General features: G+C 36.3%; 3 protein-coding genes and 1 long non-coding RNA gene across 4 annotated transcripts; 3 read left to right on the top strand and 1 right to left on the bottom strand.

Moving 5' to 3' along the window:
- The first annotated feature begins 78,786 nt into the window (after positions 1-78,786).
- Positions 78,787-91,711, top strand: LOC145075773 (uncharacterized). Its single transcript, XR_013692514.1, has 3 exons — positions 78,787-78,897; positions 80,660-80,836; positions 91,089-91,711. It is a non-coding gene; the product is annotated as an uncharacterized LOC145075773 (long non-coding RNA).
- Positions 91,712-92,839: 1,128 nt separating this feature from the next.
- ADR1-L1 (ADR1-like 1) lies at positions 92,840-95,965 on the top strand. Its single transcript, XM_079021856.1, has 5 exons — positions 92,840-93,622; positions 93,723-94,126; positions 94,200-94,555; positions 94,644-94,849; positions 94,925-95,965. The coding sequence occupies exons 1-5, from the start codon at positions 92,938-92,940 to the stop codon at positions 95,752-95,754; spliced, it is 2,481 nt and encodes an 826-aa protein (XP_078877982.1). The 5' UTR covers positions 92,840-92,937; the 3' UTR covers positions 95,755-95,965.
- A 7,612-nt stretch (positions 95,966-103,577) lies between these two features.
- Positions 103,578-108,337, bottom strand: LOC145052571 (uncharacterized). The gene is made up of 8 exons (XM_079000410.1): positions 108,082-108,337; positions 107,545-107,980; positions 107,205-107,449; positions 107,052-107,159; positions 105,949-106,390; positions 105,176-105,831; positions 104,054-105,046; positions 103,578-103,975 (listed from the first exon to the last, which is right to left on the bottom strand). The coding sequence occupies exons 1-8, from the start codon at positions 108,335-108,337 to the stop codon at positions 103,578-103,580; spliced, it is 3,534 nt and encodes a 1,177-aa protein (XP_078856536.1).
- A 6,608-nt stretch (positions 108,338-114,945) lies between these two features.
- On the top strand, positions 114,946-124,857 carry LOC145067782 (large ribosomal subunit protein uL16-like). The gene is made up of 4 exons (XM_079014833.1): positions 114,946-115,218; positions 124,334-124,459; positions 124,562-124,645; positions 124,789-124,857. The coding sequence occupies exons 1-4, from the start codon at positions 114,946-114,948 to the stop codon at positions 124,855-124,857; spliced, it is 552 nt and encodes a 183-aa protein (XP_078870959.1).
- The last annotated feature ends 19,322 nt before the right edge of the window (positions 124,858-144,179 follow it).

The raw sequence follows: 144,179 nt of genomic DNA, 5'->3' as shown, positions 1-144,179 counted from the left end.
GGTTAAAACTTTTTACCCGGGTGAAGTGGTTGAAAAAGTAATGTAACTCTATTAGGTTAAACGGGGTTAATACATACAAGTTATATTTACTTATGATAATATCAAGACATGCATATAACTAGATATTCGGTTATTGACGATTCCAAATATTACAGAAAATAACGTATAGTGACGCATTCCGTTAGTGAAGATGAGATTTGTAACGGGAATAGATTTGGGGTTGTCACACGCTCCATGGTACGTTGGGTGTACATCTGTACGCAAGGCGTATGTGCCAGGCATGCAAACCCTAAATTTTAGGGTTTGGCTCATATTTAAACCTAAGGGTGAGCATAGGTGGGTACCCAACTAAATTTAACGGAACCAGAGTTGGAACCGGCGGTTCCTATGATGTTGGAACCACAATCAGAACCAGTTGTAGCGGTTCTTAATATTTTGGAACCGGAACCAGAACCCATTTTAGACCCTTAAAACCAAAATTTTAACTATAATTTTCAAACTTTAAGTTTTTTAAGTAAAACTAGGATCCGTTTAATAGATATCTGATTAAGCTTATTAGCCTCTATGTTTCAGACTACGAATATTAAGATCATGTTAGTTGGAGTTGGTGAGATCCCTTTATATAGAGAGGACTCACCCTCTCATTTCTTATACATTGTCGATGTGGGATAACTAGCCTCACATTCTACCTTCTATTGTATAATACTTATTTTGTCTTTTTATTTGATTGTAGATGAAATTAAACTTATCATATGTCCTCATTACTTTTAACTGTTTAAGACAAAATAATTATTTTCATACTCACAAAAAGCTAATGTGGTTTTCATTTAAAAAAACATAAAAATCCACCATGTTTTTGTAGTTAGTTGTTTCCCTAAACTCACATACATTGTTAGTTTTTAATATTTTACAAGGAAAATGATGGAATAAAAACAAGAACATGATTATAGAGCATAAGTTCGATTGAATTTACCTGAACAAACATATATAAATCACACAAAATAAAAGAAACGAAAAAACCATCTTAACACCATTAACACTTCGAAGACATGAGCAATAATATTTACATTTTGATAAAGAAAAAATAATTAATTATTTGTTCTTTGCACACTCACATGAACTAGAACTAATTTGTGGGAAGAAATATCTACTAATGCACCGAAAGTTTGTTTATGAATAATTCGAAATTTATTCGTAGTGAATATAAATACTATATATAAGGAGTTGTTTTTCATGGAGAAAGTGTTAGGTAATAATATACAAGAGCCTAAATTCAAAGAAATAAATAACATATATATACACAAACCGGTTCCGGCGGGTACCCAGCGGGTAGCGGTTCCAAAATTTTTAGATCCAGAACTGGAACCGCTTAAGGCGGTTCCAAAACTTTAGGAATCGGAACTGGAACCGCTTAAGTCGGTTCAGGTTCTGGAACCAGCGATTCCAAGGCGGCTCCGAATCTAAAAGCGGGTACCCGGTTCCGATGCGTACCCCTATTTAAACCCCATTATAGCCTCATTTCCCCTCACTTCATCAGCCTCCATCCTCTTAGATCGTTTTTGCAACCGTAGTCCATCTTATGAAGCATTTCTAAGCTTGAGTATGTGTGTGTGTGTGTTTGTGCCTTTGAAGAAGAAGGAAAGAAGTGGAGACCGTCTTCGAGGAGTGAAGCTCTTTACATCTAGAATCACACCACCTTTTGGCATCATTTGGAGGTATAAAATTCTAAACTTGGTGAAGTTTCATTTAGATCTTGTTTTGGGTTTAATTTTTGGTTCTTTTTGTCCAATATGTGGTGATTCATGAACATATCATGTTCTTAACCCATTGAGTTATCCTTTCAGAACTTAGGAAGGGTCTTAAGTCATAAAAATGGGTTCTAAATGGATGGTTTTTCTCCATGCATTAATTAGAAGGTCTTAATGCATTAAGATATTAAGTTTTGGTGTTTTAAGCACTTATTGGACATGCAAGGTCATAAAGTTGGAAACTTTATGACTCTTTATGATATTTTGGCATGGATATGCAATTGGACGCATTAAGTCGAAGTATTAAGCTCTTAATATGAAAAGAGAAATCCATTGAGTACGGCATGCATACCTATGTGTACGCCACGCGTACTGAGTCAGCCACCTCGTTTCCAATCAATGCGAGTACGCCCCGCATACCCCAGAGTACGCCCCGCGTACGCACACGATGTTGACTCAACTGAGTTGACTCGGCTTGGTTGACTCAGTTGATTTTCTGATTTTGACTCAATTGACTTATGGATTTTGATCATTTTGACCTTGAATTTGACCAAGTTTGACCAATGGGTATTTTGGTTGGTGTTTGAGAATTGGTCTTTTGGATGGTGATTGAGAATTAGTCTTTTGGGTGGATAGGTGACGGCTAGAGCTGAGATTCGGAGTCGGGACCTCATCAACTATTGATCAGATTGAGAGGTGAGTTTTCCTCAATGGACTTATGGGTCGAAGGCACCAAGGACAACCCATTGGAATTGATACCCTGGTTTACCATATGTTGCTATGTTGTAGTGATATGTTAGATCGGTATCCTGGTATATAGGATGTTGTTATGCTGTAGTGACCTGTTAGATCGGTATCATGGTATATAGGATGTTCTTATGTTGTAGTGATCTGTTAGATCAGTATCCTGGTATATACGATGTTGTTATGTTGTAGTGATCTGTTAGATCGGTATCCTGGTATATAAGATGTTGCTATGTTGTAGTGGTCTATAAGATCTACTTGTTGTCTACTGACTGGTGATATGTTATGTATATGTCGACATGTTATGTGTGGTTGGGTTGAGGTGGACTAGTGGAGACTGAAGTCCAAAAGACCCAGGGCGACCCAGATAGACTAAAGGCCTGTGAGACGGACCAGTCAAGCCGAAGGCCCGAAGAACGGTCCAGATAGGCTAAAGGCTCGGTGAGGCGGTCCAGTCATGCTGAAGATTCTGTGAGCGTTCCAAGTAGTCTGTAGGCCGGGGCGGCGTTCCATTCAGGCTGAAAGCTCTGTTTGCATGTTGTTGTTTGTTATGTGTATGTGGTGGTACTTTGGGGGAACTCACTAAGCTTCGTGCTTACAATTTTAGTTTATTATTTTAGGTACTTTAGATGATTGTGGCAAGGCAAAGGCGTGACCGTACACATTATTGGTTTTCTGACTAATTGGATCTTGTGAGACTTTGATTTTAAATAATGTTTTGGAAACAACGGTTTTGTAAACACTTCTTTTGATAAATGGGTTGTTTTGAAAAGTTTAAATATTTTGAAATTTTAGGGATGTTGCAAGTGAAAGGTGATTTTGCCATCTTACCCAAAAGACAAGATTCACACTCATCATATGGCCTTAAGTCAAATGATATCAACACTCCATCCTTTTTGAGTTGGATGATGTGTTTCTTGTTAATGTGCCCAAGAAGACAATAACACAATCATGTCTTGTCTAAACCATTAGACGAATCAATGTGAAATACATTATTACCTAAGCTATCAACACAAGTCACTATTTCATACACACCATTAAAAGGTAAAGCTTCAAATATAAAAACACCATTTTTATAAACTAGGGAAAATTTCACATATGTCCTTGTAAACATTAAGAATTACGTCTATATCCTTTCAAAATTCATAATTACGTATATATCCTTCGTAACCTATTAAAATCACATTTGTATCCAATCTTATAATTTAATGAGGTATTAATCAATTTAATACCAAAAAATATATTTAAAAATCAAAATAAAAGGTGATTGTACTAAATTACCCTTTCAAAATTATTAATAAATAGAACTAAATAGACTTCATTAGCATTAAACCTAATTAAATATGTCAAAACCCCAAACACGTCAAAAATAAACCTCAAAACGTGAAATCTTCAAGGCTTAATTAGCATTAAACCTAATTAAATATGTCAAAACCTCAAACACGTCAAAGCTAAACCTCAAAAACGTGAAATCTTCAAGGCTTTCATTATGTTGTTTTCTTCTTCAAGCCGTGCGAACTTTTGCCTTCCTTTATTCGAATATCATTGCTACAAACATAGTAACAAATCACGTTATTTCATCACAACAGGTTAATCTTGTTCTCCAGTCGATTAATATTGGTTTTTGATTAACTTTTTGTATTCGATTAATTTGATTAATTGTTGGCTCTGCATTCAATTATGTTTGGTTTGCAAAACCTTAACAGCACCAAATCACAGGGAGATAACAATCCGAGTTTTGCCTTGAGATTTTATGTTTACTGCAGCAGGGGAAGCCGACGAAATTGGGGTTGAGACACATCTTCGGCTACGGGGTGAGGCTTCAACCGGTAGTAATCAGAGAGTATAGGAGGGGGGAAATCGTGGGTTACAGTGATTTTTTTGTGAATAGAGGATGTTGTACCTAGGTCACAACGATGAAGAGTTTTCGTCGAATTGGATTTTCAAAGTATCTTGGCATGAAGGCAACACTGGTTTATAGGTGATGGTCGTCGATAGAGGGTATATGAGAGAAGAAGGTGAGGTAAACAGTGAAAAGGATGGTGTATGAATCGATTGAGTAAAGAGAAAGAGGCCTTGAATTGAATTATTAGTTACATGTTTAATTGATTAAAATTATTTTGGATTTAATTGTAAAGGGTATTTTGGTAAAGTTATATATATTTTTGAATTTTATATAATTTTTTTAATATTAAAATCCTATAATTCTAATTAAAATATAGGGTTGGATAAATATGTAAATGTTATAGTTTTTAAATGACATATACGTAATATAATATTTTATAAGGACATTGACGTAATTCTTAAAGTTTGGAAGGATATATATGAACAAAAAAGTAAAATTAAACCATTCAAATCATTAAACGAGTATCGAAAACCTTGTCTAAACAATGCATGAAATGAAATAATGTTTCACCTCATTTATGAAGAATAGCAACAACCAATGAAACTAATCCTAATATCACCACTAAGCACAAGCTGATAAATTCCAATATTGGTAACAGGAGAACATCACCTATTTCCCATGACTAGATTCATCCTTCCATGCTCCACCTCTTCACTTTCTTTTAGTCCCTACAAATCTGAACAAATGTGAAAACCACGTCCTATATCAAGGACCCAAGAATGAGTAGATTGAGAGTTATTAGTTTGAATAGTGTATATACCTGCAGACGATGGCTTCACATTGCCATCCATGATGTCTTGCAGGTACTTAGGGCAACTCATCATCCGATGGCCCTTATCATTGCAATAAAAACTAGTGGCCTTTTTGGGGTCACTAGAAAATGGAATGTCTGAACTGAGCCTTGCTTTTGGGTCATTGCTAGATGACCCAACATGGCCTTGCCTTTCCAGTTAGTTTTATGAGCAGCCTTCCTTTTCTTCCATTTGATTTTCCCAATGAAGAGAACGAGAGCACTAGTAGTAGTAAGGAATTAATTCTTTCCCTTCATTCCCGACTCAGCGGTCTGTAGCAAGTTATGGATTTGGGCCAATGTGGTTTCTGTGTTGTTCAAATGATAGGCCAAAATGAAATGATCATAAAAACTTGGCAATGAATTTAAGACAATGTAAATGGACAACTCCTCATCGAAATGCACATTGAGCCTAACAAGGCGTTCCACGTATTGTTAAGATAAAAACCTGAACAAATGTTAGTCACAAGATAATATGATGCGAAATAATAAGTTAATCTCGAAGGATCTTGTTAGCTCAACAATAATAAGTTAGAAGAGTTAGGTTGCGGAAATATAAAGGAAATAAATAACAACAAGTTATATCAAGTAGACACCAAGTTGATTCGTAACAAGGTTTGCATGCAAACACAAGTTAGTAAGTGTGATCAACTAAAGTGAAGAGGGAATCGGTTTATCAGTTAAGATAATAGAGATAGAGATGAACGATCTTGTATTTCAATAAGAGTTCTGGAAGTGGTAAGAGTACATGAAGAGGGATGCTCTATTTATAGAGTCCCAAAGGTTACATTGAAATAGTAAAATAATATTAAAGCTACTGACTATGATGACCTTGAATGGTTCACTAGACATTACAATGTAAACAAGCAATGTCAGTAAAGCAACATAAACTGTCTTCATGTATCGTTCATCTCTGCGGTTGGTCTTCAAGTCCGCGGTTCCTCAACATCCACAAAAAGGTCCCCGGTAGTAGCTTCTCTGCGGTATCACCAAGTGCAAAGGTCTGCGGTTCCTTATAGCTAAAGAGAGTCACTTTTTGTTTCAACAATTTCCTCTAAAGTGACCTCTCAGCTTATTTCCTTCATGTGTTCATTTTTAGGAACCTGATGATGATCCACCAAAATTTCTAACTTCATACAGCCACTGGATTCTTCTTGAAATCTCGAACTTGAATTCATCAGTTGTGTGCTTTGATCTTTGTACTAAAGCTAGAGTGATATCCAGTTGCCTTTTTTTAATCGATGGATTGCGGTTACAAGAATGAAGTACTTGGGACCATCTTAAGCTTTCTTGTACATAACCCCTAGCTCAGGATAGCTTGTTGCTCCAAGGGACATATCTTGGAATCCTTCATTGAAGTTTGGAACATGTTTGAAGGTAGGAAAATCGAACTTGTTGGCAAGGACTAGATGTACTTCAACATCAATCTTTCCAAATTCGCATACCAATGCCTTTAAGAATTCACAAGCCCTTCAAAGGCAACCTTTATCTTGGGATATTTTTTGGCCTTGAGCTGAGACACCCTAGCTATCAAAAATATCTCTTTGGGGTTCATGCACACAAAATCAGCTTGGGTTTTGATATATTCACATCCTCTTCTGGTCAGGGTGTATTGGAAAAATTCAGTTTTTATGAATTTTCTAACTTCGTATTTCTTCACCCCTTCTGGTCTATCATTGGACCAGATATTCTCAAACTTGGAACCATGCTTGGAATGAAAGAGATTTATGCGTTCGAACTCCATGGGGAGACTTCTATCATCAGGAAGGCTAAGATCAAGCGATTCAAAGTCTAGGAAAAATTTAGAGTTAGGAGAAATTGGAATGTCCCAATTATTGGGTTTACCCATGAATTGATCAGGGTTTCGTCGAACATGGTGTCAAACCCTTGTTCCTTCCAGATTTCATCCATAAACTTGGCATCTCTCTAGTCTCATTTTTGTTGGGTTGTGGCAGGAGAGTCATCAGTATGATCAGATGACATTTCTTCTTGTCGAGGAGAACCATGGGAGTTGGAATTTGAGGAGATGACCGTGGAGTTTGTTCTTTGATGAACTCTACATTTGGAGGTTGGTTTTGAGGAAGCGTTTGTTCTCTGCGGTGCACTGGAGAGGGTGGATCCTGAGGAGGAGTGTTATAGTGATTGTCTGATTGATTTTGATTGCCTTGTTAACTTCCCCCTTTTGAGGAACCAGGATTCATCTGCTCCTCAAACCATTGTTTCAATTCATCAATCTTTTGGAAGGTGGCATCAAAATGGTTTTTCATTTGAGCACACACTTGTTGGTTGTTGGAAATCACAGGACTGAAGAGATGTTGATGAATCTCCTTTATGAAGTGGAGAATTTCATCAACAATGTGTTTTGCGGTGAGGGATCTGATGGGTTTTGATCATTATATCAATCCTATGGTGCACATGCAAACCCTAAAGCTTTGTATCTAGGTTTCTCAAATTGTACATGCAAATCATCCAAAGCTTGTAAACCCTAATACTAGCATACAAAAATCGAAACCAATAGTTAAAACAAGTTTAGATGATTACCTTTCAACTGTAGCATGAATCTTCAACCTTTGAGAGCTTTAGTATCACAAGTGTAATACCTCCAATGGACCACAAACACCAAAGGAAGTTGGATGATCTTAGAGAGAGGGGAAGGAGGCTCAAAAATCGGCTCTAGATCTCTAGGGTTCAAGTGGTAGCTGAATTATGAAGCCCTAGGGTCCTTTATATATGTGAGCAGCTAGGGTTTTCAGTCAAAACCCTAATTGGATTGCTTAGGCCTTAAGCAGTCCAAAGGAACCTTCTAGAACAAGGCCTTGGACGAAATCAATCTGGGCTTCCCCCTTAATTTTGTCCACCCCTTCCTAAAGGATCCACAGCCCAAAATTCAATTATCTTATAATCGCAATTCCAATCCCCTAGGTTCAATTAATATGTTTTCACCACAAAATTAATTCTTAATTAACTCTTGACCAATATTAATTAACCAATATGATTTCTCTTTTAATATATTATTCATATAATATATTAATAAACCATAATAACCTCTTTCTACATTAATCATCCAATACAGTTGCTTTGGTGAAAACAACCCAAAAGGACCATGCTACAACCGGGTCAAGTACATACCAAATATAGTTATGGGCTTAGACACCTAATCGAACTGTCTCCCACTTGGATAAGTCTAATAAATATAGATACAAGTACGACTTGAAAATCCGATTAGCAATTGTAGCTCTTAAAAGCCGCTGTCGAACTCTGACACGTCCTTTAGATAAGGGATCGTATAGTCCTCCGCTCTCAAGATATCGTGTGGACAATCACAAGGAACATAGTCATACTTATTGACCAGCAGTTTGTTTCTCGGTCTCTGATTCATCTAACATAGAACTTAATTGAACACATCAATTCAGTCCTGACCGGTCCCGACACATAATTCAAACCAAATCATCGAGGGGCCCAAGATATCGCTTTTACTGTCGTAGGATAAAAGGAACAGAAAAACTTCGACTTATATGCATTTACTATTTACTCATCAAATCATACACAACAATGTGTTTTATAACATCAAGTTACTGATGCCTTTACGCATTATGAGTGCACAACCAACTTGCAAACAGTAAACTATATATATAGGTTTAAAGACTATATGATATTATCATCTCACAATCACTCGTGATTAATTCCATGAAGTGATTCAAGTGAGCGCGGGTTTAATCCAATACTCAAATCGTATTTCAAGAGCACACATGAACGTTGCAGCAAACCTTTGCTATGTCTAAACAATTAGACAATCTACAAGCCAATTCATGACAGTCTTTTTTCATACATACTTCCAAAGTATGATCGACTGTGGATAGTTTAAATAATCTTATTATTTAGAAAGTCAAAACATGCAAAGTGAAATAATAGTAAATAATTAACACAAGATAGTAACTTTACTCATAAATAATACTCCTTTATTTAATCATCAAATGTTAATTACAATTTATCTATTACAAGTCTCTAAAAGCTATCTAATTACTAAAACTAATATTGTCCTTCAGCCTAATGCTCCTAGCGTGCTGCAAGTGCTTAACCCTACTCAGTCCCTTCGTAAGGGGATCTGTTGGGTTATCCTCTGACGATACCCTCTTCACTACGAGAAGTCCCTCTTCTACCCGATATCTAATGAAGTGATATTTCCTATCGATATGTCTGGATCTGCCATGATCCCTCACTTCCTTGGTTAAGGCGACTGCACCTTCGTTATCACAGAAAACCTCCATAGACACCTTTATGGCTGGCACAACTCCAAGGTCTCCAATAAAGTTCTTCAACCATATTGCCTCCTTCGACACTCCGCTTGCTGCTATGTACTCTGATTCGCACGTTGAATCAGATATGGTCTCCTGCTTGGAACTTTTCCAAGTCACTGCTCCTCCATTTAGGGTAAAGACTCAGCTCGACTAAGAGCGGAAGTTGTCTCGGTTGGTCTGAAAACTGGCATCACTATACCCTCGAACCCTTAAGTCATCTCTCCCATAGAGGATAAGAAACCATTCCTTAGTCCTCCGAAGGTACTTAAGAATATTCTTGAATGCGGTCCAATGTGCTCTACCGGGGTTCCCTTGAAATCTGCTGACCATGCTCAAAGTGAAGGCCACATCAGGGCGAGTACAAGTCATATCATACATTATCGAGCCAACTGCGGAAGCGTAAAGTACTCGACTCATTTCTGCTATCTCAGCTTTGGTACTCGGGCTTTGAGTCTTACTCAACTTGGTATTGCTTTGGATTGGTAACTCCCCTTTCTTGGAATTTTCCATACTAAAACACTTTAGTACTTTATCCAAGTAAGTACTTTGACTAAGTCCTATTAGTATTTTACTCTTGTTTCTCACTATCCTTATCCCTAGAATATAAGCCGCTTCTCCTAGGTCCTTCATAGCAAAGCACTTCCCAAGCCAGGACTTAACCTCCTGCAGGGTTGGGATGTCATTTCCTATGAGCAGTATGTCGTCGACAAACAAAACGAGAAAGCTAAATATACTCCCACTGGCTTTAACATATACACAGGACTCATCCTCGCTTCTTGAAAAACCAAATTGTTTGACTTTCTCATCAAAACAAAGATTATATCTGCGAGATGTTTGTTTCAATCTACAAATGTATTTCTCAAGCTTACACACTCTATTAAGGTGTTTTGCATCGACAAAACCTTCTGGCTAACTCATGTAATCATCTTCAGCCAACTTCCCATTAAGGAAAGCAGTTTTAACATCCATCTGTCATATTTCATGATCATGAAACGCAGCTAAGGCTAGCATAACCCTTATAGACTTTATCTTCGCTACTGGTGAGAAGGTCTCGTCATAGTCAACTCCGGGAGTTTGAGTAAAGTGCTTTGCAACCAATCGTGCCTTATAAGTGTGTACTTTCACATCCATGTTGGTCTTCTTCTTGAAGATCCATTTGCACCCGACCGTCTTACGACCTGGTACGTTGTCAACCAAGTTCCAAACTTGATTGTCATACATGGATTAAATTTCACTATCCATAGCCTCTTTCCACTTTGCAGACTCTGGGCCTACCATGGCTTCCTTGTAGCTGTTAGGTTCCTCCAAATTTACTGGTGTACTATCACTAATAAACGTATCACCTTCACTTGTTATATGGAAACCATATAACACAAGCGGAACACTAACTCTACTGGAAAATCTAAGAGGTAAGGACTCGTCAGTCGGTTCAACAGGAGTTTCCTCCTTGGGTTGAATGCCAGCGTTAGAGGTTCCTTCATCGATTGACTCTTGAAGCTCTTCAAGATCAATTTGCCTCCTACTGTCCTCTTGGATTATGAGTTCTCGCTCTCGTAAAACCCCTCTCCTCGGAACGAAGACAACATTGTCACTCAGTCTATAGAAGAGATATCCAAAGGACTTCTATGGGTAGCCGGTGATAATACACCTCTCACTACGAGGTTCGAGCTTGTCGTGAGTCTCTCGTCTTACGAAAGTCTCGCAACCCCAAACCTTGATATGTGCCAACGAGGGAGCTTTCTCTATCCACATCTCGTGAGGTGTTTTGGCAACCTTCTTAGTAGGGACTAGATTAAGGATATGGGCGGCAGTCTCTAAGGCATACCCCCAAAACGAGATAGGTAATGAAGCACGACTCATCATGGAATGAACAATGTCTAGAAAGGTTCGATTGCGCCTCTCAGCCACACCATTCAACTACGGTGTCCTTGGTGGCATCAATTGCGAAACAATTCTACATTCCTTGAGGTAGTCGTGGCATTCAAGACTAAGGTACTCACCACCTCGATCGGATCGGAGCATCTTAATTTTCCTGGCCAGCTGATTCTCCACTTCTTGCTTAAACTCTTTGAACTTTTCAAAGGTTTTTGACTTGTGCTTGATTAAGTAGATATACCCATATCTGCTATAATCATCGGTGAAAGTCACATAAAAGAGACTTGCATCCCTTGTCATGGATCTAAAGGGCCCACATATATCGGTATGTATGAGATCCAATAAACCCTCACCCCTTTCACAACTACCAGTGAAGGGTGACTTTCTCATCTTTCCAAGCAAACAAGACTCGCACACATCATCGTCCCTAAGGTCGAATGACTCCAACACTCCATCCTTTTGGAGTTGGGTTATGCACTTCTTCTTGACATGCCCAAGCTGACAATGCCACAAGCATGATTTGTCCAAACTATTGGAAGAATGGATATGTAACACATCATTTCCTAAGTTATATACAACCATCACAGTTTCATATATACCATTAAAAGGCAATGCTTCAAAATATAAAGACCATTAAAGAAAGCATTAATAGAACCTTTTTCATTATCAAACAAAAATCTAAAACCTTTTTTATACAAACGATGAAAAAAAATAATGTTTCGTGTCATTTCTAACGAATAACAACAATTATTCAAATCTAAACCTAACCTCATTACTAAGCACTAAAGAGTAACTCCAATCTTGGTGACAGGAGACACTTTCCTATTCCCCATGATCAAGTTTATCTTCCCATACTCCATATCCTACTTCTTCTTAGACCCTGCAAATCAGACAAATGTGAAAACTATTGGATTAGGTGTCTAAGCCCATAACTATAATTGGTATGTACTTGACCTAAGAGTAGCATGATCCATTTGGGTTGCATATCACCAGGACAATTTGATAGGATGGACTTTTGAGAAGAGGTAATTTATGATTTGTTAATATATATATATATATATATATATATATATATATATATATATATATATATATTATAAGTCCTAATAGTTTGGAATCAATTTTGTGATCAAAAGAGACTAATTAAATATAAGGGCTTGATTTGGTAAATCATTCATTTTTACGGTGTGGGCCAATGATCCATGATTCCTTAGGTCGGGCTAAACCCATGGATGATCCATGGAGGTTTAAACCCATGGAGCCTAAGGAATATGGAAAGTCATGCCCATTAGGGTTTACATGGTGTAACCCTAATCATGCCACACTATATAAGAAGTCACTTAGTATCCAAAATTACACACTAGTGTTCTTAGAGATCATTGAGCCGATTTTGGTGTTAGGATATTCTCTCAAAAGTCATCCTTTTGTCCAAAGGTGTGTTATGATTCCATTTGAGGTGCAACACTTAATTGCCAAACTCAAGAAGTTCTACAAGCTACAACAAAGAGGTAATTCTATAACTCTCTTTTATGTAGATTATGTCATTTGTATGCTAGTTGTAGGCTTAATGCTTTGGAAACAATATTGCATGTATAATTATAGAAAACATAGATCCAAAGCATTTAGGTTTGTATGTACACAATAGAATGTTGTAGTATACTAAAACTCATCAATGGTATCAGATCCTAGGGTTGGTTTCTATTATACTTGATGCTTATTTTTTTTAAAGCAAGAAAAATCATTTTTTTGGAATCTGCCTGATCACCACGAGGTGGTAAAAATTACCACAAGGTGGTGATTGTGTAGTGGGCAAAATTTTCAGTTTTTTTGGCTTGTTTTGGATTAGGATCATTACCACAAAATGTTTTTGTTCATAAAATTTGATTTTGTTGCTATGGTAATGATTATCGTCATCCAAACAAAAGATAATTGTCAAAGTTTCATTATTTGGATTAGTTTATATGATTAGGCTAATTTCTTGAAATTTTTTTGATATGAATTATCTTAATTTATGAGTTTAGTTAGATCATAGACAAATTGTTTGATTTTGTTATTTACAATTTTTGATCTAAATGTTTTTGATGAAATCCATAACTTGTCCTCAAGTTATGGAAAGTGAAAATTTTCATTTTTAAATGTCATCATAAAATGGTTTTAAGTCTTCCATAACTTGTCCTCAAGTTATGGAACTTGAAGAGTCTTTTACATAAATGTTTTTATGAACTCCATAACTTGTCATCAAGTTATGGAATGTCAAGAGTCTTTTCATAAAACATATATTAAACTCATAAGTTATAGCTATCAAAAGTTTTGACATGTTTCAAAACTTGCCCTCAAGTTTTGGAATTTGTAAAGTTTCTCTTATGAATACTTTAATTCCAAATTAAACCCTAGTATTTTAAAAGTTTAAAGTTTAATATTTATATATATATATATATATATATATATATATATATATATATATATATATTTGTGTGTGTGTGTATAAGAGTAAATTCAGTCTTACTATTAGTAGGACTCATTCACGAATCCGGTCTATAAGGGGGTATAAGGTTACACCCTATAAAATGGTAGTTTAATGGGTGTCCACTCTCACCCACCACTTCCTTGACTGGTGGATGGTTGTTAGCCGAACGGGTTTGACAGGACGTTTAAATTCTCATTAAAAGTTTAATGAAATACTAAGTAACTAAACACTTATAAATTTTCAGTCTTAGTTACTTAGGAAAATGTGAATTTGGTGCTAACCCATGAAATTGCACTTTGCACCTTGTTAAGTCGTTAGTGGAGCATGTGTGGTTAACCGACACACTAATGTGGGACTGACAGTACGTGGCAAAGGGTAGCTTGATGTTAATCATAGTTCAATGGAGCGTGTGTGGTTAACCGGTACATTGATTACGTGGTTGTAACATTGGGTGTACCAAGCTAATTTACATGGCTATTCACACCTTGTTTGTGATCCTCGACATCCCATTCACAAACTTGAAGGGCACAATCGAGATTTAAACATGCCATTGAAAAATCAATGAATCTCAAAGGATCTAGGAGTTTCAATCCATTTAAAACTTAATAATCAATTTTGTTTTTCATGTTGGAAATTGGTAAATCGCCATTTACCTACCTTCAAATATTCGCAATTTGGATTACGGCATCCCTCTTCCGAATTGTAATATATTGTGTTGGGTCATAGCCTTAATATTTCATGTTGGGTGTTATATTAAGGACTTAAATCAACTAACTTAAACTTCTCCCATGCAGATGTCTAGTTCAGACGACTATGGTCTTCCCAAATCTTTTGAAAAAAAAAACTTTCTTTATAAAGATGATTTTCCACAAGGCGATCAAGGTGAAAGATTAATCCCTTCTTCGTGTTGTAGTGGAACTTCACTTCCACTACCTCCTCTGATTATTCTCCCTAACCCACAAGTTCAAGGTCACTTAAAGCCCTATTAACAGGAAGGAAAGTTTGTATGTGCTCACGTCTTGGAGATGAAGTTACATATTGACAAGCTGGGATAGTTGGGTGTCGAAGTCTCAAGGAAGGTGGTTATTGGTCGGGTTCTTCAATCAAATAGTGAGTTCATTAAGGACTACTATGTGACAGACAACGACATGACCCTTATTGATCTTACCTATTTTGCTTGTTGCTGCAAAATCAACAATGATTTGGCACACTAGTAAAAGCAAATTTTATTGGAAGATCTACTTCCCAAACTACCATGGACATTGACAATGGTAACATTGGAAGTCCAGAAAAGCTTTCTCTTCCCAATGGAAAGGGATCGGCCATGGTCAAGTCATTTTACTAAATGGTAAATAGAAAGGCTAAGTATGGGATAGTCCCATGTACCAAAGAGTCCATATCTTTCTATTGCCAAGAGAAGGGGCATTGGTTGCGAAGCTGCCATATTTACCTGAAAGCTCGCAAGGATGGTAAAGTCAAAATTTTGACTCTGCTTCAGGTAAAATCCATTGTCTAACTCTATTAAGTTCCTAACTGGAGATTCTTAATACATGATGTAATGCAATTACATTTTGATATTTTCAAGATTCGAAGAAATGAAAGGAAGCTTAAAGGAAGAGTATGTTGAGTCTGATCGTGAAGAGATGTATTTCGATCGCATGGTTCGATTATCAGATTTGTGAGCTGTTGCTTAAGAGTTATGATAGATTGCTTAGGAATAGATAACAACATATTTTCATTTGTAATTGCATTGTAAGGAAAAGTTTTTCACGTTTTATAAATAAAAAAAAAATTTGATTTTGTTTTTATTTTATATCTCCTTACAATGGCATTTGTGAAAAACTGTTGCTTATATGTTTCCATTGATAGCAATATTGAAATATGAATTTGATTTCTTTGTTTGTGGTAGTGTCAACAATTTTCCAAATAAGGAAAGATTCTCATCACCCAAGTTTAAGTTGGAATCATGCAACTTGTATTATGTGATGAATGAGAACCTTCATATGTAGTAAGTTAAGACTAATTCCTTGTTCACATGTATGTGTGAGTCAAGTGAAGGACTAAGGGATTAGGTACACTAGATGTGCGCTGTTCAATTCCACCACAAAGAACAATAAGACTATTCTTCATGATTTACTAAAGTTTGCTTACAAGTTTAAGTATAATTTTGAACATTGGAAAAGCTTCAATGTATGTTAGGACGAATAAGAAGAATCAAATTAGGCAGAAAGATAGAAGTTTCTCCAATCTAAAAAGATGGGAGAGTACTTGAGTATTGTGTTTTATGATCATCTTAATGATTATGAAAACCATGTCACAATTGATCCGTTAAGGATATCTTAGTGCATTTCTATGGCTAAGAAGAGGAATCGTGAATTGTTGAAATGGTTAAATCAAGAAGATGAGTTATACTTTGTTCCAAAACAAGTCTTAGAGTCATACTCCAAGATTGTGCCTTGAGTGATATAATCTTAAGAAGGTTTATAACACTTATCAAATGTAGAGTAAAATTTTTTCTACTCTTGTACATTTGAAATTGGTAAGTTGTGATGTTTTGGATAAGACAAAGACCAACTAGGACCAATTTTGTGAAGTGTTTGTCTTGATAAGAATCCACACTAACTATTGAATAAATATTTGATGGTCAAGGAATGGTTCTTGATAAGAGAGTCTTATAAGTCAAGAGGTCAGTGGGAGTCTTAGAGATCTTGAAAGTTTCTAGAACTAATCAAGATTAAAACTATTGTTAAACACTAGCACACGACTTGAGGTTTGTAACCTATCGTGTTGACATATTCTTGTTTATGTTCCCTTTCCAGTTAAAGCTGACTATGCATGTGAGTTCTATGAGTTCTCAATCGTTTGCATAACAACTAGGAAGCAATGGTAGGCCCTTGTGCTACCAGGTGGCTAGAATTTAAGTTTGAACAAGTTCAGTCCATATGAGTTTGGATTTGTCATTAACCATATCTTGTGATTATGGTTATGAAAAATTCACATGGATAGGAACACATACACCATAAAAATCGAAGTGTCATAAGGTTTCTCTCCAATTCATGAAAATGATTGTGAGGAAACGATTTCACTAAGTAGATTTTAAGGAGATAGCAATTGTGATATTTGCATTCTCAAATTCGATTATGATTACGACATCCCTCTTCATAATTCGAATTGTGAGAAATGGAAAAGGTCTAAACATTTGAGACTTATTGATATAAGTTCTAAAATCGTTTAGAGACACATGTGAGTTATCTAAGAAAAGGTGTATGATTTTGAGAAGCCTAGATAAAGTTTTATCGAAGCATCTCGTATTAGAAATCTGAACTTTGGTAATGAAAGTCAATAAGTGTTGATTTCTAGAAGTCCAGCTGATTTCGAAGTACATGTCAAAGCTAGTGGGAGCATATGTGTTATTCTAGTAAAATAATAATTATTATGCTAGTGGAGCATAATTGTTATGGTAAGTGTTGCAAGTTAGCCATGTTAATTATAGAAAACAAAAGTTTCAATTCACAAAGTTGTAGATTTGAAAAGTTGTTTTGCTATAATTAAGGGAGAGGAATTTATATTTCATTTCAAAATCTAAAATCTTAGATTGAGTTTTTGATCAAATTTAGTCAGGGACATGTTTGAAAGATTCGACATAAGGAAATTCTATATGAAAATGTTAATTGCGTTCTAAAAATTCAATTGTGATTATGGCATCCCTCTTCATAATTCGAATTGTGAGAACATGGCAAATAGAAATATTGTAGCAAAAGACTGGTCAAGTATCATGTCTTTATGTTAGACATTATGAAGCGCATCCCATATGCTTCGGGTATAGGATCGATTACATATGCTATAATATTCTCACGTTCTAAATTTTCCAAATGCCTAGGGCATTAAGAGGGAAAAAGGACTAGAACTGGATATGACTAAAGTGGTTAACAACTATTAAGGAAAATCTAAGGTTCACCAAGGATTGGTCGCTTGTAGTTGGAAGTATAAAATGGATGGACTATATTAACATATTCTGAAAAGAGGCAACTCTTGTTCAAAAGTGATAGTCAAAATGCGAATATGGAAATGTTTCCATAAATGGAAGTTATTCTTTAAATCTGTGTAAGATTAGGAAACTTAATGCAAAAAGGATGTTCAAAGGAATGTACATTGAATTTGAGACTTCTCATCCTTGGAATTGATTTATTATCAATCTCCAGTGAAAAGTTTTGTAATATCATTGGTCAAGTCTCTATGACTTTTGGTACCATGACATTACAAAGGTTGCATTGCATGAAAGTTTAGCAATGACAAGAATTTGGAATTCTTACACTTGCAATAAATATTTGGAATTGTGAAATAAGCATCATTGAAATGTTTTCAAATGATCTATTTCACAAAGTCAGGACCACAGACAACCATAGTGTGCATGCTTGGAGCATGGCATAACTATTGTTTTAATTCAAGTATTAAGTTGATAAATCGAAACATTATACAATGAATAATGAGTAATCAATATGGCACCCAAAAGTTTTGGGGCCATATAGGATTAGTATTATTCTTGTGTTTCACTTTGCATGTTTTGACTTCCCAAATAACTAGGTTATTCAAACCATCCACATTCGATCATACTTTGGAAGTAGGTATTGAGGCAAGACTGTCATGAATGGGTCTGTAGAGGTGTTTTAGTTATAGCACAAGTTTGCTACAGTGTTCATGAGTACTCCTGGAATAAGATTCGAGTATTGGATTGAACCTACTCTCATCTGAATCACTTCATGGATTTTATCACGAGTGATTGTGAGATGATAATATCTTATATTATTGAAACCTAGACATGTGAATTGTAGTTACAAGTCGGTTGCACATTGACATATGTAAACACATCAGTAACTTGGTGTTATAAAACATATCGTTGTGAGTAATTTGATGAGTTAGTACAAGAAAGCATTTGGGTTGTAGTTTATCCGTTTCTTTTACCCCATGTAGATAAAAGCGATATCTGTGAGCCCCTCGATAATTTAGTGATGACACCCCTAAGTGCTTGGCCAAGCCTGGACTGATTTGATTTGTTCAAATAGTCAGTCGTCATAAATCGGAAATTAGGAAACAATAGATGGTTAGAGAAAATCATTATAATCCATGTCTCGGTCCATATGATATCTAGAATGGAGGAATATATGATCCCTTATCTAATGGATGCGTCATTGACTAGGTCAGAGTTCAACAACGGCTTTTAAGAGCTACAATTGCTAGTCGGGTTGTGGAGTCGTACTTGCAATAATAGTTATTATACTTATCCAAGTGGGAGACTATTGGATTAGGTGTCTAATCCCATAACTATAATTGATATGTAATTGACCCGAGAGTAGAATGGTCCATTTGGGTTGCATATCACCATTACAATTTGATAGGATAAACTTTTGAGAAGAGGTGATTTATGATTTGTTAATATATTATAAGTTCTAATATATTAATATGAAATCATATTATTTAATTAGTATTGATCAAGAATTAGTTTGGAATTAATTTTGTGATCAAAAGAGACTAATTAAATATAAGGGGTTGATTTGGTAAATCATTCATTCTTATGGTGTGGGCCAATGATCCATGATTCCTTAGGTTGGGATAAACCCATGTGACAACCCATGGATGATCCAGGGAGGTTTAAATCCATGGATCCTAAGGAATATGGAAAGTCATGTCCATTAGGGTTTACATGGTGTAACCCTAATCATGCCACACCATATAAGAAGTCCCTTAGTATCCAAAATTGCACACTAGTGTTCTTGGAGATCATTGAGCCGATTTTGGTGTTAGGATATTCTCTCAAAAGTCATCCTTTTATCCAAAGGTGTGTTGTGATTCCATTTGAGGTGCAACACTTGGGGCACTAAGTTCTTAAAGGCCAAAACACAAGAAGTTCTACAAGCTACAACAAAGAGGTAATTCTATAACTCTCTTTTATGTTGATTATGTCATTTGTATGCTAGTTTTAGGCTTAATGCTTTGGAAACAATATTGCATGTATAATTAGAGAAAACATATATCCAAAGCATTTAGGGTTGTATGTGCATCATAGGATGTTGTAGTATACTAAAACCCATCAACAACCACATCCTGTATCGAGGACCCAAGACATAGCATGTGATGAGTTGTTAGAAGGAATAGTATAAATACTAGTGAAGGATGGATTTTTCTTCCCATCCTTGATATCTTGCAAGTACTTTGGGCAGCTTTGTTTCCAACGCCCTTTCCCGTGGTAGTAGTAGCACTCTGCATCCTTTGGGTTGGAGGAGGGTGTAGCGGGACCAACCTTGGTTCCACTAGAAGAGGTACCATCATGGGACTTTCCCGTGTGACTCTTAAAAGGAGCCTTTCTCTTCTTACCCTTCCCTTGACCAATGGCCAAGGCGGGGGCGGTAGTAAGAGTTGATGCAACGTATTTTTCTTTCAAACTACTCTCAGCAGTTCTTAGCAGGCCTTGAAGCTTGCTTAGAGTGACCTCCTCCTTGTGCATGTGGTAGGTCATATGAAATTGGTTGTAACAAGGAGGTAAGGAGTGTAGAATGATATCTATGGCCAACTCCTCATCGAGGTTAACATTTAACTTTAGCAAGCGGTCCACATACCTCTATATTTGTAACGCCCGTAGATCAGGGCTAGTCAATTTAGGGACGATAGGCGTCAAAAATGAATCTTTTATTAAAGATTATTTAGAATGAATAACCTTAACTAAGTTATAGTATATGTTACAAGGTTTCCGTACATATATAGAACGCCAAAGTCTGACTTCGTATGAGGAAGTTATGATTTTCTGAAGTTTCGACTTAGCGGTATGCAGCCTGAAATACTCGATTTGAGATCGAGTGGTTTTTAGCTGAATCAATCTAAACGAGAATTGAAGACCTCGTTGTTGGTATCGAAGCGATGAAAAGTTAGGCGAGAACGGACGTCAAACGAAGAAGTTATGAATTTATAACGAAGTTTTTCTGTCCCGGCTTACTAAAAATAATTAATAAAAATAAAGTCAAAATTAGCCGACGGAGTCTAAACAAAAGTTGTAGAGCGTAGTCTCACCTAAGCGTGGATATAAAGAACGTCGAAAACGGAGTTCGTATGAAGAAGATATGAATTTACGAAGTTTATTAAATAATTTGTATTTAAATTAAATCTTTAATTCGGATGTATATCCGAAGGAGTCACCAATCTGATCCGAAGTACGCCCAGCGTACCGCGAAGCATGACGCACCTCGCACTCGAGTTATTCGGATACGTAAGCAATGACGATTTCGGACCAGTACGCCCCGCGTAACGCCGTACGCCCCGCGTACTCCGAGGTTACAGCCTCTACAAATAGGATCCGAAGGCAGCCGACTCCTTTGCTATCTTTCTCTCTTCTCTCTCCCGTTTTACCTCGATTTGCTTGCTAGAAGTACCCCGAAGCCCCGGTAATATTCTCGAGCCCCGAAGCAATTCCCGAGATCCCGAAGATCCCGAGAAGTGCGATTCCCGAGTCGAAGCTCTGCCCGAGAGAAGTTCGATTTTTGTGAAGATCTTCCAGATATGCTGAGGATTACTACTTCTGCAAGTCGTAGTGTTGTCCGATCATCTTCTGATCAAGTGAGTGTATACTACCTTTCACAAACACGATAATAATACAAGTATGATTTGAGTGTATTAAGTATATTGTTGTGTATACGTGTGAGTGTGTAGTTACTTTCTTCTAACGCATAAATATTTAGTATTTGCTATGAAATACGTGTTATGTGTATAATATAAAGTTGTTTATATGTGTGAGTGTGTGGTAACTTTCTTCTACCACATAGATATGAAGTATTTGCTATGAAATACGTACTATGTGTTTATATGTTGTTGGTTTACTCGAGATGGTTGTTGAATGATTGTTTTATACAGGTTTTTAAATGATCTAAACTGTATATGTATGTTATATCTACAAATACGTTGGGTAGAACATGGGTAGACGGATTAGTTGGTGTGTGATGACGGATGAGCTTGAGGATGAGACGTATAGACAAATCTTGGTAGCTATGGATTTAGTACCGTAGAGACGAACGCTGGTAGCTATGGATTTAGTACCGTATAGACAAACCTTGGTAGCTATGGATTTAGTACCGTATAGACAAATCTTGGTAGCTATGGATTACCGTAGAGACGAACGCTGGTAGCTATAGATATAGTACTGTTAGATAAACGTTGGTAGCTATGGACTTAGTACCTACACTAGTAGCTATGGATTTAGTACCCGATGAATGAACCATAGTAGCTATGAAATTAGTGCTTTACGAAGGAACCTTGGCAGCTATTGTCTTAGTGCCTAATACAGAGTAAATGAATAGATAACTCTTAGGGTAAACCCTTAAGAGTAAGGAAGATAATGGGGATGGGAAATTGAGTTGAGTGTTTGATAATTAACTATAATAATTATATTATTGTGGGTTGAAAACCCTATATGCTCACCAGGCTCCCAAGCCTAACCCACTCAGTTTTCTTTGCATTACAGGTAATGGCAGAAGAGTATAAGTTGGTGGACTTGACGAGAGATTTTGGATTATAGGCCAGTAGTTATGAATAACTGTTGTAAGGTTTATTTTGTTCTGTTTATGCTTTTGGTCTGTATTGAACATGACATCCCAAGATTTTGTTATAAAATTAAAATATATTTCTTTAAAGAAATGCTTTGATAATTTTTATCATATTCTGTTTTGGGAACAAATTCCGCAACTGTTCTCTTTAAAAGATTACTCTGATTTTAAAAACAAAGCATAAACAAATTGGTCTTTTCTGGCCGTGAAATTGGAGATGTCACAATATTTTTTGCAGGTGGGTCGTGATGGACTCTCCATCCTTTATCTTGGTAGTGATCATCGCAACGATGATCTCGTACCTTTCTTGCCTCGTGATTTGATGTTACCTATCCATCAAATCTTGATGCATCTTGTAGGGTTAGTAGTCCTCGTAGGACTTTTGGAGTTCTACAGTCATTATCGCGAGAATGATGCAATGAACTTTCGTAGCATCTCGCTCATGAGCCTCGTAGGTAATGATCTCCTCGGGAGTAGCAGTGTTGACATTGACTTATTTCAGCTCCTTGTCGAGAACATACTCCTTGTCCTCATAACGGGTGACAATTTGAATGTTGTGGATCCAATCATTGAATTTGGGCCCATTGAATACCACCCTCCCACACAAGTTCATGAGTGAGAATGAACTGGATGGGATCAAGCCTGAAGCGTTGTTGTTGTTTGAAGTAGAAATCTGAAATAGAAAAGAGATAACATTTAGATTAGATAATAATCCCCAATTAAACACCCAAATGAGAAATTAGGGCTAGGATCCAACAACATTATTTATAATTTAGAAGAGGGATGTCGTAATCCGAACTGCAAATAATTTGAAGGTAAGTGAATGACGATTCACTAATTTCCACCATGAAAAACGAACTAGATTTAAGTTTTAGATGTATTGAAACTCCTAGATCTTTTGATATTCATTGAACTTTTCAATGACATGTTTAAATCTCGATATGCCCTTCAAGTTTCTGACTAGGATATCAAGGATCACAAACAAGGTGAGAAAAACCATGCAAATGTACTTGGTACTCTCGACGTCATTTACCACCTAATAAATGTGTTGGTTAACCACACACGCTCCATTGATCTATGATAAACATCGAACCACCCTTTGCCACCATTTCTAGTTCATATTAGTGTGTCAGTCATCCACATACACTCCACTAACGACTTGACAGGGTACAAAGTGTAATTTCGTGGAATAACATCATTTCACATTTTTCCTAAAGTAACTAAGATTGGGAATTTTAAAAAAAGCATTTAGTTACTTTATTAACCATTATACTTTTAATGAGGAATTAGTTGCCCTATCATACCCGTTCGGCTAACGACCCTCCACCAATCAAGGAAGCGGTGAGTGAGAGTGGACACCCATTAAACTGTCATTTTATAGGCAGCAACCTTATACCTCCTTATAGATCGGCTTCGTGAATAAGGCCTACTAGAGGTAAGACTAACTTTATCTTATATATATATATATATATATATATATATATATATATATATATATATATATATATATATATATATTAATCTTATAATATTATAATAGTACAAGGGTTGAATTTTAAACTTGTAAAATTCTAGGGTTTAGAATTTAAATATTTCAAAATTAAACTTTTAATCAAAAAATTTAAATTCCAAAACTTGAGCGCAAGTTTTGAAACTTTTCAAAACTTTCTAGATCAAATTACAAATAATTTAATTAAACAATTAATTAGTGATTATCTAAATTGACCTAATTCAATTTCATGGCAAGATAATTCAATCAAATAATTCAAATAATTAAAGTTATCATATAATGCAATAATTATCTAATTAATTTGTAATTATCTTCTATTTGGATGAGGATAATCATATCAATTTAATAAAAATTGGATTTATTAATCAAAAACGTTTTGTGTAATTATCCCAAACTAAAATAGGCCAAAATCCCGAAAGATCTACACTCTGACTCTCCGACTCACCGAGTCAGTAACTGGACTCGTCGAGTTCATCTGACTCGTCAAGTTCATCAGGTGACTCGACGAGTACATCAGTCAGAAGGCAGAAATTTCGATTTTTTAAGCAATGAATGACCAAACAAGGCATGAAATACAATAGAAAACAACCTAGGCTTTGATACCACTGATGGTTTTTGAGCATTACATCAATCCTATGGTGCACATGCAAACCCTAAAGCTTTGTATCTAGGTTTCTCAAATTGTACATGCAAATCATCCAAATCTTGTAAACCCTAATACTTGCATACAAAAATCGAAACCAATAACTAAAACAAGTTGAGATGATTACCTTTCAATTGTAGCAAGAATCTTCAACCATTGAGAGATTTAGTATCACAAGTGTAATACCTTTAATCGACCACAAACACCAAAGCAATTTGGATGATCTTTAAGAGAGGGGAAGCAGGCTCAAAAATTGGCTCTAGATCTTTAGGGTTCAAGTGGTAGCCAAATTATGAAGCCCTAGGGTCCTTTATATAGGTGAGCAGCTAGGGTTTTCAGTTAAAACCCTAATTGGACTTATTAGGCCTTAAGCAGTCCAAAGGAACCTTCCAGAACAAGGCCTTGGACGAAATCAATGTGGGCTTCCCCCTTAATTTCGTCCACCCCTTCGTAAAGGATCCACAGTCCAAAATCCAATTATCTTATAATTGCAATTCCAGTCCCCTAGGTTCAATTAATATATTTTCACCACAAAATTAATTCTTAATTAATTCTTGACCAATATTAATTAATCAATATGATTTCTCTTTTAATATATTATTCATATAATATATTTGTAACAGCCCGGAATTCCAGGTATCTTTATTGGTTTGATTATTTTTGTGTTTTGAGAGGGGACTCGGCGAGTTGGAGCTCAGACTCGCCGAGTAGGGTCGCGATTCTGGACACGGGATTCGTTTGGACTCGGCGAGTCCAGGATATGGACTCGGCGAGTCTGCATTGTTTAATGAAACCCTAATTTCCCGGTCCTAAGCCCTATTTAAAGGACCTTATGGCCCTCATTTGCGGCCACCTTGAACCCTAAGAGCCCCCATACGACTGTGAGCCCTTGTGAGTGTATTTGGAGGCCATTTGTTCACCATTTTGTGTCATATTGCAAGAAAGGAGGGAGAGGATCAAACTTGAGGAGTTGGGGAGCTTGGATCTGTTGCTAATTCATCAAGGGAGTCTTCTTGAGGTAACTTTCAGAGCCAAACTTCGTGTTTTGTGTTGATGTGTCAAATCTAGGGTTTCTTCTTGCATTTCTTGGCTTAAATTGGAAGTATGAAAGGTTCCATGGAGATATGGAACCTAGATCTGGGCCTTAGCGGGTCCAGGAGACCCCATATGACTAGCTTTATGTCCATCCTTTTTAGTTAGAAGCTAAGGTGGTCATATTAGAGGTTGTTTCCCCAAAATAAGCCTTGTACGCATTGCATGGCAACCAAGACTAAGACTTTACGTGACAAATAAGCTTGGGAAGGCCAGATCTATGAATGGATGGAACGGATCTGACCGCAAAAGCCAGTTTTAGCTGGTGCATGGCATGGACTCGCCGAGTCTGATGACAGACTCGACGAGTTGCTTGAAGATTGTCCTTGAGGACACCCAGTGTATAGTCCTGACCGAGTTATGGTTGACTCAGTGAGTCAGGACGAGTTAGAGAGGGTCGACAGGTGGACTGAGTCGAGCTGGGACTCGCCGAGTTGTTCTTGAGACTCGGCGAGTTGAGTCGGGGTGGCCCCGCGACTCTCCCAGGTGGAACTCATCGAGTCAGGGGAAGTACTCGACGAGTAAGAAGGGAATCCTATGGAGTTGGCGGATGCGTCTAGACTCGCCGAGTTGCCCTTGTGCACTCGCCGAGTCCGGTCAAGTTGACCGTTGACCAGAGTTGACCTATGTTTGACTTCTTAGGGATAGTCAAACTTAGAAGATAAAAGTGTTAATAAGAGATGTATGATGTTATAGGGAGATTGTAGCTCGGCGGATCGAGCACGAGTGACTTCGGGATTTGCTAGCTTTCGATATTTACGAGGTGAGTCTTCTCACTATACTGTACCCGGAAGGGTTTGACGGTGTGACCGGAAGGTCGGATATGATATGAGATATATGTGCTAAATGTGATAAGTTAATTGTTATACGTGCTATGTATGTTATGTGGGCCGGAAGGCATTATGTTAAGGGTCGGAAGGCGATTATGTTATGGGCCGGAAGGCGATTATGTTATGGGCCGGAAGGTGTTGTGAGTCTTGGACCGTAAGGTTGGCGTGGGTAGGACCGGAAGGTTTACCCAGCAGGGACGGAAGTCCCCTGAGACACATGGACCAAAAGGTCAGGGCCTGGAAAGGCGTATGTGCGTAAGTTGTATTTTGGGGAAACTCACTAAGCAATTATGCTTACAGTTGTTGTGTATGTGTTTCAGGTACTAGCGAGGACCGTGGGAAGGCGCCGGCGTGATCTGTACACACTGATAAATGTTTTGTGATCTTGGGATTCGTATGATTTGTATTCTGTTATGACACATGGAATGTTTATGCCTTGTTTCGAATGAAAATACTTTATTTTGAAATGAAAATTTTGTTTGAAAAATTACGTTGTTACAAATTGGTATCAAAGCCTTGGTTTGAGGGATTCGGGTGCACCTTCGGGCGCAACTGAACTCAAACCGAGGATTTGAGGAAAACTTTTAAAATAAAGGCATAAACTTTTATAAATAATTTTGTGGTAAAAATGAAAGAAGCAGTGTGTACGATCAGTCAGCGCCCGAACGGTAAAGATCCCCAAGATACCTTACAATGTTATGTTAAAAGATAAGATATGATATGAATTGTTATGCATGCTAGAAGACTAGGTATTCATGATAGGACTAGAGTAGCCTGATTTGTGATGCCTTAGTCTAGGAAAGTTTGCCGATATGAGATGCTTTGATAGCGTGCGGGTAGATAGTGCATAACAAAAGTAGAGTACTCACTATCCGGGGTTTGGGGAGGAAGACTTGGGATGAATGCTGATGCGGTGTGGTCGGTAGTATTGGGCCCGTACTACCGAAGACACCGGGTCAGGGGGTAACCCAAGTAAGAATCCCTAGATATCGGAGACTGAGTAGGGTTGCGTTATCAAGTGCGATTATACTCGATGAAGTCTCTGCTAGTTTTATGTTGTATTTTAGAGACATCATGGTTGGACCACGCCACAGACCGAGTACGAGTGGTGTGAGTGACGAGGAGATTCGTCAGATGATTCATGAGGAGGTGGCTGCAGCGATCCGGGCTGAGATTCCGGAGATGTTTGGGTCTATTAAGACCACCCTGATGGAGACTTTTGATGAGCGGTACGCCGCATTGACTGAGGCTGCAGCCGCTGCAGCTACCGCAGCTGTGGCCGCTGCCAGGCCGCAGGGGGGGGGACTCGTTGCTGTTTCGGGAGTTCAACAACACGAAGCCACCTGAGTTTGATGGGACGCAGGATCCGATTGCTGCGATGAGGTGGATCGCTGACATTAAGGGGTGCTTCTACACTTGTTCATGTCCGGAGCATCTGAGGGTATGGTTCGCTTTGAACCAGCTCCGTCTGGAAGCGAAGGATTGGTGGAAGTTCGTGACGGCGAACTTCACTTTGGCAGAGATTTCAGCAGTGACATGGGAGAGGTTTACCTCTATGTTCATAGACGAGTACGTTCCCCCGGTGGAGAGGGAACGATTGGTTCAGGAGTTCTTGACCCTCAAGCAGGGTACTGATTCAGTTACGGTGATCACGCGGAAGTTTCATGAGAGGGCGATGTTCTGCCCCGAGCTGGTGTCCACAGAGCAGGCTCGGATGAGCCGGTACTTGGGTGTTTTGAAGAGGGATATCCGGGAGTTTGTGTCAAACTCCACCTATCATACCTTTGCTAAGCTTCAGGCGAATGCCAGGAAGCGCGAGATCGAGTTGGAGACCCAGGCCAGGGAGGAGGCCGAGTCTCAGCGGGTGGACCGGCGGCCGGCTCAGTCTCAGCCGGCAGCCAAGCGGACTAAGTCCGCCGATTCAAGGACGGGAGGTCCGAAGGGCCGCACTTGCGGAAAGTGCGGCAAGAGTCACGAGGGGACATGTCGATCTGGTGCTTGATACAAGTGTGGCAAGGAGGGGCACATCGCTAGGGATTGCCCCAAGGGGTTTACGGTTTGCTTTCATTGCAACCAGACTGGACATCGGAAGGCCGAGTGCCCTCAGCTTCTTCAGGGATCTGCACCTGCTGCCAGGGTTTCTGAGACTCGACCGGTGAAGGTCGAGGCCCCGAGGGCTCGTGGGAGAGCCTTTCAGCTGACTGCGGAGGAGGTCCGCGCTGCGCCCGATGTTGTGGCAGGTATGCTTTATTTCATGTAATTATTTTGATGTTGAGATGTTATGCTTATGTTATGTTATGCGTAGGTACTTTCCTTGTGAACTTTGTGCCTGCTTTAGTGCTATTTGACTCGGGTGCGAGTCGGTCCTTTGTATCTTTGGCCTTTAGTCAGCATATCAGCATTAGTCGTGAGCCGTTGAGTCGGCCTCTGAGAGTTTCTATAGCTGACGAGAAGGTGATTTGTGCCACGGAGGTTCTCCGGGGATGTGTGTTAGAGATTTTCGGGGTCGAGTTTCCGGTTGATCTGATTCCTATTGCGATGGGTGATGTCTGTGTCATTGTGGGCATGGACTGGTTGAGCCGATTCGGCGCCGTCATCGACTGTGAGCGTCAGCGGGTGACTATACGAGACCCTAGTGGGGGAGTTCTTTCGGTGTACGGCGAGGGTACCCGTCCAGGATCAGCTTTTTGTTCGGCCGCTAGGGCGAGGCAGTGTTTACAGCAGGGCTGTAAGGGTTTTGTGGCGTATGTGATGGATACGCGGGAGGCTTCCGAGAGACCGAGATCAGTTGAGGAGGTTCCAGTGGTGCGTGAGTTTCCAGATGTTTTTCCCGAGGAACTGTCGGGAGTACCTCCTGTGAGGCAAGTGGAGTTTGGTATTGATCTGGTTCCAGGGGCCGCGCCTATCGCTAAGGTGCCTTATCGTCTTGCACCTCCATAGATGCAAGAGTTGTCCTCGCAGCTTCAGGAGTTGCTGGGAAAGGGATTCATTCGGCCAAGCAGCTCGCCGTGGGGAGCACCTATTCTGTTCGTCAAAAAGAAGGATGGTTCACACCGGATGTGCATTGATTACCGGGAGTTGAACAAGTTGACGGTCAAGAACCATTACCCGTTACCGAGGATCGACGATTTATTTGATCAGTTGCAGGGGGCATCTTGGTTTTCCAAGATCGATCTGAGGTCGGGGTATCATCAGGTGAGGGTACGGGATGAGGACGTCCAGGAGACAGCGTTTAGGACGCGATATGGGCATTATGAGTTTGTGGTGATGCCTTTTGGGCTCACCAATGCCCCGGCTGTGTACATGGATCTCATGAACAGGGTATGCAGGCCGATGCTGGATCGGTCGGTGATTGTATTCATCGATGATATTCTGGTGTATTCGAGATCTAGAGAGCAGCATGAGGAGCATTTGAGGGAGGTCCTTGGGGTGTTGAGATCGGAGAAGCTTTATGCAAAGTTCTCCAAGTGTGATTTCTGGTTGCGGGAGGTCCAGTTCCTAGGACACCTCGTTAACCAGGAAGAGATTCTGGTCGATCCGGCCAAGGTTGAGGCGGTGATGAGTTGGGAAGTGCCGAAGTCACCATCTGAGATCAGGAGTTTCCTCGGGTTGGCAGGGTATTATCGGAGATTTATCAAGGATTTCTCCAAGATCGCAGTGCCGCTCACCAGATTGACCCGGAAGGGTGTTGCATTCTCATGGGGTCCCGAGCAGCAGACCTCCTTAGAGACACTTCGCCAAAGGTTGTGCGAAGCCCCGGTATTAGCTCTCCCGGAAGGGATGGAGGATTTTGTAGTATATTGTGATGCATCGATTTTGGGGCTGGGTGCAGTGTTGATGCAGAGGGGTCATGTGATAGCTTATGCGTCGAGGCAGTTGAAGCCTCATGAGACAAGATATCCCACGCATGATTTAGAGTTGGGGGCAGTAGTGTTCGCTCTCAAGATTTGGCGTCACTACTTGTATGGGGTTCGATGTACGATATACACGGACCATAAGAGCTTGAAGTATTTGATGGATCAGCCCAACCTAAATATGCGTCAGAGGAGGTGGTTGGATGTGGTCAAGGATTATGATTGTGAGATCCTGTACCACCCAGGCAAGGATAATGTGGTAGCCGATGCGTTGAGCCGCAGGGCGGAGAGCACTCCACTGCGAGAAGTATGTTTGAGATTGACCGTGATAGCTCCAGTATTGGATGCTATTCGTGGGGCGCAGGCCGAGGCTGTGCGACCGGAGATGCAGAAGAGAGAGCGGGTCGTTGGTTTGGTTTCAGAGTTCGTTATGGATGGACGAGGGCTTATGACATTTCAGGGTCGGATTTGGGTACCGTTCGTGGGTGGTACGCGTATTACTTTGATGGAGGAGGCTCATCGGTCGAAGTTTTCGATCCATCCGGGGGCTACGAAGATGTATTTGGATTTGAGGAAAGAGTATTGGTGGCCCTGTATGAAGAGGGACATCGCATGGTTCGTTGAGAGGTGCTTGACCTGCCGCAGGGTTAAGGCCGAGCACCAGAGACCGCATGGCAAGTTGCAGCCATTGGAGGTTCCCGAATGGAAGTGGGAACAGATCACTATGGATTTCATCACCAAATTGCCGAGGACTGCCAGAGGAGTTGATGCAATTTGGGTGATTGTGGATAGGTTGACGAAGAGCGCTCACTTCCTTGCCATCAGTGAGAGTTCTTTAGCAGAGAAGTTGGCGGAGATATATGTGAGAGAAGTGGTATCTCGGCATGGGGTGCCGATCTCGATTGTTTCAGACCGTGATGTGCGCTTCACTTCCAGATTCTGGAAGAAATTCCATGAGGAGCGGGGTACTAAATTGCATTTTAGTACCGCATATCATCCCCAGACAGACGGCCAGAGCGAGCGGACGATTCAGACGCTGGAAGACATGCTTCGAGCGTGTGTGTTAGACTTCGGGGGTAGCTGGGATGCGTATTTACCCTTGGCAGAGTTTTCCTACAACAACAGCCATCATTCGAGCATTGGTATGCCACCTTTTGAGCTGTTGTATGGTAGGAGATGTCGGACCCCCATTTGCTGGGGAGAGGTGGGACAGAGAGTGATGGGCAGCACAGAGATCATGCTTCAGACGGCAGAGCAGATTCAGCAAGTTAGACAGAGGTTATTGACCGCCCAGAGCCGACAGAAGAGTTATGCAGATAGGCGCCGATCCGAGCTTGAGTTTCAAGTCGGCGACTTTGTTCTCCTGAAGGTCTCTCCTTGGAAAGGAGTGATTCGATTCAGGAAGAGAGGCAAGTTGGGGCCCCGGTATATTGGGCCATTTCGGGTGATTGCAAGGATAGGCCGGGTAGCCTATCGGTTGGAGTTGCCAGCGGAGTTGGGACAGATCCACGACACCTTTCATGTGTCGCAATTGAGGAAGTGCATAGCCGATGAGTCGGCAGTGGTTCCATTAGAGGATATTCAGGTGGATGCGAGCCTGAATTATGCTGAGAGACCAGTGGCCATCAGGGATCGGAAGATCAAGGTTCTGAGGAACAAGGAGGTACCTCTGGTGTTGGTTCAGTGGCAACACCGGAAGGGATCGGAGATGACCTTGGAGCTGGAGCACGAGATGCGGGAGCTGCATCCGGAGCTATTTTCAGAGCGAGACTTCGAGGGCGAAGTCTAGTTCTAGTGGGGGAGAATTGTAACAGCCCGGAATTCTAGGTATCTTTATTGGTTTGATTATTTTTGTGTTTTGAGAGGGGACTCGGCGAGTTGGAGCTCAGACTCGTCGAGTAGGGTCGCGATTCTGGACACAGGATTCGTTTGGACTCGGCGAGTCCAGGATATGGACTCGGCGAGTCTGCGCTGTTTAATGAAACCCTAATTTCCCGGTCCTAAGCCCTATTTAAAGGACCTTATGGCCCTCATTTGCGGCCACCTTGAACCCTAAGAGCCCCCATACGACTGTGAGCTCTTGTGAGTGTATTTGGAGGCCATTTGTTCACCATTTTGTGTCATATTGCAAGAAAGGAGGGAGAGGATCAAACTTGAGGAGTTGGGGAGCTTGGATCTGTTGCTAATTCATCAAGGGAGTCTTCTTGAGGTAACTTTCAGAGCCAAACTTCGTGTTTTGTGTTGATGTGTCAAATCTAGGGTTTCTTCTTGCATTTCTTGGCTTAAATTGGAAGTATGAAAGGTTCCATGGAGATATGGAACCTAGATCTGGGCCTTAACGGGTCCAGGAGACCCCATATGACTAGCTTTATGTCCATCCTTTTTAGTTAGAAGCTAAGGTGGTCATATTAGAGGTTGTTTCCCCAAAATAAGCCTTGTACGCATTGCATGGCAACCAAGACTGAGACTTTACGTGACAAATAAGCTTGGGAAGGCCAGATCTATGAATGGATGGAACGGATCTGACCGCAAAAGCCAGTTTTAGCTGGTGCATGGCATGGACTCGCCGAGTCTGATGAACAGACTCGACGAGTCGCTTGAAGATTGTCCTTGAGGACACCCAGTGTATAGTCCTGACCGAGTTATGGTTGACTCAGTGAGTCAGGACGAGTTAGAGAGGGTCGACAGGTGGACTGAGTCGAGCTGCGACTCGCCGAGTTGTTCTTGAGACTCGGCGAGTTGAGTCGGGGTGGCCCCGCGACTCTCCCAGGTGGAACTCATCGAGTCAGGGGAAGTACTCGACGAGTAAGAAGGGAATCCTATGGAGTTGGCGGATGCGTCTAGACTCGCCGAGTTGCCCTTGTGCACTCGCCGAGTCCGGTCAAGTTGACCGTTGACCGTTAACCAGAGTTGACCTATGTTTGACTTCTTAGGGATAGTCAAACTTAGAAGATAAAAGTGTTAATAAGAGATGTATGATGTTATAGGGAGATTGTAGCTCGGCGGATCGAGCACGAGTGACTTCGGGATTTGCTAGCTTTCGATATTTACGAGGTGAGTCTTCTCACTATACTGTACCCGGAAGGGTTTGACGGTGTGACCGGAAGGTCGGATATGATATGAGATATATGTGCTAAATGTGATAAGTTAATTGTTATACGTGCTATGTATGTTATGTGGGCCGGAAGGCATTATGTTAAGGGCCGGAAGGCGATTATGTTATGGGCCGGAAGGCGATTATGTTATGGGCCGGAAGGCGTTGTGAGTCTTGGACCGTAAGGTTGGCGTGGGTAGGACCGGAAGGTTTACCCAGCAGGGACGGAAGTCCCCTGAGACACATGGACCGGAAGGTCAGGGCCTGGAAAGGCGTATGTGCGTAAGTTGTATTTTGGGGAAACTCACTAAGCAATTATGCTTACAGTTGCTGTGTATGTGTTACAGGTACTAGCAAGGACCGTGGGAAGGCGCCGACGTGATCTGTACACACTGATAAATGTTTTGTGATCTTGGGATTCGTATGATTTGTATTTTGTTATGACACATGGAATGTTTATGCCTTGTTTCGAATGAAAATACTTTATTTTGAAATGAAAAATTTGTTTGAAAAATTACGTTGTTACAATATTAATAAATCATAATAACCTCTTTCTCCCTTAATCATCCAATACAGTTGCTTTGGTGAAGGCAACCCAAAAGGACCATGCTACAATCGGGTCAAGTACATACCAAATATAGTTATGGGCTTAGACACCTAATCTAACAGTTTCTCAATACCTTGATGGTGTCTTGGAGTACCACAAACCCTGTTTCCTATGTGGTATGATTTTCATCAACAAGTTTCTTGGAGTTGCTTGCTTGGATTTGCAAGGTTAGTTAGAGATCATTCTTCAACTCCTTTACTTCCTTGAAGAAGTCTTCAGCCTTGGATAAGAATTCTTTGTGATATGTGGTTTGTCGATTATCAAGATCCCTAATACCCATTTCAATCGGCAGAAGAATCCTTTGTGCATTCATTGTTCCTATAGTCTCTAAGATTTCAACACGATCAATGAGTGAATGCGGTGTTGGAGTCTTAGTGCTCTACAGGGTGGAGGAAGAGACTGCAGCTAAAATTTGATCTACTTTCTCTTGAATGTTGAGAAATTCTTTCCTTGAAACTGCTATCTTCTTCTTCTTCTTCTTCTTTTGTTTAGGCTTTGAATTGGAATGTTGAGATCCACTCGACTCTTCATCACCAGTAACCATAATGAAATCGTCTGAAGGAGGAGGCTATTGAATGTCGTCAAGATTGTCATCATCAAGACCGAACATTGGTGTTAAGCTAATCTCGATTACGGTTCCATCATCATTTTAATCATGAGCTTCTTCATTGGGAGGAGGCTTGGAGGTAGCAACAACAATCTCCATTTCATGAACCTTTTGAACTGTATTTTCCATGGTTGACATCCATTGTTGAATCGAAAGGATAACATGAATTATCTTGGCGTTGCTGATCGTGGTGGCCTAAACTTTCAGATAACTCAAATTTGGTACCTTTTTAAACCAAAGTTCATAAGGAGTATTCTTACTCATTTGTTTGGAGTTCTATTCAAAATATAACATGGTGTTAACATAGCTTCACCCCAGAAACCTTCACTCAAACCTAAATAGGACAACATGGAGTTAACCATTTCTTGCAAAGTCCTATTTTTCCTTTCAGCTACACCATTTTGTTGTGGTGTATAAGGATTTATCGTTTGATTTATTATTCCAATTGATTCAAAATAAACTGGATCATAATACACACCACCTCTATTAGTACGTAAAACTTTTGTTGATTCATTTTTATGAACTGAAACCTCTTGTTTATAAATCTTAAATTTATCAAGAGCTTCATATTTTGAATATAGAAAATAAACATAACAATATCGAGATGCATCATCAATAAAAGTAACAACTTACTTTTTGCTTCCAAGGGAAGATGTTGCATGGAAATCCCATAAATCACTATGTATAAGTTTCAACACCTTGTTTTCCCTAACATCTTTGAAAGGTTATCTTGTGATATTAGTTAACATTCATGTTTTACATTTTTCATTATTTATATAAAAAATAAGAATTAAACTCATTTTTTACATGTCTTTTAATCTCTTATAATGAATGTGTCATAGTTTAGCATGCCATAAATCAGACTTATCAAAACTATTGCTAAAACTAGAAAAAACCATGCAAACAAAATTATCATAACTAGGATAATTAATATTAAGTCTAATCATTCCATTACATACATATCTGAAACCCATAAAAGAACCAAGTCTTGATAAGATATACTTGTCGCTTTCTAATACTTGTTTGTAACCAGAATTATTCAAGAAAATTTTAGACACGAGATTCTTTCGAATCCCTGGTACATATAAAACATTGTTCAGACACAAACACTTTCCAGAAGTAAAATAAAGCAAAATAGATCCTCAACCCTTGATTGGTACAGTAGCAACATTTCCCATTTTCACCATAGATCCATCTTGTATTGGTTGACATTCCTTGAACCAACGAAGATCTTTACATATATGGATTGTTGCTTCTGAATCAACCCACCGTGCAACATCATCATCTTGAACATAAAATGCTTCAAAAATCATAGAAATATAATTATAAACATATTTACAATTCTGCATGAAAACAGAAAACTGGCCTTGTTGCTTTTCTGTATCCTTGGATCCACTTTGTCCAACACCATCCTTATTCACTTTACGAAAACTACAATCTTTCTTGATGTTAGTGTTGTAAAGCTCGCCAAGGTGGCCGATTACTCATCCGAGTACTCGCTACTCGGCCCCTTGCCGAGGCGAGTCACAGAATCCCGAATACTCCCCGATCGGCCCCTAACCGAACTGAGCAGTGTTGTAAAACTCGGTCAACTAGGTGATTAATATGTATACTATACTTAATGATTTATTATTTAACATACACACATGTGATTATTACTATATATATATATATATATATATATATATATATATATATATATATATATATATATATATATCTTAAATTTCCAGTAATTATTCACGAAGTGACGCCATTATGTGTTTTTTTAGTTTGTGTATATTCACATGTATCTAATTTTGTTATATATTTCAATCAACTTATGATTTTAATTTGTGATTTTGACATATATAATTTCCCTAAAAATATTCTACATGAATTACCAAATCCGAGTACTCCCGAGTACTCGCTACTCGGTAGTCGGCCGAGCAGGTACCGAGTAACGAGTTCTACAACTTTGCTTGAAGTGACACAATTTGTTACAATTCCAACAAACCACTAGTTCTTTCTTGTTGTGAGACTTATTATCCTTTCCTTTAAACTTCATTTTTCCCTCAGACTTCTTGGAATTCTTTGAACTTTCTCCTTTAACCATGTTCATAGAAGAGGAACCAACTTTATTCTTGCCTTTCGGATTGTTATCAAGTTCTTGAGTCCTTAATTACTCTTCAATCCGTAAATGACTTCCAAGTGGAGTCAAAGTTAATTCATGTTTGTTATGTTTCAGGTTGTGTTTAAAATCTTTCAAGGAAGGGGGCAGTTTTTCAACAATCACAACCATAGAAATGGTTTCATCAATTTTCAAATTGTGTTGAGCAAATTGTCCCAAGATCCTTAACATTTCATGGAATTGTTATATAACAAGCATGGAGTCAAACATCTTGTAACTCATAAAGTTATTGACAAGAAAGTTCTTACTTGAAGCATCTTCAACCATGTACTTGGATTCAAGAGAATCCTACAGTTCTTTTGTTGTTTCAAGATTTTGATAAATATCATATAGAGAATCAGACATACCAATGAGAATATTACCAAGACAAATGTAGTCATCATTGTCCCACATTGATCTTCTTTTTGTTGCCTCCAAAGTTTCATATTCAACAAATTCTGACATAGGTGTACTCTGAACATACACCACTTTCAAAGTAGTAAGGAGAAAATGCATCTTCTTTTGCCATCTATGAAAATATTGCCCTTCAAACTTGTTCGGTTAATCAAACTTCTCATATCCTTTAAAGAATCGCCACCAGCCATGATCACAAGATTACTTTGATTTTTGTTAGAAATATGCTTCTATTTCTGTTGGTGATTTAGGATTAATAGCACATGGAAATTATGAGATCGTGATTGACACTTTGAAATCGAAGTATTTTGGTGGTACTCTCAAATCCTCAATTAGATAATACTCAGAAGTTTGAGAACAAGAAAAGAGAATGAAAATTATGTTTTTGTCCGTTGTGTTCTTCAACGTGATGTACACTCTACTGTCTATGAAAAATGTTTGACCAAAATTTGCTTAAATATGTCACTTGGTTGAAAACCTTAACAAGACAGTTGCTACGTTTAAAAACTGACACGAAACAAGCTTTTAACCATTGGATAAATAGTTTAACCGACGGATCTCCACCAACAGTCAAACCTGACACAAAAACATTTGTTTTAACCATTGGATAAAACATTAAACTAATGGGCAAAACACCGAATTGAACTCGTTCCGATGCAAGTTAGTTGTGAAGCATGGTTGCGACACAATTTCGTTGCGATCATTCTGATATGGGTCGTTCTGATGCGATCCATCAAAGATTGTTCTGAAGCAACCGTAAGGATCGTTCTGATGTGAAATGAACAGTAACATCCAACCCGATGCGAAAGTTCTGATGCATAGCGTTCCAATGAGTTGCGAACGATCGCAATTGAACAATAAAATGCTATCCAATGCAAATGTTCCAAAGTGTTACATTCCAACTTGTTGCGAACGATCACAATTGAACAGTAACCACTTGCGTTGTGAAAGTGCATTTGCATCGCAATCAGTTCTAGTGTTCTGAAATCACATTCGCATAACAACCAGGTTCGAGATCAATTTCGATCTGATATAAACTACGTTCCGAGATCTATTTCAGTCTGAAACAAACTTATTCCGAGATCAATCTCGGTTCCAATATCAGTTCATTCGAAAATTTCTTTTGTTTCGATTTCAAACCAATTCAGAAATCATTTAGGCTTTACTTAAAATTTTGTATAAACTTAAACAAGTGTGTACTTCACACCTCTCTTATATTTTTAATATTCATCAAGATTTATTTTGATCAACAAGTCAATCTATTACACTTAAATACACTTAGTGAAATAATTCACCAACAATACACTCGATAAGGTTTTTATAAGTTATTTTACAAAAGTGGAATTCTTCCTAATTAAAATTATGTTTTTTAAAGTTTCAATGTTGTTTTACTTTGTCAACCGTGGATTCCACAGATTATAACCTAGTTGCATATATTTGAAAACTAATAGGTAAATCAACCGAATTTTGGACTTTAAATTTTTCGGAGCACTATATGATATTACGTCCCGAACAAAAAAAAAAAAAAAAGAGGAAATTACTAATCTAGCCTAAAACACTAATTACCTATCTAAAAATAGCAAAAAAAACACACACACACACACATTAGCCAAAAGTGGCCCATGAAATAGTAGATTGGCCGGGGTTGATTACGGTCAACAGTAGAAAACTACTCTTTCGTGGCAATGAGATATTGTTTCCCGGCCCATTTACTTTTTTGCGGCTTATTGGTCCATAGTATATAATGTATAATTTTTCAGATTAGGTTATTTTGACTATTATTTTCTTAGTTTTACCTTTTTTTTTCTCAATGGAGCACCCGAAGAACAACGAGGTACGTCCATTTTTATCAAAATTTTACCGTATTGTTGATTCGAAGTAGTTTTTGTATATGTGGATAACTTAAAAAACGAAAAAAATAATTAAAACTGAAACCACGATGTACAAGTACACAATGCACAAATTGTGCAGTGTGGACTTGTACACCGTAGGTTTCGTATGAAGCCTACGGTTTTATTTTTATTTTTTTCATTCTTTTTTAATTTGTTGTAACCTCGTAAGCCATCATATATATGTTATGATTTCATGAATTTTTTTCAAAAAACTTTTAAAAAAATTAATGAAACCGTAGGTTCTTGAGAGGAAACCGTAAACCTACGGTTTTACAAGTTCAAAAAAAATATATATATACATACTTATCACGACACAGTTATTCATTTGGCAAAACAGTAGTCCACTCTAATTATCTACCGTTTCGTGAGCTATTTTGGGATAATTCCTAGTTTTTTGGCTAAAAATAATTAATTAGTTCCTCAATTAGGCTACATTAGTAATTGTCCCAAATAAATGGAGTGGATATTAAGTAGGAATGGCAACGGGGCGGGTTCGGGGCGGGGCATGGTTTCCCAAATCCGTCCCGATATCTTTCGGGTTTCTTATCGGGGCACCCCAATGGGTTCGGGTTTTTCAATCGAGTTTCGGGTTTCTTATCGGGTTTACAACAATTCATAACGAAATCTTTATTCCGTTTTAGGGTACCCCGATGTCATAAAAAATATGTGTTCTAGCCTCCCTTTTAAATTAAAAATATGATGAATCACTTTAATAAAATTAAATCGACGTTATATTAAAAATTATTTTATTTAATTTTAGTGTAATACGTCAAAACATAAAAAATGATCATTCACACCGGATTGTTAATAACTAAAAAGATTGTCCACAGTAAGTATTTTATCTTTGAATGTGTGTCATTAACATATATATATATATATATATATATATATATATATATATATATATATATATATATATATATAATCGGGACGGGTCGGGTCGGGGCGAGGATAACCCACTCCCTGCCCTGAACCCAATAAAAAACCCGATAACGACCCGTTACCCGACCCGAAATAATCAGGTTTCGGGTTTCCCCGTCGGGTTCGGATTTTTTTGCCATCCCCAATATTAAGTGGATTTATTGCTAAATGGAGTGGGAAATAAGTGGATTTATTGCTAAGAATATATTCATGATGAGATCCAGTAGCATCGTAAAGAATTAACGTTTTATAGGACATTAGGACATATTGCCGTTGGGTCCCTTCGCTACCATTTTAATTTTAATCGTCCACTCGTATATAAGACGTTGGTTGATCATTATCTGTTAGACTCGTTTATGTAAGTGGCTGTGACATCATGAATGATTAATTTCATAGTCGTCATATAGTTGAAAACTAAAAATATCTTAATAAGGTTATATCAAAGGGTTTTATTCATACGTTATAAAATATGTTTCATTTTTTAAATTTGAGGGTTTAAGTCTTGTAGTAGATAAATAAAAAGTTTAGGAACGAGATTTCATGGGTGAGTATTATCTGTTTAGAAAAATAAAAAAGATCATGCCGACCTTTCTTTTAACACTAGACCGGTGGCACTACCTTCTAGAGGTGGACTTGGTATAGTAACAAGCATCTTTTTTCTCAAGTTGTATACCTTACTAATTATATAATTGGTATAAAATTTAACTATCATTAATGTATCAATTAATGTATAAGTATAATTGGTACCAAATTTTTTGACAATCAATAAGTTTGGTTATACATGTTGGTAATGTATATACCAATATGTAGGGCGGTTTTATACATAAGGATCTGTGGGTTTTCTAAATGAGAGTTTTGTAAATAGCTAGGATTGAAAAATCAAATCAAAATGATTTTATGAATTTTTAAAATGAGTTTAAATTCTAAAGCAATGAAGGAAAGTGGGACATATCAATATGAGTTTAAACTTTAAATTTTACTAACACTCTAAATATAATATCGAAGGTCTTAACTCTTAAACATTACAAACATTATATATATATATATATATATATATATATATATATATATATATATATATATATATATATATATATATATATATATATGTGTGTGTGTGTGTGTGGGGGGCCGGCCCAAATGTATTGTAGACCAGAGAAAAAATGAACCCCTAAAATAATAATTTAATTTAAAAGTACATGTTACAAAGTACACAAAAATCACTATTAATATTAGAAACATAAATATGACCACAACATTACCTAAAAAAGAAGTTGCTATCATTTTAATTCAAATTAGTTTTTATGTATTCAAACTAGTATTATTTTCATTCAAACTAGACGAACTCGATGATTTAAAAAAATTATGAATAGATACTTTATAAGTTTGATTGAAGGCATCGGAAAATTTTCGTTTCTTCCTTTTTTTGGCTTCAAGATAATTGTTTTTTGGAAAACATTGTAGATTATCAATAGCTAAACACTATCAACTTATGGGAAAAGATTACATCTCATTTTTGATATATGATTTATGTCTTAAAGTTGTAGATGCCTAAGATCATATTTAATTTAAATCAAAGGTGCAACTGCAAAATAAAATCAAATACAAACTGGATTTAAAGTTTTGAATTCCGAATCATATATCAATAAAAATATTACCTTCTTAAGTAAAAAAAATCTAATAAGTAGGTAGAAGATATAAAGTTAAGTCTCAAAAAATCTGAGAAAAAAAAAACTATAAGCTTTCAACATTTGATTAGATACCAGGACCAGGAATCAGGAATGTGAATACAAAATAAAATAAAAAACAACACTAAAACATCAGAAAAATTAGGATTGGATTTAAAATTTTGAGTTCTGAATAAGATATTTACAATGAAATTATCTTGTTAACTAAAAAATATGAAAAGTTTGAAGAAGTTATAAAGAATTGACAGTCCAGTCTCCAGCAATCTGAGACATAGATACACAAACGAAGTCAATAAATAAATAAATAAACAAATAAATAAAAACTATAAGGAACGTAAATAAGAAATCAAATCAGAATGAGAAACAAAAGAATCAGAGGAAAAAAACAAATAAATATATATATATATATATATATATATATATATATATATATATATATATATATATATATATAGCTAACCTTATGGTTTTTATCTCATTCGTCGGATGCTTTGTAATTTTGCATTCAATCGGCATAACTGATATAATCTGAAGGTCGGTAAGAGACTACGAGAAGGGAAGAAGTCACACAACATAACTGATTATGAATCATTATTCTGATGTTGATTCACGAGGCAACGATTGGGATTCACGAGGTGTCGATCAGATTAATTGGTTCCCGCTTGATGAGGATTCTTGAAAGACACCCTAAACGACAGTGTTTGCTTAACGTTACTTCAAAAAGCGTTCCAGATTCTAGAAAAAAAGAGGTTATTTCATTGAGCTAAAGTTAGGTTAATCTTGTAATTGGGCCCTTAGAAGACATATACACAAATTTTATTATTATTATTATTATTATTACTATTATTATTATTATTATTATTATTATTATTATATATATATATATATATATATATATATATATATATATATATATATATATTATATTTCAGAAATTTTAGGCCCCTTAGAGTTGTGGGCCCTGAGCGGTCGCCCGAGTTGCCCACCGTCAGAACTGTATATATATATATATATATATATATATATATATATATATATATATAGAGAGAGAGAGAGAGAGAGAGAGTCAAGATCAAATAAAAAGGAAATTTTTGGTAGGAAGGTAAGAAGTTTTTTTTTCTACATATTTTTTTCGCGAACAAACAAAATGAATCATTAGATGATTCATTTGTAAGATGATTCACAATAAAAACATCTCGATGATTCATTTATACAATGATTTTGTTGTTATTCACTAAAATTGTCACAAAAGTGAATTTTTTCTTAATTTACTTAAAAATGAATCATAAAGATGTTTTTTTGGGAATTTTTTCTTGTGAATCATCTTACAAATGAATCATCTAGTGATTCATTTCTTTTGTTCGTCAAAAAAATATATAGAAAAAAAAAACTACTTACCTTCCTACCAAAAAAAAATTCTTACCAGATCTATATCCTATATATATATATATATATATATATATATATATATATATATATATATATATAAAATACATTATAAAGGAAATCTCACTATTTCTAAAAATAACTTCAATATAATAATATTATTTTTTTAAGACGTCCAAACGATTTAGCCAATAGTACAAGTAATAATCAATAAAATAATATTAAATTTATAACTTAACCTTATTTAGGTGGAAAAGATAGGCAAAGATTCAAACTAAAAACATATTATGCCTAAAATAAAGTTAATAAATCTTTTTCTATTATACCAAATAAAAAACGTGTCCCATATATTGTGGAAAATTGAAAATCCTAGACGACGATTCAAATTTTAAAATTGAAGGTTACAATTCTGCTTTTATTATTGAGGTTAATATGTGGATAATAAATTAAAATATGTCAAATAATATTGATTATAATATTTATCTTTATTATACAAAATACACAAAAATACAAGTTAGTTATTAATATAGATTATTAATATAAAGTGCAAATGACGGACAAAGTTATTCATTGTTTTTTTTTTTTTAAATTTAAAACTTTTACTTTTTAAATAAAGTGGTAATAAGAATTATTATACATATATACACGTCATTTATATCAAATCTAAAAATAAGAATTATCAAAAATAATTTCAATAGGAAGAAAATAAAACTATGCATTTTACATTGTTTATTATTATTATTTTTATATTTGAAAATATTTGATAAAACAAGAAAGTAAGTCTTAAATAAAACCAAATTAAATGATTAATAATTCTTAACAATAAAAATCAAACATGTCTAATTTAAATTGACCGGAAACCAACTATTTTAATAATACTATATTGATTAATACTCAATAAATTATTAAATACAAAGACTTCATATTATAACTTAATATGTATACCACAAAAAACAATAGAAAAATATGGATAATATAACAAAAAAAAACCTTGTAAAATGACTAGATGTGTAATTTGCCCTATTATTTTTTTTTTAAAAAAAAAACTCGAAAATATGGACATATTTTGATTTTTAATATTTTACCCAAAACAATAATATAATTTTATTTTTAACACCAAATAATAATGCAACTTATATGTGAAAGAAAACAACATACAAAATACTTTGAAACTAAAAATAATACCTTTATTTTTGACGAAAGATAATAATAAATTTTTATTTTTAACCCAACAATGCACAATCATCGTCTACTTCATTGTGTTATTTATGGATTTTTACATGTTTCCGCAATGAAACAAATCGTCGCAAGAAATCTATTTATTGAAGTTTTTAACTTTCGTTTAAAAACTATTCACCGAAATGAAACTAATTGCTTAAACAAAGTTATTGTCGTCTGTCGCATTGCGCGGGTAGATGGCTAGTATATATATATATATATATATATATATATATATATATATATATATATATATATATATATATATATTAAAAATAAATTTGTTGGTAAAGTGCTATAGTTGTATTTAAAACCTTGTAGTATTATGATTTCTCAATTGATATAGTACTACTAACCAATCATGTTGGCTATCAACCAAACATAATAGCTATCAAATATATTTCCCAAGTGTTATAAGTAAATATAAATAGTATATTAAAACGACATTGCCTTGATTTTGTTAGTGAAACTAAAAAGCATAAGTAAGGCTCTAAACGAACCGTTTGCGAATCGTTTGGCTTGAAGTTCGTGTATTTTCATTTATTTAATAAATAAATGAATATGAACTCGTTTAGTTAAACGAATAAACACGAACAATGGTCATTTCCGTTCAATTATGTTCGTGAATGTAAATGTACATTTGTTCATGTTCGTATATTATATTATATTATATTATACAATTGATAAGAGTGAAAATAAAGTTTTTAAGAATGGTTGGAGTTTTACACCTTACAGAGTTTATAAATGTTAATATGATCAATATATTATAAATGTTGACCTCGTGTTTTACGATACTTCATTTGAATATTTATATCCATTTATGTTTTTATGTTTGTTCATTATGATCATTTTTGTTCGTTTATCATTTTAGCGAACACAAACAAGAAACTTCGTTCATGTATTCGTTCGTTAAATTTATTTGTTCGGTTAACTTAAATGAATAAACATGAACAAATCATCATTCTTGTACGTTCGTTTTATTTACAATCCTAAGCATAATATTACGGTTTAATAAAGGGTAAGATCATCTTAGTTTCATGACATGTTTATATCCTTTTTAGCTTATCATCAGGGACGGTTCCACTATTGTGCTCATAGTGGCACCGGCAACCCCTTATTTTTTCAAATACAGTGAAAAAATTTCGAATTTTTCGTTTTTTCTACATTTGTGCCACTACGTAAAATGAAAAATGTGCTACCGGCAACACCTACTACGAAATCTTGGGTCCGTCCCTGCTTATCATCTATTTCAATTTAGCCTAACGTTATAGCCTATAACTTGTGATGTTACTAAACTGTAATATAAATCGTTTCAAAAGTAAAGATCATAAGTCATAACCTTTTATACCATTCATTCAATGTTCATTCACTCCAACTAATATACAAGTACTTCACGAACTTGGGTCAATGAGCCCCTCTAAAGGTAAACTTTAAGACTAGCGGTTTTTTGGAGGCATAAGTTTACTTTGACCAAAAGTCAAAAGAATGGCACAATATTTAATGGGGTCTATGATTAATTGTATAAGTTTACTTATACAATAAACAAAAAACCAAACACTACTCTTAAAAAAGAAACATAATGAGCGTAAATCAGGTATTTACTGGGGTATATGATTAAATGTGTTTATTTTTTTAATTATTCTATAAGTTTACCACAGCCATTTATCTCTTATTTCTAGGTAGTGTTTGTTTTTTTATTTCAATATTACCTCTAAAACCAGTATCAAACCATACAAGGATTTTATGTATGTATTTCGTATATTGTAAATATGTTTCTCATCATGTATTTATATTGATGGAGATATAATCGAATGGAAGAAATATTAAAGATTTAGGAGATTTTGAGTCAAACTGGAAATTCTACCCACAAGATAAGCATGACAAATGTTTATCTTTACTTATAAATAAAATCGATTCATCTACAATTTTATATAATTTTCATAATAATATAAAATTAAAGGAAATCTCCGATAAAGTTCCAATATGTTGGGTCAATTTACAGTTTAATCCTAACTTTTATTTGATGAATATAAAAGTCCTGATTATTTCATATTTTGTCAAAATTAATGAAACAGTCCTTATTTTTTTTTTTCAACATAAAATGACAGGTTGTCGTATAATAATCGGGGCTTTTCTGTTTAAAAAATAAATGTTGGGATTAAACCATAAATTGGCCCAAAATATTGAGACTTTATTGAAGATTTCTCTAAACTTAATGATAATATTATTTATATACATTTAATAGCGGTCCCAAAATATCAAAGCGGTCTTCGTTACAATTTACATAACTAAACTCATCAATGGTGACATATACATGTATAACTAAACGACATAGATTAAATATGAATCAGCGGTTTTGAAATCAAAATAAATTTCCTATGAGTTTCTATTTAGCATGAAGTGAGACCGAACTTCAAATGAGTACAAGTAATAATGGAATCAACCGAATCCTTTGTCCGTACAAGAAAAAAACATAATTATTTAAAAAAACATAAAGCACCAATAAAACTCTCACTAAAATAAAATATCACACCAACGTGTTAAGTATACACATGAAAACCCTAGGGAGGTAATCCCTTCATGAGCGGATCTACTATCATGGAGTTTATTTAAATGTGTTTTATAAATACTTTTTTATTTGCCCCATTTCTTTAACAATCAGAAACTTGATGTCAGTATGATTTGACACAATATAATTTCTGCTCTTGTTGGAATATAATATTGCTAACTTATTGTAAAACTTTAATAGTCTTTCAATACCAATAACATGCAGCCTTGGGATAAAATTTTGCAACCATATTCTATGATATGATGTCTCATAACATGCTACAATTTATGTTGCCATTATGGAAAAATCTAACAAAGTCTATTCCATGAAATGGCTCATTATACAAACATGTAAATATAGCCCGATGTGGATCAGTAACCATTTGACATTCAATAAAATCATATTCCAAATACAAATAATCTCCAAAACATTTGATTTCATATATTTGAGCATATAGCTTTTTATCCTTTATAAATATCTAAAAAACCTATTTGGCTGCTTTTTAGTGATACATACATGGGTTGCTTAGATTCTTTCCCAACATCACTATAGTACTATATGGACTTATACATACTTGAGCATACATTAGATTCCCCGTTGGAGCATGGAAATGCTCTACAATATGATGAAAAACCCAACATGTCCAAATGGTATCATATCTAAAGATAGTAAATAAGACTACCCAAAGGTTCCCATCTGATGGGTTTAAAACAAGCAATCATATGTGTGCATGCAACCCTAGAGTTGGATCTATGTTTCCACTATTAGTTATACACCTTTATGAACACAAAAAGAAACCTGGCATGCTAGTACTATTTTCAAAATCCACATAGAAGAATAGAATACATACCTCTTATTGTTATATAGCAAAAACAACTAGTTCCTTGAATCTCCTTAGCTCTTGAAAGCAAGTGCCACACGTGTAGTACCTATAATGGCTCACAAACACACTAGGTGAAAGGATAAATATGGGAGAGAGGAGAGAAGGGTATCTTGCCCTAGATTTCGTCCCTTTTAGGATTTCCCAAGGCTTGGACGAAATCTTAGTGCCTTAGGGTGCTATTTATACTTAAGGCTAACTAGGGTTTCAAGGTGTAAACCCTAATCCCTTAGCTTAGGGTCTAAGCAAGTCCATGGACTCCTTTCCTTAAGCCCTTGGACGAAAACTCCTAGATCCTTCTAGGATTTTCGTACAAGCCTTAATAAAGGTGATCCAATGGCCCAAAGCCTTAACTATTGAATAATTACAAAATAGCCCCTGCACTTTCAGTCAGTTCCTTTAATCCCAAAATTAATTCTAAATTAATTTCTGATTAAATACTAATTAATAATATGATTCCAAATTAATATATTATTCATATAATATATTAACAAATCATATTTATACCCTAATTTATTATTCTTAACAATAAACCAACCTCTCTCCTCAACAATCATCCTGTCTAGTCACCAGTGTGAAGTCAACCCAAAAGGATCATGCACCATCGGGTCAAGTACATACCAAAATAGTTATGGACTTAGACATTAATCCAACACCATCCTCACCAAGGCATCATGTCAAGCTACATGTTCCAATACACAAAAACTAAGAAACAAAGAACAAGTGTTAGCATGAGGTAAGTGATTTAATTATAGTACAGTCTTAAAAGAACATACATACCATAAATGGATCACACAAATATCCCCACACAACCAGAGACTCACCAACAAGACATGCCAACATCACACCACATATCAATCACTATTTAGCTCATTTTATTTAGTTCTTCTTTTAGAGCTTCTTTTATTAGCTACTCTCCTAAACCTCATTGTAAATAATTTTTTTATCTTTTCGCCGCTAGCATATTATTATATTATATTTTATTTATCCGCTTTATTTTAATAATTACTCACCGCTCACCGTCATTGTAATTATTAAAATAATACATCCTAGTTAGGGTCTATTTATTCATCGCAAAACCCCAAGGCAAGTACCACATTCGCTACTAACGTGACCAGAACGACCCAATGCACAATGTGAGGCATGACTCTCACCCATAATTATCACTTATGGTGAGTTGCGTTTGCTCCTCCGACAAGGCACATACATATACATGCGTTGTCATTAAGGATTGGTACAAGCGGTGCCAATTCGACAGAGTTACATCTCCCAATCCGACAAGATGTTTGTGCTGGCCCCATCGGTAGACCAACATCACTCCAGTCCATCCACCGTTCGGACCATGTCTCGAATAATCTCCTAGAAAAATCATCCACCGCCGCTTTGGCTTAAGCTCTTTTCCCATAGGTGTCGTTCAACCCTTGGGTCCCCGCAATAATCCAGATAGGGTATATTCCTAGGACTAGGTTACTACCCCTCGCCCCGCTAGTGTATTCACCTTTCTAAATTAATATTAATTAATAAATTAAGAAGTTACACTTTTACCCTCCTCAAGTAATCATGTAAGAATTATGAATTTTCTTTTATTAACATATTACCTCTTTAAGGGTTCATTTTCATGCAAACATGTAATTTTATTTAATTGTTACATGTTACATCACACACCACTTTCATTCACAACACTTCTATAATGGTTTTACAACACTAGAATGCTTTTCCTAAAACAATTTAGACAAATATTTTTAAACAAGTATTAACATGCTTACAACACATAATATTCATGTACAACACTCAATCTAGCATGTCCTTAACAGACATCTCACATCACACAAAGAGTAGACTAGCATCCAACATCCTAGATATTGTTACACATAAAGGCTTTCAATATCCATGGCACAATACTCAACATAAAAATGGGTAGATACGTCCTAGGTAACTAGGTTCATCCCATTCCATCTAAGATATGAGATTCTCGTAACAATGTACTTTATAAATCCACAAAACTAACTCACCTTAGCCAAAGATGTGACTTGCTCACACTTCAAGTCTTGTAAGAGTTGAAGTATCACCCCTGACCCTATTACAGTACAAATAAAATGTTATTAGAGCTCTACAATGCAAAAGATGACAATTTCATAACCTAAACACATAAATTAAGTATCAAACAAAGTTCCCAGTTTTGGACCTAAAACAGCCGCATGTTTAGGGTTGTTTTATCACTCTTGAGACTTGTAAAAATTTTAATTTTACTTTAAATTCTAGAAGCATCGAATAGTAGCTTTTCAAAAAGTACTTTTAAAGTCCAAATGATTTTTCTACAGTTTTCTATGATTTTTACAAAACTGCATATCAATGCAGCAATATTCTGACCAGTTGGTGAAAAAGGCGATTTTCACATTAGTTAGAGGCAACAAAAAATCCTATAAAAATTCACAGACAAACTAGACTCAAAATCAAAACTTTGAGAATTTACGGATCATTAATCCGACTCATGGGAATTTTTTTATTATTTTTCCAATCCAGGGGTAGATTTGTTAATTTCTAGCAATTTCCAGATTTGAGTTTTAAAGGCTTTTTGACCACCTAACCCATTAAGTCATCACCCAAATCGACCACATAGCTAAAAAAACAAGTTTAAATCAATAGATATATCATGGAAGTAAACAGGTAGTTTCATCCTCCAACCATGGTCCAAAGTACACTGGTCTTAATAGAAAGACAAAATACATTGTTAAAAAGAGAAATACCAACTTGGGTTTGAATTTCTCCTACCAATTAGCCATATTTAAATACACTTGAAACCGTTTTAAGGACCTTTTGGAGAGTCCAAAACATAGTCATTCACCAAAGATTCTTACATGAATACAAGATAACAATAACATAAGTTTTGACAATCAACAAAGGAGTAATTCAAGGACATATCAAAATCATTCTTGAGAGTGTTCATAAGATGATTTGGACAACAATAAATCATCATAACACACCCAATAAGAATATCCATAAGAACATAGAAGAATTGCAAGGAAGAAGAGGATACAATGATTAACATCAAATAAGAAGAGATTGGCAAGGAAAAAAATCATTTTTTCATCAATTGAAAAGGAATTGACAAGAGAGGAAGAACAAAGACTTACAACAGGAGAATGATTGAACCAAACACCTCAATTGCACAAGGACCCACCAAAATCACCCCCCCCCCCCAATAGATTCTCGGCCTGGTGCTATAGTCCCCTTCATGAACGATCGCTACCTCCTCTCCCTCAATTCACGATCATTTTTTCTTCCCCGATCTTCGATCGTCGACACACAAGAGGCAGTAGGATGCCTTGTTTGTTTTTTTTCTAATATATTAGACACGAGGGAAAAATAGAACAGATTCAGGGAGGAGGAAACTAAAACTTTTTTAATTTATTGAATGTATAACACATTTAAGGTATAAAATAACACTTGTTTTTTTAATTTATTGAATTTATAAACACCAACATCGAAATCACTAACGAAAATTAATATTCAAGTAACGGAAACTAACCATGTTGACGAAAAGGAGTTTTTGGGTCGTTACACGGACCACCTTCGTTTGCAACAACTCTACCGCTCCTTGTTATGGTTATTAAGTTCTATATACCCAAGTAGGCATTCAATGTACCGAGACGAGAATACAGATAGGGAAGATTTAGACGTGAAATCCTCCTTATTACTCTAAAAAATTATGTGTCAGTTCTAATATCGTAATTAAACATTTAGAAATCTAAACACATACATTTCCTAATCCTAGGTCGGCAACAGACATTAAATCTAATAATAGCAACCTAGACGACAATCTAAGGCATGTTATACTACAATTCATTTGGCACATAAAAACAAATTAGGCATCTTATCCTAAAGTAAGTCAGTGCATGTTATAGCAAATAAGGTATTTAACCTACGTTATGTTATGTTATATATATATATATATATATATATATATATATATATATATATATGTCTTAATTAACACTTAATATTATTTAATGCATATACCCTAAAATATTATAGTGCTTGTGTCTATCTATACTGGATACACACCTCACCATCATTGCTTAATCTCTAAATTTAAGTCTAGAATCCTACTATTTCTTAGTTTGCCTAAACTAATGCTCAGATACCAATTGTGACATCCTTTAATTTTCAAAACCATATAAAACTTTTCTTTACGCTTTTAAAATCATTTATTTATATTTGCAGACAATCCCAATACAAAAGATCATTTTGATTACAAATGTTTTTTCCAAAATGTTAGAAACGTAAGGATGTCATAATCAATACAGATACATAGGTTACAGGGTAAAGACCTGATGATCCTGAATACTATTACAGGTTGTCTCTTAATCACTCAGCATCCTAATCAAGATTCACTAGCTTAAGTCTTTATACCTCTGATGCATATCAATTGAGTGAGTCGGGTTGGGGAAACCTATTGAGATACATAGGAATTTCAATCCCAAAATATTTATATGATGATATTCCTTAATTATCAAACCCGCAAAAATGACTATTTCCATACAAAATCCATATAGGCTTACATTCCTACGTATCTTTTTCTACCGATCCTCACAGATCCTAGTCCGAGATTATCAGAGATAATTAGCTCTGATAAACCATTTAAGGTAAGGGTTTGACAGCTAGGGGCTCCCTTGGTCGATGTAAGTCTTAAGGCACCCAAGCCTTCATAGTAATTTGATGAATATGGTATTACCTTTCATCTACGTCTGTAGGTTATGAGCCTACACTAACAACGTAATTCACAAGACTGCCTAGAATGGTCAAGTGTAGTCATCCTACTCTGAGAGATGACCAAATATACCGCTAATAGTTGCTTGATCGGGACCCATCATTTCTAGTTATCTGGTAATGGAGCTACCATACATCGACACCTGATAATGTCATGGAACAAAACCTTACTCTTTGTTCCTAGGTTACGCACATTCTCTTAATGAGACTACAAAATATTATCTTAATTGAACTAGGTATCTTCCATAAATCTAAGTTTATCCCTAGACTAGATTACGGTGCACATAACCAACTTTTAATACCAACTCTATTCTTGGGCGACACTACTTTGAATATTATTAAATAATAATATATGTTTATCCTAACATAAAACAGAACCATATATGGTTCGTACATAGCACGTTATGTTTGTGTGTGTGTGTGTGTGTGTGTGTATATATATATATATACATATCCTAACATATAATCCAAGTAATAAGCACATAATACACATACGACTTCCAACATATATTTAATATTTTAATTAATACTTGTATTAAATCATGTTCATGAAGGGGACTGTGCACTCACCTGACAAAGTTTTTGATGATTGGTGAATTGGGCAAACCTTAGCCTTACACCTTTTTCCTAAAGACCTAAATGTACGTAACACTAAGTCTTAGTCTAATTTCTTACTTCATGGAACTATTATCCTAATGGTTCAGATTTCTCAACAATCCTAAAGTCTACTTCAAGATCTAAATAAGGAATAATCAGGTATGATCATATCAGAGGTTGGGCCCATTTGGTATCCAGAGTATACGGTTTGGAAATTTCACCTTAAACACCTCACTAAATCCAGCCTATATATCACTCTCATAAGTAGATCAATCAGTATAACAACATGGAATTACTGATAAACCTTAATTATAGATTCATAATAACGACTCTGTCTATAATTAAAAGTTACACTTAACATGAACTAAGTGTAGCTTAACTTATAGTGGTTCTTGATGAAAACCATAATCTAAGAGGGTAGTATACTGACTTGGGATCTCCTAATCAAAGACTATTACTCAGATGAGTACTCAGGGGTGTCGCAGGGCTTCTCCGCAGGTGAGAAACGAGAGAAAATGGCTTAAAAGGTAAAATCGCTAAGAGAGAAAGTGTGTAGGGTGTGAAAGTGAAAGCATATATGAAGCCGGCTATTTATAGGCAAGAAAAACCTTGCCTGTTGTGCACTCTAGGTATGCGCGTCGCACACTAGGGTCTGGGTGGCTCCATTGGGTTTCTGCCACGCATCACACTCTTATGGATCCACGTATCGCATTATTGTGGGGCCACATCGACGAGTCTGTCGGAGGAAGTAGCTCCCGACCATGCCATATGGCACCCTCTTGTTGTGCCACATCATCAATGCGCGTAGCGCTCTTCGCGTGCGCAAGTTTTTTGATTTTCAAAATGTCGTAACTTCTTCATACAAGCTCTGTTTTCGACGTTCTTTATATCCACAGAAAGCTCTCGACGAGATCTACAACTTTCATTTAGACTCTGTCGGCTAATTTTTACATTATTTTTAAAGCTATATTTTTAACAGGCTTAGACTGTTAAAGTCCGTTAAAATTTTATAACTTTATCATATGATATCCATTCTCGATTGTCTTTATGTAGCACCTGGTTCTTGGTACGTGTTCTTTTGATAAAAACTTTGCATTTTGGCCTTGGACTCGGCAAGTTGAAGGTCCAACTTGCCGAGTAGAAGCGAGAAGGGACGCGGGACTTAAGCGGTGGACTCGGCGAGTTGGGTCCCGAACTCGGGGAGTAGACCTTGTTTGGACAAAAACCCTAATCCGAGGGTTTGCACCCTATTTAAATGCCTTAACTCAGCCTCCTTCGTCCCATTTGCTCCCAGAAGACCCCCATAGCAAACCCTAGCCGTTATTGAAGCAATCTAAAGCATTTGGAGTGACTTTGGTGCTTTTGTGATCCAAGGAGGGAAGGAAAAGCTTGAAGGAACAAGAGGAGGCTAAAGGGATTCGAGTTTGTGCACCATTTTTAGCTCATTGAAGGTAACAAGCTTGTACCTTGCCCTTCCATTTGCTAGATCCCATTTTGTGAAGTTTTAGGGCTTTTCTAAGCCATTTTGGTCACCAACCATGATTGCAAGCATGGATTGGAGTTGATGTTTCGGATCTAGGCCCTTAGAGGGGTTACAAGGTAGAAAGGAGTGGCTCTTGCACTCAAAGAAGGCCCCATGCTTTGAGAGGGCTTGTTTAAGGACCTTTTAAGCTCAAAGTCCCATGCAAGCACGTAAAGGTTGTAACTTTACGTGCTAGATCGATTGTAGACGCATAGATCTATCATTTGATCAAGGGTTGTACGTTAGAAATCGAAGATTCAGTGAGTGGTTGTGACCAACTCGACGAGTCCGTTCTTGGACTCGGCGAGTCCAAGGTTCTGTCCCATATCCGTTGAGGGTCATAAGGATCAAGTTGAGTGTGGAAAGGTTTTAAGGGGGTCCGAGGGAGTGACCCAACGTTCTGGGCTAAGCCTTTGTTCTGGAAATTCATGGGACTCGGCGAGTCCAAGGCAATCTTCTTAAGGATGAAGATGAACTCGACGATTTGTTCATACAACTCGGCGAGTCAAGGACAGGACCTGTGTATCAGTTAATGATGAACTCGACGAGTTGTTCATACAAGTTGGCGAGTCGGACGATGATTCAGTCGATGTTTATTTAGAAGGAAAATTCGTCGAGTCATCGCCTAACTCGACGAGTAGAGACGGGTATGAGGTCTAATGGAAGGATAGGGACTCGACGAGTTGGCGAGCCAACTCGGCGAGTCAGGTCAACTAGAAGTTGACTTTGACTTTGACTTGGTCAGGGGTAAAATGGTCATTTTACCCTAAGAGTAGATGTCAGTTTCTGACTAAGTGTTTTGTGGGAATTATAGCCGGAGGATTTCCGGAGCAGCAGCGACAGCAGTCAGAGGATTCCCGCACAGTTCAGCGGCTACTACGAGGTGAATTACATTCCAGTAGCGGTGGGTCTACGACCACAATGTTGGCCCACCAGTAGGGATTGTATGTTAGATGTTTGTCTTTGTGATATTCATCTGTGTTGCTACTACCTGATATGTTATATGCTAGCGTGACATGATATGTGATAGTGATAAAGTTCGGTTGTTAGGACCGAAGGGTAGGTTAGGCACCCCAGATATGCCTAACAGTATGTTATGATATGTTTAGCTGTTAGCATGATATGTTATATGAGATAGAGGTAGTAGGAGGGGGAAAAGTCCCCGAGATTCGGTTGTTAGGACCGAAGGGTAGGTCGGACACCCCAGATATGTCTGATAATAGATTATGCTATGATATTTGTGATAGTAGTAGTAGGGGTGAAATAGTCCCCGATGTTCGGTTGTTAGGACCGAAGGGTATTCAGCACCCCAGAATGGCTCAACATGGGTAGGTCAGCACCCCAGAATGGTCGTACGGGTAGGTCGGCACCCCAGAATGGTCGTACCGGGTAGGTCGGGCACACCAGAAATGTCTGACAGTATGTATGTGATGTGATTGTATGGTATGTGGTACGATGGGGGAACTCACTAAGCTTCGTGCTTACAGTTTCTCAGTTTTGGTTTCAAGTACCTCTTCAGCAAAAGGGAAGGAGATGGCGCGGTAGCGGCGTATCATACACATGCTCTTTGTTTTCCACACTATGAGATATTCTGGGATTTGTACTCTGACATTATTATGTTTTGCGATTCAGTTTTCATATACGAGACATGTTTTTATTAAATGATATGATCGGATGATATTTTGTTACAAATGTTTTGCAAATCACTTGATCAAAAATGAAATTTTTGGTCGTGAAAATTAGGTCGTTACACTTTATATCGATAGAACCATATGGACGAGATCTTCAACTTTTGTTTTGATTGTTTTTCCTAACAATCAACCGATCTCTACTTCGGTTTAATGACTACTATGAATTTTGTTTAGATCACTTAGGCTAAAAGTAATATATCGAAAATTCACTATTTATGATATGTAGAGTTGTTTCAGTTTAATCGCAACACTTCGAAGAAGCATAACTTCTTCATTCGAAGTCGGATTTTGGCATTCTTTATATGTACGGAACCCTTATCACATACAATATAAATTTGGTTAAGGTTATCTATCCTAAATAATTTTCTATCAAAAATTCATTTTTAACGCTAAATATGTCTTAATTGACTAGCCCGAATCTGTGGGCATTACACAAACTGTAAGCATGAAGCTTAGTGAGTTTCCCAAAATACCACATACCATATAAACTAGGGGCCCAACCTTGAGGTACATTTCAACCCATTACACATTGTTGGGTTTAACCCTGGGGTATGTTTCAACCTAATGCACATTAGAGGGCCTAATCCTGGGGTATATTTCAACCGAAGCATACAATAGCGGGCCCATCCCTGGGGTGTATTTTAACGCAAAAATAAATGCAAGAGTCACAAAGACAGCTAACATCCTACATAACACAATCCAGTGGGTCGACATTGGTGCCTTCGACCCATAAGTATAGTGAGAAGACTCACCTGACTCACAAATCAGCTAAACCACAAATAAGAGCCCCACAACAGATGCTACAACACCCTATCAAAACATACAAGGTCTAACCTTAGTCTATACACTAAATCAACAATCTTGACCAAAAGTCAACCCAAGGTCAACAAGTCAACCCTCAAGGTCAACATCCCAAAATCAAAGTAGTGAATTGCCATGTCATGAAAAATTCCGTTAGCCACATTGTGGTAGCATAAAGACAAAACAACTGATTTTGTTCCCAGTCACCACGATGTGGCAGCCTAAGGCCACGCCATGACGACTGGTTTGAACAACTTAACATATTCAACTATTCTCCAACAACTCCAAGAGCTCCAGAGCTCATATCTAATACTCCCTACGGTATTAATGGATAAAGTTTCCAACTTTATTCATTAAGACACCTTAATAAGTCAAGATCTCAAACCCTCGGTCTTCAAAGGCAACTCAAGGCATGCAACCGTCCATTAAGCACTTATTCGTTAGAGCTACTCCTCCAACGTTTCCAAAAGGGTTTCCTATACCTAATGGACCATAAAAATTGTAGCTTTATGGACATGCATTTCCAATGAATGTCCCTTCCATTTTAGGTAAAAAAACATGGCAAGTATGTACTCAAAGCTTGTGCATTGGACCAAAACTCTAAGGATCCTTAGATCTAAAACATATAACACTAGGATGACCACAAGGATCCATAAAGTTACCAACTTTATGGAATCCAATCTTCCAAACTTCCCAAACTAAGAAGATCAAGGGACAAAAGGTCTAGATCTTGACGCAAGCAACAAAAAGATTGGATCTTAGTTATGGATGTGGGTATGGGTTGTAGGTCGGCGGATTTACATTTTATTTACTTAGGATTGCCTATTGGTGTTAAGATGTCCATGATTGATAGTTGGAAGGAGATTACCAAGAGGTTCAATAAACAACATTCTTCATAGAAGGTTAACATTTTGTCCATTAGGGATTGTTTATCTTTGATCAAGTCGGTCCTTGGTGTGTTTGGTATAGTCTTTATGTCGATGTTTAAATTGCCTAAAGTTTTCTATACGATCCTTTAATTTATGTGATCTCGATTTTTCTGAGGGTGCTAAGAGGACAAAAATAAGATTAGTTGGACTCGATGGGAGAGAGTGTCGGTCCTTTAAGAAGAATGAAGGATTCCATATTGGTAGTCTTTATGCTTTTTACTAGAGATTTCTTTAGAAATGGAAATGATGTTTCGTTAATGATGATAATGGTATTTGGGTTAAAGTTATAAAAGGCTATTCATGGTGTCTTGGGATGTCTTCCTCCTTGTCTTCAAAAATCGAAAACGAAGCCATGTGTGGTTGGCTATTGTAGCTTCTATTTAGTATATGCATGACAAAGTATATCTTTCCAATTATGTGTTCCATAAAAAAAATTGGTAATGGTGCTAATTCTCGATTTTTAAAGGACTGTTGCATGGAGAACATATATTTTAAAGAAAGTTTTGATAAAATTTTTTGTCGTGGAGAACAATAATGATTGTAAGATTCAAGAGAGGAAAGTAGTTTATCGGTGGGTATGTAGCTAGAGAAGTTTGTGATGGTGTAGAAGCATAGCAAATGGAAGAGATGATATGGTTGTTGGATTTGGTTCAACTCACCCATGATAAAGATTTATGGATATGGAACTTAGACTCCCATAACTTGTTCTTGTTTAAGAGTGCCCATATTCATATTAATGAAGTTTTATTAGATTTTAGAGAGGTTGAAACCAGGTGGAACAAATACATTTTCATCAAAGTGAATATGTTTATTTGATGTGTGTTATTAAACATGATTCCGACTAGAATAAACTTGGTGGATAAGGATATTGATCTTTTATCTATGTTATGTAATTGTTTTGATCTACAGACCGAAGATGTTAAACATGTTTTTTTTACAGTGTGAGGTGGTGTCGCAACTTTGGCATCGTTTTGCTTGCTGCATTGACATTCCATTTCAGATTGTGTTTAATATTGTTGAATTGCTTTATTGGGTTGACACGCCATCGGTTTCAAAGATGAAGAAGAAGCTAATTGAGGTAATTAAATTGTCTATATGGGGTGTGGGTGATTTGGAGCTACACAAATAATATTATCTACAACTCGTGTTTTTTTCTAAAAATATTGTTTGATAAGGTGATTTTTTTATTAGCTTGGAAGTAGAAACATAAATGCAAAATAGGTCGAAGCAGATGACTTTAAAATCTGGTTTTTAACTTATTTATGTAATTTTATTCTTCTAACTCCTTGTTAGTATTTAATAAAAATATGGCTGTCAAAATAAACATGCCTTGATGACATGTGCCTCTTTAGTGGTTCTAACAATGTCACAAACTTGCTTAATTTTGTTTGATTTTATCCGACATCTATTAACAATCCAAGGTTGAATTAAGCTCCAATTATTGATTTGGCTAGACACAATGTTTCTTTCCCCCTTTTTATGTTTCTTTTTACTTGTTAAGTTTCATACTGGTGATAAAGATAGAACATGTATGGACACAAATCTAAAAGTATTTAGAATGTCATGTTGTATATTTTTAGAACTAATAGATAGAATAACTTTATAAACGACAACGAGAGAAGAAAAATCGAATTTTTGAACTTATAAAACATATTAAAAAAGGGAAAGGGTCGTGTGATTTGATATGAAGTCTTCATATTCAATGAATTTAGAGGATGATAATGACTTAAATTGATATGTTTCACATGCTAAATTTGAACTATTATAAGATTATATAGATGAGATGAAAATCATGAAATATTATAAGAAAACGATATGATGTTGATATACTTTTGTAACTTTGTATAAATGTTTAATCATAGGTATTAGGTAGATGGTTAAAGTTCTTTTTTTAAAATAATAAATTTTAATTAAATAGATACTATCAATAATTTGTGATGGCAAGGAAATCATAGTAATAATAATAATCTTTTCTAATAAATGAAATTTTTTTGCCACTTGTCAAATTTTCAAGAGTTTTGACATATGTAATTTTGTGGGAGTTTTAGAATTATTATTTTTAACTTGTCATTTTTTGAGTATTTCCATTTTTTAAAATAACATTCCATAAAATTCTAACGATTTTTATAAGAAAAAAGAATCATTCTATTAATTTGATAATAAAGTCTCATAAATGTTCTAAAGAATATTTGATTTCTTTTATAAATGTTCCAAAAGATTACATTATGTTATGTAAAAATGTTGTTTTATAAAATATTTAATGGTTACATATTGATATTAAATTTTTATTTTTAATAAACTCGTGTAGTACACGGGTCTCACACCTAGTAAGACAATAAATATGTTGTTTGTTATGAAGAGTCCTAACCACTTAGAGCATTGGGTATGGGTCGCCTCCACGACGTTATTGTCTACGTGGAGGGCCCATAACGTCGTTATAACACAAGGCACCCCCCCCCCCTTCTCGTTATGTGGCATCTTGTTGGCGTTACAACATATCAAAACGGGAACTAAGAACCAATCAAAATCATTTTTCTTCATTTTTCTCTCTTTCCCTCTCCCTTTCTACATTTTTCTAACTCTTAACAAGTTATAACATTGGAACATCATTTCCTATATGGTGTTAGTAGTGTTGAGGTTAATGTGGCATGTAAGATGACGTTATAATACCGGCTCATACCCAATACTCTTAAAAATATTAAAAATATTGTTATCTCGTCACTATATTATAATATTTTCTTAATCTACAAAATGGTCACCACTTCATATCACATAATTACTCTATTTGTATACTTTATGCATTATATGTTGTACACAAGAGAGAGAGAGAGAGAGAGAGAGAGAGAGAGAGAGAGAGAGACTTGGTTCAAACCATAATTATGCCCACAACACCATCCCGAGGGTGATGTTCACGCCAAAACGTCTTAAACCATGGGTCTCACTCCGAATATCCTGACAAGTAAAAACAAAAGTATGTGTTGCTCTCTAAACCCTACTCCAAATCTTGTTAAAGATTTACTCTTCGATCGGAGCAATCTATACCTAATAAAACAAGAATATATTTTAATAATCGATTCTGTAAATATAAGGCATTTTATTCAATTTGTATTTTTTTATGTTATCACACAAAATCTTATTTCAACATGAACCATGCATTTTTCAATCTTTCCGGCCTGAAGAAATGCCATCACAAAAGTTGACAAGACCTAAACGAATTAATATCTTATGAACCAACCAACCAACCAACCAATGATTTAAAATGGCGTGAATAAAGTAACACTTAAACATATGCTGCGGAGGAGTCCTTAAAGTCACATGAACCCAACAAAGGAGACAAAAGAAAGGTGACCTTCTCTCACCGCAATCGACTTTTTAAAAGTTTTTACTTTTTAAGGTTTTTACTAGAAACTTAAAATTAAAAATTAAAATTAAAAAAAAAAATCGAGAAAGGTAGCTTAAAACTTTTATGCTTGTAACCCAAAAAACCATTCCAAATAGTTTTAAAAACTTTTATAAGTTTCTACTTTTTATCATTTATATTTTGTTTTATTTTAAATTACAATTATTTTTGTCAAACATTTCTACAAATAAAAACCATAACTTTGAATTGTTACTAAATTTAGTAAATTAACAAAAACAGTAAACCATATCATCTGGTTTATATCAACCTGCTATAGGGTCACGTGAGATCAACCGTGCAGGCGCAGAACACAAATACTATTTATATATGAAATGGGTGTTGTTATGGACACTCCACTCTACTCACTTCACTCTACTATAATATGTTTTATGTTAGACATCATTACTCTCAACTAATCATTTTTAATAATTAAAGATTTTATTACATTGTTTTCCGAAAGAAATATACTTTTTATTTTTATTTTCTCTAATTCTCTCTTTATATATATATATATATATATATATATATATATATATATATATATATATATATATATATATATATATATATATATATATATATAAAGATTCATTAACTATCAAGTTGAAAGAATAGAAAATGTAACATTTTTATATTCTTTAATATTATTATAAAAATCCTTCATTTAACTTAATTAACTTAAGAGATAAATTTTAAAGAGTAAATATAATTGTATGAAAAAAAAAATAAACGTATTAAAATGTTATTCTTTTAAATTGATAAACTTGTCGCTAAACCTAAAATATGTAATTAATATCAAAACAATGATGCTATTAAACTCCAACCTCAAACTATAATAAATTTTATAATAATCAAAGTTTTATATGAAAAGAAACAGTGACTAAGCTAAAAGGAAAAACCAAAAAGAAAAAAGAAAAGCAAAATTATTTATGAAATTTATCTAATACTATTATTCCAAACAAAAACAGATACGATATATTTTTATATAAATTAACCAAACTAAACAAATCACATTTATAAAAAATATATATTACACTTTATTAAAATAAAAAAATAGTTTCGTTATTCCAAATAAAAAATATCAAGCTGCAAAAAATCAATATTCAACCTAAATAAAACTAAATAGTAAAATACCTTTTCAAACTCAGCTGTAAAAAAAAAAAAAAAAAAAAAAAAAAAAATTGTCTGTGACAAATAAGTTTTTGGGAAAAGATGAAAAAAAAAAACGAATAACTTTAATAAAATGAAAAAGGCTCCGGATGGAAATTGTGAAAAGTGGAGGCGCGAGGAGAAATTTGGCTGATAGGCATTTTATTCGAGACTAATTTTATAGTTTTCATAATCTAAATTTAGAGTGGAGTGAGCATTTATTATAAAGAAAAATAAAAAGCCATATGAAATTCCACTTCTTATCGTGAGGCTCATTTAGTTTTTAATAATGTTTTTTATCCTTTTAACCACGCCGAATCATTTTATTCATCAACCTTTTACAATTTTTTTTTTCAAACACATACTCACATCTTTCAACAACTTTTATTCTTTTTAATATAAATACTATTTTTATTATTTTAAAACATTAAAAGTAAATTTACAAATAGATATAAATCTAACATTAATAATCTTTTTACTTAAACAAAATATTTAAAAATTATATAAAAATAACATAAAATAACTAAATTTGAGATAAAATATAAAATGTTATATAAACTAAACTAAAATTATATTCATCACAATTTTTTTTTGCTATTTCTGCTTGGATTGTTGGAATCGTGTCACGAGCGGCTCCCGTTGGATTATTGACATTCTTTCCTGTATTTTTGTGTATTTTCGTGTCGTTCGTCGAAATCTTTCTTTCTCAAACTATAAGGATGAAAGGAGTGGGACTCGCCACCCCACTCGCTAGGCTCGCTATCCATGGTGGAACACCACCCCTTAGCCCTCGCTAGGGGGGTTGCTGCCTCTTACTAGTTGCATGCTTGGCGACAAGAGAGAGAAACATTTTCTGCAATGTGATTGGTGGGAAACAAAGTAATGGGTGGGAGGAAAGAGAAATTTGAGAAACAAAATAAGGGTTCTGATTGGTTCTTTTTTTTGGTGTTTTTTTTCTTATTATTTCTTTTTTCTAAATCAAAAGATTTTGATTGGCTCTTTTTCATTTGATTTTGTTTTTAAATTTTCTTTTCTAAAATCCAAGTGCATATAAAGCTTAGGTGGCAGGTGAAAATTTTTCTAAAATCCAAGTGCATATAAAGCTTAGGTGGCAGGTGAAAATGTGACGTGACAAAGTGTTAAACATGCCATGACTCCGTATAGCCTAAGCGTTCATCATAAGTTGACGTAAATTTTGTTTATAGTATCAGCTAATTTTTTTATTTTATACAATCATATTTTTTTTACGATAAAACAACCTTTTTATCTGGATCATGCATTTAAGTTCTTTAATATCGTCATCGTCGGTGTTATGGTAAAACTAGAAACATGCATACGATATATATATATATATATATATATATATATATATATATATATATATATATATATATATATATATATATATATATATATATATATATATATATATATATATATATATATAAAGAGAGAGAGAGAGAGAGAGAGAGAGAAAGAGAGAGCTAGATTCAAATGTGCATTGACATCTATTGTGTGGACGTGTGGATAATGCTATTCTGTGAGAATTATAAGGAAAATATGTTGTTTGATAATATGGATACGTTCAATCTTATATAATTATTTTAATTATTAATCATTTTCACTAATTAAATCGTCTATAAGGTTATTATACACTTTTTTTAATTATTCTCATTCTGTCAGAATTTTATCAGGATGTTTATTTAGTCGTATTATGTAAGAATTAAAATAAATAAAAAACGATGAATGAGAACAAAAATGAATTAAAATTGGTAGAATCCATTAAAATAACAATAGTTCTGTGAGATTGAACGTATTCACATTACTAAACAACATATTCTCTTAATAAGTTTCATAAAATAACATTATCCACACGTCCACACAATAGTTGTCCATCTACATTATAACCTAGCCCTATATATATATATATATATATATATATATATATATATATATATATATATATATATATATATATATATATATATAAAGAGAGAGAGAGAGAGAGAGAGAGAGAGGTTCAAATGAGAACCACAAAAGATTAATAACCATAAAAACCTCATTTTATAAGTAAATATGTACACAATACTTATTAAACATGTTAAAATCCAGATTTTTGTTTTTTTGGTATGAAAAGGGCAAAATTGTAAATTTTACAGTCTAATATTTTAATTCATACATCGATTCATATTTTAACACAAAAAGTATACAAAATACAAAATTTAATACAGACCATTCATAGTTTAGTACACAAAATTCAAAATTTAATACACTCATAATATCACTAATTCACTAATTTATGAGAGTCAAACCCAAAATCCACCGCCATCAACTACCATATGTCAGCACCAGTCATCTATATCAACGTCGTAACCATTATTCATTTCAAACCAAATATGTGTATAAAATCATGCATTGTTAACTTAAATATTATATTCACAGTTTAGTAAACATATCATTTCACTAATTTAGAGTTTAATGCAACAATTATAAAAACTAATACATTCCTACATATTTACTTCACAAAAAAATACTCACAAGAAAATTAATACAAATATTCATATTTTAACATAAAATTCATAAAAAAATCATAATTTAATACAATCAATTCACAGCTTAATACAGTCAATACACAAAATTAACAACTTAATATATTAAATTCACAGTTTAATACACAAAAACTATATATTCACATCCATAGTATGTGCTTAGTACTTATATTTATACATTCATATATGTGGCTAGTGTTTCTTTCAAGTTTTAATTTATATAATATTCACAATTTAAATTTTACATGTTATTCAAAATTAAAGAAAATAAAATCTATATATAATGCTTCTTTCATATTATATTTTAGAAGTAAAAATAAAATTCGTAAAAAAATTAACAGCTTAATATACTAAATTCACAACTTAATATATTTAATTAACAATTTAATACACAAATTCACAGTTTAATAAAATATATTTACAAGTTAAAAATTACATCTGATGATGTTTCGAGCTTGAAGGTTGTATTAGATAACAGTTCACACACTCATCACAATTCACAACTTAAAAAACATAAATTCACATTCTTTGAGAAAACACTAATATAATAAAAACACGTTTAAATTCACATTAAAACTTATAAAAATTCTTACATATACTGTTTAAAACTTATAAAAAAATTCATTATATCACAACTAAAACTTATGAAAAAAACCATGCATTCACAAATTAGTACTTACAAAAATCATGTGTTCACAACTTAATACTTATAAAAAATCATGCATTCATAACTTAAATTTGTTTCTAATTGAAACAATCAGATATGTATAAAATTCATGCATTAACGACTTAATAATTATAAAAAAAATGCTTATTCACATCTTAAAAAACTACTTCATAAACTTATTCATCTTATTAAATGTTTAAAAACATACTTGTTTTTAGTGAAACATTTCATCAAACACCTTCAATGCATCTTATATCCAGATCTGAGATTGTTCCCTTGCTTCAGATCCATGAGTACTGATGGTAGGCAGCAACAACGGTGGTGCGACGTCGGTTGTGGTAGAGGTGGAGTCACATCGGCGGTGGTAGCATCAGATCTGGATGTTAGATCTGTTGGCGGTGATTTCTGTCAGATCTATTGTTCCGACGAAGCAAATCGGAGAAGTTTTCTTGTTTTCCATAAGATATGTATGTCGAAGATCTGGAGACGAACTAGGGACTTTAGAGCAAAGTGTGACGTTTTTTGGTGTTCCGACGAAGCACAATAGCTGATGTTAGGCGGTGGTCGGTGATGGTATGGTCGACTTTTAGATCCAACCAAATCGCACCAGATCTGATATGTTTTGTGTTTTAGAGAGAGAAAGTGAATCTGATACAACTTCTTGACTTCAGATTTGAAACCAAGTGGAGGTGCTGGTTATCACTGCTCGCCGGAGCTCATAATCTGGAGGAGAAAATCGAAGATCTGAAGTTGGAAAAAAGTAGATCTGAAGACGAAAATTGTAGATTTGAAAAGAGAAATCATAGATCTGAAGCTGAAATTGTAGATCTAGATCCCACCGGAACTTGTGGATCTGATGGCGGTGGTTCATCGGCAGTAGGAGGTGGTGGCAGTTAAGGGTGGTAGCTTGTGGTAATGTTTGTGTGTTCTTCGAGTTTGAGATGAGAGAGAAAATAACTATGTGAGAGTGTATATAGTGCGTAGATCTGATTATAAAATAAGGTTCTTACATTCTTAACTTTTATTGGTTCTTATTTGAACATTTACCTATATATATATATATATATATATATATATATATATATATATATATATATATATATATATATATATATATATATATATGGAAATGATCAAATGAAAACACCAAAAAGGTTGAGAACGCGAAAACACTTCTGGACCAAATCATGAGTATATTAGTAATTGTATATGTATTTTAAGTTAAAACAAATTAAATTCAAATCTTATTTCCTAAAATTTAGCAATAATGATTATTTACCTAAAATAAAATATGAACCGATTTTTTATTTCTTTTTATTAATGGATGATAAAGATAATTTATATTATTGTTTTTGTCAAATAAAAATTTATTTTTTCTAATTTATTATTCATCAAAATATTTTCAATCATATATGAATAAAATATTTGTAATTATAAAAATATATGTTTGTAATCCCAAATAATAAATCATAATTTAGAGATAACATTTATAAATGAATAAATATAAACTACTAATCATACATGAATATGCTAACAAATAAAAAGAAAATCAACACATTAAAAATTATATTCTTAAAAAAAATTTAAAGATTGAGTTTATACGTTTATATATTTATATTCATAAAAGAATATGCCAATACTAGTTTCATAGATTTACACATAATTATATTCAACAATGATTAAACCACTTCAAAGGGAAAAAATTGCAAAATTCATAACTATGTCAGCCATTTTCTTGAATTGGTCACAACCCCTTCCCTCTCTTTGAGTTAAATGGCTCGCGAGCTTGTGTAACGAGTAGGAGCAGATACGATATCTAAAAAATTCTAGCATTCCTTTTTCCTTGATTAATATCTACAAGAATGACAATAACATGTAAAGACAATAAAAAGACCGACAAAATATTAAAATGAATGATTAGTAGGAAAGTATACGTTGTTATAATCATAAATGATTATTATCAACATCTTTTAATCATATGTACAACCATGTTTATAATCATAAGTGATTATAACGAACATAACTGACTATGACCCGTCCGTCATCATCAAAATTGAGAACAAAAAAAAGAATGAGATTGAATGATTAAAACATATGGGAAGGTAGATAATTGGTGTATCCAAAAGTATGAACAAAGTGGCAGTAACAAGAAAACTCGATCGAGAGGGCTTACCCTCTTCTAGTTATGATTATTAAGAACTTCATACCCCAAAACATAAAGTCACCAAAGTAAATGTCCACCTGTTTTTCAAAAACATCACAAAAAGGAAGATGTCAATATAACCAATGGCTTGTGTATTAAGTATTAACTATGAAACATAAAGGGATTGTGACTTGTAACAACTTACTGAGTGTAAAAGAAAAATACATCGGGTCCAACAGTTATCAGATTAGCAAGAAGAACTGATAACATGACACCAAATGCAATTAATCTGTAAACAAGCAGCCAAACAGGATGGAGTGATTTCAAAAAGGTCTTCCAAGTTTCATCTTTATACAAGATCCCAATTAGTTCCACATCATGTTCATCTTCTTTTGTGTGACTTGTTCTTTTGTTGAAGACTTCATATTTAATGATTAAAACTGTTGCTGTTATCTTAGTAATGATGACCCATAATACACATAGGAAGAACCTTCAGTTCAACTAGTAACTCGATCGAGAGGGCTTAACCTCTTCTCTAAACACGCCTCCTGATATCGAAAAATCACCAGAGAACTCGAAAAATCGCAAGTTGCCGGAGGCTTGAGGTTGTTGTGCCAGTTTCATCGCCGATTACCAGATACTTGAGGTTGTTATGCCGGTTTCAGTCAAATTGTCTCCTTGCTGGTGGCGAGACCAAAATCTCCTTCCTCGTCAATTTCATTCATCTTCTTTCGACAGAGGAGGTCTAACAGCCGACAACCCTAGGATGTTGAAAGTTCTGGTTCTCACGAATGGAGGAGACATTGGATTATAGAGATAGAAGCTTAATCAGGGTCTTATTGTGCAAGATGGTGGCTACGTTGGTGGCAGGTTGGTGTTGCATATTTGTTATGTGGTAGGGATGAAGGCGTATTTCCATCTTCAATTGGTTAAAACCCTAATTTAATTAGAGAGACGGAGAAAGAATGACGAATTAGTTAAGCTGATTTTATGGAACCATCAAAATGGAAATTCCATTAATACCCTTGAGACCCTTAAATGTAAATATAATAATTACAATTTGGTTCCACATTTGTTGTAATTTACATAAATGACACATTCATATGAACCTTTGATTTTAAGATTTAAATGGCTCAGATCTGTTCTCACGTTCTCAACCTTTTTGTTGTTCTCAATTGATCATACTCTTATATATATATATATATATATATATATATATATATATATATATATATATATATATATATATATAATAACACATCTAAACCTTAATATAATTAAACACGTCTAAATTTCATTAATATTTGACAAAGTATTAATTTACACACACACACACACACATATATATATATATATATATATATATATATATATATATATATATATATATATATGAACTAAAGATTAACAAATCTAAGAACCACTTTTTTAAAGGTCATTTTTGTATAACTCATAACTTATAAAATCAGATGTAGAAATTATTTGTTTAATATATGTGTAACACCATGTTCTTGATTATTTTGTGATTTAAGGCCCGTGGGCCTTAATCCGAGTATGAGAAGGTTTTGAGGCATTGAAAGAAAAAGGTTATTCCCTTTTGGGATGTGGGTGAGGTAGGTTGTGTGATAAAAGAGTCGGTTTGTGCTTTAGAGCCCGAATGTATTGTTAAGGCGCTGGTTCAGGCTTTTCATGAATTTTGGATCTAAGTTCGAGTGGGATTCAGGAAGAATAAAGATGATAGAAGTGTAGGGCTTCTCATTATCTTTCCGTGGATATAAGGATCGTCGGAAACGGACTTATAATGAAGAAGTTATGGCCTTCAGAAGTTTTATGGTTTCAGGCTTAGCCGAGTACGCTGGGCGTAATTTAGAGTACATTGGGATTAGTTTAGAGTACGATGGGCGTATTGACCAGGGAGGGTCGCGAATGTTCTTCAGAGTACGCTGGGCGTACCATATGAACGTTGGGCGTACACCAAACAGGCCTGAACGCTATTTTAGGGTCTTGGACCCTATTTAAGGTCCTTAACTCATAACCTAACCCTAATACCTTCAGCCTCCATCCATCTAAACCCTAGAAATCGACCCTAAGCCTCCATTTGAGTGATTCTTGAGCATTTTGGTGATTTAGTGAGTTTTTGGTGCATATTGTGGAAGAAGGAGTTTCTTGAGGAAGCATTTCTTGGCTTAGAGCTTGTGGATCCAAGCCCTAATCATGTTGATCTAGCTCCAGAAAGCATAAAGTTTGAATCTTAGTGGTTTTCTCATATGGATCTAGTGGGGTGATGACTTGTTGTGTTTGGCTTTTGAAGAAGAAGGAGCTTTGAAAGAGAATGGCTTGAGCACCTAGCTTTTGGATCTATGTTCTTCTCTTGTTGGTGCATCCTCCAGAGGTATCAAGTTTTGAACTTGCTTATTATTGTGCTAGTTTTTGTTTTGGATCCATTTTAGGGTTTTTGGTCCCAAAGCTTGGAGCTTTATGAGTGGTTAAGCTCCACAACCTAATATATGTCCCTTTAAGTGTTTTTAGTGGAAAGGATTCATAAAAATGAGTCGTTGGATGTTGGAATCAAACCATGCATGAGATACGATAATTTTTTAGTAGTAAAGAGTGAGAGTTTTTGTGTTTGGGACTTGATCAGCCATGCAAAGGCTTAAAGTCACGAGCTTTATTGAGTATGAGCCTTTATGGAATCCAGATCTAAGAGTATAGCAATGGTCTTAACCGATTAAGACCAAAAGAGTTGAAAAAGTAAATCTGGGCGTATGCTGAGCGTAAATCTAGTATGCCCCGCGTACTAGGTTGGTGTCCCCGATCAGGATTCGTGTGCGATGGAGTACGTTGAGCGTACCAAGGGAGGTACGCCCTGCGTAACCCCACTGTGGACTTTTTGGGCTAAGTCTTATATTAGGCCTAGAGTTTGGGCTTATTGTGCTAGAGATTTGGACCAGAGGAATATGTATATGTGCCTTGGGCCCTTGAGTTGGGCTTGCCTCTTGGACTTGAGATTTGGGCCTCGGCAGAGCCCATTTATTATTGGGCCTTGATGGGCCCAATGGGTTTTGGGGTTATTTATGGACTAGTTAGTGGACTACCTTTAGACCTAGAGAATGAGGGTTAGGACTTAGATCCTAATTTTAGATCATTGTAGATATGGCTCAGAGGTAGAGGCTGGTGCACAACGGCGACATTTGTAGGAGCCGTTCATCATTCGAGGTGAGTCTTCTCACTATACGTTACCTAGAGTGGTATTTATGTGTTGACCGGAGGGTCTTATGTGCTATGTGATATATGTATGTTATATGATTGTACAGACCGGATCGGAGGGTCCAACGATACAGACCGGGTCGGAGGGCCCAACGAGCTATGACCGAACCAGAGGGTCCAACGAGATACGGGACTGGAGGGTCCCGCTGAGACACATCGACCGGAGGATCGTACTGCAGCCTCGAGTGGCGTATGTGTTTTATGCGGTATTTTGGGGAACTTACTAAGCTTCGTGCCCATGTTATGTGTTATGTGTTTCAGGTTTTTCTCAGGATCGCAGGAAGACACTAGCTTGATTGTACACACCAGTGAAAGAGTTATGTTTCGAGGATCCTGGATTTGTAATCAAACGAACATGGAGTTGCGTTTGTAAATTGAATAAATGAGGTTTTTATAAATGTGTTATGAGAATTATATGATTTTAAATGAAAATTTTGTTTTGAAAATTTATGTTGTTACAAGTTGGTATCAGAGCCTTGGTTTGAGGGATTCGGATGCACCTTCGGGTAAATCTGGACTCAAACTGGGGATTTGACAAAGAATTTTCAAAAGAAAGGATTTTTTTTTAAACGAGCAAGAGTTTCTGTTAAAAAACGAGAAGGAGCAGTGTGTACAATCAGCCAGAGCCCGAACGGTGCTTTCCCAAAATACGCATAATTTTGTGTTATGAAATATGTTATGAGATATTATGCATGCCATAGATAGGCTAGGTATTTTAGATTTAGGACTAGAGTGGCCTGATTTGTGATGCCTTAGCCTAGGAGTTGTTGTTATCTGTGATGCACTTTCGAGTATGTGCTGAGGGAGAGTATCTAGCGGGAATCGTTGTAGAGGGGAATTTTAGTATATGAGTAATCTAGGAGAGATATCTAGATGAGCATTTGTGCAGTCGAGTAGCTAGATACCCGTGAGGGGTAGAGTTCTATATTTCGGTGATATCTTTTGAGTATGAGTAGAGCAAGTGGAGTTATCACCTAGAGCGAGTTTTACGTGTTTATTCGATGCCCAAATGCTGCTTGCTTCGTGCTTTTTGGAATTCCTGATGATGGGAGTCAGCTACCAAGCGAATGTGACGATATTCAGGAGGTAGATGACTGGCATCATAAGGAGTTTCTCAGCAGCTGATGGCGGAGAAGTGTGAGAACCTAGGATGAGCCTAAGATGTGACCTTAGTCAGAAGAGTACGCCGACAGAGTAAAGCATTTTGCAGGAGAGCGACCAAGTATGACGAGATTGGTGATTGAGGAAGTTAAGCAGCTACTTAGGAAATCTGGGATGGTCCGTGTGGAAAGTATGGGTAGATGTGGCAGGTAGTATGGGCCCGTACTACGAAAAGCAGAGGACCCATACTCGATACAGGGAAAATTCTAGAGGTTCTAAGTAGCGGATCGAGAGGTGATGTCATGGTTCGAGTACCATGATTGGTAGCAGATCGAGAGGGGATGTCATGGTTCGAGTACCATGATTGGTGTCAGATCGAGAGGTGATGTCATGGTTCGAGTACCATGATTGGCAGCAGGTTGAGAGGTGATCATATGGTTCGAGTACCATGATTCATAGCAGATTGAGAGGAGATAGCATGGTTCGAGTACCATGATTTGTGGTGGATGGTGCTTCTAGTTTTACCAGTTATCCTGTTGAGATTGATCAGACTGGGATCAAACATGATAGAGTGTGGGGAAAGAGGGTCATGTTGAACAAGTTTCAATTGAGAAGACCTTAAAGAGAAATCGAGTTGGTTCCCGAGACATTTTGGTGAGATGTCAGTTGGAGTCAGAAGACTCAGGGATAAGTAGAGGTGGTACTTTTTGGAGGATTACGGTCTGAGTTGAGCAGTCGGCCGATAGCAGATATGCCATTTTCTGTGACCAGAGTTGTGTTATTTTCTGTGAGAAGCAGCAGGGATATTGAGCTTCCAGTTTCAGAGTTGGAGGTAGACCCAATGGGGTAGCAAGGGGCTGCGACCTTTTCACCAGAGTAATTGGGCAGTATGTTTGATGCTAGTTCCTGGTGGCTAAGAGGAGTATATCGGGGCGGCAGCCCTCGTGGTCTGCGTTGTGTATCGACAATAAGAGTGAGGTCTATTGCTTTTATGAGTATTTCCGGTTTGGGAAGCGGGTCAAGGAATCATAGTCAAAGTGTGAGATTGTGCATCATTTCCGGACCGAGAGTCAGATCTAATTCGGAACAGTGGGGTATCCGACGGTGTATCGGTTTGAGGCTTCAAGATGAATAAAGGCAGTCACGCCGGGAGGATTCTGAGATTTTTGGTCAAAGTTGGGATATGTGGAGTTGCTTGGTTTCCATCGGGAAGATCATTAAAGTGATTATGTGATACACTCCAAGAGTCAAGTGTGATATACTTGGTGAAACAGTCTAGGGAGTAGATTGTTGGTATGCCAATTGGTGATGGTTTGAACCCTGAGTGGGGGAGAACTGGGTATTCTTTTGAGAAGGATCGGCGATTCGTTAAAGTGTGGTTATAGGATTGGTTATGGAGATTTGTGGTGTGGACACATGAAATCTGGGTATTTGGTGAAGGAGGTGAGGTTCGATGCAAGATGATGTATGTGTAGGTGCTTACGAAAGGGTGAGTGAATCCACGGCGGTTGGTCGTTGGTCAGAGAATTTATTATGGCTAAGAAATTTTTCGGGTTTGCAAATGTTGAGTTCGAGGCGGTTGGGTAGCTGAGTTCAGAATGCAATAGCTGAGATTTGCAGGTATAGGTATAGATTGTGATCTATACTTCAGGAGGGGCAGCAATGGATTTGTCAATCAATTTCAGAGTCGGAATGAGTAGTTTCGCTTGGGTGGTGATCAGTAGAGGATGCATCTTCGGAATTTAGTCAATGTGTTTTCAGTCAGTGATATTTCCTCCGTGTTTCAATGTGTGAGATGGGAATATTTCGAGGTTCCGAGTGCTTGATTGGAAGAGGGTATCAGGGTATTTTGGGGAGCCTAAGTACTCACTAGTCAGCAAGAGAGTGTCGTGATACTGCGGGGAGCCGTAGTATTCACTGGTTAGCGAGAGAGTGTGGTGATACTGCAGGGAGCCGTAGTATCTACCAGCCAGCAAGATGATGTGGCGATACTACGGGGAGCCGTAGTATTTGCCAAGTAGTGAGGGAGCATTGTGAAACTGCGGGGAGCCGTAGCTTTCATTGGTCAGTGAGAGAGCGTTGTGGAACTGCGGGGAGCCGTAGTTTTCACTAGCCAGAGCATGGCGCAGAGGAGTTCCTAGGCTTGGGTAGCCTTATCAATGAGTCTGTGGGAATCTGGTAGACAGGGCATGGGTGAGACTGGGGTCTCCCTAATGGTCGAGAGTCGTTTTCTTCTGAGTTAAGGTGTGGTGATCATATTCGGGAGGAATTGGATGTAGTGATGTATACGAAAGTTGCGAGTAATGGGTTATGAGTTGAGAGCTTCATTGGGACGAGTGATTCCAATTTCGCGTCGACCCAGACTCTTGAGTTTGATTTGGCTCTAGTGGTGTAATGTGAAGGCAAGATAAGATTCCGAGCTTAGAGGTGGGTTCCTTCTGAGGGGTGTTGTGTGTCATCTGATGTTTTAGACCTGTATGGGTCAGTTCGTTTGTATGGGTCGGAACATGAGATGTATGAAGCTAATGAGTAGTAGACGACAGGGGCCGAGGGTGAGACGATTTCAGTTAGGATTGTAGTATTCACTTAGGGTAAAGCGAACTTTGTGACTTGTATGTCACAATGGGCCGAGATAGTTATTGTGAGAAGGAAGCCGGTAAGTCGTTTTATTGGGTGTGCAATAGGTAGCCCTTGAAGGTCCAACTGTCGGGTCGGGAGTTGACCCGGTGTTCAGTGTCGGATGGAACATTTGAGAGGAACAGGGGCTTATGATTTAGGGTGCCAGAGGATCGTTCCGAGCTGGCTTGACTGCTTTCTTGTGTCTGAGGATAGAGTTTTGAGCACCATTCCTTCAGAAGAGTTATGATAGTTGTTCAGGCAGTGGGTCCTTAGTGGGATATGACATTTCCATCCTTTTTGAATTGTGACCGGGATCAATTAGAGAATCAGAATTGATAGAGTATTCTTAGAGTATGTTATTCGATGAGCGATTAACATGATGATATTGTGAGGGTGGTCTGGCAGGGAAATAGACCAGTAGAGTTTCAAGTTCTGGAGAGAAAGATCAGGTACCGCAGCGGCAGAAGGGTCTGTCCTTCTTCGGGGTCGGGAGTTCCTGTTGGTTTTAGGTGTTTTTGGAAGAGATTGTCGTATGATATGGGGTTCTTTGGATGGTGCTTCCTGAATCATTGGGATCGACCTATGTGTTGATAAGGAGCGATTTCGAGGGCGAAATCTATTTCAAGTGGGGGAGAATTGTAACACCCTGTTCTGGATTATTTAGTGATTTAAGGCCCGTGGGCCTTAATTCGAGTATGAGAAGGTTTAGAGGCATTAAAAGAGAAAGGTTATTCCCTATTGGGATGTGGGTGAGGTAGGTTGTGTGATAAAAGAGTCGGTTTGTGCTTTAGAGCCCGAATGTATTGTTAAGGCGCCGGTTCGGGCTTTTCATGAATTTTGGATCTGAGTTCGAGTGGGATTCAGGAGGAATAAAGTTGATAGAAGTGTAGGGCTTCTCGTTAGCTTTCCGTGGATATAAGGATTGTCGGAAACGGACTTATAACGAAGAAGTTATGGCCTTCAAAAGTTTTATGGTTTCAGGCTTAGCCGAGTACGCTGGGCGTAATTTAGAGTACGTTGGGCGTACTGACCAGGGAGGGTCGTGAATGTTCTTCAGAGTATGTTGGACGTACCATATGAACGCTGGGCGTACGCCAAACAGACCTGAACGCTAATTTAGGGTCTTGGACCCTATTTAAGGTCCTTAACTCATAACCTAACCCTAATACCTCCAACCTCCATCCCTCTAAACCCTAGAAATCAACCCTAAGCCTCCATTTGAGTGATTCTTGAGCATTTTGGTGATTTAGTGAGTTTTTGGTGCATATTGTGGAAGAAGGAGTTTCTTGAGGAAGTATTTCTTGGCTTGGAGCTTGTGGATCCAAGCCCTAATCATGTTGATCTAGCTCCAGAAAGCATAAAGTTTGAATCTTAGTGGTTTTCTCATATGGTTCTAGTGGGGTGATGACTTGTTGTGTTTGGATTTTGAAGAAGAAGGAGCTTTGAAAGAGAATGGCTTGAGCACCTAGCTTTTGGATCTATGTTCTTCTCTTGTTGGTGCATCCTCCAGAGGTATCAAGTTTTGAACTTGCTTATTATTGTGCTAGTTTTTGTTTTGGGTCCATTTTAGGGTTTTTGGTCCTAAAGCTTGGAGCTTTATGAGTGGTTAAGCTCCACAACCTAATATATGTCCCTTTAAGTGTTTTTAGTGGAAAGGATTCATAAAAATGAGTCCTTGGATGTTGGAATCAAACCATGCATGAGATATGAGATTTTTTTAGTAGTAAAGAGTGAGAGTTTTTGTGTTTGGGACTTGATCAGCCATGCAAAGGCTTAAAGTCATGAGCTTTATTGAGTATGAGCCTTTATGGAATCCAGATCTAAGAGTATAGCAATGGTCTTAACCGATTAAGACCAAAAGAGTTGAAAAAGTAAATTTGCACGTACGCTGAGCGTAAATCTAGTACGCCCCGCGTACTAGGTTGGTGTCCCCGATCAGGATTCGTGTGCGATGGAGTACGTTGAGCGTACCAAGGGAGGTACGCCCCGCGTAACCCCACTGTGGACTTTTTGGGCTAAGTCTTATATTGGGCCTTAAGTGTTGGGCCTGGAGTTTGGGCTTGTTGTGCTAGAGATTTGGACCAGAGGAATATGTATATGTGCCTTGGGCCCTTGAGTTGGGCTTGCCTCTTGGACTTGAGAGTTGGGCCTCGGCAGAGCCCATTTATTATTGGGCCTTGATGGGCCCAATGGGTTTTGGGGTTATTTATGGACTAGTTAGTGGACTACCTTTAGACCTAGAGAATGAGGGTTGGGACTTAGATCCTAATTTGAGATCATCGTAGATATGGCTCAGAGGTAGAGGCTGGTGCGCAACGGCGACATTTGTAGGAGCCGTTCATCATTCGAGGTGAGTCTTCTCACTATACGTTACCTAGAGTGGTATTTATGTGTTGACCGGAGGGTCTTATGTGCTATGTGATATATGTATGTTATATGATTGTACAGACCGGATCGGAGGGTCCAACGATATAGACCGGGTCGGAGGGCCCAACGAGCTATGACCGAACCAGAGGGTCCAACGAGCTACAGGACTGGAGGGTCCCGCTGAGACACATCGACCGGAGGGTCGTACTGTAGCCTCGAGTGGCGTATGTGTTGTATGCGGTATTTTGGGGAACTTAATAAGCTTCGTGCTTACCGTGTTATGTGTTATGTGTTTCAGGTTTTTCTCAGGATCGCGGGAAGGCACTGGCTTGATTGTACACACCAGTGAAAGAGTTATGTTTCGAGGATCCTGGATTTGTAATCAAACGAACATGGAGTTGCGTTTGTAAATTGAATAAATGAGGTTTTTATAAATGTGTTATGAGAATTATATGATTTTAATTGAAAATTTTGTTTTGAAAATTTACGTTGTTACAATATGAATTATTGTACAAAAAAATGATATATTGGTAAAAATATAAAATGATTATCATGGCCTTATTTATGTTAAATAAAGTAATTTAGTTAACTAGAAATGAGTTTTGTGGAAGTAAGGTTAAAACTGAAATAGTGGTGAATTTTTTAATATTGACATGAAATGTTGGAAATAGCAACTTTGGAGTCTTAGAAATATTGATTAAAGAATGAGCAAATTAACCAAATGAAGGTTTGATGAGATAAGAAATATTGCAATGGAAAGACGGTGCGTTGGACTAAACAATACAAGAAGAATCATATTTATTTATCTATGAGCTTGTTAATTTGGAAAAGAAAATAGACAACTGATGAAATTTTATTTATTTTCAAGATACTAACTTTACAACTTAATAAATCCAATTCTAAAATGATTCATAAGGACTTATATAAATGAAAGTTGTAGTGTATTTGACAATTAAAACATAAGAAAAAGATTAGGTTAATTGGACATAGAATGAAGAAGTTATAGTGATTTAAAAATAACTAGTTCAAAGTATGAATTGAAACCGACAAAACTATGCATGTACCCAAGTTCTTGACTTAATAACTCAATATATGTACATGTTCAACCAAAGATATGTAAAGAGAAGTTGTAGTATTATTTATTTGCTTCACAATGATATAAAGATCATAGAAATTGGAATCTATACAGAGGACTTATGATATTGTCAAAACGAAGAAAAGATAGGCAAGAATTGAGAAATCAGAATATTCGGCCAAGGCATAGCTAGAAAATCACACAGACTACTACGCAAGATAGAAGTCTGTATTTTTTTTGGATTCACATGGATAAGACCCTTATGCCACATGTGTCACGTAAAGTTGTGTCCATAACTTCGACCCACACGGTCAACTAAGATATTTGAACCTTATCTTAAACACTTAAAACCCTTAAGATCTTCATTCTCCACTTTATCTATGAATTTCTCTCAAACTCTATTGAAGGTGTTAATCCGAATTTTGTGGAAATTAATCCAAAGTTGCAAGGATTAAGTCAAGTTTCAAGGAGATTATCATTAAATGTCAAGAGATAAACATGGTAATGATTCTATTCTTCTAAAATTATAAAAATTAATGAGGGAATTAAGGATGAACCTCTGATTTCTCAAAGTTCTTGCATGTTAAAATTAGCAATAGATAATAATTCTGTGATAGGCATTAACATGTTATTAAGGAATAATAACATGCTTTAATGGAGGATCATTGTTATTTGTTCATGATACAAGTTGCCAATGCATAACTTAAAATGTAAAACATGAGTATTTTTACATTATGGAATCTTGAGTTGTAATTGTGAAAAGATTAGCATATGATTAGTGGTAATAAGCAACTTTCATGATGAAATAACAAGGACTTTCTAATCTAACTACTAATTAATAGGTCCGGATTGAAGATATATAATTATTTGCCGTTAAAAAAAAAACAAAAAAAAAAAAACTTAGGTTTTAGGACACCACCTTTGATGCATGCATAAAATAAGAATATTGTCATCTGGCATATCTAATAATGGGTTATCATGTTATATCATGTAGTGAATTCAAAATTAGAATTATTGTAATCAAAGGATTTAAGTGTAGGACAATATGTTGAACATTGTTCAAGTGTCAAGAATATATATATATATATATATATATATATATATATATATATATATATATATATATATATATATATATATATATATAAAGGCATAGAAATGGAAACTCTTATGCATACATAGCCCTAGTAGATTAAATAACAGGAAAATGGAATAGTTATATAGGTGTTGAAGGAGAAAATGTCAAATGAAGGACAAAGGGATTGTGGAAGCTTAGGTGGACTCCGTTACAGTTAAGGATAGTAATGATTTTCATTGTATGATTTATCAAAAACTTATATAAATATGAAATTGCTAAAAATAAGATTAGATTTGAATTTGATATTGTTTTTCCGTGAACCATAAATTCTTAAAGAATAAATGAAGGTTAAATTCTTAAAGAATATATAAAAGAGAATTCTTTAAGAATTATTCAAATTGAAAATAAAAAAAATAATGATAAAAATCGAAAAGAACGAAAAAAATGGATAATTCAAAATAATAATAAGAATAATAAAAATGGATTTAAAAATTCATGGAAATCGCCCAAAGCATACATTTAGAAAATCATATTTTTAATAAGAGAAAATTACAAATATAGTCTAATCCCTTAATTACTTTGTGAAAAATAGCAAAAAAAAAAAAAAAAAAATACAAATATAGCCATGAAAATCGCAGATGGATTAAGCCCATCTGCGATTATAGCATTCCACCTGCAAACGTACAAGTTGATAAAGTACGGATGTGCTTTAACGACTTGTACGTTCGTAGGTGGTTTTTTTTTCTTTTAGTTTTTTTTTTCCATATAAATATCTACCATCTCTGACTAAAATCGCAGATGAACTATTTCCTCTTCATTTCACCTACGATTTTGTGTTTTTTTTTTTAATTATTTTGACTACGAAATTGATAGGGTTTGACTACAAAACAACCTTACTATATATAAAATTTTGCAAAAAGTGATCACTTGTTATTTTTTGGAAATTATTTTTAAAACCTCTCGAATAAAATGAACAAAATTTGGTTTACGTTATAACTGGTGGGAGGTGGAAAAAATATCTTAAATATGTATGTCCACATTGAGGTATTTTTGAATTCGCTTTGATATTTTATAAGTATATTAGTTATAATGATTTTGTATCTTTGGTGAGAATGAAAACCGGTTTGTTAGACAAATATAAAATTAGTCTTCGTTTCCATCATCTTGAATTGGATCATTATATAGTCATAGTTAAAGACATGGATGTTAGAATGTTGATCAACGTAATCAAATCGATTGGAGGAAGGGTTGTCAAAGTATTTGTGGGGGCCGATGAAGGTGATGCGGTTACAGAGGGTGGCGAGAGTGTAAATGAGTCGGTTGTTAACTTACGCAGCGATAAAAGGAGCAACAATCCAATAGGTACTTTCATAACTCTTAGTATACCTCAGTTTCATAATGTTGCTGAAAATGTTAATGTGAGGTATTCACATATTCACTATGTGGATCCTGAAAATTACAAGTACGTTGGTGATGATGATGTTGATACGTATCTTAATAACGTGGATGGTTGTTATGTTGATGTTCCCCAACAAGAAGTTATGTAACATCCCAAAATTCAAGCCTAAAAATTTTATTTTAATTATTTATTTCATAAAAGCATTCATTAGAAAATACTATGCAAACACGTCATTTCATAAAACAATGTATCATTTTCGAAACCCACGTCATAAACAAATATCATATCAGAGTACAATCCCAGAAAACTTCGTGTGTAAAATCATATGTGTGTGTGATGTCATGCTACGTCGCCAGCTCCTTCCCCTTAGACGAAGAGGTACCTGAAACCAAAAACTGAAACCATAAGCACAAAGCTTAGTGAGTTCCCCCATCATACCACATACCATACAATATCATCGGTATCTTTAAACCAGTAATCATCATCGGTATCTTTCAACCGGTAGTCATCATCGGTATCTTACAACCGGTAATCATCATTGATATCTTTCAACCAGTAATCATCATCGGTATCTTTCAACCAGTAACTTGGGTCTATTCCACCCCCTACTACTAGCATACAACAAGGAATAAGCATACAATCAGGCATATCCGAGTACTGAACTACCCTTCGGTCTTAAGGACCACTGTTGTAACGTCCCAAAATTCAAGACTAAAAATTTCTTTTAATAAAATATTACTTAAAGTAAAATCATCATTTCAAAACATAAACAGAGTACTAGTTTTCAAAACACATGTTCATTATCAGAGTAAAACATTCCCAAGCTGACTAATCTATGGTGTGTGCCATGCGATCATCCCGAGCTCCATCGTCCACTACCGGAAGTACCTGAAACCAAAACTAAAAGCTGTAAGCACGAAGCTTAGTGAGTTCCCCAGATACCACATACCATACAACCATTCATAGCCAAGAGCTATACATAACAGACTTATCCATAATCAATTAAGGTGCTATGTGCCAAACATAGTCTTGCCATTATGCCACGGGCCGCGCATGGTCTTCTTGGTCAAGCCTGGGCCGCTCCCTGGGTCTTACAGACAAGTGCCAAGGGCCACCCCTGGTCTTACAGACATGTGCCAAGGGCCACCCCCTGGTCTTTTATGCAAGTATCACAAAGACAACCGTGCATACTACTCTACTTAGCTAAACAGCATACAGTGTGCCAGAAGCCACCTCCTGGTCTTTCATATATATAATAGCATACAATGCGCCAGGAGCCACCTCCTGGTCTTTCATACATATTGCCTAGGGCTAACCCCCGGGTCTTCCTGTCATACATAATAGCATACGATGCGCCAGGATCCACCTCCTGGTCTTTCATACATATTGCCTAGGGCTAACCCCCGGGTCTTCCTATCATACATAATAACATGCTGAGTGCCAGGAGCCACCCCCTGGTCTTTCATGCATATTGCCTAGGGCTAACCCCCGGGGTCTTCCTATCATACATAATAACATACTGTGTGCCAGGAGCCGCCCCCTGGTCTTTCATGCATATACTAAATGGGTCGGCATTGGTGCCTTAGACCCATTCAAACAGTGAGGAGACTCACCTCGTACTGCTGAACTCTGCGGATAACCTCTGGCTACTGACCGACAACTCTTTGAACTCCTGCTCCACTCACTCCCCGAGCTACCAATGTCAAAGCAACACTGAGTCTAACTGACCCCCCGAAAGACAACCAAGTCAACTCAGGTCAAAGTCAAAGTCCTGGTCAAAGTCAACCTTCCAGGTCAACCCTACTCGTCGAGTCACCCTACTGACTCGCCGAGTTCATAAGTCCAGAGTCCTTCCATTCGCGACTCTACTCGCCGAGTCAGTCCATGACTCGCCGAGTCTACCGATTCCCGAATCCTGTCCTGTCCAACTCACCGAGTCTCTAATCGACTCACTGACCCGAGTCTAAACTCGAAGGATTTGGGGTTTCGCGACTTGACTCGCCGAGTCCAAGAACAGACTCGTTGAGTCCAAGATAATCTTCATCCAACTCGCCGAGTTGTTCTTCCAACTCGCCGAGTTCATGCCCAACTTCATCCGACTCGACGAGCTGTTCATCCCACTCGTCGAGTTCCTCCTCATCTTCAAGCTACTCGTCGAGTCCACTCAAAGGACTCGCCGAGTCCATTCAGATCTACATACATGCAGAGGACTTTCGAGTCATGCATGGACTCCAAACTGTAGATCTACCCTTCCCAAGCCTATCCCCCACGTAAAGTTGCAAACTTTACGTGTAGAGAAAGAGATCTAAGCAAAATACACCATAAACTAGGGTTTAAGGCCAAGGGGCTTCAACATTGACTCAAGGGCTGATACTTTATGCTTCTCTAGTCCATAACACACTTGGATCTGAAGTAGCAACTCCAGATCCGGCTTCTAACTCAAATGGGTGTCAAAACATGGCTTAAAAGCCCCAAATCTCACAACCATAGAAGACCTAAAGGAGAGAGAGACGACTTATTACCTTCAATATCTCAGAAAGGCTCCACAAACTCCAGATCTATAGTCCCTCCTTGCTCCTCCAAGTTCCTTCTTCCTTCTCCAAGCTTTAATGCACCTTCCAAGGCAACAAATGGCTCGATCAAAGGTTATGACGGCTAGGGTTTGATATCCAGGGCTTAAGAGGCAGTAAGGAACCCTAGGAAGAAGATTAAGACGTTTATATAGGCTCTAAGTCCCGAATTTAGGGTTTTCCATGCACAGACTAGACTCGCCGAGTCACCTTGGCCTACTCGCCGAGTCGGTCACTTACTCCTCGGCCCGGATCCCGCTCGGACTCGCCGAGTCCCTCCTTGGACTCGCCGAGTCGACCCCTAAACTTAGGGTTTTCTTTCCTTTCTTGGTCTTCAAAACTTTGGGTGTTACAACTGTCAAGGGAAAACTATCCCTATCATATACGTAACATATCATACATATATATCTCATAAACAAACACGTATCCATACCAAGATAATTATCAAAAAGACAATCATCTTCTAAAATACTCCTACTTGGTGGGCCGACATTGTGGCCTTAGACCCACCCCTACTGGAAGGTAACTCACCTCAAAAGGCTGGCTGCTGAAAAGTTGATTCACAAATGTCTGACAGCTACTCCGGTGATCCCCCGGCTATATTTCCATAAAACACTTAATCAGACATTGATACTATTCCCAGGGTAAAATGACTATTTTACCCCTGACCGATTCCAAACCAAAGTTAATTCAAAGTCAAAGCCAACTTCCAGTTGACCCGGCTCGCCGAGTTGGCTTGCCAACTCGCCGAGTCCATCTCCAGTCGATTGAACTTACTCCTGTCTCTACTCGTCGAGTTAGGCATTGACTCAACGAGTTCACTTCCTAACTGATACTCAATGGTCCTTCATCCGACTCGTCGAGTTAATCTTCATCCGATGAACACGTTCTGTCCTCGACTCGCCGAGTTGTATGAACAAATCGTCGAGTTCTATGAAGATTACCTTGGACTCGCCGCCGAGTCCCATGAACTTTCATATCAATGGCTTAGTCCAGAATGTTGGGTCACTCCCCGGAGATCCCCTTAAACCATTCCACACACAACTGGGTCCTTTCGACCCTCAACAGAATGGGACAGAACCCCCTAGACTCGCCGAGTCCAAGAATGGAATGGCCGATTTGGTCACGTCCATTCCCTAAATCCTTGCTTTATGATGAACATCCTTTGATCAAAAGATAGATCCAAGCTCCTACAATCGATCTAGCACGTAAAGTTACAAACTTTACGTGCTTGCATGGGACTTTGAGCTCAAAAGGACATAAACCAAGCTCATATGGCACATGGGACCTTTCATGGATGCAAAAGCAACCCAAATCTGCCTAGTGACTCCTTTCATGATGTGATTCAAAAGCTTTAACCCCCAACCATGTTTGCAAACATGGTTGGCCACCAAAAATGGCTCATAAAAGCCCTAAACCTCCCCAAAGAGGGATCTAACAAATGAATGAGCAAGGTCACAACTTTTTACCTTCAATGAGCTGAAGAAGGTGCACAAACTCAGGTTCCCTTGATCTCTACTTGCTTCCTCAAGTTTCTCTCATTCCTTCCATAAGATCACAAACACCAAAATCCACCAACAAGGCTTAGATTGCTTCAAAAACGGCTAGGGTTTCAGTGAGGGGTGTTTGGGAGCATAAAGGAGTGATGGAGGCTCCATAAGGTCGTTTAAATAGGGTGCAAACCCCTGGATTAGGGTTTTTGTCCAGATATCGGCTACTCGCCAAGTCCGGGACCCGACTCGCCGATTCCACAACTTAAACTCCGCGTCTCATCCCGCTTCTACTCGACGAGTCACTCCTTCGACTCGCCGAGTCCAAGACCAAAATTGCAAATCGATAAAAGAATTAAATACAAGAATACGTACCAAGAACCAGGTGCTACAAATCCCCCCACTTATTTTAGACTTCGTCCTCGAAGTCTGCTGCTCGCTCCTGAAACAGCTCAGGGTAGTGCTCCATCATTTCATCCACCGGCTCCCACGTCCACTCCGACCCCTTCCGGTGCTGCCATTGCACCTTCACGAGTTCCACTCTTTTGTTCCTCAGATCCTTCGACTTCCGGTCAAGGATCGCTACAGGTAGCTCGATGTAATTCAGGTTGTCATCAACCTAAATGTCCTCCAAGGGTATCACCGCCGAGTCGTCCATCAGGCACTTCCGCAGCTGAGAGAAGTGGAAAGTGTTGTGGATCTGACTGAGTTCGGCTGAAAGATCCAACCAGTACGCCACCTTGCCCACCCGGGCTAGAACCCTAAACGGTCCAATAAACCTGGGACCCAACTTGCCCCGCTTCATGAATCAGATGACGCCCTTCCAAGGAGACACTTTCAGGAGAACCATATCCCCGACCTGGAACTCCAGGTCTGATCGACGCTTATCGGCATAACTTTTCTGCCGACTCTGAGCAGTCTGAAGCCTGCTCTGGACCTGCTGAATCTTCTCTGTCGTCTTGAGCACTACATCGGTGCTCCCCATGACCCTTTGGCCAACCTCGCCCCAACGTATCGGGGTCCTACACCTCCTCCCATACAACATTTCGAAGGGAGGACGGTCGATACTCGCATGATAGCTATTATTATACGAGAACTCCGCCAACGGAAGGTAAGTATCCCAGCTACCTTCGAAGTCTAAAACACATGCCCGCAGCATGTCCTCTAGAGTCTGGATGGTCCGCTCGCTCTGGCCATCCGTCTGCGGGTGAAAGGTGGTGCTGAAATGCAGACGAGTACCCAACTCGTCGTGGAATTTCTTCCAAAACCTGGATGTGAACCGCACATCCCTATCTAAAATTACCGAAACTGGCACTTCGTGCCGCGCCACCACCTCCCTAATATAGATATCGGCCAATTTCTCGGCCGAGATGCTCTCCTGAATCGGGATAAAGTGGGCGCTCATGGTCAACCGATCGACGATGACCCAGATCGAATCCACTCCCCGCGCGGTCCTGGGAAGCTTGGTGATAAAATCCATCGTGATGTCTTCCCATTTCCATAGCGGAATATCCAACAACTGTATCTTTTCGTGCGGTCTCTGATGCTCGGCCTTGACCTTCCTGCAGGTTAAGCACCGCTCCACGTACCATGCCACATCCCGCTTCATGTAGGGCCACCAATAGTCCAGACGAAGATCCCTATACATCTTCATTTCCCCGGGATGAATGGAGAACCGGGATTTGTGCGCCTCCTCCATCAGAACCTGGCGCACGCCTCCATCGTAAGGGACCCACACCCTATGGTGAAGAGTCAATAACCCTCGGCTATCATAGTCGAAGGAGGAAACCTGCCCCACAATTCGCTCACTCTTCCGATGTTCCTCCTTCATAGCCTCCTGCTGAGCCTCCCGAATCCGCTTTAGCAGCGTAGTCACCACTGTCATCCTTAGGCAGATATCTCGGATCGGCGTTGTCTTGCGGCTAAGCGCGTCAGCCACCACATTGGCTTTCCCCAGATGGTAAAGGATCTCACAATCATAATCCTTTACCACGTCAAGCCACCTACGCTGCCTCATGTTCAGATTCGGCTGGTCCATGAGATACCTCAGGCTATTGTGGTCCGTGTGATTGGTACAACGAACCCCATAGAGGTAATGACACCAAATCTTGAGGGCGAACACAACAGCCCCCAACTCCAAATCATGCGTCGGGTAGTTCGCCTCGTGAGGCTTCAGCTGCCTCGAAGCGTAAGCGATAACATGCCCTCTCTGCATCAACACTACGCCCAAACCCGAGATGGACGCATCGCAGTACACAACAAAATCCTCCATGCCCTTTGGTGGGGCTAAGATTGGCGCCTTGCACAATCTCTGTCTCAACGTCTCGAATGCGGCCTGCTACTCGGGCCCCTAACGAAAAACCACGGCTTTCCTCGTCAGCCTGGTCAGGGGTACGGCTATCTTGGAGAAGTCCTGAATGAATCTCCGATAGTAGCCCGCCAATCCCAGGAAGCTCCGAATCTCGGATGGAGACCTCGGGACCTCCCATCTCATCACGGACTCTACCTTGGCCGGATCCACTGATATCCCGTCCTGGTTGACAAGGTGCCCCAGAAACTGCACCTCACGCAACCAGAACTCTCACTTGGAGAACTTAGCATACAAGCTCTTCCTCCTCAAAGTACTCAGAACCTCACGCAAGTGCTCCTCGTGCTGCTCTCGCGTCTTGGAATAAACCAAGATATTGTCAATGAAAACAATCACGGACCGATCCAACATCGGCCGGCACACGCGATTCATGAGATCCATGAACGCGGCAGGAGCATTGGTGAGCCCGAAAGGCATCACCACAAACTCGTAATGACCATAATGTATCCGAAAAGCAGTGTTCTGCACATCCTCCTCTCTGACTCTCATCTGATGATACCCTGATCGCAAATCAATCTTGGAGAACCAAGATGCTCCCTGAAGCTGGTTGAAGAGGTCATCGATCCTCGGGAATGGGTAACGGTTCTTCACCGTTACCTTATTCAGCTCTCGGTAGTCTATACACATCCGATGCGACCCGTCCTTCTTTTTCACAAACAGAATCGGGGCTCCCTAGGGTGAATTGATCGGTCTAATGAATCCCTTATCTAACAGCTCCTGCAGCTGTGTAGACAACTCCTGCATCTTAGGAGGAGCCAACCGATACGGCGCCTTGGCTATCGGAGCCGCACCAAGGACTAGGTCGATCCTAAACTCCACTTGCCTCTCCGGAGGTATCCCAGGAAAATCCTCGGGGAATACATCCATAAACTCCCGCACCACGGGTACATCACCCACTGTCGCCTTACCCGCCTCCCGGGTGTCCATAACATACGCGATACCCTGCGCAACCCTGCTGAAGGTAGCGCCTAGCTCTCGCTGCTGAACATACAACTGGTCCTCGCTGTGGCCTCTCGCCCTGAACAACCAACTCTCCCCCACTTGGGGTCCTGATCCGTACCAGCTGATGTGCACAATCTATCACTGCCCCATTGGGGCTCAACCAATCCATGCCTATAATAACCTTGTTCCCCCGCAACGGTATGGGAGCCACGTCTACCAGGTAAGGTTCCTCGAACAGCCTCAAAACACAATCTTGGTAGACCTCCGATGCTTGCACTGATCGGTCGTCTGCGATCTCGACCTCTAGAGGGTAGTCCAACATGCCCGAAGACTCAGGAAACTTCTTGCTAAGCGCAAGAGAGACAAATGATCGGGTAGCACCCGAATCAAACAACACCTGAATTGGGATACCGTTCACATGGAACGATCCTAAACGCATATACACAAAGCACATATCAATATTATAACATCATACAAATAAATCAGAGGAAAAGAATCATACCCGTCACCACATCGGGTGCAGCGCGTGCCTCCTCGGCTGTCAGCTGAAATGCTCGGGTCCGAACCACTAGAGTCTCCGACTTGACCTTCCGGCCATCCATAACCCGTGCTGTCGCTGACGCTGGCGCCACTGCTGGCGCTGCTGCTGCTGCTGCCAACCTGGGACAATTGGCCTTTTTTATGGCCCCTCTGATTGCAATGGAAGCAAATCAGGTCTGATGTCTAAATCGCAGAAGCAGGGGCAGTACAATCTTTGCCAAAATGCCCCACCTTGCCGCACTTATAGCAGCCTGAACCCGACCCAGTGCGACAAACTCCCTCATGTGACCGACCGTATTTCCCACAGCGGTCCCGCCCTGACTGGCCTTTCGGCCTACCGTCGGATCCCTTGGGCTTCTTCCCCGAAGCCCCCATCGCCTGCCCCTCAACGACCTTCCTCTTCCATATGTGCTCCAAATCAATCTCTCTCTCCTTAGCCCTGGCAATCATGGACTCTAGGGTATGGCAAGCAGAGAAACTAACATGCTTCCGAATATCAGCTCGTAGCATGTCATGGTATCGGGTCCTCCTCATATCCTTATCCCCCGCATACTAGAGTACCAACAAGGCCCTCTCCCGGAACTTGACAATGATCTCCGCCACAGTCTCCGTAGTCTATCTCATATTCAAGAACTCTCTGGCCAGCTGCTGAAGCTCCACAGCAGGTGCAAACTCATCCCTGAATCGGGTCACGAAATTTGACCATGACATAGCCTCAATGGCTGGGGCTCCCAACGTATCGCCAATCAACTCCCACCAGTCTCTGGCTCTATCCCTCAGACAACCTGCAGCGAAACAGACCTTCGACCCTTCCGGGCAGAAGCACGTCAGCTGAGCAGACTCGATGTCTGCGATCCACCTCCTAGCAGCAATGGGGTCCTTCACCCCATGAAAATCCGACACACCACTCCCACGGAAGTCCTTAAAGGACAGTGTGCGTGTACCCACCTGGCTAGACGCCAGATCACTCCAGAATTCTCGGAGGCGATCCTCCATCAGCTCGATAATCCCTTCCTTGATCGACCCGAAAATGATCGGGGTCGCCTCAAGGATACCTCTCGTAATCTCAGACGCGATAAACTCGCATAACCCATCATCGACATGCTCGGAGCCCGCTCCCGAACCCGATCCTAAACCAGATCCTGATCCCCTTGCTCCATGACGTGTGACCACCATTCTGAAAATAATAACACAATTGTCAGGATCACATATACCCCCAAAAGGCCTCACACACTCTCCAAGTTTCTAGGTTCCATCTTGACCCTCCTTGATTCGAGTACGGATTCGAGTACACAATTCTCAGGATCACATATACCCCCGAAGGTCAACGATGTTAGAAGAACACTCAAAGCCGAATATTGATGTTCATGAATGTGAGGTCTTTGAGGGTGTCAGCGGAGTGTCGACCGATGAGGTCTCTATGAGCAAAGCAGTGTAAGTGGAGCAGCGACCATGCACTAAAGGTTGATTGAGTATTTGACTCTTTGTCAGTGAGAAATGAGAAGAACTGAGATCCATTTAGTGAGATGCACCTTTTAAGACTAAGAGTGAACGAAAGATGAAGAGAGGCAACGAGAACGATGAATCTGACCATATATATATATATATATATATATATATATATATATATATATATATATATATATATATATATATATATATATATATATATATATATATTATAGAAGTATTATATGGTTTTCGACAAGCCCTGAATAAGTATTGCCAAAATGACACCCGAAACACAAACCGATTAAATCCTCTCATTTAACTCACAAACTAAACTGTTACCTGATTAACCGAAGCCCTAAAACCTAATAAGGTTTGGTTCGGATGATTTTGCAGTTTAAACAATATAATGCTCACCTTAAACGCACACCTTCCCACCAACACCCCTACACATCCATCAACACCCAACCCTACTTACACCCACACCTACACCCATACCACCCTTGTCCACCTATACCCCCACCTAAACACTTTCTCTTTTATTTTAAAGTGAAAATTGAAAACTCAATCAATTTTAAAGAAAATAACCTAACAGTTGCTTCTAAAGTTTTTTCACAAAATAGCAAAAAAAATGAAAAATGACCATAATAGCTATAATTTTCACAAGTCACCATTTGCGAAAATCTAGGTGGCATGCGATTGTTTTTAAGATGTTCATAGATTACGACATGTGAAAATCTATGTGGCCTGCGAATTTCTTTTATTAAAAAATTATAAAAAAAATCACAAGTCAACACCTGTTAAATTTAGGTAGTCTATAATTATTTTAAAGTCTTATTTTTTGAGATTTTTGTAGGTCACCTTTGTGATTGGGAGAAGTCTGATGATTGTTACGAACTTTGTGTGTAAGAGTTATAAAGTTTTTTATATTTTTATAATTTTCACCGAATAGCCTACTTTGGAGATAAAAAAATATGACATCTCGACATCCAAATTATGGGTGTAATATGTCCAAGTAAAGTCTTTCTTACAAAGAACACAATGAAAATCTAATTAAAACAAAGTTCATATGCAAAAATTATGAACGATCAAATTTGAGTTTTTTTTTTTTTTTTTTTTTTTTTTTCATATATTCACCGTATAACTTACTTTGGAATTAAAAATATATATATATATATGATTTCCCCGACATCCAAACTTGGATTATAATAAGTCAATGAAAGTCATTGTTCCAAACAATACAATAAAAAACTCCTAAAACGAAGTTTTATGAAAAATTATGAAGGTGTAAAGTTGATAAAAAATTTTGAATTTTAAATGTCACTACTACAAAAATCTCAAGACTACCTAAAAAATCATGATTATTTTGATAATAGATTTTCCATCAACATTGAAAAATGAAAATTATACCTTTTGTTCTGAAAACATTTTTATAAAAACTAAGATAAATCCTTTTGAAATGTTCACGAGGTTATGAGATAAAATCGTTAATTTTTTAAAAAATAATGAGAATTTTCTAAAGATTTTCTCAAAATTTGTATATAATGTATAAATGTATTTTTATGTAATTTTATATATTTTTACGTATTTATGTATTTTTTATTTTTAAGTTATATATATATATATATATATATATATATATATATATATATATATATATATATACGCGTGTGTGTGTGTGCGCGCGTGCGCATAAAAATTGAAATAAAAAATAATAAACATGTAAAAAAAAATACGATAATACTCAAAGGATTCATATAAATATATAAAAAAATACTCTTATATATTTAAATTACATAAAAATATGTGAAAAACTACATAAAAAAACTTAAAAAATAAATAAATACATGAAAATATACCAAAATACATAAAAATACTTATAAAATCATATAAATACATACAAAATATGTTTATACATGTAAAATATATAAAAAAACTATATAAAAAACTTAAAAAACTAAAAAATATACAAAAATATCTAAAAATACTTAAAAATTTACATAAAAATACATTTATACATTATATACAAATTTTTGAGAAAATTCTTTAAAAAAATTACAAAATTTTGAAAAAATTAACGATTTTGTCTCATAACCTATTGAACATATCAAAGGAGGTTAAAGTGAAGAAATTTATCGGTTTCTTAGCTTTTCTTTTAACAAATTAAATTTAAGAATTAATCGTTAATTTCCTAAAATAATGAGATTTTTCTATAAATTTTACAAAAAATTTAAACTAAGAAATTAAAAAAGTTTAGATACTAATATGAATTTTAGAACAAATTAGATTATTTTTTTTTTACTAAAAGATTAAATAGTCCAACGATATCAGGTGGTGTCGTTTCTTTTTAAAGTCAAAGTTGTGAATATAGGTGGAATTAAGTATTATTTTAAGAATATATTATATTTACTAGTTAAAAAAAAATTAGATTAAATTTTTTATTTAGATATTTTTAAACAGTTTCGGATAATACGCTTCTGTTGGATAAAAAGTTGGTAAAAGATATTTGAAAAAAAAAAAAGAGAAAAAAAAGAAAAGAAAAGAAGAACAAGGGCATAAGGGTATAAGAGTAATTTGAATACCATTAGTTGACATTAACGTCACATACTCACATGACCCATCTCCACTCTCGCTTCGTATAAACAACACAATTACTCAACCTCTTCCTTCTCTGCAAAACGCACCGGCTCCGGTGGACAAATAAAATGGCGGTCACGGACTTCTTTGCCGGAGAGATTGCCACCGAGCTTCTTAAAATGTTAATAACCATTACAAGAAAGGCCTGCCTCTGCAAGCCCAGCGCCGAGCAGCTTAAACTTTCCATCGAAGAACTCCTTCCCATCATCGAAGAAATCAAGTACTCCGGCGTGGAGTTAACCCCGACACGTCAGATGCAGCTCGATTCTCTCTCCAGAGCTCTCCGCGACGGCCTCGAACTCGCTGGAAAAGTCCTCGTCTCCAGCCGTTGGAACGTCTACAAGAACCTACAGTTGTCGCGGAAGATGGAGAAGGTCGAGAAGAAGATATCGAGGTTCTTACAGGGTCCGCTTCAGGCTCACGTCCTCGCTGACGTGCATCACGTGAGATTCGAGACCACTGAGCGGTTTGATCGACTTGAGGGCTCCGCTCGGAGGCTGGAGCAGCGGCTTGGGTCCATGAAAATCGGAGGAGGCGGTGAAGGATGGTGGTTGGAGGAGGCGATGAATAATATGAACGAGGAGGAGCAATATGAGGGTGGTTTGGAAAAGGTTGGAATGGAGCTGGGGAAGAGGAAAGTTAAAGGTATGCTTCTCGATACAGATGATTTGGTTGTTATCGGGATCAATGGAATTGGCGGCAGTGGTAAAACTACTTTAGCCAGAGAAATTTGCAGAGACGATGAAGTACGAAGTACGTTAACTTCTGAACTCCTTCGCTCCTAACTTTCTTTTCCTTTTTTTGCTGCCTCTAAAGTGTTCGACGAAATGCTTCTGTGGTGTTTCTGTTTCAGGTTACTTTAATAATGAGATCTTGTTCCTGACTGTATCCCAGTCTCCGAATGTACAGCAACTAAGGCAAGATATTTGGGGGTTTCTTTCAAGAAGCAAACTCAATGGGAATTCTGACATATCCCCCCAATGGCCACTTAATCAATATAACCATCGGAACACAGTGACACCCACCCTGGTAGTTTTGGACGATGTTTGGTCAGATCAAGTTCTCCACCAGCTTATCTTCAATGTTCCTGGTTGCAAAACTCTTGTGGTTTCGCGCATCAAGTTTCCATCTAAAGTTCTCAACTCAACCTATGAGTTAGAATTGCTAAGAGAAGAAGAAGCAATCTCCCTTTTCTGTCACACTGCTTTCGGAACAACCTCAATACCTCCTGGATCTGATGAGAATCTGATCAAACAGGTATAACTTGTTTCTTGTTTGTTTAATCAATAAATATGTGAACCCTTTGTTAATGGAGTCCTGGGTTTAATAGGTTGTGGAGAAATGCAAAGGGCTTCCATTGGCTCTGAAAGTGATCGGAGCTTCACTAAGAGATCAGCCTGAAATGTACTGGAGAGGTGCCAACAGCAGATTATCAAGAGCCCAACCAATATGCGACTCCCATGAAATCGAGTTGCTCAACAGGATGAAACTCAGCATCGATTACCTCTCAGAAAAAGTGAGAAACTGCTTTCTTGATTTGGGTTCTTTCCCAGAAGACAAAAAGATCCCTCTAGATGTTCTTATCAATATATGGACTGAGCTTCATGACATCGATGATGAAGAAGCTTTTGCCATTATTCTCGAGCTCTCAAACAAAAATCTTCTCACCCTTTTGAAAGAAGAAAGGTATATATATAATATATATATATATACAAGAAAGTTAATTCATTTCCGGTTATTTAATTGATCTTTAATACAAAAAAAAACATTTCAGGGCTGGAGATATATATAGTAGCCATTGTGAGATCTCAGTGTGTCAACATGATGTGTTAAGAGACCTTGCTATTCATATGAGCAGCTTTGAGAGTGTTAACAACAGAAGAAGACTTGTTATGGCAAGAAGAGAAAAAGGGTTACCCAAAGAATGGGAGAGGAACATCGATCAGCAATTTCTTGCAAGAATTGTTTCAATTCATACAGGTAAAAAGAACACATAATTTTCAAATTAAATTACAAGGGTTTACATTACTTATGCCAAATTCTTGAAATGATTAGGTGAAATGAAAGAAACGGATTGGTCAAAAATGGAATTTCCTAAAGCTGAAGTCTTGATCTTGAATTTTGATTCAACCGATTATTTCCTTCCTCCATTCATTGAAAACATGCCAAAGCTTAGAGCTTTAGTTGTAATAAACTACAACACAAAAACCGCAGAGGTTCTAAATTTATGGGTGTTAGGTAAATCCTCCCACTTAAGAAGCATCTGGATGGAAAAAATCACAATTCCTGAACTACCAAAGACGATAATACCCTTCACAAACCTAGAAAAAATCTCTTTTCTCCTCTGCAAGATAAACCTAAGAGAGGAATCAGAACTAGACCTCTCCCATCTATTCCCACACCTCTCCCACCTCACAATGGACCACTGTACCGAAATGACGAAACTACCCTCGAGCATTTGTCAGGTGAAAACGTTACGGGTTTTAAGCATTACAAGCTGTGAGAGTCTTGAGGAGCTTCCTTTTGATATCGGGAAGCTGATTTTTTTAAGGATTTTGAGAGTGTACGCGTGTCCAAAGCTGAAAAAGCTTCCGTGTGGAATCAAGAATTTGGTATGGTTGGATTATATTGATGTTTCTCAGTGTCTGAATCTTGAATGTCTGAATGAGGAAATAGGTGGGTGTGTGAGTTTGAAGGAGATAGATATGAGGGAATGCCCAAGGATTAAGAGGTTGCCAAGATCGATTAAGTGGTTGAGATCATTGAGAAGGGTGATTTGTGATGAAGAGATTTCATGGGAGTGGAAAGAAATGGGGAAAGAGTTGACTGATCTTTGTGTTAAAGTGGCAGAAGAGTCATTTAGTCTAGATTGGCTTAATGAGTAGATAAATTATACAGTATACTCTAATTTTCTATCTTTTTTGTTTTGTATATAATATAGCTTCTATAGATATTATGTAGATAGTCATAGAATATAGATATAGATGAAATTATATATTGATCCGTAGTTAGCATACGGATTTTAATTGAAAGCCTATTAATTTCTAGGATTTTCTAAATAACAAGATAAAAGAAAGGTTTAAATTTATTAGTGGATGAGAATTTTTTTTTAGAATAGAATATGTTTTATGTTTTATATTTTATATTATTTATGGTTTTTATAAAGATTGAAGAAAACGCGGTATTTGGTTTGACCGCTAAGTCTGGTCATGAATGATAGGAACATGACAATCCATGATATCCTCTAGAGAGAGAGAAAGAGAAAAATCTTGTAAGCACTTCTCTTTTGACAATAAATTGGTGAAGGAAAAGGATAGTTTGGCTTCTTATAACATAAATAATTCTTTTTTGTTTTGTCATTATATTAGTTAAAGTTAATGTTGGATTTTGGGTAAGGAACTATTTAAAAAGTTAAAAAAACATCTGTAAAAAACATGTCATTAGAAGGTAAACAACTATTTAAAATGCTATCACATGTTGATCAGGTCAAAATTTGAATTAATATTATAATTGGTTAGCGGTTATTTAAAATCTTCGAATTCACCAATGAACTAAGAACTATTATAAAAAACAAACTATTTAAAATGAGAAAAAAAAATGATGCCTCGGTTGAGTGAGCTTGACAATGTGAGTCACTCTACACTAACTTAGACAACTGAGTTAGCTTATGTAGACCTTATGTAGACCTCTGCAGTATAAGAGGTGGATCAAACATTTACAGTCTAAAAAAACGTTTGTTGTTTAACATCTGTAGATTGTTAAAATAAACTAAAATCTAAATAAACTTATTTTTTTAAAACATAAAAGAGATTTTCAATACTTTTATGACTTTATTATAGATAATTAACTAATACATATCAAATTTTATGTGTTATTTTATAAAAAGTGGAAATAAAATGGTACGAATCAAAGAATTTATTTAACACATAAAATTGATGAAAACAAACTTTGATTTTAAAATTCAAAATTCAAATTTTCATTTTACTTTTTCATTTATATCAATTAAAAACTGGTCATAATTATTTTTTCTAAAAATAGATAATATTATATTAAATAATGTTTTATAAAATTTGATATAAAAAAATATAAGACAATATTAAGATTTTTTTTTCATATCTATATAAACAACTCCTACAATCATTAATGTTCATTTCTAAATTTGTCATAAAGTCCATGTTTGTATCGTTAAACATTTTTTCTTGAAGTATTGTTTTTTTTATAATATATATAGTTTGACTAAATCTAAGTTTTTTTTTTTAAAAAAAAAAACAAAGATATATATGTTCTTTAGCTAGAAGATGTCTAAAAAGGTTAGAAGACTTTGGTCCATGTCTGCGCCAGGAAGAGGATGTGCATACGTTTTTAGGTCTGCAATCTTAAAAAAACAGTCTGCAAAGGCTAATGTATATGCATGATCAACACGATGCAGATAGAAGAAGTCAAAAAGATCTACAGACATAAACAAACAACACCTTATTCACTAAGAGGTGGTTCAATGTATATATGAAAACATGAACCTATTAAAGTTAAATTTTGTTGAAGATACAAATGTGAAAATAGGGATAAGACTTGCTAGATTCACGATTGTCACACATGTATCTTTTTTCTGATCGACGGGATTAATGGTTAGCAGTTACTATCACGAAAACAGTTATTATCACGAAACCGTCAATGCCTGAAATAGAACTTGAGACTCCCAATCTAAAAGACAAAGCCTCTACCAAGTGGGCTAGTCCCACATTGGCTTTGTTAGACGTATATATGTATTATATATATAGCTTGTATTCTCTTTTGGTATTTTGTAACATCCCAAAATTCAAGACCAAAAATTTCATTTTTAATTAAGTTATTATAAAACCAATAGTATAAAAACATCCATAGTGTGATCCCATATCAAAAACTAGTATGTCAATAATAAAAAATGTCATAATGAAACAATATTAGAGTATAATCCCAAAGATCTCATGTGCGGAAAACATAGTGTGATGCGTTGCGATCGTACTGGCTCCTTTCCTTTTGAAGAAGAAGTACCTGAACCAAAACTGAAAATCGTAAGCACGAAGCTTAGTGAGTTCCCCCATCATACCACATACCATATAATACACATACTGCCTAGCATATCCGGGTGCTGGCCTACCCCTTCAGTCTCTTTCAACCGGTAACCGACTAACATATTCGGGTGCTGGCCTACCCTTTCAGTCTCTTTTAACCGGTAATTGCCTAGCATATCAGGGTGCTGGCATAACCTTTCCGTCTCTTTCAACCGGTAACTCCCTAGCATATCAGGGTTCTAGCCTACCCTTTCGGTCTCTTTCAACCGGTAACTCCCTAGCATATCAGGGTGCTAGCCTACCCCTTCAGTCTCTTTCAACCGATAACTGGGGACTATTTCACCCCTACCACTACCACATAATACCCTAGCATATACACATAAATCACATACTGCCTAACATATCTGGGTGCTGGCCTACCCCTTCGGTCATTTCGACCGATAACCAGGGACTATTTTACCCCTACCACTACCACATAATAGCATACATAATCATACTACCAGACATATCTGGGTGCCCGACCTACCCCTTCGGTCTTATCGACCGAATACGGGGTCTATTTCACCCTACCACTATCACATAATATCATAGCATACTAGCACATAAATCGTAACAGATAATGGCATATCGGACAATTATCACAAATACAATCATCTAACTATAAACAACTACTAGTGGGTCGGCATTGGTGCCTTCGACCCACTTCTATAGGAAGGTAACTCACCTCACACTATTGAAGTCCAGTGAACGAAATTCTAGCTGTTGGATGACAGATTCCCGAACTGTCAACATCAAAACAGCACCCAATTAATGATTGGGTTCCAAGACATAACCATAAGTCCATGTTTGGGGTAAAAAGACTACTTTACCCCCAACCTAGCTTGATTCAAGCACAAGGCCCAAGCTCACACTCCAAAGGCCCAAAAGTCAAACAATGGACCAAACCCCAACATATGGCCCAATTTTCTAAAATGGGCCTGAACCTCTACATGGTCTTACCTTAAGGCCTAACCATTTATTCTAGTCCAAACATTTGGCATTCTGATGGTCCAATATCTCATAATCATCCAGGCCTAGTTATTGCCCATTTATGATCCAATTTTCGAAATGGGGACCAAACCCCTCACATGAGCCTTACCCTAAAGTCCATCCAAATATTCTAGTCCATATACTTGTTCTTGGATGGACCATTAGTAGCCCAATCACCAAAGACCAATAGAAAGACCCAACTTAAGGCCCAAGCAAAATTAGGGTTTTCACATAAAATGACAATTAGGGTTAAGTGTTCCTACTTAACCCATTAAGGACTTAATCCATAAAGCCCATCACTCTACTAGGTCAACATACAATGTGGTCGAGATTAATTCGTAATTCCAATCCAATGGTCCAAACATGTAGGTCCCAAAAATTCCAAATTAACATATCCAAAATTAGGGTTTTCTAAACCCTAATTAGGGTTTCCAACCCAAATCGCATTCCAATTAGTCCATTCGTTAAACTTTTAGGTTAATTAACGTTAATAATAAGTCGGGAACCACCCACTACCACCTCGGGTAGTGGTGGTCAACGACGGATCACGGTGGCGGCTACCACCTCACGGTGGTGTTGACATATTTCCTTAATTATTCCGACCAAAATACAATAATACAATATAATATCCAAATGAACACACACACAGAGCCGCCCTTGTGGTGGCAGGCGGTGGTTGAAGGTGACAGCCACCACCTCACGGTGGTGGTGGTGGCTTTTCTCATGAAATCTGGCCAAGCAACCACACATGCGTCATGCACACTAGCAGAAGAAGCACACAAACACGCCTTTCGTTCGCAAATAAACCCAGCCACCCACCTGGTGGCATACAGCGGTGGCGATGGTTTGATACGGCGGCAACATCAACTCTACAGTCGGCGTTAACGACGGCGGACTGAGCTGGGACGTAGCACCGACGAACGACAACGGAATAAGAGAAGAAGAGGTGGGCGACTCCCACCAGAAACAGCAGCAACGACATCCGTAGGTGGCTTCTTTCGATCGACTGTTGCCATAACGCTCCAAGGCGGTCCCCGTCTTCAACTGCGGTGGGTGAAGCGTTGGCGGTCATGAGCTGAGGTGTAGCAACAAGAGGAACGGGGCAAGGGAGTTGTAACATCCCCCTCTGGCACGTATCACAATATTTCCCGCTTTGGGCCACTTGGCACGAGGACTTCCCAGGGGGTCACCCATCCTGGTACTACTCCCACCCGAGCACACTTAACTGCAGAGTTCTTATGGGATCTGCTGCCCTCACGGCTTTAAAACGCGTTTTGATAGGGAAGGTATCCACACCCCTTATAAGGAATGCTTAGTTCTCCTTCCCAGCCGATGTGGGATCAGATATAACCTACTTTCACCCCCCATTATAGGGTTCGACATCCCCGTCGAATACATCGACTCGTGCCCTGGCTCTGATACCATTTGTAACATCCCCCTCTGGCACGTATCACAATATTGTCCGCTTTGGGCCACTCGGCACGAGGACTTCCCAGGGGGTCACCCATCTTGGTACTACTCCCGCCCGAGCACGCTTAATTGCAAAGTTCTTATGGGATCTGCTGCCCTCACGACTTTAAAACGCGTTGTGATAGGGAAGGTATCCACACCCCTTATAAGGAATGCTTAGTTCTCCTTCCCAGCTGATGTGGGATCAGATCTAACCCATTTTCCGTTTGTAACATCCCCCTCTGGCACGTATTACAATATTGTCCGCTTTGGGCCACTCGGCACGAGGACTTCCCAGGGGGTCACCCATCTTGGTACTACTCCCGCCCGAGCACGCTTAATTGCAAAGTTCTTATGGGATCTGCTGCCCTCACGGCTTTAAAATGCGTTGTGATAGGGAAGGTATCCACACCCCTTATAAGGAATGCTTAGTTCTCCTTCCCAGTCGATGTGGGATCAGATCTAACCCACTTTCACCCCCCCCCCCATTATAGGGTTCGACGTCCCCGTCGAACACATCGACCCGTGCCCTGGCTCTGATACCATTTGTAACATCCCCCTCTGGCACGTATCACAATATTGTCCGCTTTGGGTCACTTGGCACGAGGACTTCCCAGGGGTCACCCATCCTGGTACTACTCCCGCCCGAGCAAGCTTAACTGCAGAGTTCTTATGGGATCTGCTGCCCTTGCTTCAACCCTTCCTTCTCTAAACATTACAATTTAAGTCCCCATTTTACTCTTTATCCCTTGCGTCCCAAACTTTACTACAATAAAGACCCCAATTTCTAGGAATTATGTCATTTAGCTCCTTATGACACACACACTGGTATCTTATTACAAATTAAGGGCCACTATTCGTTTATTAATTTCTATCTATTTGTTTATTTAATAAATGAGATGTTACATATTTAGTTAGGCAACCCATTTGTATTATTTGTAGTATTTATTAACCGTGAGAGGCGCAATTATTTTGCATGGGAAATTATTTTCATTAACATGGTATTAGAGCTTATTCTCTCAACCCTAGCCTATTCCTAAGTTCGGCCGACGTTCTCCTCTTGCTTTATTCTTCTTGGGTACTTGTACCTCGGCCCCAAAATGCTAATGTGGTTAACTGTATTTGGTTGTTTAAAAAGAAACTCAATGAAGATGGTTCTCTAGCTCGATACAAGGCATGTTTGGTCTCTAATAGACGCAGTCAGCATCCCGACATTGATTGTGATGAAACATTTAGTCCAGTTGTTAAACATGCAACTATTCGAACCGTTCTCAGCATTGCAGTCTCTCATCACTGGATGGTTCATCAGTTGGACGTGGAGAACGCCATTCTTCACAGCCATCTACAGGAAACAGTTTATATGCATCAGCCGCCGGGTTTCCGAGACCCCTCTGCACTAGATCATGTTTGTCTATTACATCGGTCTTTTTATGGCCTCAAGCAGGATCCACGTGCATGGTACCACATATTTGCTCAATATATTACTCAGTTCAGCTTCACCAACAGAAAATTTGATACTTCTTTATTCATCTACAACAAAGGGGGTCACATTGCCTATCTTTTACTTTATGTTGATGATATTGTGTTGGCTGCTTCATCCACAAATCTTTAACATCAAATTATTACATGTCGAGTTCTCCATGATTGATTTGGGTGCTCTCAATTATTTTCTTGGTTTAGCGGTCGTTTGAGATCTTCATGGCATGTTTCTCTCTCAACTAAAATATGCAACAAAGATTCTAGACCGTGCTAAAATGTCTAACTGCAAACCTGTTTGAACTCCAGCCAAAACGTCTACCAAATTTGATGGCTTAGGCCCTCCTGTTGCTGATCCGACATTATATCACAATCTTGCAGGTGCCCTTCAATACTTGACTTTCACTCGGCCGGATATCTCTTATACAGTTCAACATGTGTGCCTATATATGCATGATCCCCACGAACCTCATTTTTCAGCTCTCAAGCGGATCCTTCTATATGTGTGTGGCACTCTTGATCATGGCTTATAGCTGTATGCTTCTCATGCTCGTGTTCTTGTTGCATACTCTGATGCAGACTGGGCAGGATGTCCCTCCTCTAGAAGATCCATATCCATGTATTGTGTCTTCCTTGGAAAGAATCTTCTATCCTGGTCCTCCAAACGCCATAGTACCATTTCCAGGTTGAGTGCTGAAGTCGAATATCGTGGTGTTGCAAATGTTGTTGCCGAGACCAGATGGCTTCGCAACTTACTCTGGGAGCTCTTTTATCCATCGCTAACAGCTACTCTTGGTTACTGTGACAATATCAGTGTCATTTACCTATCCACCAATCCTGTTCAGCATCAACGCACTAAACATATTGAGATCGACATCCATTTTGTGCGTGATAAGGTGACCTTGGGACAAATTTGTGTTTTCATGTCCCCTCTTCATCCCAATACGCTGACATTTTTACCAAGGGGTTACCGTCTACTCTGTTTCTTGACTTCACATCCAGTCTGAACGTTCGTTCTCGACCTCTCATTTCGATTGCGGGGGGCTGTTAGACGTATATATGTATTACTAGGTTACTACCCGTGGAAATCACGGGTCAAAAATTGAAAAACATATTTATATTATTAATAAGAATTAAGTTTGTTTAGCATTATTTGTAATGATTATTTAAAATTAAAATTAATATAATTTTGTAAAAAAGTATATAAATTTGAATATATGTTAAATAGAAACGCAATCAATCCATCGAAAGTTAAATATGAAAATAACTAAAATACATCTTTGAATATGTGAATGATTTATGAAGTGTGAGGGCAAATCAATATTTTTTGTAATGAGGGAGGAATCAAGAAACACTATGTGGCGTCAATTAAAGTCTGAAAATGAAATATCAAAACAAACTGAATATTATGGATTACAATGCTATATAAAGAATAAATTATTTAAAAAAAATGTTACCAAAAAACAGAAAAAAACATAATTGTTAGAATTTAATGGGTAAGAAGCAGTTATAAATTCCTAAAAACTTCCTTATACACAACATTTGAGGTTTTGTTTGTAAGTCTACCATCCTTATCTAAAATTAACAATTTCAGTCCTTCTCTACTTTGAACTCTAGATAAGGCAACATACAGTTGTCCATGTGAAAAAACAGGATCCTTGAGATACAGACCAACCTTTGATAACGACTGCCCCTGACTTTTATTAATTGTCATTGCAAAACATACAGCCAATGGAAATTGTCTTCTTTGAAATTTGAAAGGAATTTTTTTTTTCAGATGGACTTAAAGACATTCTTGGAATAAATGTTTGCTTTCCGATATTAGTTCCAGATATTATAATTGCCTCAATAACACGTTTGCCAAGAGATTTCACTTGTAGTCTAGTGCCGTTACATAATCCATTTTTCTGATCAATGTTTCTTAGTAACATAACTGGAACACTGACTTTTAGAATTAACTTGTGATTTGGCAAACCTGATACCTTAAGACCATTTAAAATATCCGGGGAGTATAAATTGGGATCAAACTGATCATGAACAAACTCGGATTGGCAAAGAGTATCTGAACTTAAATATTCTACTTCGTCTCCGGGAAACAATGCTAACAAACGATCATTGATTTGTTGGACAACTTCATTTTTTGGAGCTAGTATAGCTCTTTCTTAAAAATAACTCGTACCATTGAAGTTTTCCAAGATTGAAGGATATACAAACTCAATTAATGAACCTATAGGATCATGTGGATCACTAATGAGAATATCATCCGGAACATCAATAATCGCTTCACCATCGTTCAAACCACCAACTTTTCCTTCTCCTATGTCCAAAAGCCAGTTTGCAAAATTTTGTATTTTTCGAATATCAGATGGATCCTTTCCAACGGTTAGTCTCATGTTTTTTGTTAATCTATGGACTTTGCATTGTTGCCATATATATGAAGAGCTTAAAGAAGCATTAACGATATTTTGTCTACTACCTCCTTGAACAACAGGTAGAATCTGCCTGAAGTCTCCTCCAAAAACAATCGCTTTCCCTCCAAATGGAATATCTGAGTTGGTAGACTTATCAAACTTACATACATCTCTCAGAGCTCGATCTAAAGCTTCAAATGCATGTTTGTGGACCATAGGTGCTTCATCCCAAATAATTAATGAGCTTGTTCTTACTAATCTGCCGAGTTCACTATCAGGCGGTATCTTACAAACAGAATACTCGGTAAGATTCAACGGAATTATAAACCGAGAGTGTGCTGTCCTACCTCCAGGCAATAATAAAGATGCAATACCACTTGAAGCAACATTTAAAACTATATCACCATTACATCTAATTGCTGCAGATAACGTCTTCCAAAGAAAGGTTTTGCTTGTTCCACCATATCCATAAACAAAAAACACACCTCCTTTATTATCATTGATTGTAGTCATGATATCAAGAAAAATATTGCGTTGCTCGTTTGTTAATGCATGAAACATACTATCAAACTCTTTCTTTAAAAGCATTATGTCATACTCCAGCTCCTCCATGATAAGTCGATTATTTGAATAAGAAACTGTGTTGGAATCAGGGTAAGGCATTTGTTTATAATTTTTAAGACTCGTGTTGTTACGAAGTAAAATCTGTTCGATCTCGAACAAAGTCAGGTTTTTGAGTTGATCCTCATTGAGTGATAAACCTGTAAAAAATGAACAATATGTCAAAAAGAATATAATATTAACCAGTTTAATGGTAAAAAAAATTATACCGTGCATATTTAAAATATATAAAATCCGTTTTTACATATAATGATACAATATTATAATACCTGGAGACTTTAATCTACGCTGTTGGTTGTAAAGAATACCATCTGACAAGTGTTGCCATGTATTTTCCCAAACAAACTCTGGTCTACCCAAACTGTTAGACATTAACATCGTAGCAAATAAGAAACGAAGATAAAAACCAATTCCTGAATGACTTGCTTCCTTAATTGCATCAACGTATTCTTTGTCATCATCTAAGAGGCCCAAAGCACAGCATGCATCTCGAAAAGTAGGAAATTCTTCACCGTTTACCGTGCGGATTTCTTCAAATGATTTTGGACCTTTCACTATATTTAAAAGAATCCGTAAGAAGTAGACTTCGCCAAGTTTAGGTGAAACAGAGTGAATCCTTCCTATTGAACGTCCAATTTTCCTTGGCTTCCACAACTTATCAACAGGTTCCCAAACAAACTTTGTAGGAAATTCAACATATGTAAGTTTTCGTGCATCTTTATTAATTTTATTACATTCCATCCAAGATGTGAACATAGAAGCAACAACTGAAGGTTGTTCAAGAACATCGTCAATATCATCGTCTGCGGCATATATGACTTGTTGTTGATCAGGAAGATGAAAAGGTAGTCGCATCACAGAAGGATATCGGTAATGAACATCGTATTTAAATATTCGCCATGATGCTTCACATGCAGATATATATCTACAATCATAATAATCTTTTATTTCATCGACAACCTTTTAGTGATTAGAATCAGCGTTGATGTCAACAGCAATTGTAGCTCTATCTGGACCTTTGTTTATATATTTAAACAGATACTTTATGGAAGATCCCTGATTGCACCATTCAACATTAATGTATGCCTGATATCTTTTCAACAGATATTTGTTATATGGAACAACATTTCTGTTGTCTAACTTGACACCTGATTTTTCGACAAAATATCCATTGTTTCTTCTCATATATAAGGGATAACCGTTGACATCAACCGAAGAATGATCACATAATTGCTTTGGAAAATTTTTCGAACATTGCTTGTCAACCATGCATGGACAATTCATATTTTCAGCTCCACAAGGACCATGTATCATGAATTCACTTACAAGAGAATACAATTCTGGATCTTCATTGATATTTGGAATCTCAGCAGAAATAATCGGATCAATATATTCAACAGTAGGCCGCTTGGAGTTAGCATGCATAAACAGACAAATATGACAATGTGGCAAACCTCTTTTTTGAAATTCAATCGTATAGACCACTGCAAATTAATTTTATAAATAAGATAATCTTTGTACTGGATGAAATATATTTGCAAATAACCAAAAATATTAACAAACTAAATAATCATTATAACAAAACTATTAGAAATAAATACAAGTTTTATTACCTCCTTGAACAATGCCGAAAATTTTATTTTCCCGTATGTCTTTAATCAAAGCATCGAGCTTTATTTTGAATAGCCTACATAAGATATCAGGTCTATCTTCTGGATTTAGTGAAGTGTTATGAAGAAACCTTTTAACTTCAGGCCATTTTGGATTACATGTAAAGGTTATGAAGAAATCAGGATATCCAACCATTTACATAAGGACATGGCATTTGCATCATATAACGTGCACCACCAGTGAATGAAGAAGGTAAGATTACACGTTGTCCAACGTTGGATATATCTTTATTCCCTAGGTTCTGTTGAGTACGTAACTTTTCATAAGACTCACATCTAAGAATTTGTTGTTTGCTCCTTATGAAATGTAATCTCTCACTTTCAATCATAGTATAAGCATCAACCAAAAACTGTTGGAACAACCTTTTTGAATTAAAAATTAGTGAAAAATATTGATCCCTGTCTTGTATTCTATAAGAAAAAAACTCTCTCATTGTACAGTTGGGCCTCTTGTTGTTGCTTATTGGTGTAATACCTCGATGTAGTATGTCAACCCTATAACCATCATCACCATATGGAAACAGTAGTGGATACTGAAGAGGAAGGTATGATGGATGTAATTCACTAATACGCCGTAGAGAACCTGATGACGTTTAAACAACAATATCTCTATTATTAATTGAATCACCAATATCTCCAACAATTAAAGCGGCAACCTCAGAAGCAGATGGTAGGTTGTATATCCTTCCATCTTGGTCCCTTCTTCCAATAAGTCTCAACTTGATATCAACATGAGGGTTTTGATGAAAACAATCCCTAACCATTCTATAAAACTGAACCAAGACATTATTTGAATCCAACATCAACTTCAAATCTTGTATAATATCATTATCAAGGACAGAAAAATTTGACGTAGATCGTTGATTCTCTCCACTGCAAGTAACATGAACATATAAACATAAGATAAATAAATAATATAATGTTGATGAATAAGATATCTATTAATGTGATAATTATGAAAAGTGTACCCAAAACATGTCCGTCTATTTGCGATCTCATTATCAGTATCGTATATGTACAACTGAGAGAATTTTGGTTTTAAACCATGTTCCGGTAAAAGGCTTCCGATACTATGATAATTTTGACCGCTAAGTCTAAAAATGTATGGAGCATTTCCTCTATTGATTGAGGAATCAATCTTTCCACCCATTGACGTAAAAGAAAACATAGAATTGTAAGAACTAATGTTCTTCATGAAGTGTTTGCTTTTAGAATCTCCCGATGTAAAAAGATGGGCATAACTTGAAGGTGCATTCTTTAAAGCTGGTAGTTCAACTTTGCCATAACCACAACATAAAGAATAATTTTGATTCTCATTTTTTTTACATTTGATAGATTCATCTTTCCATAATTTTGCAAAACATGTTTGCCATACAACAATCTGATCACCATGATCCAAATAATCTGTCAATTAAGGTTGACATAAAGATGTTAAATTTGTAAGTTTATATAAGTGAAAAATATTGAACGAACAAATGTAAATATTATATTTTTATCAAAATTACCTTTTGATATACCGTTGTATATGTTTTGCTCATTTTGACCATCGATTTTGTCTTGATCGGATCTCAAACCAAATATTGGAATAGGAGTTAAACTTGGCCTTTTTTTCTTTGCTTTATTATTTGGATTAGCTAACAGGACTGAAGACGATTTTGATGTTATTGTAGATGATTTGTTGGATGTGTCGCCATTTGAAAATACAGAGAATTGTCTAATATTTGTTAACGGCGATTGACAACTATTATTGGAAATATCCATGGCCGCGGAAAAAAATTGAAAATATACATTGTTAAATATGATACAATAATAATATATGTTACAAATTAAAATGGTAAAATAAATGAGTTACCGTTGGAAATGTTAGATAACGGAGTTCTAACATTTAAATGTGATGGAGGAGGTTGTAACATTGCTTGTTTTGATGTATTTGAACTTGTTTTTGATCGGTATGTGCTTTTATTTCGATGTACAACTCCTTTGAATTCATATACAAATATTAATATTATATAAATATGAATATTGATAAAGAGATGATATAAAAAGACGATGATGTAATAAATTTTATTACATATATTTAAAAAAAAACTTAAAAAGTTTAAAAGCAATCAAGTACGTTACCGTTTGAATCAAATTTCGTGTTTGGTAATGGTGTCTGAAAACTGTTATTGGGAATATCGATGACTGAAAAAAGAAGATTGAAATGTAGATTATCAAATATGATACAATAACAACATATATTATAAAAAAATATGGAAAAATAAATGAGTTACCGTTGGAAATGTTAGATAACGGACTTCTAACATTTAAATGTGAAGGAGGAGTACGTAACATTGTTTGTTTTGACATATTTGCGCTTGATGTAGATGTGGATACACTTTTATTTCAATCGACAACTCCTTTTAATTTGATTGGAAATAATATCTTATTAGAAATGGATAAATATTAAATAATCTTGTAAATTTTTAATTAGTATATGAATACTAATAATGATAAATAGATAATATAAAAAAATATGGATGACAAAATTTTTATTTTACATATTTAAATGAGAGAAAAAAAAAGTGTATAAGCAATCAAGTATGTTACCGTTTGAATCCAATCTGATGTTTGGTAACCATGATTGAAAACTGTCATCGGAAATATCCATGACTGGTAAAAGAAGATTGAAGATATACATTATTAAATGTGATACAATAATAATATATATTATAAAATAAAATGGTAATATAAATGAGTTACCATTTGAAATGTTAGATAACGGAGTTCTAACATTTAGACATGAAGGAGAAGTTTGGAAATTTGATTTTTTTGAAACATTGGCACTTGATGTAGATGCGGATAGGTTTTTATTTCGATGCACAACTCCTTTAAATTTGGTTGCAAAAAAAAATTGTGATAACAAATGGATAAATTTTAAATAATAATGTAACTCCCCAAAATATTTTATGAATATTAATATACAAAAAGACATAATACAAAAAATGAGCATGTGAGAAATTTCAATTTAGATATTTAAATTTAAATTTAAATAAAGAATAAAGAAGAAAAGTGTATAACGAATTAAGTAAATTATCATTTTCATTTATTTTAAAAAGATGTGATGTTGATGTAGTTGTATGGATTCATTCGGCCGAACCTTTTTTTTTTTTTTTATTGTCCAAGTATAATTTTCTTATTCTTCTTTTTTCTGTAGCCTGAACATGATAGATATTCCTATTTGAATCTGCATAATCAAATATACACACATGAAATAGTTATAATTCAGATTAAAAACATTGATAAAGAAAGTTGTAAAATATATAATGAACGTACCGTTATCACCAGGGTTAGTAACATTTGTAGAAGTTGGAATTTGACCGACTGATGTAGTGTACGAATGTAATTGTTTTGTATTATCCAGATAGAAATTATTTAATTTTATCTTCTTATTAGTCTTAAAGGAGTCCATGTTAGTAGTTGCTATCTGAAATGGAACAAAATATATAACTTTATACAAAAACATTATATATTGAAATATATTGTCAAATTTAAAAATAAAAAAAAAATATTGTCGATTGAACTTACGTATGACATGAAATACAAAAGTACAATGCCTTTATATGTAATGTTTCCGAATTTTGTTGCAGATATAATTTTTTTTGTACTGTATTGTTGGATTACCTTTTTCTTTCATTCTGTTATTTTACTTTGTAACTATTGGAACTAATGTTTATTATGTTATATAAATATAAGCATTGTTGGAAAAGATACTATTAGGGAGGATGATTTTGATGAATGACTTCCAATTCCATAGTTACAGATTATTATATATCAAAGATATTAGGTCCAAACATATTAAAAGAAACTATATACCCCTGATGTGAAAATTACCAATATGTCCTGGAGTAGTAGGCAGATAAACCACTATACAACATTCATAATTAAAAATAATAATGATAAGTGAAACCAAGTAGGGGTAAAACCGGTAATTAAAAGTAAAACAAAGAATTGAAACAAAGAAAGGGTAAAACCAGTTTCTTTCAGAAACATGCTAAAACAAACTATATACCCCTATATAATTGGCGAGGGCATTTTCGTCCATTGGACTTACTTATAATATGAAAAATAAAGCTACAATGCTTTTATATGTATTTTTTTTCAAATTTTATTGCATATATATTGTTAATAAAAGTGTTGATATAAATATATAGTCGCATAACAAATCTTTAAATTTGAGAAACTGATTTAGATAGCAGGAACATAAATTCTTAATCTTAATCTTAATATCTTAATCTTAATAAATTAATAACATAAAGTTAATTGGCGTGGGCATTTTTGTCCATTGAAGTTAATTATAAATTCTTACTTATTGCAGGCGGTAAGGTGTCACAACAAACATTCATACAAAAAAATCAAAATCCGAAATAAACATGCTAACAAAAAATATATACCCTGCAACATGTAATGCCTTTATATGTACTTTTTCGAATTTTATTGCATATATATTGTTAATAAAACTGTTGAGATAAATACAGAGTGACATAACAAATCTTTAAGTTTGATAAACAGAGTGAGATAGCAGGAACATAATAAGAACAAACCGACCTAATAATCAAATTCAAACAGGGATTGACAAAAAAACAGTGATTCAAGCATATCAAACCGACCATAAAGTCCCTGTTGAATGTCCATATTCAGATTAATGTCCTTAATGCCTACTGCCATATTCAGATTACTGTGTCTAATGTCCTTAACTGAGCATATAACGAAAATTGATTAACACAGCAATCGAGAATCATGGTCGTACATATACACAATCAGAACAAAAATTGATAATAAGAAACTTACAGAATTACTGTCGTTAATGTCCTTAATCGAGCATATAACGAAAATTGATTGAAGCATATGAAGTTCAGAAAAAACAAAAAACAGAGGATTGGGAAAAAAAAATAAGAAACTTACAGAACGATTGAAGTTGCCGATTGAAGAATGATTCTTGATTGCTGGAACAATATGCAGTAAATAATGAATGTTATTCCTATGTTTCAATTATATATCGAACATAACAACGAAAATTGATCTTGATACGATTGATCTTCATACCATAAAAAGATGCATTTAATCGGCCATATAACGAAAATTGATTCAATAGTCCTTTCGATTTCCATCCATAATCGGAATTGCACATTGAAATTGTCATATTGCCATATTCAGATTGTCAAATTCCAAATTTAATTTAAATTAAGTTCCGATTCTAATGGTACGTGAGACCCAGCATGGGTATAATTGGGATTTTACATTGTGAGGAAAACGATTTTTTGTATGACACGTGGCTAACCGGTTTTGTTTATTAGTAAGGGAGATATATAGTTTGTATTCTCTTTTGGTATTTAGTTAGGCATCCCCAGGGGCGGACGTAAGATTTTACAGTAGGGGTTGCATGAGAGAGTTAGGAGTTGCACGGTAGTAGAGAAAATAAAATTTTCGAAAATTTTATCACTGTGGCCGGAAAAGTTAGGGGTTGCCGGTGCCACCATGAACCACCCCTAGGTCCGCCTCTGGGCATCCCAATATTGTATGTAGTTCATTTGTATTATTTGTAGTATTTATTAATCGTGAGGCAAAATACTTTTGCATGGGAAATTATTTGCATTAATAGGCTTTCACACATGTATCCTTGTTTGTGTGGGATTGATTATATTTGAATACTTTTGCATGGGAAATTATTTGCATTAATAGGCTTTCACACATGTATCCTTGTTTGTGTGGGATTATTATATTTGTCATATTAGTATTTATGTTATTTTAATAATATGTTTATGTTTTTTTTTTTTTTTTTTTTTTTTTTTTTTTTTTTTTTGAACCGACAAATCTAATCTACTCCTAAACTAATATCACCTAATTTCACCTATGTCCACGATGAGACTTGAACCCTCGACCTCAAAGAGGAAAGGCACCACCTGATACCGCTGGGCTAGAAGCCCTTTGGTAATAATATGTTTATGTACTTGTGTGAGTTTATTAATGAGAGCTTTGTGTGATTCACAAAAGAGAGTTCCAAGTGTTAGTTTATTTTAAGGCGTGTCTAAGGGGGTGTTTGGCTTAGCTTTTCAAACACAAAAAGTCATTTTTGGAAAAGTTACAAAAAGTCAGGATTTCTTGACTTTTCCAAAAAGTTCATTTTCCTTATGTAAAAACTTCAAAAATAGCTTCTAAAAGTAGTTTGTCAAACATCTTTTGTTTTTTTTCTTTTCCAAAAAGGACTTTTAGCTTTGAAAAGCTAAGCCAAACACCCCCTTAGACACGCCTTAAAATAAACAGAATTTCTTGACTTTTCCAAAAAGTTCATTTTCCTTATGTAAAAACTTCAAAAGTAGCTTCTAAAAGTAGTTTGTCAAACATCTTTTGCTTTTTTTTTTTCTTTTCCAAAAAGGACTTTTTGTGTTTGAAAAGCTAAGCCAAACACCCCCTAAGTATATTCTCCATGTAATTCACAAATTATTTTATCAATAAAGATTTGATATCAAGGTAATTATTGTAATATGCATTATTTGGTTGCACTATCTACGAACCAACAAAAATCTGTATCATTTAAATACGATTTGAACCATCATATATTGATATAGTTAGGAAGGTATTCACGAAATGATTTTTTCAAATACCAAGATATAATTTTTTTACCCATTTGGTATCGGAAGAGTACATAGAAGTGTATCCATCAAAAAAAAAAAACACAAAAAAAAAAAAAACAAAAAAAACACAAAAACAAAAAACAAAAAAAACAAAAACAAAAAAAAAACAAAAACAAAAAAACGAGATAATCTTTATCTAACCATTTAGGAATGTATTAATTTAAACAATTTGGAATAATATAGTCATAACAATATATGATTTTTTTAAACCGTATTTAAACGATATATTTTTCTAAACTATATCAATATATTTGCAACATAGTAAAATATGAAAAAAAAAATCGTTTCAGTTATTAATGTTGTGGTGATAGACGCCTCATAATCCAACAAATTGGTTATGCTTATCGAAGATTTTTTTTTAGCTCATTACTGACTTTCAGAATTATTTTATTTGTTAATCTTTACATGAAGAAATTAAAACGGGTTGACTTATAGACCAATGTTACAGGGAATAAATCACTTCCAGCCTTATGAAATAATGTAGAAGATGCAATTTATATGTAGAGAATTATTCGTGTTGTCTATTAAAAAGAACATAAAGTTGAACTTAGATGATTGGTTTTGTCCATGAGAATAAGGGTTATCATATTAACCGAAAACCTGAACAATAAGCAATTAAACTAATATAACCAAACCATTACTAAAAGATATGATGCGATTTCTCGTATTGATTAACAGAATACATATGGTTCGGTTATGGTTTTCATCTAAAACCGAACCATTATAAACCAAACCAAACCAATAATATTAATAAATATTTTTAATATAATATAATATTAAATATATGATATGTAATTATATTACGAATTGAAATTTTAAAGGGTAATTATTTGTATTTAAAAAGGATAAGTAATTTTCAATTTATATATATATATATATATATATATATATATATATATATATATATATATATAGAGAGAGAGAGAGAGAGAGAGAGAGAGGTAGGTTCAGATATTCTAACTAATTATTGTATGAATGTATTGTTGATTGTGGACCAATAAAAATTTAAAAAATAAATAAATAATCAAACAAATAAATGAGGGTAATTTAGTAATTTGATAAATAATTTCTACAAATACACTCCTATAATTATGGTAATTACTTTGACTTACTTTTATCCCTTTTAAAACAATCAACAATCATTGTATTCTGTTCCATTCAAAATTACTGATGATCCTCCCTAACCCTAGCTCCAAAACAGATATAATATATGTCTCCTTAAAATCACCAGGTTAAATCTATATCCCTCTTAGTCCGAGCTGCTTTTGTTACCGCTGTCTTCCCCTTCACCTCTTCATCCCCATCATCCAGCAACACAAAGCCTAGAAGTCACTCAATGACGGAGGGAGAGGTATTACAGACGGAGAGTTCCATCGACCAACGCCCAAAGAAGATCGTCACCACCATCGTTTGTTGTTGCCGCTGATCTCCAACCGCCATTTGCTGTTATGGTTGTCGGTAAAACATCTCCACCCTCAATTGGCGTCTGATTCACCGAATTCGTCCCAATCGGCGACGGAAGAGGGATCATCAGGAGATTCATCGACGGGTCTATCCTTCGGGTCATCTTGAGAGAGGACGTAAACTTTTTTTTACCAACCCGAAAAGAAATCCAGCGACCAGAATGTCAGACCCATTTGATGGTAAAAAGATTCTGGAACGAGTGCGAGAGGTATAGGAAGATTGAAGGCATAAATGAAGAAGAAAGGAGTCGATGAGTTCCCCTTTTATGTCCATTTAGTGAGTTGGGAAAAAGAGAATGTCTCGAGTGAAGCACTAGAAGCTGCTCGAATTGCCTGCAACAAATACATGACAAATTTTGCAGGAAAAGATGCTTTCCATTTGTGTGTTGGGGTCCATCCTTTCCATGTGTTACGAATCAACAAGATGTTGTCATGTGCTGGTGCTAATAGGCTTCAAACAAGCATGATGGGTGCTTTTGGTAAACCACAGGGAGTATGTGTTCGTGTTAGTGTAACGCCCGCGTTTCCAGGCTAGGCATTATCATTGATGTAATTGTCTAAGTTAACCCTTGTAACTCTTTTTGAAGTATTAATGATGAAATATTTAAGTATTATGTGTTATGTGCTTAATTGTGTGACTTAATTTAATTAAGAATAAAAATAAGTGTCAAAATGAAATGTTAGATAAAGCCGATATCTATGGAAAATGTTGTAGTGGTTGAAACGAGGTTTCCGAATATATAAAGAATGCCGAAATCCGAGTTATAACGAAGAAGTTATGACCTGTCGAAGTTTCGCGACAGAACCGACAACGTTGAATGACGTAAAAAGTGAAATTTACGTTAGTGCGATATTTAGCCTTAGTGATCTAAGCGAATGTTGTAGAGTTCTTTAAACCGAGAGCGTGCATAAAAAGAACGCCTAAATCTGACTTCGTATGAGGAAGTTATGTTTTTTCGAAGTTTCGACTTAGCGGTATGCAGCCCGAATACTCGAAATAGAGATCGAGTGATATTTAGCCAAAAATTTCTAAATGAGAATTGAAGATCTCATTGATAGTAGTCCAACGATAAAAAGACAGACGAAAACTGAGTTCAGATGAAGGAGTTATGAATTTCGAACAGAGTTTTCCTGTTCCGACCTACTGAAAATACTATACAAGTAATATACTTATAAGATATTAAAAATCAATTCAAAATTAGCCAATGAAGTCTAAAAGAGAGTTGTAGAGCATAATCTCACCTTCGCGTCGATATAAAGAACGTCGAAAACGGATTTCGTATGCGAAAGTTATGAATTTCTGAAGTTCGGGGCGTGAACCCCAAAGCTGTGTCAGAGACCACGACGTGGCAAGCAGTGCCACGACGTGGCAAGTCTTCTGACACCTCCGGGAGTCCCCCAGATGCAACTTGCGATGACGTATGCAGTGACGACCAAGCCCACGACATGGAAAAAGGGTGTCACGACGTGGCAAGGGCCAAATTTGCCCTATAAATAGATTTGAAGGGTCAGCCGTTTAGGGTTGCTATTTTCTCTCCTCTCTCTCCCGTTTTACCTCGATTTACGTGCAATAAATATCCCGAAGCCCCGAAGATCCCGAGAAGTGCGATTCCCAAGCCGAAACTCTGCCCGCGAGAAGTTCGATTTTTGTGAAGATTTTCCAGATTTGTTGAGGATTACTACTACTGTAAGCCGTAGTGCTGTCCGATCATCTTCTGATCAAGTGAGTGTGTAGTTATTTTCTTCCAATACAATATTATGAAGTATTTTATATAAAATACGTGCTATGTGTATATATTTTGTTGTTATATGTGTGAATGTATATTCACTCTCTTCTATCTCATATATCTGATTTATTCTCTATGAAATACGTGTTATGTATGTGTGTCTCATCTGTTATGTGGAATATGTATTGATTAAAGCATGCTATACAGGTTTTTAAACTATGTATAAAAATGTATATTTTTATCTACTAATATGTTGGGTAGAACATGGGTAGATAGTTGGTGTGTAATAAACAGATGAGAGGCCTCGTTGTTGTTTTGATTCAGTCATCTAGTGGAGTTTAGATGACGACCACAAACTTTTCTAGATAGTCTTGTGGAACACTAGTAGGCTCGCCACCTGTAGGTGTTAATGAACTTGGGTGTTCATTCGCTGTAATCCATCCCCCTCATGGTTGCCTTATTTGACTTATAATGTTGAGGAACCCCCGAAGCATGTGTTGTCGCCCCGATGAAATATTCTTAGACTAGGTCCCTTGTGTTAGTTATTTTAGGGATATAAAGTGAGAATAATGGGAATGGGTAATTGGGTTATTGTTGGTTGACGAAAATTAATTTAATTATTTATTGTGGGTTGAAAACCCTATATGCTCACCAGGCTCCCAAGCCTGACCCACTCAGTTTTATTTGTATTACAGGAAGTGGCGCAAGGGCATAAGATGGATGAACCATCAAGTTGTTTTGTTTACAAGTCTATATATGTATATATTTGTTGAATGACTTGTAATGTTATCGTTTATGCTTTATGGTCGGTATCGGAACATGACATCCCAAGTTTTGATTATATAATGAAAATACATTTCTTTTATGAAATGCTTTGGTAAATATTATTTTATCACGTTTTGTTTTTGGGAACAAATTCCGCAACTCTTTCAAATCAAAAGGATTTATTCTGAAATTATTTTAAAAGCATAAATGAAAATCGGTCTTTTCTGGCAGAGGTTTTGGGGATGTCACAGTTGGTATCAGAGCATTAGTTTAAGCGAACTAGGAATTTGTGTGATTTCTAGACTTAAACTTAAAATGCTAAGTGAAATTTTGAGACGTGTGTCTGTTATGTTTTAGACACGAGCACTAGTTTATTTTAGGAAAGTTGTCTAAAATGCTTTTATGTGCTAAATGTTATATGTTGCCTTATATGATATTATTTGTTCGGATCTATGGTCTGTTGCCGACCGGATCTGGAAACCTTATGTGTGTAGGATTCTAAGCGTACGTCTACGATATTAGAACTAGCATGTAAACATTTCGGAGTGATAAGGATGATTTGAATATCTATCATGAATGAGGATCTAATTTCACCTTATTCGGTGTGTAGATCAAAAATGGTGAGAACAAGAAGTGGAGTTGGAAATGCTGATGCAAACAGGAATCAACCACTAGTGATTGAGCAAATACTTGTCGTAGTAGCAGCACCTGAGCCAATAACAATGGCTGGTGTACAAATGATGATTCAAACAATGTTAGATCATCAAATGGAGGAGACTAGGCGGTTGCTTCAACAGAATCGTGAAGAACTGTCAATTCATGTGGAAGAGCCCGAATTAAATGAAGGGCACTCAGAAGGTGGAAACTTCATGGGCAGAGTTCTTAGCGCAATTCAAGCGCAAGTTCTGCTCGGCTCAAAATCTGTTGGAATTAGAGAACAAGTTTCTGACATTGACGAAAGGCGGCATGTCAGTTGATGAATACACTAATAACTTTACCGATAAGATGGAGTTTGCTTTGCGCATCGTTCCAGATGAGTTGACAAAGGTTGACCGATATGCAAAGGGACTCTCATGGGAGTACGCAGTGCCAGTTCGTCAGGCACCTACTCTAGAGGCGGCTATTTGGGCTGCCAAGTCTGTTGAGAACAAGATTAAGGGGAGAACCACCGACAAGGTTGAGGTTGGTGAGAAGAGAAAGTTTGAAGGAACATCTGGTTCCAGTAAGAAAAGCAAATTTTCGAAATCTTATTCGAAAAAGTTTGGTGGAGGAAAAGGAGGCGAAGCGAAATTGTGTGATAAGTGTAAGAAAAAGCACTTTGGGAAGTGTAGTGAGGATGTAACCTGCTACAAGTGTGGAAAAATTGGACATTTTGTCAATGAGTACCCGAACAACAAAAGGATGTGTTTTGTTTGTAATGAAGAGGGGCACATTTTGGGAGACTGTCCGAAGAAGAAGGAGGCAGCTAAGCCCAACATTCCACCAAAGCCGAAGGCGAGTGCCTTCCAGATGACACTTGAGGCTGTGAAAGATGAAGTTGATGTCTCTTCAGGTACCTTTCTCGTAAATGAATTACCTGCTCAAATTTTGTTTGATTCTGGAGCCAACTACTCCTTTATTTCGCATGCGTTTGGTAGAAAACTAGCCTTGCCTGTTGATAAACTAGATAATGCTTTATTAGTCGAAGTAGCTAGTGGCAAGTTTGTACCTGTTAGCCATCGTATGAAAAACATCTTAATCGAATTTAATGGGAATAAGTTTCATGAGGAATTATTACCTATTGAACTTAATGATTTCGACATCGTGTTGGGAATGGATTGGCTTAGTGCCAATGACGCCGAGATATTGTGCAAGAAGAAGATAGTTAAAGTAAACCCGCCTGGGAAAGATTCGTTTATGGTGTATGGGGACGAACACAGAGTAAATTTTGGAATCATTTCTCTAATGAAAGTCAGAAAGTGTTTGACCAAGGGGTGTACATCATATCTAGCATTCGTGATCGATGCTAAGAAGGAAAAGAAGGTGATGCAGAGTATACCAGTGGTGTGTGATTATCCGGAAGTATTTCCCAAAGATTTTCCTGGATTACCACTTGATAGACAAGTGGAGTTCAGAATAGACTTGCTACCAGCAACCATGCCAATAGCAAAAACACCTTATCGATTAGCACCGACGGAGATGAAGGAGCTGATAATGCAACTTCAGGAGTTATTGGACAAAGGTTTCATTAGACCTAGTTCATCACCCTAGGGAGCTCCGGTGTTATTCGTAAAGAAGAATGATGGAAGCATGAGAATGTGCATTGATTACAGAGAGCTTAATAAGGCAACAATAAAGAATAGATACCCGTTGCCAAGGATTGATGACCTGTTTGGTCAGCTGCAAGGTTCGAGCTATTTCTCGAAGATCGATCTTAGGTCAGGATATCATCAGCTGAAAGTAAGAGAGCAAGATATAGAGAAGACTGCATTCAGAACACGATATGGACACTACGAGTTTTTGGTTATGTCGTTTGGACTAACCAATGCTCCGGCAGCATTCATGGATTTAATGAATCGGATTTGTAACCCATTCCTTGATAAATCTATGATAGTATTCATAGACGACATTCTGATTTACTCGAAAAGCCAAGAGGAGCATGGCAGACACTTGCGAGAAGTGTTAGAAGTCTTGAAGAAGGAGAAACTATATGCGAAGTTATCCAAATGTGATTTTTGGATTCGAGAAGTCCAATTCTTGGGTCACGTGGTCAATCAAGAAGGGATAATGGTTGATCCAGCAAAGATTGAAGCTGTAATGAAGTGGGAACAACCGAAAAGTCCCACGGAGATCCGAAGCTTTTTAGGATTAGCCGGATATTACCGAAGGTTTATCCAAGGCTTTTCTTCGATTGCTACTCCATTAACAGCTTTGACCCACAAAGGAGCTACTTATGCTTGGAGTGATAAGCATAAAGAAGCATTCGAGAAGCTAAAGAAGAAGCTATGCGAGGCACCGATACTTTCTCTACCTGATGGAGTTGAAGACTTCGCTGTCTATAGCGATGCGTCTGGGGTTGGATTGGGTTGTGTTTTGACCCAAAGAGAGAAGGTGATAGCATATGCGTCTTGACAGCTGAAGGAGCATGAAAAGAATTACCCGACTCATGATTTGGAGTTGGCAGCGGTAGTTTTCGCTCTGAAAATATGGAGGCATTACCTCTATAGCACAAAGTGTAAACTTTTCGCTGATCATAAGAGTCTCAAATATCTCTTTAATCAGAAAGAATTGAATATGTGGCAATGACGCTGGCTAGAGTTACTCAAGGACTACGACTGTGAGATACTTTACCATCCCGGTAAAGCTAATGTTGTTGCTGATGCTCTCAGTCGGAAAGTCAATGTTGAGAGAAAAAGGCCAAGGGCGTTGAGAATAGAAGTTTTCTCGACAATTGTGGAGAGTATAAAGAAAGCTCAAGAGGAAGCTTCTGAGAAGAATGACCGGAAGGAGGAACATTTAGGAAAAACGTTGGTGTTTGGTACAAACGGTCATGGACAGAAGGTATTCCAAGATCGTATTTGGGTACCTAAGTCAGGAGGAATTAGGGATCTTCTGATGGAAGAAGCTCACAAAACCATGTCCTCGATTCATCCTAGTAGCACTAAAATGTATAGGGACCTGAAACCCTACTATTGGTGGCCGACGATGAAGCTTGATGTTGCAAAGTATGTGGCCGAGTGTGTGACTTGTGCGAGAGTCAAGACACAACATCAGAAACCATATGGGAGTTTAGAACCTTTACCTGTGCCTATGGGCAAATGGGAAGACATTGCAATGGATTTTGTCACTAAACTACCCAGAACGAAGAATGGTCACGACATGATTTGGGTGGTCGTTGATCGATTCACTAAGAGTGCGCATTTCATACCAGCCAATGAGGAATGGTCTATGGAAAAGCTCGTGAATTCTTATGTGAAGGAAATTGTGAGGCTTCACGGTGTTCCGTTAACGATTGTATCGGATCGTGATAGTCGTTTCACCTCAAGGTTTTGGAAAAGTCTACAAGAGGAAATGGGTACCAAGTTATGTTTAAGTACAACTTACCATCCGCAGACTGATGCTCAGAGTGAAAGAACAATACAAACACTTGAAGATATGCTGAGAGCATGTACCCTGGAATTCCTAGGTAATTGGGATGAACATTTACCTTTGATAGAATTTTTCTACAATAATAGTTTCCACTCACGCATAAAGATGGCACCTTATCAAGCTTTGTACGGACAAAAGTGTCGTACGCCGTCTTGTTGGCTTGAGGCTGGGGAAAAGCAGTTTATGGGTCCCGAGATGGTCCATCAGACCGCTGAAAAGTTGAAAATAATTAGAGAAATAATGTTAGCAGCTCAGGATCGTCAAAAGAGCTATGCTGACAAGAAGCGAAGACCGATGACTTTTGAGGTTGGAGATTCGGTTTTGCTTAAAGTCTCGCCGTGGAAGGGACTTATAAGATTTGATAAAAAGGGAAAGTTGAGTCCAAGGTTTATTGGACCGTTTAAAGTTCTTCAGAGAATTGGGAACCAAGCTTACAAGCTCGAATTACCCGAAGAACTGAATGGAATTCACAACACTTTTCATGTGTGTTATTTGAGGAAGTTCACGAGAGAAGTTCCCGATATAATTCCAATTTCTGAATTGAGAATTGATGAAAACAAGAGGTTAATTGAAGAACCAGAGGCAATTGTTGACCGAAAGACTAAGAAGCTTCGATGCAAGATGGTCGAATTAGTGCTTGTCCGTTGGAAACATACGAATGGGTCAAATCTCACTTGGGAAACGGAGAGTGACATGTTGAGTCGCTATCCGCATTTGTTTGTTGACGTGTGATTCCGGGGACGAAATCATCCTAAGGGGGAGAGAATTGTAACGCCCGCATTTCCAGGCTAGGCATTATCATTGATGTAATAGTCTAGGTTAACCATTGTAACTCTTTTTGAAATATTAATGATGAAATATTTAAGTATTATGTGTTATGTGCTTAATTGTGTGACTTAATTTAATTAAGAATAAAAATAAGCGTCAAAATGAAATGTTAGATAAAGCCGATATCTATGGATAATGTTGTAGTGGTTGAAACGAGGTTTCCGAATATATAAAGAATGCCGAAATCCGAGTTATAACGAAGAAGTTATGACCTGTCGAAGTTTCGCGACAGAACCGGTAACGCTGAATGACGTAAAAAGTGAAATTTACGTTAGTGCGATATTTAGCCTTAGTGATCTAAGAGAACATTGTAGAGTTCTTTAAACTGAGAGCGTGGATAAAAAGAACGCCTAAATCTGACTTCGTATGAGGAAGTTATGTTTTTTCGAAGTTTCGACTTAACGGTATGCAGCCCGAATACTCGAAATAGAGATCGAGTGATATTTAGCCAAAAATTTCTAAATGATAATTGAAGATCTCATTGATAGTAGTCCAACGATAAAAAGTCAGACGAAAACGGAGTTCAGATGAAGGAGTTATGAATTTCGAACAGAGTTTTCCTGTCCCGGCCTACTGAAAATACTATATAAGTAATATACTTATAATATATTAAAAATAAATCAAAAATTATCCAATGAAGTCTAAACGAGAGTTGTAGAGCATAATCTCACCTTCGCGTCGATATAAAGAACGTCGAAAACGGAGTTCGTATGCGAAAGTTATGAATTTCTGAAGTTCGGGGCGCGAACCCCAAAGCTGTGTCAGAGACCACGACGTGGCAAGCAGTACCACGACGTGGCAAGTCTTCTGACACCTTCGGAAGTCCCCCAGATGCAACTTGCGATGACGTATGTAGTGACGACCAAGACCATGACGTGGAAAAAGGGTGCCACGACGTGGCAAGGGCCAAATTTGCCCTATAAATAGATTTGAAGGGCCAACCATTTAGGGTTGCTATTTTCTCTCCTCTCTCTCCCGTTTTACCTCGATTTACGTGCAATAAATATCCCGAAGCCCAGAAGATCCTGAGAAGTGCGATTCCCGAGCCGAAGCTCTGTCCGCGAGAAGTTCGATTTTTATGAAGATCTTCCAGATTTGCTGAGGATTACTACTACTGTAAGCCGTAGTGCTGTCCGATCATCTTCTGATCAAGTGAGTGTGTAGTTATTTTCTTCCAATACAATATTATGAAGTATTTTATATAAAATACGTGCTATGTGTATATATTTTGTTGTTATATGTGTGAATGTATATTCACTCTCTTCTATCTCATAGATCTGATTTATTCTCTATGAAATACGTGTTATTTGTGTGTGCCTTATCTGTTATGTGGAATATGTATTGATTAAAGCATGCTATACATGTTTTTAAACTATGTATAAAAATGTATATTTTTATCTACTAATATGTTGGGTAGAACATGAGTAGATAGTTGGTGTGTAATAAACAGATGAGAGGCCTCGTTGTTGTTTTGATTCGGCCATCTAGCGGAGTTTAGATGACGACCACAAACTTTTCTAGATAGTCTTGTGGAACACTAGCAGGCTCGCCACCTGTAGGTGTTAATGAACTTGGGTGTTCATTCGCTGTAATCCATCCCCCTCATGGTTGCCTTATTTGACTTATAATGTTGAGGAACCCCCGAAGCATGTGTTGTCGCCCCGATGAAATATTCTTAGACTAGGTCCCTTGTGTTAGTTATTTTAGGGATATAAAGTGAGAATAACGGGAATGGGTAATTGGGTTATTGTTGGTTGACGAAAATTAATTTAATTATTTATTGTGGGTTGAAAACCCTATATGCTCACCAGGCTCCCAAGCCTGACCCATTCAGTTTTATTTGTATTACAGGAAGTGGCGCAAGGGCATAAGATGGATGAACCATCAAGTTGTTTTGTTTACAAGTCTTTATATGTATATATTTATTGAATGATTTGTAATGTTATTGTTTATGCTTTATGGTCTGTATCGGAATATGACATCCCGAGTTTTGATTATATAATGAAAATACATTTCTTTTATGAAATGCTTTGGTAAATATTATTTTTTCACGTTTTGTTTTTGGGAACAAATTCCGCAACTCTTTCAAATCAAAAGGACTTACTCTGAAATTATTTTAAAAACATAAATGAAAATCGGTCTTTTCTGGCTGAGATTTTGGGGATGTCATAGTTAGCATTGGTCAAGTTCTTCTTTCTGGTTCGATGTAAAGATGGGAATAGTCAGAATGCTCAAGAGGCATTGAGAAGGGCTAAATTCAAGTTTCCTGGTCGACAAAATATCATTGTTAGCAAGAAATGGTAAGTATAATATCAAGCGTGCTAATAAATTTGATTAATTTTCTTGATTTTATAATATTAAGAAATGTTTTTTTTATAAAAAAATATGATTGTTAATTATTGGGGATTTACCAAGTTTAGCAGGATTGATTATGTGCAGTGGAAATCTGAGAATCGCATCATATCTGATGCTGTTAATGCCAAGGTATATATTTTTGTCATAACATATGCGAAATGTGCTTAATTTTTGCATTTGATTACAAATCTTAATATGTATTTTGCTTAATTTTTATTTTGATATCTAAGCCTCAGATTGTATGCTTATTATATTTAATAATTATTTTGCAGCTTTTTGAATGTCATGGACCTCTTGCAAATCGTCAACCTGGAAGAGCATTTATAAATGTTTTTGCTTAAAGTGGATTTTGTTCATTTATATTAACTTGTTAACTAATAAACTATATTTAAGTTATTTTTAAATATTTTTATTTTGGAGAACTCAATACTCGTTTGCTTCTTTGTTGTAACGAGAGTGATTTACTTGGATATTTCACTTGTTCTACTCATTTACTGATTTATGTATTTTTTTTACTTAGATATTTTCCAACAGAATGCATACGGTAATTGAATATGGAATTCCAGTTCTATTCGAATGAAATCACGAATTCCAGTTATGTTGGAATGGAATATGAATATTTTCTCACTGATTTATGCATGTTCTACAATTTTTGGTTATTGGTTTTGGTGCAATTCACAAGTCCGTATATTTTTCCAAAGGAATTTAGTTTTTTTAATTTTCATTTGCTAATGCATTATTGGATTCTAAACTATAATTGAATTTGTTTTAACAAAAGTTTATGCTTGAAGAACGGACCACAAAATTGAAAGTGATTCTTAGCAACATTATTTTTTTTAGAATGTATTAGTGTCTTTGTTACATTTTGATGTTTTCTTTCCCGATTTGAAAGTTTTTTTTTAGTTTTTTTTTCTTGAACAATAAATGTAATTTTTAAAAATTTTACCCGTATTCTATAAGAATTATTGTAATTTTTGTTTTTACTTTTTAATTGTTGGTTCAAGAATTTGTTATTCTACAAGAAGTTTTTAAAGTTATGATCAAGAAATAGGTTCAAGAATATTTTTATTATTTTATAGTTCAAGAATATTTTTATTTTTGAATATACTCATAAACATATATTCTGTTAGAATGTCCAAAGAATTATAATTCGTAAAATCGGATTTTTAAAAGTAATAGAATCTATGATCCCTTAAAATATGCATTTTTCCTTTATTAAATCTATATTAATTAACTAAAATACCTTTGTAATTAAATTAGATGGTATTTTTCAATTATATTTAATGCAATAATATCTATTAATCACTTTATTAAAATAAGTAAAATGATTGGCCCACAATCATTCATATATCTACACAATAATTTGTTAGAATACAATAATCTAAGTGTGTGTGTGTATATATATATATATATATATATATATATATATATATATATATATATATATATATATAGAAAAAAGATCAATAGCGATTAGCGAACTCCTTTTTTGGGAGCGAACCAACAAACCAATCTAAAAAAAATCTTATGCATTTGATTGATACATTGTTTTTTTTCCTATTTGTTTCCCAAAACCTTCAGCCTCACACCCCCATCCCCTATTATGTTTTGATCAACATGCACTACATCGTTGCAACTCTCATTCTTTCTCTCCGTAACGTCTTGTGTTTCTAGCTGACCACTCCACCTCTGGCGATAACATTTGGTGATGACTTCTCCATCCGCCGATTGCATCTCTGGTTTGATTTTCAACTCAATCTCAGCTTCGATTATAATGCTTAAATCTTCAATTTATGCCTTTTTTATGTTTATTAAATACAAATTTTTGAATTTTCATCTTCATTCTACTATATTCTCACTCAATTAAGTTACAATTTTGAAGTTTCTTATCTGCATTTGTGAGCTACTATTGAAATTTACATTGAATATATCAGGTTCTCAAAATTTACATTTGATTAGGTTAGATTTCTGAATTATATCATGTGTGGGTTATGACAAGCAGAGGTTAGGCTTCAAGGGTTTGATATGATTGTTCATAAGTGTTTAATATTAGCCAATTTCGAGTGGGGGGAACAAAGATGAAGCCCACAAGCTATTTTATGAAATGCCTAAACAAAGATGAAGCCCACAAGCTGTTTAATATTCAATTGATGATCTTTAATATTTTTTTTATCAATACCAAATTTGAATTTAGATATAAACCTAACTTTGATATAGTATTATGTTTCAGGATACATCAATTATATAGAAATGATATGAATGTTGATAAACTTCCATTTTTTTTGTTCCATATGGTTTTTCCTATCACAGACACAGATACATGGAATGTAATAGGCACTTTTTTAGAAAGATTAAAGAGTAAAGAGTTTTATTGAAGAGAAAAACCTTACTTTTGGTTGTCTTTTTTATAATCATAGAGTTTTTTTTAAACAAAAAATAGTTGAAATTTTAACAAGGTCAATTTCGTTTAACAAGAAATAGATGCTCAAAGAAAGAAATTGGTGTCCTTGAAATGAAAGACACCGACCTTACAAGCTGAGGTTACATATGATAAAAACTTATATGACATTAAGTTAAAAAGATATACACTCATGTATAACTTACTGTTTATATGCTACTGGTTGAGTCATGTAGCAATTTTGATGTTAAAATCTCTAATTTAGATATTGAGTTCACATTTTCAAATAAAATATGTGCCTTGAATCTCGATGAATCAATGACTATACATTTATGAGTGGTTTTGTGGTATTGGTCTTTAATCCAATGAAATCCAAGTGATGATCCATTTTTAAAATGATTAAGCTTATTTTGTCTTTTAAAATGACCATTTTACCCTTGGAAACTTTTAAAAAAAATGGGTACACTATAGAAACCATATTTGTAACTTTCTCTTGTCTTTGATTTTAATTGTACATCTATTATCTACAAAATTAAGTAAAAAAAAGTATAATCAATAGTATTTTTGTCAATTATATATTTCATAAAACATAGTTTGCAAGATTTATATTGCTTCATCATTCACCCTTGAGTAATTAGAAGCCAAGTTGACCAACTAAAATTCAAGTTCTTCAGTTTTAACAAAACATACACACACTACTAACTGTTATTTTAAAGTTGACTTAGAGATAAACAAAAATTCTTATCCAACAACCATATTAAACAAAGTCTTCATTCCATTCAAGGCGCTCACTAAAAATATGCATTAAAAATGTATTTTTTTGAAAACAAAAACTTTTTTCATATGTGAATTTCGAAACTTAAGGAATATTTTCGCAGAACAAAAAAAAACTTTAAAAATTTTAAACACTAAAAAATTTAAAAAATAAGAAATCCAAGTGTTGTTCCATTTTTAACCTTCTTCATCCCTGTTGTTGATACTACTTTTGATATATCAAACCCTTTTATTACCTTGCTCTTTATGTCATTGTCACTATCATGGTTGCATATGTATATGCTTATTTATATACATATGTATATGCATATTTCATACACTTATGAATATGTCATATACTTATTCTTATTCCTTATTCTTATGCACATACATATGTTATATACTTATTCATATGCATATGCATATACTTATGAATGTGCATATGGTTATTAAGATGCAAATATGCATATACTTATTATTATGCATATGCATATGCTTATTCATATGCATATGATAATTCATATACATATGCATATGTCATATACTTATTCTTATTTATATGCATATGTCATATTAATATACGTATGCATATGCATATGCCATATACTTATTCTTATTTATATGCATATTCATATGCATATGTCATATTAATATACTTATGCATATGCATATACTTGTGAATATGCATATGTATATGCCTATAATTATGAATATGCACATGTCATAAACATATTCTTATACATATACATATACTTAAGCATAATCATATGTATTTAATTGTCTTATGCATATACAATTATTCATATTTATATGAATATGAATATGCATATTCATATACTTATGAATATACATATTCTTATGCATATGTATATACATAAGAATATGTTATATGCTTATTCTTATGCATATACTTACTCACATGCATATGCATATACTTACTCATATGCATATGTATATACATACTTACTCATATGAATATACTTATTCTTATGCATATGCATATGTTTATTCATATGCATGTGTCGTATATACTTATTCTTATTCATATGCATATATATATATATATATATATATATATATATATATATATATATATATATGCATATTGATAAACATATGCATAGGCATATACTTATTCATATACATATAGTTATTCGTATGGACATGCATATACTTATTTATATGCATATGCATTTTTCATATGATTATTTTTATTCATATGCATATACATAAGCATGATCATAACCATATGTATTTAGTTGTATTGTACATATACTTATTCTTATACATATGCATATATTTATTCATAGGCATATGCATATGCTTACTCTTAGGCATATAGAGGCATTAACTATGTCTTTTTCAAATGTGCATGTGTATATGCACATGTTTTTTTAAAAATATGCATATACACAAAAAAAATATGCATTAAAAATGCATTTTTGTGAAAAAAATCTTTTTTCGATTATTAATTTCAAATTTTAAGTAATTATCATATGCATATACTTATTCATATGTATACGCACATGTTTTTTAAAAATGTGCATGTGCCTAAGCACATGTTGTAACACCCCATTTAGTAAATAAATAAGTAAATAAATTAATGATTGTATAGTAGCCCTAAAATTAATAATTATATAGCAAGGTGTTGGTCTCGAGGAGCTAATTGTCACAATTTTAGAGATTGGGGGTTCAAAGTGTAAAATCCGGATTCAGGTTGCAAATAATTATGAAGACAGGGGGATGTTTAGTAAGTATTAGACCTAATATGAAAGGATTTATGAAAGCAAGGGCTAAAGTGTTAATTATGGACCTCATTTGAAAATAATTATAGAGGGAGGGGCCACTTAGTAAAATATGGGACTTAATTTGTAAGGGGTTTACATGGATGGGGTTGAAATGGTAAAATATGGACTGAGTTCGAAAAGATCCTATGGGGAGGGACTAGACTTGTAATTATGCCAAAAGTTTTAAAGTGGACGGGGTTTATAACCCGCCACCTTCACCCTAACCCTAACCCTAAGGAGTGTGTTTGCAACCGCCAACCCCTAAGTATCGGCCACCACTTCTCCCCCTTCTTTGACTTACAGCGCCGCACCACCACCTTTGTTGAGGTCTTCAACCACCGGACGCCACCACAACGTTGCTGTCGGATGCCTTGGGCAGGCAAGACCGAATCTTGAAGTTGTAACGGAGTCCGCTGCCACCGCTTCTACGTCATCTCCTTCCTTTACCCACTTTCGTCATCTTCAGGCGATTGACACCGTCACCGGTGCTACTCCACCCATAGGCAACAACTCATATCTCTAGGTTTGTAAGAATATAAGATATTACTGTTTCATGATCACTCGTGATAAAATTCATGAAGTGAGTCAAATGAGCGTGGATTTAATCCAATACTCAGAACTTATGAACACCCATGAATGTTGCAACAACTCTTGTTATGTCCCATACCTTAGACATCAACAATCCAGCTTCATGACAGTCTTGATTCATATCTACTTCCAACATATGACCGACTGTGGATGGTTTGAATAACTTAGTTATTAAGGAAGAACGACCTGGTTATTCTGGAAGTCAAAACGTGCAAAGTGAAACACAAGAATAATCAAATCCAATATGGTCTCAGAACTTATGAATATAAATAGAACACCTTTTATTTATCACCATATTGATTACCCATCATTCATTGCATACTGTTTCAACCTATCAACTTTATACTTGAATTAAAACAATAGTTGTCCCATGCTCCAAGCATGTACATTATGTTTTCTAAACACTAGTCATGCCATACACCAAGTATGCACACTAAGTTTGTCTATGATCTTTACTCTGTGAAATAGATCGATTGAACATAATTCCAATGATTCTCATTTGACAATCACAAATCCTTACCGCAAATGCAAGAATTCCAAATTCCTGCCATTTACCTAAATCTATTAGATTCTAAACTTATATGCATTGATCCTCTTGTAATGATTATGCACAAAGTCACAAAGAACAGACATTACGGAGTATTCCAATAGAGATCATTCCATGGAAACGAAGTCTCAAATTCAAAGTACATTGCTTTAAACATCCTTCTTGCATTAAGTTTCCTAATCTTATACAGATTTAATGAATAACTTGCACCTATGGGAATATTTCCATATTCTCATTTTGACTATCACTTCTGACAAAGGGCTGCCTCTTTTCAGAATATGTCAATATGGTCCTTCCAAAATTAACACTATATTTCCAACTATTTTGAGCAACCAATCTTTGGTAAATCTTAGATTGTCCTCGACAATTGCTTAATCATTTTAGTCATATCTAATTCTAGCCTTTTCCCCCCTTAATTTCCTCAGCATTTGGAAAATTTAGAAAAGGTGAATATTATAGCACATGCAATCGACCCTATATCCGAAGCATATGAGACACGATTCATGATATCTCACATACACACATGATACTAGACTAATCTTTTTGCTATAATATTTCTATTTCTTTTTGCCAATTTCTCATAATTCGGATCATGAAAAGGGGTGTCGTAATCATAATCGAATTTTAGAACGCAAAATAATTGACCCATATATAGAATTTCCTTATGTTGAGCCATTTCAACATAAAATTCATATATATATATATATATATATATATATATATATATATATATATATATATATATATATCCTTGACTAAAGATAATTAAAATCTCATGATCTAACCTTTTAGATTCGAAATGAAGTACAATTTCCTCTCCCTTAATTATAGCACAACAACTTTTCCCAATTGAACTTTTTTTCTATAATTAACATTGATAACTTGCAACACTTATCATAATTATCATGCTCCCACTAACATGAGAATTATTAGCATAACACTTATGCTCTCACTAGCTTTGACATGTAATCAGAAATCAGTTGGACTTCTAGAAATCACTACTTTATTGACTTGCTTACCAAAGTTCAGATTTCTGATACGAGATGCTTTGATAAAACTTTATCAAAATCATACACCTTAGCTTAGATAGCTCTCATGTGTGTCTAAACAATTTCAGAATGATGAAAAGGGATGTCGTAATCATAGTCTCAATTGTTAGACCTTTGCCATTCCTCACATGTCCTTGTTAGTGTGTCGATTAACCACACACGCTCCACTAACGACTTTGAGAATGAAAATATCACACTTGCTATCTACCTAAAATCTACTTAGCGAAAGCGTTTCCTCACCATCATTTTCATGAATCGGAGAGAAACCTTATGACACTTAGATTTTATGGTGTATGTGTTCCTATCCATGTGAATTTGTCAAAAACATAATCACAATACATGGTTAATGATAAATCCAAACTCTTATGGATTGAACTTGTGTAGTCTTAACTTCTTGCCACCTGGCAGCACAAGGGCCTGCCATTGATTCCAAGTTGTTATGCAACCAATTGAGAACTCTCAGAACTCATATGCAAAGCCAACTTCAACTGGAATGGGCACATAAAAAGGAATATGTCAACACGATAGTTTATAAAACTCAAGTCGTGTGCTAGTGATAAACTATAGGTTTTATTCTTGATTAGATATTGAAATTCTTTCAGGATCTTTAAGACTCCCACTTTCCTCTTGACATATAAGACTATCTTGACAAGTATTCAAGAGATAGTGCAGATTCTTTATCAAGACAAACACTTCACATAGTTGGCCTTAGTTGGTCTTTGTTTTATCCAAAACATCACAACTTACTAATTTCAAATAAACAAGAGTAGAACACATTTTACTCTTACATTTGACAAGTGTTAATAAACCTTCTTTAAGATGTGTCACTCAAATTACAATCTTGGAGTATGACTCTAAGACTTGTTTTGAACAAAGTATGACTCATCTTCTTGATTTAACTATTTCAACACTTCACGATTCCTCTTCTTAGTCATAAGAATGCAATAAGATGTCCTTATAGAACCCATTGTGATATGGTTTCTTAATCATTAAGATGATTACAAAACATGATACTAAAGTACTCTCCCATCTTTTCAGATTTGAGAAACTTTTATCTCTCTGCCTAATTTTGTGACATCCCCAAAATCACGGCCAGAAAAGACCGATTTGTTTATGCTTTGTTTAAAAATCAGAGTTACATTTTAAATGAAAGTGTTGCGGAATTTGTTCCAAAACAAAAATATGATAAAGATTTATCAAAAGCATTTCCATAGAAATGTATTTCATTAAAAGAGTCGGGATGTCATGTTCATACAGATCAAAAGAATAAACAGTACAATATAAGCCTTACTACATTATTTCATATCTACAGGCCTATATCCATAATCCCTCGTCCAAAACATCACACCTATGCTCATGCGCCACTACCTGTAATACATAAAACTGAGTGGGTCAGGCTTGGGAGCCTGGTGAGCACATAGGGTTTTCAACCCACAATAAATAAGTTTATTAATTTCATCGATCAACAATAACCCGATTACCCGTTCCCGTTATCCTCACTTTACGTCCCTAAACACCTATGATAAGGGACCTAGCCTAAGGATCATCATCGGGACGGACACTACTGCTAAGGGGATTCCTCAGCAATAAATGTCCTAAAGGCAACCATTTGGGGGATGGAGTACACCGGTGAACATATCGTTCACAAACACCTACAGGTTGCGAGCCTGCTAGTGTTCCACTGGACTGTCTAGAAGAGTCCGTGGTCGTCATCCATACTCCGCTAGATGACAGAATCAACAACATCAACATCGAGGCCTCTCATCATTTTATCACACATCACCTATTACATCTACCCATGTTTTACCCCAACATTTCGTAGATATAAAATACATATACAGTTTAAATCATTGAAAACATGTATAACAACGTTCATCTAGCATAGATAGCAAGTATTCAGATAATATGCACACATAGCATGTAATTTATATAAAATACTTCATATCTATGTGTAAGTTGAAAGTAACTATGCACTCACTTGTTAAGGTGATGATTCCAAAATCGGGCAGCGCTTGCTTCTAACGATTCTATTTTCCTTCGACGAAACCTAGCATTATTATCGCTAAATTTTAGTCTAATATTTACCGTGACCAACTATTAGTCTTAGTATTATTATTATTATATAAGCGTTAAACAATATTTTCGAACCACTATGTACAGACAGGGGCCAGACATAAAACACCGGAGGGCAGGACCATTTTGGCATATAGCACTTCTGAAATCCAACAACCCTATGCGGCCCTTTAAACCAGATTCCCCGTACCGCGAGTAGTTAAAAAAATATTATAACGACACTTATATAAGTTATAATAATAGCTCAAATATTTATTATAAGTTCATAATAACAATACTAATTTTAAATATAAGCTATATTAAAATAAGGTATGCATAACTTACTTACAATGGGGTTTTAGCTAGGAGTCGGGCTCTGCAGGGGCAGAACTTCGTCGCTGAATCTTTCTAAGAAAGATTCGTGCAGCGCTTCAGCGCTCACCTTACTATACTAAGCTACAGAAAGAGAAGTCGAATCACGAGGGACCGAAATGCTCGGGGGATAAGGAGAGAAAGACTCTTGAATCAAGAGAATGGTGCAAGAAATATGAGAGCCCAAGGCTCTTATTTATACTAATTGAATTTTCAAAAACTACCCTCCATAATTACTTAATGACCTTTTAGTTATATAAACAACTAAACACCTCTCTATAATACTATTATAAATGGATTTAATGATATTTGTACTAAACTAATGTCGAAAGAACTCAACATTAGTCTTATAATGACCGCATCGTCGATACATTTCTAATGATATATACATATGTATATATATGTGTACGTATACATGATTTATACTTTATTTTAATACGTAAATATGCTATTATAATTTGTAACTCGTTCATACGAACTCCGTTTTTGACGTTCTTTATATCCACGCGTAGGTGAAGACGTACTCTACAACTTTCGTTTAGACTCCGTCGGCTAATTTTGACTTTATTTTTAAAGTTATATTTTTAACAAGCCGGGACAGGATTGGTCTGTTTAAAATCTCATAACTTCTTCATACGAAGTCAGATTTGGGCGTTCTTTTTATCGATGTTCTTAGTTTAACATATTCTACGACTTTCGTTTAGATCACTAAGGCTAAATCTCGCTCTATCGTAAATTCACTATTCACGCTTCCTGGTATCGTGCCAGTTTTGTCGTGAAACTTCGACGGGTCATAACTTCTTTGTTATAACTCGGATTTCGGCGTTCCTTATATGCACGGAAACCTTGAGACATATTCTACAACTTTATGTAGAGATATCGGGATTATCTCACACTTTAATTTTGACGCTTATTTTTATTCTTTATTAATTATACATTTATAATTAAATAATAAACACATATAATTCACATAATACTCAAATATTTCATCTTTATTACTTCAAAAAGAGTTACAAGAGTTGACCTAGACTATTACATTGACAAAAATGCTTAGCCCTGAAACCCGGGCGTTACAAATTTGATTCTTCTGATTTGTTCTGCCATACATCAAAACTTTTCAAATGCTTCAGAATTATACTTAAACTTGTAAGTATAACCATATTTACTAAACTTTAGTAAATTATGACGAATAGTCTTATGATCTTTTGTGGTGGACTTGACTAGTGCACAAGAATGTGTACTCAATCCCTTTGTCCTTCACTTGACTCACATATACATGTGAAAAAGGCATTAGTCTTAATTTTCCAAAGATGAAGATTTTTATTCATCATACTATACAACTTGCATAATTCCAAGTTTCGGTCCAATTGAAACTTGGGTGATGAAAATATTTCCTTATTTGGTAAATTTAGACACTACCGCAATTGAAAGAATCAAATTCATATTTCCATTATTTCTAGAAACATACAAATATAAATTTTCAATAAAAGCCATTGCAAGGAGATATAAACTAAAATAAAATCAAATTTTTATTTATTTATAAAATGCAGAAAAACTTTTTCCTTACAGTGCAACTTTAAATGAAAACTATGCTATTACATATTTTCTAGCAGTCTATCATAACTCCTAAGTAGGATCTCAAGAATCCGATCTTCGAACCATGCGATTGAAATCCATCTTTGCGATCAGATTCATCATACTCTTTCTTTAAGTTTCCTTCCCTTTGCTTGATCCTGCCATACATCAAAATGTATTAAGAATCTCCAACCGGGAACTTAATTCAGTTACATAGTGGACTTACCTGAAGCAGAGGTCAAGCTTTTTTACTAGACCTTCTCTCAGATCTTTCAAGTAGTTAGGGTAGCTTTGCAACCAATGCCCCTTCCTTTTGGCAATAGAAACATATAGACTCGTTGGTAATGGTACATGTGACTATCTCAGACTTAGCCATTCTCTTTACCATTTGGTCAATCGAGTTGACTATGGCCGATCCCTTTCCATTGGGAAGAGAAAGCTTTTCTGGATATTCAATGTTACCATTGTCAATGTCCATGGAAGTCTGGGAAGTTGATATTCTTAATCAAATTTGCTCTACCAGTGCTCCAAATCATTGCTGATTCAACAACACTAAGAAAATAGATAAGATCATTAAGGGTCATGTCATAGTCTTTTATAGAGTAGTCTCAAAGGACACTCTTTATGAGACTTAGAAAGTGATTGAACATCCAACTTTCTCAAGACTTCGACAACCAACTCTCCCGGCTTATCAATATGTGACTTCATCTCCAATATGTGATCACACATAGACCTTGCTTGCCAATAGGGCTTGAGTGACATTGAACTTGTGGGATAGGGAGAATAATTGGAGGAGGTGGAGGAATTCAAGTATGATTTCCATGATCCAACCACGGGACATCATCTTCATTAGGAAAGTTTGTTCCAAGAGTTTTGGAAAGATGATAATTGTCTGAACCAGACATCTTTTGGGAGATATTCAAGATAGTTGATTTAAAGTCCTTAATATAACACTCAATATTAAATATTAAGGCTAGGACCCAACACAATATTTTATAACTTGGAATAGGGATGCCGTAATCCAAGCTATAAAATATTTGAAGGTAGGCGAATGACGATTCACCAATTTCCACCATGAAAAATGAAATAATTTATTAGGTTTTAATTGGATTTGAAACTCCTAGATCTTTTGAGATTCATTGAGCTTTTCAATGGCATGTTTCAATCTCGATTGTGCCCTCCCAAATTTTGTGACTGGGACGTCGAAGATCACAAAACAAGGTGTGAATAACCATGCAAATATACTTGGTACCCTTAATATTTACCCCTGTCACACCTCCAAACCAAGGATAGCGGAAACGTCCGGGGGTAGAAGACTTCATGTATAGTATCGCAACAACGAGTATAATAGTGCTCAAAGTAAATACAACCATCATAAATATAATTGAAAAAGTTACATCATAGTAAGTTTACATGTTTAAAAATCAATTACATTATGATGACAAAATGAATTGTTTTGACGATTTAATGTCCCATCCTCAAAATGATGTTGGTTTTCCTGTTTCACTGATTTCCTGAGAATACAAGTTGTTTTGAAAAAGTGTCAACAATTAAGTTGGTGAGTTCATAAGAGTTTTGTTTGAGAAAGAAACCGTTTTCTTTGTAAAAGAGACAAAGTATCTTTCCAGAAAACCCAATATTTTCTTTGTTAAGTGTGAAATGAATGCTTCTATGTTATGCAATAATGAACCCTAGAAAGACTCGTAGATTCCTTCTATAATCACCCAGTGAATATAAGTTATATAAAATTTAAATTAAATAAACCGTCAAATATAATGGGTCTACCCTAGGTCCACAACCAAACAAGGAACAGGAAGAAAGGCGGGCCCACCAATTCTAAGTCGATTATGAATAGATTCTTATATAACTCTAACATATACACTTAGCAATTATAGTCGAAGCCTAACAATTCTAGATGAATGTAGTTTTAACAGAAATATGTTTCCAAAGAAAATCCAATATTTTCCTTATAAGAGTTAGGTAGTCCTAAATCCCAGGACCGAGAATAAACAACTATTTTTCCATACTTAAATATATGAAAGTGATTTTAAATTGGCATAAAACCCTTTTTGATATGAAAGTGTACAAGTATTTTTCCATACTTAAAGTAATTCCCGTGAGTTAAATCGACATAACTCGCTAATTTAAAAGTAGAACCCGTAAATCTTATGATTTGTTAATACCACATGTGAGTTTATATAACCATGCTAAGACTCAAACGACCTCGTAATACGACGTTCTTCAGGTGTCGCACGTTAAATGACACTTGTCACCTCAGACCTGCCGGTCTAGTTGTTGCAAACAGCTCTGGTGTGGGCTTGTCAGACCCAATATAGATCTATATACAACTATCACGCTCTCCCTACAAGAGACTCTGGTTACAATTTACAGGACTTTTGACTTTGTTACCATGAAGGTAACACGAAGGGAATGTCTCATAAATTTATTCATTAACAGATTTACGTGAACTCAACTGAAAACCTTTGGTAAATAAGTTTGAAATGTAAATGATACATAAACTATACCTATTATAGTTTATCCAAAATGTTTGTAATGTAAAATAACTCTTTTATGAAAATACATTAGTACTATGAATCCATAAACTATGCTTATTATGGCTTATTATATGTGTTCTAAATGAATGAAAAATCTTATAATGAATGACTAAATTTCAGTTTATGATGATAAACTAACAAGAAAACACATTCAATATTTAGAACTTATTGTTATACACTTTGCTCAACATAATACATAGTGTTATGAAAGTTATAAGTTGTTAACTAGTTTTTAACCTTTCTGCGCTGTTTTAGAAAAATCATAGTAAAATTATACGAAGTCAAAAACTGAATCCGTAAATTCTGAGAGCTCATAAATTGTGTCTAGTTTATTCATAATTTTTATTATGATTTTTGGAAGTCTTTAACTTGTGTTAAAATGTTCATATTCACAGATTGGTCTGAATTCGTTTCTGAAATGATAGGCGGTTTTGTAAAAATCACCATAAATTATAGAAAAACTGTATGGAGATGTGCAAGTATTCATTTTAAAGGTATGAACCTAAAATAATTGCATATTAAACAGTTTTGAAAGATATTAAGTTTAAGATAGTCAAAACAGTCCGTGAATAAGACTCAACTTTTCTTATGAAAGTGTTGTTTGAGTTTAGTTGTGTTCTTGGTGTTTTAACTTGTATTCCCCCCCCCCCCTAAAACTTGAAGAAAACATGAAAATGTAGGGTTATGAACTCACCTTTTGTGTTCTTAGTGGATGGATGTTTGAAGAAAGGAAGTGTTCAACTCAAGAACACTAAGAAGATGCCTTGATGAATCGAGAACCTAACATGAAGGTGACGATGTTTATGTGAGATTTCTATGATTTTGAGTAAAAGGAAGTGCAATAACCATAAGAAGGGTGATGATACTTACCAAATGTAGAATTAAAGCTTGAAAAATGTCTTGGAAATCTCGAAATTGAGAGAGAAAAGTGTTTGATCTTTTGGTGGAAATGAGGGAAAATGAGTGAAGTGGGGAGAGGGGGTGGGTTGTCCAGCTCTTAGGACGTGAGAATGGCAGGTGATTGATGGAAAAGTACAAGGAAGTGACTAGGTATGGTGGGGAGGGGTGTGGGCTGGTCATGGAGTGGTGTGGGTGGTTGCTTGTGTCATAAACTAAAGAAAAGTCAACACTCCACCTTTTGTACTTCACCCACTCTTCTTGGATAAGATTTATCCCCAAAAACGTGATTAATTAATAAATATGGTGCCTTATATGCTAAAATAAAGTTTTGGATGAAAATATCGCGTTAAAATGATGAAAAACGGGCCTAAAATGAAGTCGTAGTAAAAAACCGGGTGATTTTAGGCTTCCTGTGAGACCTCTTGGTGCCTGGGCCGAGGTTCGGTCCTTGTTGTTGTTGGCCCGAAGGAGAAATGGACCGAAAGCAGTTGGAGCGAAATGGACCGAAGGCTTCGGGTGCGGTTCGTGCGAGGTTCGGGTCCGAGAGGACCTTCGGGTTCGGTCCTTGCGAGGCTCGGTCCGAAAGGCAGGTTCGGTTCTTGGGGCTTCGGCTCAGCAGTTCGGTCCCTTCATGGACCTTCGGCCCTATAAGAGGGGTTTCGGGTCCTTAAGCCTATTTTACCCCGTTTCAAGCGGTTTTTGACCCGGTTAAGGGTCGGGATGTCCCGAATGATTTCAAAAAGTTAAAGGAACTTTTGAGAGAGATTTGGGAGAGATTTCACATACTTGGAGAGATTTGGGAGAGATTTCTCATACTTAGAGAGATTTGGGAGATATTTCACATACTTGGAGAGATTTCTCATACTTAGAGAGATTTGGGAGAGATTTCACATACTTGGAGAGATTTAAGAGAGATTTAAAATAGAGAGAGATAGAGTGAAAGAGATTGGGAGAGGCTTCTTTTGTGACCTTTTTGAGTGTTTGGCTTCGCAACGCAAGGTTCGTAAACCCCGTTAAGCCATGTTTAAGGATCTTTCACACTCCCGATGAGTATGCAACATTGTTTTATCGGTTTGGTTCGTTACTTACCATAGTTTTAGGTTAATGAAATCTAGATATATGAACTTTTCAATTGATGATTTCTCATTAGCATAGCGAGTTGTATAGTAATTACCTAACGTAAGCCCTAGTACACAAGGGTTGGTTGAGTTGACTGGTTTGACTTGTTGACTTTATTTGACTTTGACTTTACCAGAATTTGACGGTTGTCACAACCCCTCAATCGATGTGTCGGTTAACCACATGCGCTCTACCGATACTATGATAAACATTAAGTTACCCTTTACCTATCTTGTTAAATCAAGCTAGTGTGCCGGTTAACCACACACACTCCACTAAACGACTTAAGCAAAGTGCAAAGTGTAATTTCATGGGTTAGCACCAAATTCACATTTTCCTAAGTAACTAAGACTGAGAATTCATGATAATTTAGTTACTTAGTATTTATCATTAATACTTTTAATGAAGGAAGAATTATAGTCCTTTTCCTACCCGTTCGGCTAACGACCCTCCACCGGTCAAGGAAGCGGTGGGCGAGAGTGGACACCCATTAAACTGCCATTTTATAGGTAGTAACCTTATACCCCCTTATAGACCGACTTCGTGAATGAGGCCTACTAACGCTAAGACTGACTTGCTCTTATACATACATATATACATATATATATATATATATATATATATATATATATATTATTAACTTATAATACTATAAAGTATAAGGGTTGAATTTTAACTTTTAAAATTCTAAGGGCTTAAATTGGAATTAAAGTATTCATGAGGGGAAACTTTACAAACTTCAAAACTTGAGGGCAAGTTTTGAACTATTCAAAAACTTTTCAATTCCATAACTTATGTGTTTAAAGTAGTTTTAATGGAAAAACTCTTCAAGTTCTAACTTGAGGACAAGTTATGGAAGACTTTAAAACATTTAAAAATGAGACTCTCCATTTTTCATAACTTATGGAAATCTTATGAGTTTTAATAATCATAAATGTGACTTTTCATATAACTTGAGCACAAGTTACAAAAACACATATTATGAACAACTTTTAGATTAATTTGGATTGAAAACATATTATCACATAAATTTTCTACTAATCTAGATCAACTCAAAAGAACAAGATAATTCAAATCAAACACTTTTCATGTAATTATCCTAACCATTAAACTAATACCAAACATGAATCTATTGAAAATTATCTATGAAATCGGATTAGCCTAACCATTAAACTAATCATTAAACTAATACCAAACATGAATCTATTGAAAATTATCTATGAAATCGGATTAGCATGAACATTACCACATCAAAAACAGGTTTACAAGTTCAAAAACAGCTTAGGGTAATGTTCTTAGTCCAATTCCAGCTAAAAAACACGAAAAACTGCAAATTGGAAGCACAACTTGTCGAGTTCCCCAAGGAACTCGTTGAGTTCATGTCTTAACACATGAACTCGGCGAGTTTTTTACCAGAACTCGTCGAGTTTTCCAGTCTGGACAGTTTTTGGTTTTGAAAAACAAGTTTGCATCAAGTATAAATGAAAACAAGCCTAGGTTTTGATACCACTGAAGGGTTTTGAGTATTCTAACATGCCACACCCCCAAACCAAGGATGGTGGAAACGTCCGGGGGTGGAGGACTTCATGTACAGTATCACAACAACGTGTATAATAGTGCTCAAAGTAAATACAACCATCATAAATATAATTGAAAAAGTTACACCAAAGTATATGCTTACATGTTTCAAAATCAATTACATTATGATGACAAAAATAAATTGTTGACGGTTTAACGTCCCATCCCTAAAGTGCTGAAGTTTTCCTGTTTCACTGATTTCCTGAGAATACAAGTAGTTTTGAAAAAGTATCAACAATTAAGTTGGTGAGTTCATAAGAGTTTTGTTTGAGGAAGAAATCGTTTTCCTTGTAAAATCGATAGAGTTTGATTTCCAGAAAATCCAATATTTTCTTAGTTAAGTGTGAATAGAATATTCCTATACGATGTGTTAATGAACCCTAGAATGACCCGTAGATTTCCCCTATAATCGTCCAGCGTATATAAGTTATATAAGATTTAAGTTAGATAAAACGTTGAATATAGTGGGTCTGCCCTAGATCCACAACCCAACGAGGAACAGGAGATGAGGCGGGCCCCACCAATTCTAAGCCAATCGAGACTAAATTCTTATACGACTCTAGCATATACGCTCAACGATTATAGTTGGAGTCTAACAATTCTAGATGAAATATAGTTTTAATATCATAATAACTATCTTATGTGAACCCGGTACTTTGGAATGTACCACATTCATATGAAAACCCGATACATTGGAATGTACCCCATTTATATGAAAACCCGGTACTTTGGAATGTACCCCATTTATATGAAGACCCGGTACTTTGGAATGTACCCCATTTATATGAAAATCCAGTACTTTGGAATGTACCCCATTCATATGAAGACCCGGTACTTTGGAATGTACCCCATTTATATGAAAACCCGGTACTTTGGAATGTACCCCATTCGTGTGAAAACCTTTTGTAATGTAAATGATCGTAAACTATACCTATTATAGTTTATCAAAATGTTTAGAATGTATATGCAACCTAACTATACTTCTTATAGCTTAGTATGTTTATTTGTGGTGTTTAAGAACCCTTTCTATGTAAGTTAAATGTAAAGTACAATATAGCTATGTTTATCTTGCTTTGTTTTGTACTAATGATTATGATGGAGGATTCTTACAATTCAGTTAAGTATTTTCTATTATATAATTATGCCACTACAAGAAAATACATGTAATATATGAAGTCATCAAAGATTTAACACTTTGCTAAACATGTTACAAAGTGTTTTGAAAGTTATAAGCTGTTAAATAACTCTTAACCTTTCTGCACTGTTTTAGAAAAATCATAGAAAAATCATACGAAGTCGAAAACTAGATCCGTAAATTCTGAGAGTTCCTAAAATGTTTCTAGTTTACTCATAATTTTTATCATGATTTTTGGAAGCCTTTAACTTGTATTAAAATGCTCATTTTCACAGACTGGTCCGGATTTGTGTTTGAAAAGACAGGCTGTTTTTGTAAAAATCACCATAAATTGTAGAAAAATCGTATGGAGATGTGCAAGTAGTCATTTTAAAGCTAAGAAGTGGAACTACTTGAACCTAAAACAGTTTTGAAAACTACAATTTTTAAGTTGTCCAAAACAGTCCGTGAATGGAGTCCAACGTTTCTGATGAAAGCTGTTAGAAAAGTTTTAGTTATGTTCTTGGTGTTTTAACTTGTATTCCCCCCCTAAAAACTTGAGAAAACATGAAAATGTAGGGGTATGAACTCACCTTGAGTGATTTCATTAGATGGATGATGGAGAAAATAAGTGTTCAACTCAAGAACACTTGGGAGATGCTTGAAGATTTGAGGAGCTAACAACAAATATGACGATATTTGTGTAAACAATCTATGATTTGAGTAGAAGGAAATGAAATAATCACAAGGATGATGAATTATACTTACCAAAAGAAGAATAAAGCTTGAAAATCAGCCTTGGAGTCTTGAAATAGAGAGAAAAAGTTTGAGAGAAAAGTTGTGTTGTATTTTTGGTGAAATGAGAGCAAGTGAAAGAAAATGAGGAGAGAGGATGAATGTCCAGCTCTGAAAACGTGGGAATGACTTGTGAGTGAGGTGAAAAGGACAAGGAAGTGACAAGGTATGGTGGGGAGGACTATGGGTTAGTCATGGAGTGGGTATGGTGGTTGCTTGTGTCATAGAATAAAGGAAAGTCAACACTCCACCTCTTGTACTTCACCCACTCTTCTTCGATAAAGTTTATCCCCAAAAACGTGGATAATTAATAAATATGGAGCCTTATATGTTAAACTAAAGTTTTGGGTGAAAATCCCACGTTAAAATAATTAAAACGAAGCTAAAATGAAGTCGTAGTCGAAAACCGGAAAGAAAAAGGCTAACAACGAGGCTTCTCGGAAGGGGGCCGAAGGTTCGGTCCCTTCTGGTGCTGGGTCCG

This window comes from Lactuca serriola, chromosome 1 (genome assembly GCF_051521515.1).
Source record: "Lactuca serriola cultivar US96UC23 chromosome 1, Lser_US96UC23_V15, whole genome shotgun sequence".
NCBI classification, from domain to species: Eukaryota; Viridiplantae; Streptophyta; class Magnoliopsida; order Asterales; family Asteraceae; genus Lactuca; species Lactuca serriola.
This window is presented reverse-complemented; position numbering and strand designations above follow the sequence as displayed.

What these genes read in the sequence shown, in the direction of transcription:
- ADR1-L1 (XM_079021856.1), top strand. Translation starts at nt 92,938, where the DNA reads ATGGCGGTCACGGACTTCTTTGCCGGAGAGATTGCCACCGAGCTTCTT. An exon ending in CAGAGACGATGAAGTACGAA is followed by an intron (nt 93,623 to 93,722) that starts GTACGTTAACTT and finishes TTTCTGTTTCAG; the next exon opens with GTTACTTTAATAATGAGATC. An exon ending in ACCCTTTTGAAAGAAGAAAG is followed by an intron (nt 94,556 to 94,643) that starts GTATATATATAA and finishes AAAACATTTCAG; the next exon opens with GGCTGGAGATATATATAGTA.
- LOC145052571 (XM_079000410.1), bottom strand. Translation starts at nt 108,337, where the DNA reads ATGGATATTTCCAATAATAGTTGTCAATCGCCGTTAACAAATATTAGA. An exon ending in AATAGACGGACATGTTTTGG is followed by an intron (nt 107,450 to 107,544) that starts GTACACTTTTCA and finishes TGTTACTTGCAG; the next exon opens with TGGAGAGAATCAACGATCTA. An exon ending in AATCAGGGATCTTCCATAAA is followed by an intron (nt 105,832 to 105,948) that starts GTATCTGTTTAA and finishes TTATGATTGTAG; the next exon opens with ATATATATCTGCATGTGAAG.
- LOC145067782 (XM_079014833.1), top strand. Translation starts at nt 114,946, where the DNA reads ATGAAGAAGAAAGGAGTCGATGAGTTCCCCTTTTATGTCCATTTAGTG. An exon ending in CACAGGGAGTATGTGTTCGT is followed by an intron (nt 115,219 to 124,333) that starts GTTAGTGTAACG and finishes GGGATGTCATAG; the next exon opens with TTAGCATTGGTCAAGTTCTT. An exon ending in ATATCATTGTTAGCAAGAAA is followed by an intron (nt 124,460 to 124,561) that starts TGGTAAGTATAA and finishes ATTGTTAATTAT; the next exon opens with TGGGGATTTACCAAGTTTAG.